Source organism: Pseudophryne corroboree, chromosome 1 (assembly GCF_028390025.1).
Source record: "Pseudophryne corroboree isolate aPseCor3 chromosome 1, aPseCor3.hap2, whole genome shotgun sequence".
NCBI lineage: Eukaryota > Metazoa > Chordata > Amphibia > Anura > Myobatrachidae > Pseudophryne > Pseudophryne corroboree.
The window spans coordinates 414596155-414740333 of NC_086444.1; the positions used below are offsets into that span (position 1 = coordinate 414596155).

A 144179-nucleotide genomic window follows, 5' to 3' on the forward strand; every position below is an offset into this window, starting at 1 on the left:
CAGTATGACCTGGCCTTGGCCCGTATCCTGTCAATATATGCATAGTAACCCTTCTCTTGATCCTCATACTGGGATATATAAGAGCATTATGTTCACAATTTCTGTTAATAAGCTAATAATAGACAGTGACTAGGCAGACTTGATATCCAGCCAAGCAGATTGGAGGACTCATAAACAGGATAATGGCTAATATTGTCACAGAAACTCAGTTAAAACTTTTTGAAAATACTGATCATCAGGACACAGGGCCTGATCCATGTTTGTAAGTAAAGCAAAAAAAAAAAAAAAAGCAAGCAAATGGGCAAAAACATGTAGGTGGGACAGATGTTACATGTGCAGAGAGAGTTAGATTTGGGTGTAGTGTGTTCAAACTGAAATCTAAATTGCAGTTCAAAAATAAATCTGTCTAACATTTGTGGGCTACATGCAAAAGTGGCCAGTATTTACACTGCACAGAAAAAAAATTATTGTATTTGCTCCCCTAACATGGTTTGTTTCAGACACAAAGGGGGTAATTCAGACCTGATGGTAGCAGCAAATTTGTTAGCAATTGGGCAAAACCATGTGTAGTGCAGGGGTGGCAGATATAACATTTGCAGAGAGAGTTAGATTTGGGTGGGTTATTTTGTTTCTTTGCAGGGTAATTACTGGCTGCTTTATTTTTACACTGCAATTTAGATTTCAGTTTGAACACACCCCACCCAAATCTAACTCTCTCTGCACATGTTATATCTGCTCCCCCTGCAGTGCACATGGTTTTGCCCAACTGCTAAAAAAAAGTGCTGCTGCGATCAACTCAGAATTAGGCCCCATGTGCAGTGCAGGTGCGGCAGATATAACCTTTGCAGAGAGATTTAGATTTGGGTGGGTTATTTTGTTTCTGCAGAGTAAATACTGGCTGCTTTATTTCTACACTGCAATTTAGATTTCAGTTTGAACACACCCACCCCACCCAAATCTAACTCTTTCTGCACATGTTATATCAACCCACCCTGCAGTGCACATGGGCCCTCATTCCAAGTTGTTCGCTCGCTAGCTGCTTTTAGCAGCATTGCACACGCTAGGCCGCCGCCCTCTGGGAGTGTATTTTAGCTTAGCAGAATAGCAAACGAAAGATTAGCAGAACTGCTACTAAATATTTTCTTGCAGTTTCTGAGTAGCTCCAGACCTACTCCTAGACTGCGATCACGTCAGTCCGTTTAGTTCCTGGTTTGACGTCACAAACACGCCCTGCGTTCGGCCAGCCACTCCCCCGTTTCTCCAGACACTCCCGCGTTTTTCCCTGACACGCCTGCGTTTTTTAGCACACTCCCGGAAAACGCTCAGTTACCACCCAGAAACGCCCATTTCCTGTCAATCATTCACCGATCAGCAGAGCGACTGAAAAGCGCCGCAGGATCCACAGCAAATCTACTAAGTTTTTAGTTAAATAACTAAGCGCATGAGCCCTGCGTGCCTTGCGCATGTGCATTTAGCAACAAATCGCAGCATAGCGAAAATTGTCAACGAGCGAACAACTCGGAATGACCACCAATATACTTTATGTTGGGAATGTGTATTGAGTGGTGTAAACACCATTGTGTAGGCAACAACCAATCCAGAAGCTTAAACTGGGATCAGTGGTTTCAGTGGCGGAACTACCACCAGTACAAGCGGTGCCTTGCACTGGGTCTCGTCACTGTGAAGGGGCCCAAAGCCAACGCAGCATGTAATGAGTCAAACTGACTCATTACATGCCGCCTGGCGCTGCGGGCCGCCGAGGAGGAGAACGCACTCAGCGCAGGGACACAGCCACGCCACGTGGAGAAGGAAGAGGAGGGAGAGGGACAGGAGCCGCAGCAGCGTAATGTGATTGGTGGAGGCGCTGCTGAAGCTGCCCCTCTCCCATATAGGCTGTCCTCCGCCGCTGTGAATGCTGGGATGCGCTTCCCTCATCACAACAGCGACGGCCAGCCTATGTGGAAGGAGAGGACAGCTGCAGCAGCGCCTCCACCAATTACACTGCGCTGCTGCTGCTCCAGTTCCGAGTCCCCCTCCCTCCTCCTCCTTCCCTGCCTGCCCGGGATCATCATCTGCCTGCACCGAGGAGCCAGTAAGTATGATCTATTCTTTCTTTCTTTCTTTCTTTCTTTCTTTCTTTCCTTCTTTCTTTCTTTCTTTCTTTCTTTCTTTCTTTCTTTCTTTCTTTCTTTCTATCGTAATGTGTAAAGGTGGGTACACACTAGTATATATATCTGCAGATCAATTGATCTGCAGATATATCTATGGACGGATCGGGCAGTGTGTTGAGCATATTACACACTGCCCGATCCGGCTGGGACTGACATCATGAACTGGGCGGGCGTGTACACACGCCTACCCAGTTCAGCTGTCAATCACCGCCGGCCGCCGCAGCATGTGTACGGGCGGTCGGCCGACCGCCATACACACACAGCAACGCGCCAATATATCGGCTGTGCTGCGGGGCCGACGCGATACGTCTGTGAACGACGGAGTTCACAGACGTATCGGCCGTACACAGTGGCCGACGGACCCGCGATATATCGGCCTTTCAAGAGAACGGCCGATATATCAGCTAGTGTGTACGGGCCTTAAAAAGGGGGACGCTGTCTGCCGTAATGTGTAAAAAGGGGATGCTGTCTGCCGTAATGTGTAAAAGGTGGACTCTGTCTGCCGTAATGTGTAAAAAGAGGAATCTGTCTGCCGTAATGTGTAAAAAGGGGAATCTGTCCGCCATATTGTGTAAAAGGGACTCTACCTGGTGTAGTGGCGCTACTGTGCGGCGTAATTTGAATAATGGAGACTACTGTGCACCGTAATATGAATTGGTATTATTTTGTGGCCACACCCCTTCCCCATGAAGCCCCTGTGGCCACGCCCCTATATATTTTCCGCACTGCCCCTATTTTACATTACGGGGGAGGGGGGGCTCCAATGCCGTTTTTTGCACACAGCACTAAAATGTCTAGTCACGGCACTGTTGCTAGGTATGCATTTCCCTGGCCCTGAGCAGGTCCACCTCACCAGATCCTCTCCAGGGGTGAAGGGGGTGGACTTGGATGGGATGGGGGGAATGGGGGGGGCAAAGCATTTTGTTGCACCTGGGCCCACCACTCGCTAGTTCCGCCACTGACTGGTTTATTGTGGTACAAGTGAATGTACAGCTGTACTAACTGTTACAATGGCTGAATCAGCAATGGAGAGGAACCTGTAGCGAAGCAGGGGTGTAGGCAGCTCATCAGCCAGTGATTGTCTTCTCCTAAGGTAGCGGTGCAGGGTTCCGGAATCAGTGGTTATAGCAGTGTGAATTTGCTGGTCATTCACAATGCTGAATGTGCCATACTCTTGACATTGGATTTTAAGAGTCTTAGGGATAAATGTAAATGTCCGAGTTTCCGAAGGTGCTGGTCTTTGGGTAAGAATGCCTGTATATTTTTAAAGTGGCAATCACTTACAAGGCAAAACCACCTGGTTTTGCCTTGTAAATACAGTAATTGCCACTTTAAAAAATATTTTGAATATTGCATTATTGACATTGCAGTTTATATAAACAAGACCCAATAGTTTTGCCCCTAGCAATGGCTTAGAATTAGATCCAAAGCTTACAGTATTATGGTAATACTGGTTTTCACAATTGCAAGATTGTTCATTATCAAGATTGTTGATAACTCTTTTATTCCTAAATAGTACAGTAACAAAACATTGCAGTCTAATGAATCTAAACATCACTATTTCCTGGAGTTCGTCTTGTATTTGGGATTTGGGGTTCTCTGTTCCTCTGCAGTGGTGTGACAGGAGAAAAACGAAGAAGAGCCTTCTGAGACCAGGTACAATCCGCACTGCACACGACACCCACCACTAGGGCTGTCACAGATTGGTGCGGTGTATTCTAAAGAACAGTCTATAGATTGGTGTGTTCTGAGGGACAGTCTAGATTAGGGGTGGGCAACGTGCGGCCTGCGGGCCGGATGCGGCCCGCGAACCGATCCTGTCCGGCACCAGTGTCCCACACCAGTGTGCAATGACAAGCGGCCCGACTGGCTGAGCCGCTCGTCATTGCGCTACCTAGCTCCCAGAAGCGGCGCCGCAGAGGAAATCCCGGTCACGTCACTGGGTCTGCTGACCGGGATTTCCGCTGTGAGGTCAGGCGCTGGGCGGCACGGGGGGCGGGGCCACGGCAAGAGCGGGCAGCAGGCAGCAGCAGCAGCGACTCCGTGCGGCACAGCGGGCAGCGGGGATCAGGCAGCGGGCAGCGGATCTGCCACTGTGAAAAAAGGTAAAGGGATCTATGCTTAACTTTAAAAGCTGCTATATAGGTTGAGGGGAGGGGAGGGTTGGTTAGGAGGGGAGGGACTGCTATATGGGTTTAGGGGAGGATAGAGACTGCTATATAGGTCCAGCGGGGAGGGGGGTAGAGACTGCTATATGGGTCCAGGGGAGGATGGGGGGGGGGGGAGCTAGTAACTGTGCCCAGGGAGAGACAGGAGCTGTGAATACCTGCATTACACAGATTGCTGTTTGTTTTCAGCACTGTTTTGTTTTTTTTTATTTGTTTTTTATTACTGGATTACTTTTTGTTAGACATTTTGTATTTTGCCCATTAAAAATTACGTATTTAATGTATATTGTGGTGTATGTTTTTATAGTGTTTTATATATATATATATATATATATATATATATATATATATATACACACTATATTTTTATTGTTATATACATAACTATGGGCCTAATTCAGACCTGATCGCTAGCAGGCGATTTTTACACTGCTGCGATCAGGTAGTCGCCGCCTACAGGGGAGGGGGTAATCGCTGTTCAGGGGTGTGATCGCATCTACAGAGAGCTGCACAAACAAAAGTTTGTGCAGTCTCTGCACAGCCCAGGACTTACTCTTCCAGTGCGATGATCGAGACCGGAGCGGACGTCAGAAACCTTCCCTTCAAACGCCAGGTCCCGCCTGCGTTTTTACGGACACTCCTCTAAAATGGTCAATTGCCACCCACAAACGTCCTCTTCCTCTCAATCACCTCGCGATTGCCCGCGCGATCGCTTTGTTCGTACCATCCCGTCGCTGCGGACCGACGCGGCTACACATTACGGTGCAGTTCAGACCCGATTTACAAGATATTTTGTGTGTGGCCCTCGACTATTCACTGGAAGTGTTAAGCGGCCCCCCAGCTGAAATAATTGCCCACCCCTGGTCTAGATGATTCCTGTTGTACCAGTTGTACTGGAAAAAGATTACTAGACAGAACTCTGCAGTACAAATGGCATTAGAGCTATCATGCCCATATGCATTTATTTATTTAATTGTATTATTTAGAATTTTCCGAGACTGTGAGTTTCTTCCCTTCACTCATCATTTGCTTCTAGGGATCTAGTGATTAAACCAAGTATACAGTATTTTAACCCATTCCTGACTACAGTTTCCCAACACATAGAATTTTGTGTTGTAAGTAACAGGCAGCACTGGACTGCTTATGCACTGATGTACTTAGATGTACAAAGGGCCTAATTCAGATCTGATCGCAGCAGCAAATTTGTTCTCTAATGGGCAAAACCATGTGCACTGCAGGTGGGGCAGATATAACATGTGCAGACAGAGTTAGATTTAGGCGGGTAGATTTCAGTTTGAACACACCCCACCCAAATCTAACTCTCTCTGCACGTTATATTTGCCCCCCCCCCCCTGCAGAGCACATGGGGGGTCATTCCAAGTTGTTCGCTCGGTAAAAATCTTCGCATCGCAGCGATTTTCCGCTTAATGCGCATGCGCAATGTCCGCACTGCGACTGCGCCAAGTAAATTTGCTATGCACTTAGGAATTTTACTCACGGCATTTTCATCGTTCTGGCAATCGTAATGTGATTGACAGGAAATGGGTGTTACTGGGCGGAAACAGGCCGTTTTATGGGCGTGTGGGAAAAAACGCTACCGTTTCCGGAAAAAAACGCAGGAGTGGCTGGAGAAACAGGGGAGTGTCCGGGCGAACGCTGGGTGTGTTTGTGACGTCAAACCAGGAACGACAAGCAGTGAAATGATCGCAGATGCCGAGTAAGTCTGAAGCTACTCAGAAACTGCTACGAGGTGTGTAATCGCAATATTGCAAATACATCGTTCGCAATTTTAAGATGCTAAGATTCACTCCCAGTAGGCGGCGGCTTAGCATGAGCAAATCTGCTAAAATTCACTTGCGAGCGAACAACTCGGAATGACCCCCATGGTGTTGCCCATTAGAGAACAAATTTGCTGCTGCGATCAGGTCTGAATTAGGCCTAAAGTCACACACCCTATTGCTGAGTGTATTCTAGCAATGTGGTTTGTCACTTCTAGTTGTATTAATTGGTTTGTCACTTCTAGTTGTATTAATTATGTAAATGCGATCAGCACAGGACCTGGACCAACAGTAAAACAGGGCACATGTAGCACAAAGAGTGATCACAGTTCCTGCCCAAGAGAACATATAAGCTCGCTGTCAGAGAACATATAAGCTCGCTGTCAGAGAACATATAAGCTCTGTTCAAGAACATAGCATTTATGATCCCTGTTATATGCAGGAATGATAGATCGACAATCAATACATTGGCACCATATGGTGGATATGCATTAGGTCGACAGGTACAAAAGGTTGACAGTACTAAAGTTTGACATGACAGTGGTCTACACAATTTTTTATTTTTAATCATTTGTCATCCGCGAGGTACCTTGCCCAAAGCATAGTGAGCAAAGCAAGCCCGCGAGGGTACATGTTTTCATTAATTTGACTTACACTTACGTTGTTGCTTGCTCTGCGCTGCAGCATGCCAATTTCAATGCATACAATATGCAATTACAATATGCCACGCTTTGGCACAATTCGCACAATGCAATCCTATGGGATTGTAGGTGCGAACGCTGAACACCCGCTTGCTGCTGACATATCTGCTAAGCTCAGGAATGCAAAGCATTCCTTCTGTTGTCCCAGCAGTGGTAGACCGCTGTAAACTTGGGGGTACACATCGCAAATTTAGCCAGCAGAGGCAATAGCAGCCCCGGCAATAGCAGACATGCATGCGTGTTCAGTGGGAAGGTGGTACTGATCAGTAATTTGCTTAAACTAAGGTGTACCTGTAAAATCCTCTGCCTTAACCTGTTGGTGAATAGCTCCAGTACTAATATTTGCCTTAGTCATGTGGAAAGAACCATTTCTGTATGATTTAAGGCAATTATTTACTTGGTAAATAGACTCCTATAGCTATAGTTGCTGAGGCATAGCTAATGTGTTTGGTCCATCATGATTTGGATTGATGGACTATGACATACATGTTGCAATGTTTAGGATAAAATACGTTAATGTGTTGTAGCTTCAGCTTCTCTTGGAATAAAATAATCTAAAACCCAGTTTACCTTCAAGTGCTGCATTGCAATGTGCTGTTGTTGTATATTTGCAGACGTTTTCTATCATGCTATTGTTCTCCAATTGTTTCGAAATAATCTAAAAAAAAAATTATAAAAAAAAGGAATTATGGAGCAAATGTCCTACTGCTCCCAGAAATATATCTTGCACATCTTAATAAATGTGGGGTTAATACGTGAGCTTATACCTTTACGATTCAGATGTAAAGCCGGCAGATGAGTCACCGCCTCTTGGGGACCTGGGAAGCATGTTTTTCTCTTCCTGGGCGCCATCCCATAGACTGGTCATACAGATCTGTCAGTCACAGGCATGAAATATTCACACGCAGCATTCCCAGGCAAAGAGATAAGGACAGGGGGAGAGAGTCACATTGGTAAGAGACAGTACTTATGTCTCCAGCCTCAAACGGCTGAAGAGATGATCTGCTTGTCTTTTCCCCAAACAAAGCAATGTTCTGCATGTGTCAGGCAATGGGTCTTGGCGAGACTAGAACACTCTAAGGTCTGCAAAAGATGGGTTTAGATTGATTTAGCTGGTGTAGTAAAATAAACAAAGGAGCTGGCTTGCGTTAAATAGAAAGCATCTATGGCAAAAGTCTGCAGCCACTTTAGTGCATATACTGTAATAGCTAATCTTTGTAGTTTATTGCACTTTTCATGATGTAATATAAAACATATTCCCCTAGTTAAACAATTTACAAAGTTGGTTAATTCAAAAGGATCTGCTGGTCCATGTCAGAGGAGAATACCGTGTGTAGTGAGATGGAAAGAAGAAGAATAATAAAACGTATTGTATGAGCCCACAAGTGAAATAGCATGTTCACATTCAGATGTAAAGGCAGCAGGTTTCTGGCTGGAGGTGTTGAAGGGTGTGAGGGGAAAGCAGATGTGCGGTGAGCCTGACACTGATTACCTCCGTATGCACAAGGTGTAAGGGAGTTAATAAGTCTCTGCACTTAATGTTTCTGTGGACTTGTCAGGAGGGGACATGAAAGCAAAGCAATAGGAACAGGAGCCAGGAGGAGAGGAGTTCTCCAAACTTATTCATCAGAATCCAACATTCACTTATACCCCTTTCCCACTGCCTTCAAAACCCAGGGTATTAACACATGAACATGCATAAACCCGGTATTTTTATGAGTGGAAAAGGGTCTCCAAGATACAAAAAAAACCCAGGTACAATGACCCGGCAATCTTTCCGAAGTATCTATCAGGGTTTTACCCGGGAAGGACCCGGGTGAGCTGCAGTGTAAATGGGAAACCGGGGTCATACAATTCGGGACCCGTGTACTACATGGGGAGAGACAGATTTCCTGATGACATGTTCATAATGTCAACATACACAACGACGACTTGGAATATGTTGACAACTTGACACTGTCATTAAGGCAACATTTTGAAATGTGGACATCTCACACTAAACATTGTGCTAACTCTAACCATATGAATTTTGTCCAGATATAGACTATATTGACATGTCATATGATGTCAAGGTGCAGGTGTTGACTTTAGCATGCATGGCTACAGAGAGTGAGGCAGAGAACAGGTAATATAGGGTGCATGACCTAATCATGGAGGTATGGCCATGCCATCAAAAACATCTGAAAAAATAAGATTTTAAACCTACCGGTAAATCTTTTTCTCGTAGTCTGTAGAGGATGCTGGGGACTCCGTAAGGACCATGGGGAATAGACGGGCTCCGCAGGAGACATGGGCACTAAAAAGAACTTTAGGTATGGGTGTGCACTGGCTCCTCCCTCTATGCCCCTCATCCAGACCTCAGTTAGAGAAACTGTGCCCAGAGGAGACGAACAGTACGAGGAAAGGATTTTGTAAATCCAAGGGCAAGATTCATACCAGCCACACCATTCACACCGTAAAATATTGAATATATGAACCAGTCAACAGTATGAAACAAAACCAGTATCAGTCCAAAACTGATTCAACTGAAACATAACCCTTATGTAAGCAACAACTATATACAAGTCTTGCAGTATGACGTCCGCACTGGGACGGGCGCCCAGCATCCTCTACGGACTACGAGAAAAAGATTTACCGGTAGGTTTAAAATCTTATTTTCTCTTACGTCCTAGAGGATGCTGGGGACTCCATAAGGACCATGGGGATTATACCAAAGCTCCAAAACGGGCGGGAGAGTGCGGATGACTCTGCAGCACTGAATGAGAAAACATTAGATCCTCATCGGCCAGGATATCAAACTTGTAGAATTTCGCAAAGGTGTTTGAACCCGACCAAGTTGCTGCTCGGCAAAGTTGTAAAGCCGAGACGCCCCGGGCAGCCGCCCAAGAAGAACCCACCTTCCTAGTGGAATGGGCCTTAACTGAATTCGGTAACGGCAATCCAGCCGTAGAATGAGCCTGCTGAATCGTGTTACAGATCCAGCGAGCAATAGTCTGCTTAGACGCAGGAGCACCAACCTTGTTAGCAGCATACAGGATAAACAGAGCCTCTGTTTTACTAACTCGAGCCGTTCTGGCCACATACATTTTCAATGCCCTGACCACATCCAGGGACTCGGAATCCTCCACGTCCCTTGTAGCCACAGGCACCACAATAGGTTGGTTCATATGAAAAGAAGAAACCACCTTAGGCAAAAATTGGGGACGAGTCCGCAACTCAGCTCTATCCACATGGAAAATCAGATAAGGGCTTTTGTGAGACAAAGCCGCCAACTCCGACACTCGCCGCGCCGAAGCCAAGGCCAACAACATGACCACTTTCCAAGTGAGATACTTTAATTCAACTGTTTGAAGCGGTTCAAACCAGTGAGACTTAAGGAACCGTAACACCACGTTAAGGTCCCATGGTGCCACTGGAGGTACAAAAGGAGGCTGGATATGCAGCACCCCCTTCACGAAAGTCTGGACCTCTGGAAGAGAAGCCAATTCCCTTTGAAAGAAAATGGATAGGGCCTAAATCTGAACCTTAATGGAGCCTAACTTTAGGCCCAAATTCACTCCAGTTTGCAGGAAGTGGAGAAAACGGCCCAGATGGAATTCTTCCTCCAGATACAGTGATAATGTTTCGAAGTCACCTCCTTCCTTGCCTTTATTAGAGTAGGAATGACCTCTTCCGGAATGCCCTTTTCCGCTAGGATCCTGCGTTCAACCACCATGCCGTCAAACGCAGTCGCGGTAAGTCCTGGAACAGACAAGGCCCCTGTTGTAACAGGTCTTCCCTGAGTGGAAGAGGCCACGGATCTTCTGAGAGCATTTCCTGTAGATCCGGATACCAGGCCCTTCGAGGCCAATCTGGAACGATGAGAATCGCCTGAACCCCTCTTCGTCTTATGATTCTCAGTATCTTTGAGATGAGAGGAAGAGGAGGGAACACATAGACCGACTGAAACACCCACGGTGTCACCAGTGCGTCCACTGCAATCGACTGAGGGTCCCTTGACCTAGCGCAATATCTCGGAAGTTTCTTGTTGAGGCATGAAGCCATCATGTCTATTTGAGGCAGACCCCACTGACTTGCAATCTCTGTGAAGACTTCCTGATGAAGTCCCCACTCTCCTGGATGTAGATCGTGTCTGCTGAGGAAGTCTGCTTCCCAGTTGTCTACTCCCAGAATGAAGACTGCTGTCAGAGCGCTTACATGACTCTCCGCCCATCGAAGAATCTTTGAGGCTTCTGCCATTGCCACTCTGCTCCTTGTGCCGCCTTGGCGGTTTACATGAGCTACTGCTGTGATGTTGTCTGACTGAATCAGAACCGGTAGACCTTGAAGTAAGGTCTGCGCCTGACGAAGGCCATTGTACATGGCCCTTAATTCCAGAATGTTGATGTGTAGACAAGCCTCCTGGCTTGACCACAGACTCTGGAAGTTTCTTCCCTGTGTGACTGCTCCCCATCCTCGGAGGCTCGCGTCCGTGGTCACCAGAACCCAGTCCTGGATTCCGAACCTGCGACCCTCTAGAAGGTGAGCACTCTGCAGCCACCACAGGAGAGATACCCTGGCCCTGGGGGACAGGCGGATCATCTGATGAATCTGTAGATGTGACCCGGACCACTTGTCCAGAAGGTCCCACTGAAATGTTCTGGCATGGAACCTGCCGAATGGAATGGTCTCGTAAGACGCCACCATTTTTCCCAGCACTCGCGTGCAGTGATGTACCGACACCCTGTCTGGCTTCAACAGGTCCCTGACCAAGTCCTGCAGTTCCTGGGCCTTTTCCGTTGGGAGAAAGACCCTCTTTTGTTCTGTGTCCAGAATCATGCCTAAGAAAGGCAATCTGGTTGTTGGAACTAACTGTGACTTTGGCAGGTGTAGAATCCAACCGTGTTGTTGTAACACCCTCAGGGAGAGTGATACTTTTACCAGCAACTGTTCTCTCGATCTCGCTTTTATCAGGAGATCGTCCAAGTACGGGATAATTGTGACAGGAGCACCATCATCTCCGCCATTAATTTGGTAAAAATTCTCGGGGCTGTGGACAGCCCAAACAGCAACGTCTCAAATTGGTAGTGACAATCCTCCACCACAAATCTCAGGAATGCCTGATGAGGTTGATAAATGGGGACATGAAGGTATGCATCCTTTATGTCTAGAGACACCATATTATCTCCCTCTTCCAGGCTTGCAATGACCGCCCTGAGCAACTCCATCTTGAACTTGAACCTCTTTAAGTATAGGTTTAAGGATTTTGAATTTAGAATGGGTCTGACCGAACCGTCCGGTTTCGGGACCACAAACAGGGTTGAGTAATAGCCCATCCCCTGCTGCAGCAGGGGAACCTTGACCACCACTTGTTGGAGACACAATTTTTGAATTGCTGCCAAAACTACCTCCCTCTCTGGTGAAGAAGACGGTAGTGCCGATTTGAAAAACCGGCGAGGGGGCACTTCTTCGAATTCCAGCTGGTACCACCGGGAAACAATGTCTATTGCCCAGGGGTCCACCTGAGAATGAATCCAGACCTGGCTGAAAAGACGAAGACGTGCCCCCACCGGAGCGGACTCCACCCGCGGAGCCCCAGCGTCATGCTGTGGATTTAGTAGAGGCCGGGGAGGACTTTTGATCCTGGGAACTGGCTGTAGTTGGCAGCTTTTTCCCCTTGCCCTTACCTCTGGCAAGAAAGGAAGATCCCAGAGCCCTCTTGGATTTATGCGGCCGAAAGGACTGCATCTGATAATGTGGCGTTTTCTTAGGCTGTGAGGAAACATAAGGTAAAAATGTTGATTTACCTGTAGTAGCTGTGGAAACTAGGTCCGCGAGACCTTCCCCAAACAACTCCTCACCCTTGTAAGGTAAAACCTCCATATGCCGTTTTGAGTCGGCATTACCCAGCCACTGTCGGGTCCACAGTGCTCGCCTGGCAGAAACTGCCATAGCGTTCGCTCTGGACCCCAGTATGCCTATATCCCTCTGAGCCTCTCTCATATAAAGGACTGCATCCTTAATATGACCCAGGGTCAATATGATAGAATCCCTATCCATCGTATCCATATCAGTAGATAAGGTATCTGTCCACGCTAGTACAGCGCTACAAACCCTAGCCGACGCTATTGCCGGTCTGAGTAATGTACCGCTATGCATGTAAATTGACTTTAAGGTAGTTTCTTGCTTGCAATCAGCAGGATCCCTGAGGGCAGCAGTATCCTGCGACGGCAGCGCCACCTTTTTGGAAAGGCGCGTCAACGCTTTATCCACCCTTGGGGATGATTCCCACCGTATCCTGTCCTTGATCGGGAAAGGATACGCCTTAAGAATCCTTTTGGGAATCTGCAGCTTCTTGTCTGGAGTTTCCCAAGCACTTTCAAATAACTAATTTAATTCAAAAGAAGGTGGAAAAGTAACCTCAGGCTTCTTTTCTTTAAACATGTGGATTTTTGGATTAGGCACCACGGGGTCATCTATAATATGCAGCACATCCTTTATAGCAATAATCATATAATGAATACTCTTTGCCAATTTTGGCTACAACCTCGCATCATCATAATCGACACTGGATTCAGAATCCGTGTCGGTATCTGTGTCAACTACCGGGGAAAGTGGGCGTTTTTGAGACCCAGAAGGCCCCTGTGACGCAGGGAAAGACAGGGTATGACCCTCTGTACTGTCCCTGGATTCTGCTTTGTCTAAACGTTTGTGCAATAAATTAACATTTGCATTTAAAATATTCCACATTTCCATCCAGTCATGCGTCGGTGTTGCCGACGGAGACACCACACTCATACGCTCCACCTCATCCATAGGAGAGCCTTCTGCTTCAGACATGCCGACACGCACGTACTGACACACCACTCACTCAGGGAAAACTCTATCTGGAGACAGTTCCCCCAAATGGCCCTTTGGAGAGACAGAGAGAGAGTCTGCCAGCACACACCCAGCGCCAATAACCCTGGGAAAAGAAAAAATATTACCCAGATACAGCGCTATTCACTGTGCCAAATTATGTGCCCCCCCCCCCCTTCTTTAAAACCCTCTGTCACCGGTGATCAGCAGGGGAGTGTCCGGGGAGCCAGCTTCTCAGCGTGTGCTTGTGGAGAAAATGGCGCTGGTGAGTGCTGAGGGAGAAGCCCCGCCCCCTCAGTGGCGGGCTTCGGTCCCGCTGTTTCTTTAAACTGGCGGGGTCTGAATTAATACTCAAAAATGTGTATGCACCTATTGCCAGTGTCGAGGTCCACATTGCTGCCCAGGGCGCCGCCTTTGAAGTCTTCTGCCTTCGTATACTCACCCGGCTTCTATCTTCCGGCTCTGCGAGGAGGACGGCAACGCGGCCCTGGGACGAACCGCTAGGGGAGACCTGCGTTCTGACTCCCTCTGGAGCTAATGGTGTCTAGTAGCCTAAGAAGCAGAGCCTAACATTTAAGTAGGTCTGCTTCTCTCTCCTCAGTCCCACGATGCAGGGAGCCTGTTGCCAGCAGGTCTCCCTGAAAATAAAAAACCTAACAAAATACTTTTTTACAGGAAGCTCAGGAGAGCTCCCTGTAGTGCACCCAGTCTCCTCTGAGCACAGTATTAAACTGAGGTCTGGAGGAGGGGCATAGAGGGAGGAGCCAGTGCACACCCATACCTAAAGTTCTTTTTAGTGCCCATGTCTCCTGCGGAGCCCGTCTATTCCCCATGGTCCTTACGGAGTCCCCAGCATCCTCTAGGACGTAAGAGAAATAGTGTTTATGCTTGGTGGTGGGAAGTGACGATGCAAGCTGCACAAGAAGTGCCATGGGCCCATCACCCCACCGCAGGCATGGGAGATTGTTGCTGCTCAGCAGCAGCGGCCTCGCTGGACCCACTGCAGATCAGCACACAGCAGCATGTGCTGGACTGGGGGGAAAAGCTGCTGCCACTGATGGGTAAGAAGGATTGAGGGGTAGGCATAGGACCCAGGCCCCTACCGTACCGGGCCCCTCCAACAATCCCGAGCTTGGGTAATTAATATCCGCTCCTCTTCCTCTTGGCAACACTGGTAGCATGTCGGCTTTTTTTTTACCTTGTTGACATGATATTCAATTGTTTATCCCTCCCGATCTCCTGCCTAAAGTGACAGGAGATCAGGAGGGAGATAATCAGTTGTGCTTTTTTATTGCACTTGTCGCTCCCAGAGAGGTTGAGTTCAGCCGCATAAAACAGCTAAACCTGACCAAAGTAATGGGTGTGACTCAAAAATTCCCATTTGAGGAAGCTGAAATGCGGGCGCCGGCAACCGATTCACCCGAACGGAGTAAAAATTGATTAGCTCTGTTGGGCACCATCTACTGGCTGCCGGTGCCTAAAGCAATTTATTATCGCAGCTCAGGCCCGTAACTAGGTGTGTGCGGATGGGCACCGCACATAGCGCTGCAGGGTAGGGGGCGCTGCTAGCAGCACTTGTCAATTATCTGTTTTAATTACTTTCACTTGCAGCTTCCTGCCTTTTGTAGCCCAGCATCTCCTGACCGCCACTGTCTCCTACCCTGACCCCTTCTGTAACTAATACCTATGCAATATTCATGAACTCAACTTGAGAATTATTTGTTATTGAGTCACACTGTCCTTTATTACATTTCAAAATGCTGACATACTTGGGATTCAAACCCATGGCCTGTGGCATTGCAGTTTGACAATCTATTCATTGAGCTAAAGTATCTGCCCTTGCATAGAAGGGTAGATAATTGTAAGCTAGAGAATTCTAACTATTTGAAGCTTACCTTGTACTTTGTGAAATAATGATCAGCATTTTCGCTGAGCAGATCTATGTAGGGGTGTAGTATGGTATGCCGGCGGCCGGGCTCCCGGCGACCAGCATACCGGCGCCGGGAGCCCGACCACCGGCATACCGACAGCGTGGCGAGCGCAAATGAGCCCCTTGCGGGCTCGCTACGCATGCCGCGCTATTTATTCTCCCTCCAGGGGGGTCGTGGACCCCCACGAGGGAGAATATCTGTCGGTATGCCGGGTGTCGGGATTCCGGCGCCGGTATACTGTGCGCCGGGATCCCGATATTCGGCAACCTGAAGACCACCCCTATGTAGTGTGTGGCTGCAAGAGATTGGATATGTGGCTGCACACTACACAGATCTGCTCAATTGCAATGCTGATTATTTTGTTACAAAGTACCAGTAGCTTCATATAGTGTTCATAGTTTTTTATGCAGTATCAAATAGAATTCAACGGGTTATAGGTTTGAGTCCTGGGTATGGCAGTATATTGAAATGTGTTATTTAATAAAGGGTATTGTAACTGAATAACAATGAGCTCTCAAGTTAAGTACATGAATGTGGTATAAAGAGGATTTGTATCCAAATCCATTTTCTTTCAGTGTTCTATAAATGTGTGTTATATATAATGTGGGAAGGGGCATCATAGCATGGGCTGTCTCTGCGATCAATGTTGTCACGCCCTTTCCCCACGAGGCATGCGCCTTATGTCCCCACTGAAAAAAAAAGGGGGGGGGGGGGGGGAGAAGCGCCAACTCTCTCTTTGGCACGGGGCACCAAACCAAAAAGTCTACTTACAGCTCTTTTTTTGCTCAATCACCCTCTATATAGTCATTGTCACCATAATGCCTGTATACATTATAAAATATGCCTGATGTCAAAAGCATTTGTTTACACAATAAGCAGTTGCTTTCCTTCACTGTGATCAGCAAGTAAAGTCAGAATATGTCATTACAGGTTGAGTATCCCATATCCGGAATGCTCGGGACCAGGAGCATTCCGGATATGGTATTTTTCCGGATAACAGATTACCTGTTATCTGGATGGGTTCCGGGGGTCCAGCGAGTCGGCAGGGGGGACCGCTGTGGGTCCAGCACGACGGTGAGGGGTCCCGGGGATCTGGCGCATCAGTGGAGAAGTCCGAGGGGTCAGCGGCGGATACTGGGAGTCAGCGGCGGTGAGGGAATGGCTGCAAAGCCACTCCCCCACCTGTCTGTGATTGGCCGCAGACTCCAGTGACGTCATCATGACGCCGGCCGCGTCATGACGTCACTACAGGACTGAAATATTCCGGTTTTCTGAATATTTCGGTTAACGGGTGTCCGGATAACGGATAACCAACCTGTAATACATACAGATACAGTGCATCCGGAAAGTAATCACAGCAATTAACTTTTTCCACATTTTGTTATGTTGCAGCCTTATTCCAAAATGGAATAAATTAATTTTTTCCCCTCAAAATTTTACACACAATATACCCCATAATGACAATGTGAAAAAAGTTTTTATGAGATTTTTGTAAATTTATTAAAAGTAAAAAAAATCTAAGAAATCACATGTACATAAGTATTCACAGTCTTTGCCATGAAGCTCAAAATTGAGCTCAAGTGCATCCCTGTTTCCAATGATCACCGTTGAAATGTTCCTACAGCTTAATCAGAGTCCACCTGCGGTAAATTCAGTTGATTGGATATGATTTGGAAAGGCACACACCTGTCTATATAAGGTCACACATTTGACAGTGCATGTCTGAGCACAAACCAAGCATGAACTCAAAAGGAATTGTCTGTAGACCTCCAAGACAGAATTGTCTTGAGGCACAAATCTGGGGAAGGGTACAGAAAAATATCTGCTGCTTTGAAGGTCCCAATGAGCACAGTGGCCTCCATCATTCGGAAATGGAAGAAGTTCGGAACCACCAGGACTCTTCCTAGAGCTAGCCGGCCGTCTAAACTGAGTGATCGGGGGAGAAGGGCCCTAGTCAGGGAGGTGACCTAGAACCTGATGGTCACTCTGTCAGAGCTACAGTATTCCTCTGTGAAGAGAGGAGAACCTTCCAGAAGGATAACCATCTCTGCAGCAATCCACCAAATCAGGCCTGTATGGTAGAGTGGTCAGACGGAAGCCACTCCTTAGTAAAAAGCACATGCCAGCCCACCTAGTGTTTGCCAAAATGCACCTGAAGGGCTCTCAGACCATTCTAAACAAAATTCTCTGGTCTGATGAGACAAAGATTGAACTCTTTGGCGTGAATGCCAGGTGTCATATTTGGAGGAAACCAGGCACCGTTCATCACCAGGCCAATACCATCCCTACAGTGAAACATGGCGGTGGCAGCATCATGCTGTGGGGATGCTTTTCAGCAGCAGGAACAGGGAGACTAGTCAGGATAGAGGGAAAGATGAATGCAGCAATGTACAGAGACATCCTGGATGAAAACCTGCTGCAGAGCGCTCTTGACCTCAGACTGGGGCAATGGTTCATCTTTCAGCAGGACAACGACCCTAAACACACAGCCAAGGTATCTAAGGAGTGGCTTCAGGACAACTCTGTGAATTTAGTGGCCCAACCAGGGCCCAGACTTGAATCCGATTGAACATCTCTGGAGAGATCTGAAAATGGCTGTGCACCGACGCTTCCCATCCAACCTGATGGAGCTTGAGAGGTGCTGCAAAAAGGAATGGGCGAAACTGCCCAAAGATAGGTGTGCCAATCTTGTGGCATCATATTCAAAAAGAGTTGAGGCTGTAATCGCTGCCAAAGATGCATGAACAAAGTATTCAGCAAAGGCTGTTAACACTTATGTACATGTGATTTTATTTTTTTATTTTTAATAAATTTGCAATTTATTGTCATTATGGGGTATTGTGTGTAGAATTATGAGGGAAAAATGAATTTATTCCATTCTGGAATAAGGCTGTAACATAACAAAATGTGGAAAAAGTGAAGCGCTGTGAATACTTTCCGGATGCACTGTATGTCCTCATACACCATTGCGGCAGTCTTGACCAACAGGCCCTGTGTGACTATGCTAGCAATGTGTGTCTTTTTTGCCAAAAGGCCCATACACACTGGGCGATTTTGAGCTGAAAGCAGCTCACTTTTGGTGTTTTGAGCTGCTTTCAGCTCAAAACCACCCAGTGCGTATGCCCCGGTGATGAGCGATGAGCCCCCGTTTCATGAATGACTGGGTGAACGGCTTTCCATAGCGTCCTGCTATGGAAAGCTGTTCACCCCCGCTGACATCGCTGGGCATGGGGGAAAATCGCTCAGTGTGTATGCACTGAGCGATTTTCAGCCCAGCGATGTCAGCCATCATCGCTGTTCATACACGCTGGGCAAAAACACCCAGTGTGTATGCACCTTAAGTCGCATGCGTTGCAACTAGGAGACTGTGCTTATTAAGTTGATGGAGCGCTTGAATATATGTTTGACTAAGGACCTGATTCAGTGTCAGTTGCAGTTTTGCTAAATTAGCAAAACTGCAACTGCTGACAATCGCATGGTAATGGCCACCAGTGATGCGATCGCAATTTAATTTATATAAATAAAATTATTATTATCATCATCATACAACAGAGGTTCAGCCAGACTCGTACCTCCATGGTTTTGCCCATTAGAGAAAGCTTTTGTTGCTGCGATCAGGTCTGTATTAGGCCCAAAGTCGCTTTACATACATCAAAATAGTGGTACATAGTACAAAGGCATTAGAATTACAGAAAGTTGAAAACTATAAATAATTAAGAAGTAAACCTAGAGAGCACAATAAGCATAATGCACCAACCCTTATTGTGCTCTCTAGGTTTAGTTGATCTCGTACCCCATCACTCCAGCCTTCTATCTTTCCAGCCTCCAGCCCCTTGTCTTTCCAGCCTCCTGCCCAGGGGCGGTACTTCCAGAGTCAATGGAGTCAGCTGCCGCTGGGCTCCAGCCTATAAGGGGGCACTTCCTCCATTGTCCCCATTCGTGTCTTTCCAGCTGGAGCCGCCAAACCGTGCATCAGCGGCGCACCTCCCCCGTGACCTGAACCTGGCACTTTGGTCGTGGGATGCGGACGTCACCTAACATAAGAGCGCACGCTACCCTGACCATGACTGACAGAGGAGCCAGGAGACAGTGTGGGCGTGCATAGGAGGGCTGCGCGGTTGGAGGGGGGAGAGCAGCAGCAGTGGGCAATGGCTGAAGGAAGCAGTGACAAAGTGACAAATACAATATTTTTCTAGTAAGTGCAAGTCCTTGGGGGAGGGGGAGGGGCTCCGGCTGCTGGGGCATAGTACTGGTCACTTAAAAAGATAAACCCAAAAGCTGTATATATCTATATCTCCAGTATGTTCTCCTCACATCTACTTTGATCTCCTTATTTTCTTGTTTTCTGTTTAATAGTGCCAACCAAAGTGTCTCTTGCAACTACTGGAGCCTCCTGAAATTCAGAGGGAAAACCCTCCCAAAGTCATCATGGCCCAGGGAGGAATGGGGTGAGGTGAGTGTCCGGGTGCATTCCATATTTCCTGCATGCTGATTTTCATTCAAGGACTGATGTTTTCATCAATTTAAACCTGTGGAGTGCTGCCTCTTATATTGGGCCACAGAGGACATGAGGAGGCCATCCCAGTAAGTAAACATCAGCCATCATTAAGTGATGGGCATTTGGACATTGTTGCACTGTCTTTACACTTTCTTGCTCTTTAAATATATATTACGACAGTCATATAATTAAAGAGCAAGATAGTGTAATAATGTCTTTATGATAGATTAAGTACACCTAAGGTACACCTCCAGTGCTACCAAAATAAATGGAGTGCCTTCGTATCTGCCTTCTATATACATTCCTCCCACAATCCAAAAATATACTGGTAAACAAAAAAATTAGCCCTAGTTTGAGTGCATGTACATGTGTTTAGGGCAAACTAGATGGGCCAAGTGGTTCTTATCTGCCATAATTTCTGTGTTTCCTTGATATGTTGGTGGATGGGGGAAAAAAATGGGAATGAGAATGTGACAAATGGGTTCAAAAGATGTGTGTATTCTGTGGGGTAGGTGATGTGAATATATGGTATGTGTGGCATAGACTCTAAATGCATTGATAAAAATACATCCAATAACTGTTACTGCATTCAACGTAAACCATAAGTCAGGTTTAAATTTGTTGTACAAAGTCCAAGAGTCAGCATGGGGGGGACTGGGATGAAGTTACGCCACTGCTGCTGCCCCTCGTCTTTCCAGCCTCCTGTCCCATGTCTCTCCAGCATCCTGCCCCGTCACTCTAGCCCAGAGGTTCTCAAACTCGGTCCTCGGGGACACACACAGTGCATGTTTTGCAGGTAACCCAGCAGGTGCACAGGTGTATTAATTACTCACTGACACATTTTAAAAGGTCCACAGGTGGAGCTAATTATTTCACTTGCGATTCTGTGAGGAGACCTGCAAAACATGCACTGTGTGGGCCCCCGAGGACCGAGTTTGAGAACCTCTGCTCTAGCCTCTTGTCTTTCGAGCCTCGTGCCCCGTCACTCCAGCCTCCTGCCCTATGACTGCAGTCTCCTACCCCTTGTCTTTCCGGCCTCTTGTCTCTCCAGTATTCTGCCTCATCACTCCAACTTCCTGTCTTTCCAGTCTTTTATGTCAGCTGATATACAAGAAGGAAAGACAACTCCTTTTTATGGGGCACTCTTATCCTTAATCTAAAACTTAACTTTTATTGAAATCGGACTCACAATGACATACAACATAAAACATTTATTGCATAAATATTTTGTGGTATAGCTGGCTAGGCCTCCTAGCTTAACTCCATATGTTATGTTTCCAGTTAATAGATATAACTATCCCCTGTTGGTAATTTAATATTCCCTTAATATCACAAATCACACACCACCATACACCTAATCATAGTACATAATGTGATAATGGTTCAAGGTCAATAGATGGTATGTGTCCAATATGTGACTGAACTTAGAAAGAAAGGGGAAAGGGGAAAAAAAAAAGATGACCAGCAGGTAGAGCTTCATTACCCCTGACGAAGCCGTCCAGGTGAAACGTGCACGTTGGGTAAACGACGTGTGTGGATGTCACCCAAACTGCATCTGCTGCCTTTCTACACTGACTCAGCGGCAACGACGGGCTGCGCGCTGCCCGTAGCGGTCTCATATACCAGGTACTCGACTGTGACCAGGCATCCCGAGGTCGTCCTGGACTTAGGATATCCTGAAGGGAGGCGCACGGTATTAACAACAGTTCACACACTGCCCGGTAATACGGACTCTGAGACAATTGATTTATGATGAGCCGCACGCTGACAGCAGCAGGGAGCGTTTGCAGATAAGTAAAATTCCTTACTTCAATTGATTTTCTATCAGCAATTATTTGCACTTCAATTTAGGAATTAATTTTCCAACAGTACAAAGTGAATCAGTTTAGAGGAATTAGTAAGGTTAATTTCTCACTGTAGATGTGCTGTTTGGGTTACATCCATAGATACAATGCCGTTTTGCAAATAAGATGCAACTTTGTGATAAATGCAAATATAATGCAAACTTGTTTATATTGGACACAACTTTGATATTACCACTATGTTTGTATCTAATATATCACGCAAATTGTACTTCTAATTAACTAACCCATATCTTATTGGGAATATCAATCCTGTGTATAATTATTTTTATATGTAAATTATATGGGAAGGAGAAATTTGCTAGACATTGAGTCAATCCTTATACATCTGTGATTTGCAGTGAATACACTCATAAAAATATACCTTATTTACAGTATTAATTGAAACAAAAATACATTTTTCTCTATTTTTCTTTTTTCTTAATTTCGGTGCTCTCTCATCGGCTTGACTCATTTATTGAGACAACGACAGCAGAAGCACACTATTTTCATATTGCACTCACACCCAATAGGACTCTCTCATCCTCAATTCGATGTCATTTGACAAGATTGGGGACAGTAGACATCCTGGTTGTCACTGCATATGAAAGCTGTATTTCTCAGAAATTATTATTTTCAATGGTTTTGTTACAAAAGCAATTTTGTTTCTCTTTCTTTTGAGTGGTTTTTCACAAATTGTGATACAATTTACTGTGATTATAAACAACAAGGTGATATTACGAGTAAAATATTATGTTTGTCACTTATCAAGGGCTTGCAAGTAGTCAGCATTATAGGTATTAAATACTGGCTAGGGACCTCTCCCCTGCACTCTCATCAACTTTGCCCTAGATTGGGCAGGTGAAGTTGACAGCAGATGCAGGTCTTGGGAGTGGTGCATATGCTCCAGTTGGTTCTCTCATTGGAGATTCGATGCTTTTAAAGCAGATCTCCAAAAGCAGAAACCAGGCATTTAGTCACCTGTTCCACCCCACCTTCCTTCTGATCCTTTTTTTCCCCTTTCCCCTTTCTTTCTAAGTTCAGTCACATATTGGACACATACCATCTATTGACCTTGAACCATTATCACATTATGTACTATGATTAGGTGTATGGTGGTGTGTGATTTGTGATATTAAGGGAATATTAAATTACCAACAGGGGATAGTTATATCTATTAACTGGAAACATAACACATGGAGTTAAGCTAGGAGGCCTAGCCAGCTATACCACAAAATATTTATGCAATAAATGTTTTATGTTGTATGTCATTGTGAGTCCGATTTCAATAAAAGTTAAGTTTTAGATTAAGGATAAGAGTGCCCCATAAAAAGGAGTTGTCTTTCCTTCTTGTATATCAGCTGATTTGTTTTCCACAACTCAAGGGAGCACCGCCGGGTGTTTGTTTAATTGATAAGTCAAAAAATTTTCAATAGTCAATGGGTAACATTGAAGAATAAAAAAAAGAAAAAAATATTTTGTATTCCGGTTTTTGTATTAGATAAATACCGACAGACAGGTAGCTCAGTGCGCTGTTTCCCCCACAACAAATCCAGTCTTTTATGTCTCCAGCCCCCCAACCCTGACCCATGTGTTAAAGCTAAATATTTATCTTATAACATACACTATATATGGGTAAGAGACTCAGTACGCAATTGGCGTATGGGGTACCATAAGGGTACTCACTTAGCGTTGCAGACGCTTAGCCGTGGTCGAGACGCACATGCGGCATGCTCGCTCATAGCTAACGCTTGGTGTCAAGCACGCTATGGGCGGCCGACCACCGTAATGCTACGCTACCAGCGTAGCGGACGTTCGCGACCACGAGGGGAACACAAGTGGCCCAGACGCTCACGGGATGACACTCAGTAAACCTTGTATGCAACACACTGAAAGATTGAGTTTATACTGTAAACCTTACTACTGAAATACTGTAGCGATATAACGCTGCTTAACCTTATTAATACAAAAGCTGCTTGAGCGATTGAGACGCTCCGAATACCCTCAGTAATGTAATAAACACACAATACCTTGCTAAGGTTCCAACACCTTTACTAACAATATCTAGCTATGTAAAAAGGGGAAAACAGTTAACAGTTCATACACTACAGGCTAACATCAATATCTAAACATAATAACTACACATATACAATATACAACAGTTTAACAATAACAGAGAGAGAGAGAGTATGGCAAATACAGAGAATAAGTTGGTTACAGAGAATAACTTACACATATGGGAATGAATCGCAGGCGCAATCTGGAAATCCAGCTCTCAGTTAATCAGTGATGAAAACCTTGTGGAGAGTAGAGTCTTGTGTCCCCAAGCCTATTGCAAACTATATTTATTTACTAGCTCAAGACATACTACAATAGATACTGTGTGCCCTCTTTCCATTGGTTAGGGGGTGGGACATGTACTGCACCTGGGATCATTGGTTAGTTCAAGAAGTGGGCGATGGCTAGGACTAGTTAGTATTCTAAATTCCTCTTTGTCTTGTTATATTGAGGAAAGCTATTGTTTGGATCTTCCAAACAAACTCTGTCTCTGGGCTTTGTTTATCCCACTGTCACCCTCCTTCGGTTGAGACAATTGACTACTCAGCACTCATTATTCTGGAGAGAAACCTGGACCTATTCATAAACAAAGGTGTAAGCCCTCTTCATAGAATCTCAAAGCTTAGTGTAACTAAGGCTATTGTTTTAAGTCTGTGGGAAAGAAGTGACTGAATTCCATTCACCCACCCTGCATTTATGTGTAATTTATTCGGAATGCAATTAATCTTATTTTCTATTTCTGTGCATAACCATGAGCAGGAACTATGCGAGTCCCTCCCAATTATCATAGGCACAACATCCCTTCAATACCCCACAGCTTGACACCATACACTACCCTCCAACCTTTGTCTGAGCCCTCCCAGCATGCAAAGAGGAATCTCTCAGGTCCAAGAGCCGTTTTAAACTTACCATACTTGCTGACATTATGATGGGGAATATTAACTATAAAACGCATTATATTGGTTAAATATGTAGCGATCGAGTCGCTCGCTAGTCGCACACAAACACCGCCCTAAATACCCATCCCCATGCGCAGGCGACGTCAGAGCGTCCCCTACGCAACCTGAGGGGATGCGTACGCACGGGGGAGTCGGTGCGCGAGCAGCGGGCACGTGCAGTACAAGGCATCATAGGTCGCTATATTTTTCGACTTTGACAGTCGACCCTTTGGCAGTCATCAATAACTGCCACTTCCTAAACAATTCAAACAGAAAAATATATGTCATCATGGAATACCTTTTTATGACTGGGTAGAGGGAGGAGAGGAGAAGGTGGGAAAGGTATGACCTAGTGAGATAGTAGAAGCATGTGTGTATGAATCTATGTTTGAGGGGTCATGTATCATCGTGCCGTACGTGTTTTAAATCAAGCTTCGAGGTATTGCGAAGTATACATTTGAATCCTTCTTATCCCGTATCAAGGGTCTGTTGATGGGCTGTCAAACTCTACCGAGCTCTTTTCGGCTTTTGGTTGCAACAAATGGGGAGCACATTTAGTTGATGATACATGAAGGGGTAGGGGGAACATGTGAATGCTGATATATGTGTCTATATTCCCTGTCGAATATGTGTGTCATTACCTGGAGGTTGTAGAGATGAAAATAAGAAACAATCGTTATAAATGCAGTCGTAAACTATGTGAGTTTAAATAAACAGTCGCCGATTGAGGTCTTGTCTGATGTCTTGTCTTGATGTACATGTTGTCTGATGTCTCTCGGTGCTTTTGCTATAAATAGCGAGCAAAAGTTGTTCCATTGTCCATAAAATTACAGTCTCTAAAGTATTGGGCTATCGTAAAAGTTAAAGTCACTAGGGATATTGGGGGCTTGTAGCATAGTTCATCAATGGTCTGTATAAAAGAGGTTGTCAAATTCTTCTTCCAAGCGGGTGTCTTTGTACCTTGGAGGAAAACAAAGGAGAAACGGGTGAAAGAAACGGACCGTGGAGAACATTTTCGTCACAACATTGTCTCTATCGTTGGGTCATAAATCAAATTAGTTGTTGTTATTACAGTGTCCTCGCTCCTCAGACTCATCACTCTGGTACTACCTTTACACTTCGTTAAAGTCCGAATGCATCTAAATATCAGGCCAACCAATATGACGACTCCCAGAATACACAAGAGAAATTTCCCTACGTCCATTATAATACCTTGGGTCCATTCTCCTAAACCAGAGAACCAATTTCGTGGGTTCAACCATGACACCCAACTGGTCAGCTCATTACCCACAGCAGCGAGTGTGAGATTGTGTTTCCTTCGAAACTCCCACTTCAATTGCAAAATGTCATCCATCTTTTGGCCTATGACCTCGGCCGGGTCCTCAGTGCTGTTTGTAATATACGTGCAGCACTTTACACCATATTGAGTCGCTAGGGTAACACAATACCCGCCTGTCACTGCGGTGAGATAATTGAGAATCATCCTATGCTGAACCAGCTCTGTTTTGTAGGCTTGTAACTCTTTCCCAGTGTACCTGAACGTGTCGTCATACATTTCGGTGATATTGTCTAACAAGTTCGCTAGCGCAGATATATATTTATAATTTATCACTCCTCTGGCGGTACGAGTGATATCTAACGCGAGTAGGAATTGAATCCCGGTGGATTCATGGATCAGATCAGAGGCTGAGTGCTCTGTCCTCTCTATCAGGTGCCTTTTAACGACGTGCTCGTAATGAGTGTGAGTATAAGGAGCTTGGGCACCGCGGTGAATGTTTTTAATTTTGTTATGGGATACAGTCATTACTTCAGGCAGTACTTTTCCAATGTAACACAATCCCTCTGAGTTTGGGGCAAGCCACTTATACGCCTTTCTCCCGCATATGAAATATGCATAATCGGGGAGAACATATGGGACTGAGTATGACATAACCATGTTACAAACTTTCCATGTGAACTCTCCTAACCCTAATTCTCCCATCTGTCTAGTACACATATCTGGTTGTACGATATGCGCACAGTATCCTGGTGATACTTCTCCAACTCGCATGGTCCTACTTCCTAGAGTGTACTTATACCGGAAAAATCTTCCATTGTCGGCTATCTGGCGTATAAGTTCTGTGTCTATGGGCATTCTATTGGCTCTATATGAAAATGTCATGGTTTGATTACTCCATGACATTTGCCAATTTCCCGGCTTTCGGGGATTGGAAATGTTAAAGCATACTAAGGACTTATCCACATGATACTGGTGGAGCTTCAAACTAGGAGGACTAGAGATATTAAACCTCTTGTCCACCGGCCTCCCACCACTTAACTCAAGTACCTCTCCTACAGTTAAAGGGAATGGTACTAGTCCTGATTTGCTATGACCTTGAGGTAGTTGAGAGCATACCCAACAGTCTGTCTGATTTAACACTTTACCCACTAAGGAGTGATAGTCACTCAATGGATGCCGGTCCATGTGGACATTAAAACTGGACTGACATTTCTTGATGCACCCATCCTCAACTATATTGTCACAATGCCTACAGATGCAGTTCTCTTCAGCTAACAATCTTTCACAATTCCTTCTATTGTCAATGCTACCAGATCGTTTTCTGGTAGCTCTTTCCTAGGGTCAGGGAATTCAGACATAATTGTCCTTAATTCTGTCCGGGACCAGGGACGGCGCATTGCACTGTCCCTGGCGGGAATGACTCCCTGAGCGTCAGTCTGTCCATTTGGGACTGTGATCACCCTGACAGGGTTAAGTTCAACTACATCATCTTGTGTTGGTTCTACAATATGAGATACATTTGTTTATGCGTGATATATAACACCGTACGTACCTGTGGACACGACCTCACCTGACCCTCCGTTAGGGGGTTTGATTACTGCCTTTACCGATTTGGTCGCGTCCACCTGGATGTCTTGTATGATGGCTGCTGGAAAAGGTGCCGACATCGTGCTGGGCTCACTTTCTTGCTGGTAATCCTGAGGGAAGTTTAACATGGAGTGCAACTTGCACGGGTTAACAATTGTACATTTAACAGTTTTACTTTTATCTTTGTCACATTTGTTACTTTTATCATTAATACATTTGTTACTTTTATCATTAATACATTTGTTACTTTTATCATTAATAATACAGTTGCTAAGTGCATGTTTATCATACCCCAGTGTGCCACTCTCTGTAACCACCCTCTCTCCTGTTGCCATACTTTTCTTACCACAGTGAGAGTCAGCTGTATAAGCTAATCCTCCTAGTATTTCACCTTCCCGTTGCCATAACTGTAAATAATCATAATGTTTGATCCGTCTCTTTGCAGATTTAATGAGACATATCCTTCTCCTTAGATTTTGTAACACCTCGGGACTAAAACTGCCTACCCGTGGGAACTTTTCCCCGTCATGCACAGTCATTCTTTCCCATTCATCGCACAAAACCTCTGTGTGTGAACCGTATTTCTCACACATGATATACCTTGCCGACCCGATTGGTCGGTTTACTAAGTCAACCTGAACCGAGGTTGATCGCCCCCTACCTGAACAACTGGCCCCCATCTTTGCAGGTGTTGCTTTCACTACCTCTGACCTTCAAATCAGGGTCTTCAGCGAACCCTTACAAAAACCAAGATGTCCGGGGTAGGCCGGCGGCGGAAGTTTACCGAGTACCTCCACTCACTCTTCGCCCACGTTGGCCAGTACTTTAATCACTGACTCAGAGCTGCTGTACCCAACCTAGGGCCCCTATGAACCTTTATTTACTGGGGCGTGTGGGTGTGATCCGAAGAGCACTTAACCCTTCCCAGTAACTATTGGTTGTTAGAGAATTCCCGAGTGACCAGCGAACCTCCCTTAAAATAAAATAAATTACACAAATCACGTTAGAATGTACAAATAGCGTTTATGACCCCTCTAGCGTACGCAAATGGTACTGGGTCAAGTTACTAACTAGTGCACACAATTACATGCGGTACAATCGTTCTGCACATAAGATTAGTTGCTTATGTGCGGAACGACCAGTGGAATCGAAAATTGTGGCTGCGAATTCCTTCAGCCAGAGCTTAATGGCCTATATGGGTACCGCACCAACCCTTCCTGGTGTTGTGCTTCTTTACTCTTTATCTATAGCGGACTTCCTAGTCTGCTGTACCTGGACCTCCTGGTCCGTGACCTCCTGGTCTGTGCTACAGTAGACCTCCTGGTCTGCTATACTCTAATGCTCTTCTTTTAATATGTTTAACAAGGGATGCCTCCCAAGCCACCGTGCCGTCACTTACACGTATGTACCTCACGAGAACGCGATGATTTCCTGTGGTTCCACCTAAAAATTAGAAACTTATATATATGTATACACACACTTTCACCTCATATACTCTTTACTTTCGTTTCTGCGCAGAAATCCCTTTCATTCAGTATCGCAGGCTAATCCCGAGGAGTTGCAACTAGAGAAGGATCTTTTAGCTTAAAATTTTGGACACTGAGATTGATTTGCGCTATTATCGCGTTGCCTCCGTATCGCCTGCTAAAACAATACTATCGTGTGATTTGTATTATGTGGGCGTACCCAGACGCTCCGTTGCGTAATATACGCTCCGTGCGTCGGCCCTTGCGTCGCGTACGCTAGTCCCGCCCTTTGTTAGAGACACGTGTACGCAAGCCAGGTATATCCACAGAAATACAACTAACACATTTATATCAATGTAGATGATCTTTAACTGTAATCATCTACCGAGCACCACACAGATCTTTCCTTGTATCTTTAGGTAAAGCTGTGTGCGTGTTTTACAATTTACTCCTTAACGTATTAATATTACTTTTAACTACCAATAGCAACAAATCTTTCTCAGCACGTTATCAATTATAAATGGCAAGCAGGAAAGTGAGATGTGAAAATTACACAAATGAAAAGAAATGCAGGTGTGTGCGTGCGTGTGTGCGTGTGTGCGTACGCAAAACAGAGATAAACAGTTTTAAAAGACAATAGCGTTTTGTTCTTACCTTCCGGTTCCGGATTCCACCAGCACTCCTACAGCGTAGCGATGCAGACACTTATCTAGTCAGCACTACTGTATCCCTCACCACTAATACGGATACGAAGGGATACTGCCTTCCCGCCCTTGCTGACAGATAAAGTCTGTGTTCGCTAGTGCGGATATGTGGAGGACGGACGAGCCGCCAATTGTTAAAGCTAAATATTTATCTTATAACATACACTATATATGGGTAAGAGACTCAGTACGCAATTGGCGTATGGGGTACCGTAAGGGTACGCACTTAGCGTTGCAGACGCTTAGCCGTGGTCGAGACGCACATGCGGCACGCTCGCTCACAGCTAACGCTTGGTGTCGAGCACGCTATGGGCGGCCGACCACCGTAATGCTACGCTACTAGCGTAGCGGACGCTTGTGACCACGAGGGGAACACGAGCGGCCCAGACGCTCACGGGATGACACTCAGTAAACCTTGTATGCAACACACTGAAAGATTGAGTTCATACTGTAAACCTTACTACTGAAATACTGTAGCGATATAACGCTGCTTAACCTTATTAATACAAAAGCTGCTTGAGCGATTGAGACGCTCCGAATACCCTCAGTAATGTAATAAACACATAATACCTTGCTAAGGTTCCAACACCTTTACTAACAATATCTAGCTATGTAAAAAGGGGAAAACAGTTAACAGTTCATACACTACAGGCTAACATCAATATCTAAACATAATAACTACACATATACAATATACAACAGTTTAACAATAACAGAGAGAGAGAGAGTATGGCAAATACAGAGAATAAGTTGGTTACAGAGAATAACTTACACATATGGGAATGAATCGCAGACGCAATCTGGAAATCCAGCTCTCAGTTAATCAGTGATGAAAACCTTGTGGAGAGTAGAGTCTTGTGTCCCCAAGCCTATTACAAACTATATTTATTTACTAGCTCAAGACATACTACAATAGATACTGTGTGCCCTCTTTCCATTGGTTAGGGGGTGGGACATGTACTGCACCTGGGATCATTGGTTAGTTCAAGAAGTGGGCGATGGCTAGGACTAGTTAGTATTCTAAATTCCTCTTTGTCTTGTTATATTGAGGAAAGCTATTGTTTGGATCTTCCAAACAAACTCTGTCTCTGGGCTTTGTTTATCCCACTGTCACCCTCCTTCGGTTGAGACAATTGACTACTCAGCACTCATTATTCTGGAGAGAAACCTGGACCTATTCATAAACAAAGGTGTAAGCCCTCTTCATAGAATCTCAAATCTTAGTGTAACTAAGGCTATTGTTTTCAGTCTGTGGGAAAGAAGTGACTGAATTCCATTCACCCACCCTGCATTTATGTGTAATTTATTCGGAAAGCAATTAATCTTATTTTCTATTTCTGTGCATAACCATGAGCAGGAACTATGCGAGTCCCTCCCAATTATCATAGGCACAACATCCCTTCAATACCCCACAGCTGGACACCATACACTACCCTCCAACCTTTGTCTGAGCCCTCCCAGCATGCAAAGAGGAATCTCTCAGGTCCAAGAGCCGTTTTAAACTTACCATACTTGCTGACATTATGATGGGGAATATTGACTCTAAAACGCATTATATTGGTTAAATATGTAGCGATCGAGTCGCTCGCTAGTCGCACACAAACACCGCCCTAAATACCCATCCCCATGCGCAGGCGACGTCAGAGCGTCCCCTACGCAACCTGAGGGGATGCGTACGCACGGGGGAGTCGGTGCGCGAGCAGCGGGCACGTGCATTGGGGTTAGTACAAGGCATCATAGGTCGCTATATTTTTCGACTTTGACACATGTCTCCCCACACATTCCTCCTGCTGCAAGAGGATGCTGCTCCGTCTTCGTGGGTGGCTCAGCCCATCTAACGTGTCCAGCGGCGTGACATCACACACACACATCTACACAGAATACACTTTACTGTGCAGCTGATCGGGCTCTCCTCTTCTCTCCTCCTGTGCCCGGCAGTTTTTCACGTTTTCATGTCTAACACGGGGTCAGACATGAAAACGGAACAAACTGCGTCCAACCAGAGGTAAGTTGGTAGGGGTGCAGCGTACCATCCACTAATTTCTTAAATGGTGCACCGTACTGCCATACTTACACCAACGATCATCGTAGCACTTTGTATACTGATTCAGAGACTCAGTCGGGGTGGAATATATTACAATACATCGCCCGCCCCCCCCCCTCCCCCCCGCCGCCCACGGCAGCGATGCTAATCATATATGTATTAACATATGCGATTAACATCGCAAAGTGATGACAGAGGCCCCCTGCGATACCTGTGAGAAGGTGTGCAGGGGGTCTCTGTGGGGTCCAGCCCCGGGAGGGGGCGTGTGCTGGGAGTCCCCAAGCTCCTCCCCCCTGCAGCTGGAAGGACAAATGTCTGTTCTGCGGGGGGAGGAGGAAGTTGGGGATCGTGGAGCTGCACCGGGATGCTGCCTGGACACAGATGAGGGTGCATCGACGGGTGCGGCGCTGGGTGGCGGGTGCGAAAGAAGCCCATAGGCTTCTATAGGGTAACGCCATAAAAAGATGGCGATACCCTCAGCATCGAAAACCCAGCGGCCAGGCTATAGTACATATGAAAATGGGGGTTTTACAGCATTTTCCCTTTAGTACATCCCACCCTCACACACATACAGTACATGCAAGTGTTAAATATCAAAGTAATAAGCACGGTCTCCAGGCGTGCCTTAGTCGCAATGTGTTGTGACTAAGATGTCCAACACTAGCAGAGTTACACGGGACCTGGTGGATCACTCGCTCCAGGCATCTCGCACTGTATGGCGTATTGAGGCTAGATGTATGAAGACACATCTGCAGTGTAGGCTGTGTATTACTGATGTGCAGTATGACATACAGTACATGAAATAACTGGTGTGCATACAATTACCTATAAGTGTATGCTATGCTAGCTTCCACTCCCCCACAGCAGGTAAGGCGGCAGCATCCCTAACAGAACACACACAGCCTATTAATGAATGTGCAAACATGCAATCCCACAGTGAAAATGTTCTTATGTGATAACATGTAAATGCACATTGTTTTATGGAGATGCAAATGAAAACATTTGGGCCCTCATTCCGAGTTGTTCGCTCGCAAGCTGCTTTTAGCAGCATTGCACACGCTAAGCCGCCGCCAACTGGGAGTGAATCTTAGCTTATCAAAATTGCAAACGAAAGATTAGCAAAATTGCGAATAGACACTTCTTAGCAGTTTCTGAGTAGCTCCACACTTACTCGGCAACTGCGATCAGTTCAGTCAGTTTCGTTCCTGGTTTGACGTCACAAACACACCCAGCGTTCGCCCAGACACTCCTCCGTTTCTCCAGCCACTCCCGCGTTTTTTCGCACACACCCATAAAACGGCCAGTTTCCGCCCAGAAACACCCACTTCCTGTCAATCACATTACGATCACCAGAACGAAGAAAAAACCTCGTAATGCCGTGAGTAAAATACCTAACTGCATAGCAAATTTACTTGGCGCAGTCGCACTGCGGACATTGCGCATGCGCATTAGCGACTAATCGCTCCGTTGCGAGAAAAATATAACGAACGAACAACTCGGAATGACCCCCTTGATTATTTTTCCACGGTGTATCAGGTAGAAGAATTATTTTAATAGAAATACTGTATGTGATTTTATGTGCTATATACAGGCTCGGACTGGCCCACAGGGGTACAGGGGAAACCACCGGTAGGCCCCACTGCCTGGGGGCCCCTCCTCCTCTAGGTATCAGGTTCTAGACTGTGCACTTGAATTATATATTATATATATGTTACCTTATACTGCACAGGATTATGATGTATTCTCTACAGAATATTGCTGTCATTAATCTGGCACATTATCATGCATGCACTAGCATTAATTACTATATAAATTATCAAGGAGTCCAGACCATGTACTCTATAATGGTTAGCCAAACCTCTGTGGTGGCTGGCCATACCCCCTTTGCAGGCTGGCCACAACTCTAATCATGGGCCCCTATCACTGCATACCCCCGGTGGGCCCTTCATGCTCCAGTACGACACTGGCTATATAACATTTATAAATGTGTATTTTATAAATTAAAATGAGCCCTTTTGGCCCCCATATATATTGGTTACTTGTACATTACAAAAAATGGTGCTATTTTCAATGAAACATGTCCCATGTGTTACTTTCATGCATATACAAGTACAAATAGACATCTATCCATAATTTGCTACAAAGTAGTAGTTAATATGACTTTACAGTTATATTTCCCATCCTAAAGTTCCTTATCAAATGGCATGACCAATTCTATTGTTATGACATACAGAGGTACTGTATGCACCGAAATAGGCGCTCTTGAAGAACCAGATTCCAAAAAAGAAAGGAGTGTGTGGAATAATAAGCAAATGGTGTATCCAAGGGCGTTTCTACAGAGGAGGGGGCCCGTGTGCCCTCCGGGTGGGCCCCCTCCTCTGTACGGCGCTGTAGACACCGGCATTGTGCCGGAGTCTACTCCGGCGGCCATTTTGGTGGCGATTTCCGCCGCGATTGCAGGTCACGGCGCTGGACTCCGGAAAGGTAAGTGTTAAAATGGGTGCAATGGGTGCGGTGCACATGGGCCCCTGGGTAGAAACGCCAATGGGTGTATCACCATAAAGATACACCCATTGGTCCAATCTTGAGTAGAATTGTGGACACAGGGGGTCATTCAGATCTGATCGCTGCTGTGCGTTTTTGCACATCAGGCGATCAGATACAAACTGATGCGCACGGGTGATCGCAAGGAGATTGACAGGAAGAGGCCGTTCGTGTGTGGCAACTGACCGTTTAAAGGGAGAGTCTGGAAAAATGCAGGCAGGATCAAGCGTTTTCAGGGAGAGCGTCTGACATCAAATCCGGTCCCGATCAGCCTGATGTGATCGCAGTGGAAGAGTAAGTCCTGGGCTATGCAGGGACTGCATAAAATCAGTTTGTGCAGCTCTGCTACACCTGCGATCGCACACTTGCACAGCGAAAATACACTCCACCTGTAGGCGGCGACTATCTGATCGCAGGACTGCAAAAATCGCTGCCCAGCGAACAGATCTGAATGACCCTCATAGAATTGAGGACATGTAATTTGTCACCACATAGAATTCATTTGGTAATTTGAAAAATATAAGCCTCCCCTTCCAGCAAAGGTTTAAGGGAAAATGAAGAAGCCGGACATCCTTGTATAACACAAAATGTAATATACAGGTTGCACTTACAAACAGGTGTAGAGAAAAAGCATTGCAAATATACTCCGCAATGGCACACAACAGCAGGCAACATCTTTCTGGTCAGACCCCTTGTAATCCCGATGTGCTGGGAAATAGACTGGATCTTCCATTCCGGATGTTTGGATCCAGTAACCAAGTCTCCACCTTTAAAAGCTGAGGGAGCCCAGGAGTCCACAGTAATAGAGCTCTGCTTAACGCATTTCGTACGGTATTAGTCCTTCATCAGAAGCTTTTGAAGTCAATTTTGATTATCTAGTACAAAGTATAGTATAGTCAAAATCGTACATAGCCAATATCTCAAGTAAAGATAGTCGATATCTCACCGTGTGTTCACCTTAAGGAGCTGTGGAATCCTTGTGGTGCCATATAAATAAATGTAAGACTATAATAATAATAATAATAATGACCTCTGTTCCGCCGGCTCAGAGACACGCTGCTACATACTTTGGGCAATCACGCTGCCGCTTCCCTGACCTCTGTCTCTCCACTGCTACTAGAGTGCATTATGTCGGGCCCCTGTGAAGAAATACATCCAGATCACAGACAGTCACATTGTCTGTGACAGAATCAGTGAGCGATCCAGCTCACCCATCACTCACACACTGGCAGAGACAGACGAACGCACACGGATATCTAGGCTGCTTGCTCGCTGCTCTCCATCTCACTCCAGTCACTGGAGAGCTCTCTGCCGGACCCCTGACTTTACCTTCCAGAAGGTGAGATATTAGTGCTGAAGAATACCTCCAGATACAAGCAGAGGATCAAGAACTCAGTAAGTAAACTGTGAGGGCAAGGTAGGGACAGTGGGCCTGATTCAGAGATGTATGTAAACAGAATGGTTTACGTACATCTCTGATGGTAGGACATCTGCATATGCGCAGAACCCATTCTGTGCAAGTGCAAAATTAGTCCTGCATGATGCCCCCTGAGCCACGGCCTGACTAACAGGCTGTACCCGTTTGGCCACAGCGGGTGGGCAGAGGTATGCTGCATTCCCGAAGCCATTCACATGTTGCCCCCATTTTTTGGGAGTGCAGAGGCCAGGGTCTGCATCTTTGGATGCAGATTTCCTGGCCCAAGCAGCATGAACAGCTGCTTACATAAGTCGCCCCCTGCAGCATTAGCATAGTTTCTTACAGCAGCTGCATCCATATGTGTTCGTAGTCGTACATATCCATACATATCCTTTTACAGATGGGAGACCATCATACATATGCTTACCATAACATCCCTTTAAACTGGGACACTCATGGATTACACAGGTTCCGTGGCTTAAAGGTAGCCAGCCACAGAACCTGTGTAATTCATTAGTGTCTCAGTTTAATGGGATAGTTTGGTAAGCCTAATCATACATAGGCATACAAGTAGCTAAAAACATTTTACAGATTTGCCTATAAACATTGGGATTTGACCATGTCTGTATAGGAAGCAAAATGGGTTTTCCGGGATGCATTTTGTGTTTGCAATTACTTACAACTTGTGTCCATATTCATTGCTACACAGATCCCTCTAATCTGTTCAGCAGTATCCTATATAATAAAAGACTAACTGCTCCTCACCACTGTAATGTACACCGGTGGCCACTGGAGGCCGCCACACAGACCAAATGAGAATTAAAGTGATCATGCAGGGAGATGTTATAGCCTGCTGCTAATTACGTAAAAACACTGATCTGACTATTTCACACTTGCTGAATATGGAGAGAGGGAGTATGGGTAGGTTTTTGGTGTGGCAGTTGCCATTTATAACAACCTTTCATATTCAAAATTGGTGGATTTTCTATCCTTTTGTTTTATTTTCACTTACGGTTACAATTATCTAACGCTGCTCCTCACCTCTGTGGTGCCGTCGGCAGCCACTGGAGGGACAAGGACACACACACACCCTATGTACACTGCACCCCCCACCATATACTGCCCCTATATACACACTGCACCCTCATACCCCTCCATATAGTGCCCCCTATATACAGGGCATATCCCTCGTCCATATACTGCTTCTGCCATTTACCGCATACTCGACACCCCCTCCTCCATATACTATGCTGCAACCCCAGGTTACTTGCCATGCCGAGACTCGGCAACAATTAGCACCAGTAACAAGGAATCAGATGTAAGAACCACCAAACGGTCCTGTATCGCTCAGAGCAGAGGCACTGGGTACACGTTTGGCCACTTACCAGCGGGGGAAGAACGGTGAATCAGTCCGGCAGGAAGGGGTAACAACTTCATATTACCTAAAGGCTGCATTAAACCAATAATTATTGGAGTCTAGCCCTTATAGGTATACTTATGTGGGAATTAATTTTGTTATTCATTAATTTTTGGATTTTTGTAATTCTATTATTCATATTAAATTCCTTTATACTATTCAGCCACAAAGTAATAACTATAATTTTTTTGAAAATGTATAATTTTGTTCCTTTACTTTAGATATTAGTTGGTTCCTGTCTGTTCTTAAGTTGCTCTGCTAAAAGATACATTTCCCCATTAGCCCACCACAACTGTGTTATCCAGTGACAAATTATCATAACGGTCATACATTCGTGCAAAAGTACATGATTCATAGACAGACATCATCCCAATTTTCGTCTGCATAGGGTAATTGGCGTCATCCTAACTTCTTCCCACTCCTAAGGATTTGTGCATGCAGGTGCTCTGCATCCATGTACAGACAAACTATATACTTAGTCTGTAACGTGTACCTTTATTTCTCATGCCGGAGATAATGTAGACACCCGTCACTATGCGCCAGCAGGGGGAACCTCTCCTCCATTGTCTTAGCCAGCTTCCTGCATCACCTAATTAGTGCCAGCAGCTGCTGCCATAGGCGCCCCGAAAAGCTCGGCCCCCTCCAAACATTTGAGAGAGGTGCCTGTCAGTACTGGCCAGGTGATGGGGCATGTCCGGACGGTGATCCCTTTAATTTCTTCTCTCCCCACAGCCCTTTTTTGCCTGCCTCTTGAATCTTCCTTCCTCCTGCACCTAGTTCCGACGGAATGTGACTGAACATAGGGCCTAATTCAGACCTGATCGCTAGGGTGAGTTTTTTGCATCCCCGCAATCAGGTAGTCGCTGACTACAGGGGGAGGGGGAAATCGCTGTGCAGGGGTGCGATGGCATGTGCAGGAGAGCTGCACAAACAGAAGTTTGTGCAGTCTCTGCACAGACCAGGACTTACTCTTCCAGTGTGATGATCGGGGCCGGAGCTGACGTCAGAAACCCTCCCTTCAAATGCCCTCCTGCGTTTCTCCGGACACTCCTTAAAAACAGTCAGTTGCCACCCACAAATGCCGTCTTCCTGTCAGTCATCTTGTGATCGTCTGTGCAATCGCTTTTCTCGCACCATCCCGTTGCTGCGGACCGATGCACTTGTGCATTGCGCGCATACGCATGCGCAGTTCAGACCAGATCGCAGGCTGTACGAAAACGCAACCTAGCGATCAGGACTGAATTAGGCCCATAGGGTGGTGCCTTCTCTGAGACCGGCCCTGCAACCTTCTCTCACACATCATGTTCCTCCCGTCTTCTTCTCCCTCGGCACTCCCACCCTTGTCCTTCTCTCTCTCCATTTAGAAGGCAATGCTTAACCCCGTTGCGGACCCATAACCCCCACACACACACACACACACACATACACTCGAACCCCAACGCCCTGCCTGCCATAGAGCCTGCTGTGCTGTCAGCAGGGAGACTGGGAGATTCGGAGCATCCTGCACTCTATTTATTATAGGTCTAACCCCAACTGTCACAGCCAGTTCTCTTAGCCCCTGTGACAGACTGTCTGCCTACCCTCTATCTGTTAAAGCCTGCCCTCTGACCCCCTACCTGTCACAGCCTGCCCTCTCACCCCCTACCTGTCACAGCCTGAACTCTGATCCCTTCCTGTCAAAGCCTGCCCTCTGCTTCATACCGGTCACAGCCTGCCCTCTGCCATATACCCAGGACAGGCTCCAGAATTAGTGCCCCTCCTCATAAGGTTGCCAGTGCCGCCTGCAGCTGATGGAGTGGGAGGTCAGGTAATTTTTTTTGTGAGAGTGACAATGTGTTTTATTTCATTTCTGCAAGGAACAATGTTTTGTTTTTTTGCTGTGAGGACAATGTGTTTAATTTTCATTCCGTAGAGGAATTTTGTTTTTTTCCTGAGGGGAACAATTTGTGTGGTGGGTTTATTCCCCCCCCCCCTTCCGATGGGACACAATATTATTATTATTATTTTATTTATTTTTTTTGGGGGGGGGCGGTTTCCCCATGAGGCAGACAGTGTGTGTGTGTGTGTGTGTGTGTGTGTGTGTGTGTTTTCCCCATGTGGGAAATTGTGTGTTTTTCCACATGGGGGACAATGTATGTGTTTTTTCTTTTCAAGGGCATGGTGTGTTGTCTTTATCCCTGTGGGAGGAAAATGTGTGTGGGTTTTTTTCTCTGTTGTGGAATGTGTGTGTGCTTTTAATATAAATAGTAACAATAATAATAAATGTATTATAATATGGATATATATACTATATAATAGCATTCGTGGAGTCGGCACTCCTCCTCTAATAGGAATACTTTGCATCGGTGCCTTCCAATTACCACTCTCCTGACTGGAGATGGCATAAATACATGGAACATGCGGTGGCACTCAGACTTCTAAAAAAAAAACACTCGAACACTGTGGAGTGTTCAAGTGGTTTTCTTTAGACGCCTGAGTGCCGCTGCACGTTCCATATATATATATATATATATATATATATATGATAGGGGTGCCAAAACTAAATTATATCTCCCCACCCCCCCCCACCTCAAAACTAAAACGTTCTGGCTCCCGCTACCCACACACTTTGACACTGCAGCCAGGGTTGGACTAGCCAGGCAGTCAGCTTCTGACTGACCCAGCAGCGGTGGCAGAAGATGGTGGGCACCACCGCATTGTGTTAGCACAGCTGAGACGCACTGACAATACTGGAAGCCGGAGACCGGAAGTACCGGGAGACGGGAGCAGGCCGGGCCATGTGTGGACGGAGGGGCGTGCGGGGGATGGGAGGTGTGTAATCCTGAGCCGTAAAACTCTCTCCGCAGCAACTGCAGTAGATGGGGCGGGGGTGCCAGGAGCCAGAGGCGCAACAACTGCAGGGGACGGAGGTGCCGGGACAGGGGTGCTGGAAGCTGGAGTCTGAGCCGCTGCAGGGAGCCTGAGCCTCAGGGACTGCAGGACAGCTGACCCATCAATAAGAAGTGAAGGGAGGAGGTACAGCGGTGCCGCAGGAACTTTCCCCACAGATAAGGACAGATAAGTATTAGAATATCAATTTTATTATATTACTGTTTTGCATTATTGAATAGTACATAAGTGATTGTTCTTCTTTTCTCTCTGATCCTGACTATTGTTCTCATATTTGGTGACTTACCTCTGCCATCTGTCCTGGATGATCCTGCGTCTTTTCTGCTCACTGGGATAAACAGCTTGCCAGAAACATGAGTTTCCTGAGTGCTGAGTTCTCTGGCTGGAAGGTGAGAGTTAACGAGCTCCACCTGTGATGCTTAACCTTCTGTGTGAATACTGAATTCAGCAAGTCTTTCTATGCTGTACCTACACAGCAATCATTGTTGTCATTATACTATGTCATACCTCCCAACATGACACTCTCCAGGAGGGACACAATGCTCTGCTTCTGGACTTTTTTCTTAATTTGTGATTGCCATCACCTGTTTTGAACAGGTAAATGAATAAAGAAAGGTGTTTCAGCACAGGTGATGGCAATCATAAATTAAGAGGGAAGTCCAGGAGCAGAGCATTCTGTCCCTCCTGGAGAGGGTCATGTTGGGAGGTATGCTATGTGCCTCTCTGACTCCAGTGGTCACCAGATACATTCTCCACTGTGCTCGGCTCTCTGGTGTTTGGGCCTGAAAGTCAGCATCCTCTGCTCATTATAGGAGTTTAGGCTTCAGTGTTTTTCCGGCCTGCTAGGCCTCACTCCACATCAGAGCCTAACCTGGAATATTGACATAAAATACAAAATGTACTGGCTTCTGTCTGGTGCGCAAAGAATAGGTGCAGCCTAAATCAAATTTCCACCACGGAGGCGTCTCCCACACCCCCAAAGAATATAGAATGCAAAACAGGAAATTGGTGAAAACAATAAATGGCGCACCTCTAAATGGGTATTACATCAATATCACAAATTCATATGAAAAGAGTAAATCTCAACAATATACATTCCTGTAAATCGCTTGTATCTTCAGCATATAATAAAATCCAACGCACTCTGCCAGGTATTCTCCCTCTTGGTTAGTTCTCTCTCAGAATCAACATGGAATAGAGGAAATGCGAACAGGATAGTGCAACAACGTTTTTTTTAATGTATGACAAGCACAACGACATGAAACATAAAATCCTTAATAAAATCCAATCCGAATAAAATTGAGACACACAGGTAGCAGAAGAAAAGCCCAATGGGCAAATGAGGTATGCAATTACCGGACACTCTGAGAACAAAGGCTCTCAGAATAGCTTTGATGTATATAAGTACCAGGTGACCTCCCGGGTTTACAGCCTCCTGGATCCGATAAGCGCCTCCACCAGATGCCGATTAGGTGATTTCCCTGCATAGGACCTGAAACGCGTTGAATCACCTGACCCTGTTCACCAATCACCAAGGACCAGGAAGTATAAGTAAAGAGACTTGGGTTGCAGAAGCTGCCAGTTCCTTGTGTCACTCAGCTCTATGTGAGCTTAGTAGCCTAGCTCCCTAAGAGGTAACACTTTTACTTTGGTTCTTGTAAAACTCTGTTCTTTTGCTACCCAGTCTGGATTACAGTTGTGTTACCAGTTATATCTAGTATCAGTCTCATCTTAAAGACACAGCCACAGTATTCATCAGTCTCGTCTTAAAGACACAGCCACAGTATTCTTCAATCTCGGCTTAAAGACACATCCGCAGTATTCTTCAGTTTCATCTTAAAGACACAGCCGCAGTATTCTTCAGTCTCGTCTTAAAGACACAGCCACAGTATTCTTCAGTCTCGTCTTAAAGACACAGCCGCAGTATTCTTCAGCCTCTTCTTAAAGTCACAGCTACAGTCTTCAGTTCTTCTTCAGCCTCATCTTAAAGTCACAGCCACAGTCATTGTTCTACATACAGTTGCATTTCCAGTTATATCCGGTACAAGCCCAAATTGTCTGGCAGTCACTAAAATGCTCTCCATGTCGTCTGTCAATCACAAAGCTCGCAGATGGAATGAGCAATTTTTACACAACTTTGCATGTGCAATGTTTGGAGATATCCCTCTGCACATGCGTCAAAATTAGCAGTTCAAAGTTGCATGGATCTGCATCAATATCTGAACAAGAGCTGTAACAGGACAGGAAATTGGCTGTAACTGGATGGGAACTACTGAGTCTCATAAGACAACTCATTTTCATAGGGATGTCATGGGCGTGTAGTTTGTTTTACAAAGTAGGAGAGCCGCATGGAAGGGGGGCGGGGAATGCCATAATCTACTTTGCCTCTGGGCAACTGGGATGAAGTTGCGCCACTGCAAGAGCTGCCATGAGAAATGCCATGCTGTGAATTTGGGGACTGATCAGTAGATGCTGTGCAGTGGTACACCTCTAATGGGAGTGTAGCCACACCATAATGTCGGTGTGCCACCCCATCTTGGCACTCCTAATCAGACATTGTAGAAGAACACATATTTAGTGTCACTAACATTTGGGATACATTTCTTAGCATGAAGGCAATAGTAAAGAATGATAAAAATTTGCACTTGTTTTCCATTTCTGCAAGATTTCCTCTACATAAAGCCAATAAAATAAATGTATTCCAATAAGCTACCATTAAAAAAAATCATTCTAGTTCCCAAAAAGACAATATAAATTGCTTGGGTTAAAAGTAATTGTCATTAAAGCTGTTGTACTCCAAAGCATACATATTTTTCTTTTCATGAACGGATGAAAGCCCTGCAGTTATTATTGTATGTGGTTGTCTCTAGACAAATACTTCACCAAGTAAACCAAAAAGAAGCCTTTTACATATGGAGTTCTCCTAATATCACCCTCAAGGTTATGTCTGTGACCTTTGTTTACATACATCTGACCTATCACATCACAGCATCTCTCACTATGAAGACTTCTCTTGCGTGTCAGGAGCAGACTAAAGCCTAGCTGTGTAGAATGGTTGCCAGTGATTTTAAATGTTAGTGTGACCATGTTAATCGGGAAGGTAAATGAAAACTCTATGGATTGAAAACATAAGTCGTCTGTAGATACAAAAGTACTGGCTCAATAATATGTTTATAGTTTGTATTGAAAATGCGAGTGTTCATACTCAATTGCAATCAGTTAAAAATGTTCTTGACACCTCTTCTGCTGCTGTTCATTATTATAAGTATTTGATTTGACTTTATATTTCCTAGGTCTGATTGAAGGCACATGTACTGTACCTAAAAGTCTAGTTAGCTTGGCTGTGGTTAGCAGAGGGTAATGCATGTATACATGGGTCTATGCTATGTATAGGATATGGGTCTATGCTATGTACAGGTTATGCTTATTGCCTTCTGTCTGTCATATATTTGGACCTAAAATGTCTCTCTAGGTGCTTAAGTTCATCTCAATCGCCTGGAAGTCTCAGTGCTGGAAGCCTGTCTCACCCCTTAAACAAAGTAAATTTTATGTCTCTGCACTACATCCATGCAAACACCAGGAGAACATACATACAGTAATAGCCAGGTCACAGCCATCAGTCTAGTGTTGTGAGTAAACTGGTGGATACTAACTTCTGGGTGAGGTGCCCCCTATTGCACCTTCACCTGCAGAACACCAATGGCCTGGTGCAGGAGGTTACGCAGGGCAATACAGTTATCAGTGATACAGTCAGCAGCACCTGGGGAGGGAGAGTAGGAACATATCTGTACACTACTGTCCTTATTTATCAAAGAGTGATACATTTCACCATGAGTGATAAATTGCACCAGCCAATCCGCTGCTAACTTCCATGTCACAGGCTGTGTTTGAAAAATGACAGTTAGGAGCAAATTGGCTGGTGCAATTTATCACTCATTGATAAATAAGGCCATACGTCTCACTACTGTAGCCACACACACACACACACACTTGTCCCCACACTCACTACATATGCCACCCACATACACCTGTCCCCACACACAGGGGTGTATCTACCCATTGGCCAGGATGGCACTCGCCAGGGGCGCCAGACAAGGAGGGGGCGGCCAATGGGTAGAAAAGTAGTACTATCAGACTGTACCTGGTGAGAGTCTGTTACTATTGGAGCGGTGCCGTTGTCCGGCAGCACAGCACTTGTAATCATATTCAAAATAACCTACAGCTCCCAGCAGCCCTTGTTGCTGGGAGCTCCCGGCAGCAAGGGCTGCTGGGAACTGTAGTTTATTTTGAGTCTGATTACAAGTGCGATGCTGCTGGACAGTAGTCTGATCACTAGTGCAGTGCGGTGCTGCCGGACACTAGTCTGATCACTAGTGCAGTGCGTTGCTGACGGACATCGGCACCAACAGACTCTCACCAGGTACACAGCAATTGTTATAAAGCACAGTGTTATAGATCTATTTGTTGTTGAAGATAACAAAAAAGTGGCAGTGTTTGGGAGAAGGGACTGTATTACCTGGAAAACTACACGATTTTCATGCATGTTAGATGTAAGTAAGTAGTAAGTAAGCGAAAACTTTTGTTGCGTGTAATAAAGAAAATACATATCTTACCTATTTCAAGGCCAGGTTCAAGGAAATGTATATCAGTTAATTGTATAATTGATAATTTTATCTTGGAAGTGATGGCACCCTGATGTTTTTTCTAACAGGAAGCACTTCTACCATCCAACTAATGTTGTTTGGTTAAGGGCTGGGTCCATTTGAGGCTCATCTCTCAGCATCTCATTAGCATTTAATTCGGGATGCAGTCAAGATGCCGGCGTTTGGCATCCCGGCGGTCGGAAAGCTGACGCCAGCATCCCGAAACTGCTTGGAATGCTGATGCTGGCATCTCAACATAGATAGTGATGCAGAATGCCAAAATCCGGATTGAGGTGGTGCCAAAGTCTCCACTGGCAAGCCACGTGGGAGGGTTAGGGTTAGGTTGCGAGGGTGGTAGGGTTAGGGTTAGTCTACAGGGAGGGATATTAGGAAGGGTGGGTTAGGGTTAGGCACCACTGAAGAGGCTGGGGAGGAGGGGCGGGTTAGGGTCAGGATTTGGAAAGAGTGGGTTAGGGTTAGTGGGGAGGGATGGTGTAACGTGAATATGAGGCACTACTGTGCAGTGTAATGTGAAAAGGGGACACTACTGTGTGGCATAATTTGATTTGGAAGTACTATTGTGACCACGCCCTTCCCCCACAAGACCATGCCCATTTCCAATACTCACACCTTATTTCAAATGTGTGTAGGGGGGGCAGCCCCTTACTTTGCCAGGGGCGCTTGGACCCCTAGATACACCCCTGCTCCTCCCCCTGGTGTCGTGGTTTCTCCCCCTGACATCAGAGGTCCTTTCTCAAACTTGATTCTAGCATCTACCCACTGCTCATCTCTGAGCTCCTTCATTTCCTGGATAGGTCACATGACCACTCTGAGCTCTCCATCAGAGCTCAAGTACGCCCCGACTGTGAGGCATGCCTCCCATTTCCCTGTTCTATGCCATATGATTGGCGGCTGAGTAGCCCAGTCCTGCTGTACAGGCAGTGTCTGACAGTGTGAGAGATGAGGCTGAGCTGCCGCTGCCTCATCGCTTGCTGCAGCACAGACTCCTGGGACAGAGCCCCAAATTACTCTGCAGCAGCAGCAGCGGGCGCACCACAGAGCTCCATTGGAAGAGCAGCAGTAACACTTGGATCCTGCTGTGAACCACACAGGTGTTGCTGTACATGCAGGCAGGGACATGTGGTGAAGTAAATGACTCAGGAGGCACCGGCTAGTACCAGAGCCAGATTTACACACAATATGTGAGCCAAAAGGGTACATGTGGGCATTATACACAGGTGCAGCAGTATATATAGCTGGAAATTTGATGAGTTTTGATCAGAGATATGCAGAAAAGATGCGCCTCACCTGTCATATACTTCTTACCCCAGAATTTTGACTATAAAAATGATTAGACTAATAAAAGAAGATATTGCTAATGTATTCTCTATATACTTTATAAAGTAAAAACTTTGGTGTATACCGTATGACAGGAAAGGCTCTGCTTCACCTCACCGCACTTCACTGCATGCAGGTGCCCCTTCTGGGCTTGGAGCTTGGAGGCAGGTGTCTCCATTGCCTCTGGGCGTTACGTCCCTGTGTCTCTCTACATTCCAAATTAAATAGAACAGACCACCCCTCTAGCCCACAAATGCACTCCCTCACAATTAGCCCAGCTCACTCCAACCACCCAACTCCAGTCACTTGTAAATACACCACCAAACCAGTAGACAGTGACCCTTTTGCACATGGCAAATTGGCACAGTTCTACATTACAATTGCAGATTAGCATGCATGTGACCTTCCCAGACTGTGGAACTTTGTCACTAGACTGCTAACTCAAGGTGTTGTATTGTTAGAAGATTGTCACACATTAAAGAGTGTCAAGAGTTAATAACACTTTTGTAGGAGTTAATCAAATTGGTTCAAGAAAAATATAGGTGTAAATTTATCTTAATATACAGGAATAAAACATTATAATGTAGTGTTACTATGCCTATAGCGAACTGATGGAACAGCATTGCAGCCTTACGGCATAAGGGCTTCCAGTATAAATATGACAAGGATGCTGTGGAGTTGGTATGTTCTCCCCAAGGGGTGTAGTCAAAATTGACTGGAAATGAATGTTATTGAGGTTAATAATACTAGAGGAACAAAAACAGGCCCAAATTCTGTGATTTTAGCTGTTTTTATGATCTAAAAAAAAAAAAAAACGATCCAAAACCAAAACCTGCAAGGACGGTTTTGGCAAAACCAATCCAGATCCAAAACATGGAGGAGATGCAGATCCAACACACAAAACCCGAGAAAAAGGCTGGTGCAGTGGCGGAACTCCCGCCAATGCAAGCTGTGCCTTGCACTGGGGCCCGCCACTGTCAAGGGGCCAAAAGCCAGCACGGCATGTAATGAGTCAAACTGACTCATTACATGCCGCTGTGTGCTGCGGGCCGCCGGCGCACGCCGAGGAAAGGAGTGCAGCGGCCATGAGGGGGGGAGAGAGGAGGAGGAGGGAGCCGCAGCAGCACTATGTAATTGGTGTAGGCGCCGCTGCTGCTGGCCCTCTCCTTCACCATAGGCTGTCCTCTGCGCGAGGCGAAGGAGAGGGACAGCAGCAGCGGCGCCTACACCAATTACATAGCGTAAAGCATTTTGTCGCACCTGGGCCCACCGCTTGCTAGTTCCGCCACTGGGCTGGTGCACATCCCTGGTATGTAGTGTGTACTGTGTGTGTATATATGTGGTTGTGGAGGTGTTTGCACTTTGTGTGTGTGTAGTGTGTACTCTTTGTGTATATGTGATGGTGTGTGTTTACTGTGTGTGTATATGTGGTGGTGGAGGTGTGTACTTTGTGTGTGGTGTGTATACATATGTGGTGGTGGGGTGTTTGTGTGTACTTTGTGTGTGTATGTATATGGGGTGGTGTGTACTTTTTGTATATATGTGGTGGTTGGGTGTTTGTATGTACTTTGTGTGTGTGTGTGTGTGTGTGTGTGTACTCTGTGTGTATATGTGATGGTGGGTGTGTGTGTGTACTTTATGTGTGTGCGTACTGTGTGTGTATATGTGGTAGTGTGTGTGTGTGTGTGTGTAATGTGTGTATATGTGGTGGTGGGAGTCTGAGTGTAGTAAGTGGTGCTGCAGTGTGAGTGTAGTATCGGGTGCTGTGTGTGTGTAGTATCAGGTGCTGTTGTGTGTGTAGTATTGGGTGCTGCTGTGTTAGTGTAGTAACGGGTGCTGCTGTGTGTGTGTGTAGTAAGCGGTGCTGCTGTGTGTGTGTAGTGAGGGGAGCTGCTGTGTGTATGTAGTGAGGGGAGCTGCTGTGTGTGTGTAGTAAGGGGAGCTGCTGTGTGTGTAGTAAGGGGTGCTGCTGTGTGTGTGTGTGTGTGTGTGTGTGTGTGTGTGTGTGTGTGTGTGTGTGTGTGTGTAGTAAGGGGAGCTGCTGTGTGTGTTAGTAGTAAGGGGAGCTGCTGTGTGTGTGTGACATAACGGGTTCTGCTGTGTGTCGGAACGGGTTCTGCTGTGTGAATGTCGTAACAGGTTCTGCTGTGTGAGTGTACTGTAGTAATGAATTCTGCGGTCTCAGTGTAGAATTGGGTTCTGCGGTGTGAGTGTAGCAAATGTGTGCAACTGTGTCAGTGTAGTAGTGGGTGTTCCTGTGTGAGTGTAGTAGTGGTTGCCACTGGTCATGGCCCTCCATATCACTTGTCACATTCTCGGCGGCCGCATATAATAAGCCCTTTGTAAATGTCAGCTCCAGGCCCATGTGCACCTTAATCTGGCATTGAATGTTATATATCTCCCATCATGGACTTGCTGTAAAGTTGTACACATACACAGGGGGAAAAATACAGATGCATTCTCATACATCAAACCTCAATACACCATGCACTACGAGATGCCTGGCATGAGTGAGCCAGTGTTCTTGGGTGTCTTATTTTGCCGAAAATGCGTCTTATCCGCATCACTATGTGACTAAGCAACACTGTAACATTGCAGATGTAAGAGGACACAACTAGTAAACTGAAATTGTCCTTACTGCATGTGTGTGTGTTTGTATCTGTGGTGTTAATTATGGGTGACACTTGATATACCGGCTGTTGGGGCCCCGGCGCTCAGCATACTGAGGCCGGAATCCTCAGGGCCGTATTTTCATATGGACTCAATGGGCTCTTGCCCAAGGACCCCAGGAGTAAAAGGGCCCTAGGTTGATAGCTGGGGATCCCCTCTTTCCAGGGGTACCAGATTTTTGAACATCGGCCCTGAGGAACCGGAGATATCCGACTTCAAAGCAGTGGTCCCCATCCAAGCCTGTTAATTGTTTTCCCAGCAAGATATCTCGGATTCTGTCTGACTTAGAGTTTTTCTGAGGGTATACGCCAAGAGCTGGAACTCTCCCCTTTCAGTGGACACTGGTAGCTTGTCTGCACTATGCCCAGAACCAGAGATATCAGCCTTCAAGCAGCTGGTCCCTGCTCCAGCTCCACACGTCTGATATGCAGTTTTATATTTTTGTTGGTGGATTGCTCTGGCTCCTGAACTCTGATCCCCAAGTTCCCAGTATCTCCTGAAAGGTGGGACTCTCTAGTTTTTTTTATCCCATTAAAGCTAAGAAATCTATTTCCAGGAACTGGAGATATCTGCAGTAAAGCAAGCTGCCCTGACCCCCGTAAAATGATGAATATTAAGCCCACTCCACTATCCACCCCTCCCCTGTGTATTAAACACCCCCTACCACCCTGGAAGTCATGTACCAGGGCCCCTTCATTCAGCATAATGTCCCCTTCTACAGTTTAGCGCTCTCCTTCCCGCCCCAATTGGGCAGTAAAGGAGTAAGTAGCAGAAATTATTTCTCCAGGTCCTACATGCTGAGCGAAAGATAGAACCCCCAGCGGGACATCAAAGCTACCGCTGATATCCCCCCCCCCCACCACCACCACTGATGGGTGGGTAGGGGCCCCAGTGCACTGCAGTGCCCAGGGGCCTACACTTACACTGCTGCTAAGACGGCTCTGGGAATCCTGACTGCCGGTATACTGACAAGTATTCTCCCTCTTGGGGGGTCCACGACCCCCTTGGAGAGAGAATAAATAGCGTGGCATGCTCGCCCCGCTGCCGGCATTCTGGTGGCCGGGATCCCGACACCGGTATGCTGGGCGCCGGGATCCCAAACGCCGGCAAGTCATACTGCACCCGTTAATTATACTACCGCTAATTCATCAGTACTGCTTTAGCAGGGACTGATGAAAATGATTAAACATACTTTGTGCAGTACTACAGAATAGGTTGGCATTATACAAACAAGGAGTAATAATAATAATTAGGCCCCAGCATGTGCTATTGTGCCACACACTTTCTTTACCCATCAAAGAATGAATACAACCCACCTACGGGTGACAGCTTCTTCTCTGAAGCCAAACAGTGAGTGATTGGGGGCAGTTACAGGAAGCACTGCTGGTTACCTTCTATTCAGGTACACAGGTTATAAATGAAGCCTCTGCACATTCTGAGTTGATCGCTTCAGCTTATTCCTGTCCGGATTTGACGTCATACACCCGCCCAACGAACGCCCAGCCACGCCTGCGTTTTTGCAGACACTCCCTGAAAACGGTCAGTTGACACCTAGAAACGCCCCTTTCCTGTCAATCTTCTTGCGGCCGTCAGTGCGACTGAAAACTTTGCTACAACCTGTGCACAACCACAACAGGGCCTGACATGCGGGACGGACTAGCCCTGTGCTGGGTGTCCCCGTAGATGTGCTCTGAATCGCCCCCTGAATCTGTATATGAATGCTAAGATTCAGTTACTGCAGCTTTTTCATACTGTGTATTGTGCTAAACTAAAATACTTTGAAAATAACGTCAATTACTTTAAAACTAACTTATACTGCTGTGAATGATCCAAATCTCCGATAATCTCCCACTGCTCTTTCCACAGAGAATTGCAGAACTGACATCTTTTTGGAGCCTAAAAGAAGGTGTTACCTGGTTTTTAAAATCTGAGTACATTGTACAGTATTTCTTCAATATATTCCAAAAGGGGAGTAACAATATATGACTGGGATACATAGCAAAGGTTCAGTGATGCCCCAAACCTGCAAGATACCTCAGTTCTAGTTTTCAATTAATTCTCACCCATTGGGTATGGCCCACTCAGCAGATAATGCTTAACACTACAAAGCACTAGATTTTAATTTTTTTGGTCAGATCACAGAAAAATATACATTACGTGTGTTTGTGTTATTCCTAGGCGTAAAACAAAAGTCCAAGTGGGATATTTATCAAAGCTTAGAGAGAGATAAACCAATCAGCGCCTGACATTTTTTGAATACGGCCTGTAACATGACAGAAACGGATCGTTTGATACTTTATCTCTCTCCACTTTATCTCTTGCCAAACTTTGATCAATATCCACCTAAATCACTAACATAAGTTCCAATATATAGGTGAAAGAATTTGTCACTGTGAGAGTGCCGATTGAGCGCCCACTTTAGCCTGTTACAACATCTGTTACTGCTTAAATAATGTAGACATGAATGGATCTTAGTCATTATTTTATTTATTAAATATTATATTAATTGTATTATATGTCTTCATTCAAGTAGTCTGGCAAAAATAGTGTATATGAGACTAGGTACCGTCCAAGGCCAGTGATATTCTTAATCCACCATTGATGAACTTCAAGGTTTTAATATCATGAGGATACTAATCTGTTTAGCTGATTAAACCTGTTCATTTGATGTTACTTTGACCTCTTTTCTGTGTATATTATTGAGCAGTAATTTAGGTTTACTCTGCCATACAAGTGACAGTAATATATGTGTTAACTTATTGTATATGAAGTTCTTAGAATGGTGTTTGCTGGTGTTAACACTAATGATATCAGTTTGCAGCTGGTTCTTAATGAGGCCATCACTTCACTATTCATTAGCAACACATTTTGACCATAACAGTGATTTCCAACAACGTGCCAACACACATTGGTGCGTCACAATATCATGCTGAATGTGTCTAGATATATAGGGAAATTATAAAAAGTGATTTTAAAAAATTGCAATTTTATTAATTTTATAGCAAATATTAATAACAAAGAAACAAAATCTCAGCTAAAATGTGATGATAAACAAGTAAGGGCAACACAAAGAAAATCAGAACACAGAAGAAAATATCACCACATTAGACAACAGTCATAATAACATAATATGTGATTATTTAGGAATCCATATAATGAAGGGATTATAAGGGTTCCAAAGGGAGTAGGATTCCAAAGGGGGGGTAGAAATTAATATATAGGTCCCATGTCAGCTGAAACTGGTGAAGCAAACGAATGGGCTCCATACACGATTTAACAAGATGGTAATGTGGGTAGACCCATTTGTTTAATTAAATTGATGAAAAATACCAGGAATCAAGGGGTATATTTACTAAAAGTCGACTGTGGACGATGTTTGGTCGATTTTTGATCGATTTTGTGTTTAAGGGTCTAGATTATACATTTACCAACAGATGATTTTTGACATCGTTCCAAAAAAAAAAAGGAGACTGGACACTACTTGATAATTAACACAGTGATATTCACAGTCACTTAGATGGACACAGTGAAAGCAGCACAGCCCCTTAGATGAACAGGATAACAATCGGCCTCAATCTGGAATCCGAATCTGGCGGGAATACCCAAGCCACGCCTCGGGTAGATTTGTAATCCATGAATTTGTAGTGGTTCTGATTCTAGGGAATCCGAACCGCTCATCTATACAAAGCAACACTGTTAGCTCCCTTAAGCCCATTGCTAGCTTGCTTTGTGGGGGGCCAAACGAACCAAGCACTTCAGCCACAAAAGTGGCAGTTCTGTCACTGAAGTGCTTGGTTTGTTAAACTGTGCATGTCCTTATTAATATCCATCATAAGGCTGGGTGGGAGGGCCCATCTTGCATCACTTTTCTTTTCTGCCACTGCTGTGTGGCAATGCTCTGTCGCTTAGCAATCAGCAGCTTGCTGCAGCCTTTGGCCAGTATTGGTGAAAACAACATTATGAGCTGTGAGGTGTTCAAAATTAACTGGAAATTAATGTTGTTAAGGTTAATAATACTGCAGGAACAAAAACAGGCCCAAATTACATGATTTTAGCTGTTTTTAGCATCGGGGGGGGGGCTACAGATTCAAAAACAAAACATGTGTGGGTGGTTTTGTCAAATTAGAACCAAAACTTGAAATTCAAACAGATACAAAACCATAACATGAAATTAAAACTGATCCAAAACAAGGGGGTTGGCACACATACAGTACCTGAATACATAAAATACAGTACCTCATGATTTATTGCATAGTTAAGGCACCAGCAGCTAGAACAGGTGAGTAGGGAGAGCTTAGTTCATGGGCCCTCATTCCGAGTTGTTCGCTCGGTATTTTTCATCGCATCGCAGTGAAAATCCGCTTAGTACGCATGCGCAATGTTCGCACTGCGACTGCGCCAAGTAACTTTACTATGAAGAAAGTAATTTTACTCACGGCTTTTTCTTCGCTCCGGCGATCGTAATGTGATTGACAGGAAATGGGTGTTACTGGGCGGAAACACGGCGTTTCAGGGGCGTGTGGCTGAAAACGCTACCGTTTCCGGAAAAAACGCAGGAGTGGCCGGGGAAACGGTGGGAGTGCCTGGGCGAACGCTGGGTGTGTTTGTGACGTCAACCAGGAACGACAAGCACTGAACTGATCGCACAGGCAGAGTAAGTCTGGAGCTACTCAGAAACTGCTAAGTAGTTAGTAATCGCAATATTGCGAATACATCGGTCGCAATTTTAAGAAGCTAAGATACACTCCCAGTAGGCGGCGGCTTAGCGTGTGTAACTCTGCTAAATTCGCCTTGCGACCGATCAACTCGGAATGAGGGCCATGGTTAGTTCTTTTGCCATATAAAAGTAAAATTCTAAAGGTGCATACACACGGTGAGATCCTTGCTATGCCCAATTTTGACTATACGATTTCCATTGAACTCTGTACTTTCGATTTTGACTACTGTATGTACGATTTTGACTAGAAAGTATTAGAGATGAGCGGGTTCGGTTCCTCGGAATCCGAACCCCCCTGAACTTCAGCCTTTTTACACGGGTCCGAGGCAGACTCGGATCTTCCCGCCTTGCTCGGCTAACCCGAGCGCGCCCGAACGTCATCATCCCGCTGTCGGATTCTATCGCGAGACTCGGATTCTATATAAGGAGCCGCGCGTCGCCGCCATTTTCGCACGTGCATTGAGATTGATAGGGAGAGGACGTGGCTGGCGTCCTCTCCGTTTAGATAGAGAGTGAGACACTTGATTTACTAGTAATTTAATTTTAGTAATTTTGGGGAGCATTAGGAGTACTCAGAGAGTGCAGAGTTTTGCTGATAGTTATACTAGTGACCACCAGTTTTATTTATTATTTAAAATCCGTTCTCTGCCTGAAAAAAAACGATACACAGTCACATACCATATCTGTGCTCAGCCTCAGTGTGCTGCATGATAATATCATCTATGTATATCTGACTGTGCTGAGTGCTCACTACTCACACAGCTTAATTGTGGGGGAGACTGGGGAGCAGTTATAGCAGGAGTACATAACAGTGCACACTTTTGCTGCCAGTGTGACTGACCAGTGACCACCAGTATATTGTCTGCCTGAAAAAGTTAAACACTCGTGTGGTGTGTTTTTTTTTTTATTCTATAAACGCATTCTGCTGACAGACAGTGTCCAGCAGGTCCGTCATTCATTATATTATAATATATACCTGCAATAGTGATAGATATATATATATATTTTATATCATTATCATCCAGTCTATACTAGCAGACGCAGTACGGTAGTCCACTGCTGTAGCTACCTCTGTGTCGGCAGTGCTCGTCCATAATTGTATACCTACCTGTGGTGGGGTTTTTTTTTCTATCTTCTTCATACTAGTAGTTTAGGAGTCTGCTGCTGACAGTGTCCAGCAGGTCCGTCATTATATAATATATACCTGTCCTGCAGTAGTGATATATATATATTTTTATATCATTATCATCCAGTCTATACTAGCAGATGCAGTACGGTAGTCCACGGCTGTAGCTACCTCTGTGTCGGCAGTGCTCGTCCATAATTGTATACCTACCTGTGGTGGTTTTTTTTTTTTTTCTATCTTCTTCATACTAGTAGTTTAGGAGTCTGCTGCTGACAGTGTCCAGCAGGTCCATCATTATATAATATATACCTGTCCTGCAGTAGTGATATATATATATATTTTTTATATCATTATCATCCAGTCTATACTAGCAGACGCAGTACGGTAGTCCACGGCTGTAGCTACCTCTGTGTCGGCAGTCACTCGTCATCCATAAGTATACTAGTATCCATCCATCTCCATTGTTTACCTGAGGTGCCTTTTAGTTGTGCCTATTAAAATATGGAGAACAAAAATGTTGAGGTTCCAAAAATAGGGAAAGATCAAGATCGACTTCCACCTCGTGCTGAAGCTGCTGCCACTAGTCATGGCCGAGACGATGAAATGCCAGCAACGTCGTCTGCCAAGGCCGATGCCCAATGTCATAGTACAGAGCATGTAAAATCCAAAACACCAAATATCAGTAAAAAAAGGACTCAGAAATCTAAAATAAAATCGTCGGAGGAGAAGCGTAAACTTGCCAATATGCCATTTACCACACAGAGTGGCAAGGAACGGCTGAGGCCCTGGCCTATGTTCATGGCTAGTGGTTCAGCTTCACATGAGGATGGAAGCACTCAGCCTCTCGCTAGAAAAATGAAAAGACTTAAGCTGGCAAAAGCACAGCAAAGAACTGTGCGTTCTTCGAAATCACAAATCCACAAGGAGAGTCCAATTGTGTCGGTTGCGATGCCTGACCTTCCCAACACTGGACGTGAAGAGCATGCGCCTTCCACCATTTGCACGCCCCCTGCAAGTGCTGGAAGGAGCACCCGCAGTCCAGTTCCTGATAGTCAGATTGAAGATGTCAGTGTTGAAGTACACCAGGATGAGGAGGATATGGGTGTTGCTGGCGCTGGGGAGGAAATTGACAAGGAGGATTCTGATGGTGAGGTGGTTTGTTTAAGTCAGGCACCCGGGGAGACACCTGTTGTCCGTGGGAGGAATATGGCCATTGACATGCCTGGTGAAAATACCAAAAAAATCAGCTCTTCGGTGTGGAAGTATTTCAACAGAAATGCGGACAACATTTGTCAAGTCGTGTGTTGCCTTTGTCAAGCTGTAATAAGTAGGGGTAAGGACGTTACTCCTCCCTTATACGTCACCTGCAGCGCATTCATCATAAGTCAGTGACAAGTTCAAAAACTTTGGGCGACAGCGGAAGCAGTCCACTGACCAGTAAATCCCTTCCTCTTGTAACCAAGCTCACGCAAACCACCCCACCAACTCCCTCAGTGTCAATTTCCTCCTTCCCCAGGAATGCCAATAGTCCTGCAGGCCATGTCACTGGCAATTCTGACGAGTCCTCTCCTGCCTGGGATTCCTCCGATGCATCCTTGCGTGTAACGCCTACTGCTGCTGGCGCTGCTGTTGTTGCTGCTGGGAGTCGATGGTCATCCCAGAGGGGAAGTCGTAAGACCACTTTTACTACTTCCACCAAGCAATTGACTGTCCAACAGTCCTTTGCGAGGAAGATGAAATATCACAGCAGTCATCCTGCTGCAAAGCGGATAACTGAGGCCTTGGCATCCTGGGCGGTGAGAAACGTGGTTCCGGTATCCATCATTACTGCAGAGCCAACTATAGACTTGTTTGAGGTACTGTGTCCCCGGTACCAAATACCATCTAGGTTCCATTTCTCTAGGCAGGCGATACCGAAAATGTACACAGACCTCAGAAAAAGACTCACCAGTGTCCTAAAAAATGCAGTTGTACCCAATGTCCACTTAACCACGGACATGTGGACAAGTGGAGCAGGGCAGACTCAGGACTATATGACTGTGACAGCCCACTGGGTAGATGTATGGACTCCCGCCGCAAGAACAGCAGCGGCGGCACCAGTAGCAGCATCTCGCAAACGCCAACTCTTTCCTAGGCAGGCTACGCTTTGTATCACCGCTTTCCAGAATACGCACACAGCTAAAAAACCTCTTACGGCAACTGAGGAAGATCATCGCAGAATGGCTTACCCCAATTGGACTCTCCTGTGGATTTGTGGCATCGGACAACGCCAGCAATATTGTGTGTGCATTAAATCTGGGCAAATTCCAGCACGTCCCATGTTTTGCACATACCTTGAATTTGGTGGTGCAGAATTATTTAAAAAACGAGAGGGGCGTGCAAGAGATGCTGTCGGTGGCCAGAAGAATTGCGGGACACTTTCGGCGTACAGGCACCACGTACAGAAGACTGGAGCAACACCAAAAACGCCTGAACCTGCCCTGCCATCATCTGAAGAAAGAAGTGGTAACGAGGTGGAATTCAACCCTCTATATGCTTCAGAGGTTGGAGGAGCAGCAAAAGGCCATTCAAGCCTATACAACTGAGCACGAAATAGGAGGTGGAATGCACCTGTCTCAAGCGCAGTGGAGAATGATTTCAACGTTGTGCAAGGTTCTGCAACCTTTTGAACTTGCCACACGTGAAGTCAGTTCAGACACTGCCAGCCTGAGTCAGGTCATTCCCCTCATCAGGCTTTTGCAGAAGAAGCTGGAGACATTGAAGGAGGAGCTAACACAGAGCGATTCCGCTAGGCATGTGGGACTTGTGGATGGAGCCCTTAATTCGCTTAACAAGGATTCACGGGTGGTCAATCTGTTGAAATCAGAGCACTACATTTTGGCCACCGTGCTCGATCCTAGATTTAAAACCTACCTTGGATCTCTCTTTCCGGCAGACACAAGTCTGCAGGGGTTCAAAGAACTGCTGGTGAGAAAATTGTCAAGTCAAGCGGAACGCGACCTGTCAACATCTCCTCCTTCACATTCTTCCGCAACTGGGGGTGCGAGGAAAAGGCTCAGAATTCCGAGCCCACCCGCTGGCGGTGATGCAGGGCAGTCTGGAGCGACTGCTGATGCTGACATCTGGTCCGGACTGAAGGACCTGCCAACAATTACGGACATGTCGTCTACTGTCACTGCATATGATTCTCTCACCATTGAAAGAATGGTGGAGGATTATATGAGTGACCGCATCCAAGTAGGCACGTCAGACAGTCCGTACGTATACTGGCAGGAAAAAGAGGCAATTTGGAGGCCCTTGCACAAACTGGCTTTATTCTACCTAAGTTGCCCTCCCACAAGTGTGTACTCCGAAAGAGTGTTTAGTGCCGCCGCTCACCTTGTCAGCAATCGGCGTACGAGGTTACTTCCAGAAAATGTGGAGAAGATGATGTTCATTAAAATGAATTATAATCAATTCCTCCATGGAGACATTCACCAGCAGCAATTGCCTCCACAAAGTACACAGGGAGCTGTGATGGTGGATTCCAGTGGGGACGAATTGATAATCTGTGAGGAGGGGGATGTACACGGTGATGAATCGGAGGATGATGATGAGGTGGACATCTTGCCTCTGTAGAGCCAGTTTGTGCAAGGAGAGATTAATTGCTTCTTTTTTGGTGGGGGTCCAAACCAACCCGTCATTTCAGTCACAGTCGTGTGGCAGACCCTGTCACTGAAATGATGGGTTGGTTAAAGTGTGCTTGTCCTGTTTATACAACATAAGGGTGGGTGGGAGGGCCCAAGGACAATTCCATCTTGCACCTCATTTTTCTTTCATTTTTCTTTGCGTCATGTGCTGTTTGGGGAGTGTTTTTTGGAAGGGCCAGCCTGCGTGACACTGCAGTGCCACTCCTAGATGGGCCAGGTGTTTGTGTCGGCCACTAGGGTCGCTTAGCTTACTCACACAGCTACCTCATTGCACCTCTTTTTTTCTTTGCGTCATGTGCTGTTTGGGGAGTATTTTTTGGAAGGGCCATCCTGCCTGACACTGCAGTGCCACTCCTAGATGGGCCAGGTGTTTGTGTCGGCCACTAGGGTCGCTGAGCTTAGTCACACAGCTACCTCATTGCGCCTCTTTTTTTCTTTGCGTCATGTGCTGTTTTGGGAGTGTTTTTTTGAAGGGCCATCCTGCGTGACACTGCAGTGCCACTCCTAGGTGGGCCAGGTGTTTGTGTCGGCCACTAGGGTCGCTTAGCTTACTCACACAGCTACCTCATTGCGCCTCTTTTTTTTTTGCGTCATGTGCTGTTTGGGGAGTGTTTTTTGGAAGGGCCATCCTGCGTGACACTGCAGTGCCACTCCTAGATGGGCCAGGTGTTTGTGTCGGCCACTAGGGTCGCTTAGCTTACTCACACAGCTACCTCATTGCGCCTCTTTTTTTCTTTGCGTCATGTGCTGTTTTGGGAGTGTTTTTTGGAAGGGTCATCCTGCCTGACACTGCAGTGCCACTCCTAGATGGGCCAGGTGTTTGTGTCGGCCACTAGGGTCGCTGAGCTTAGTCACACAGCTACCTCATTGCGCCTCTTTTTTTTCTTCTTTGCGTCATGTGCTGTTTGGGGAGTATTTTTTGGAAGGGCCATCCTGCCTGACACTGCAGTGCCACTCCTAGATGGGCCAGGTGTTTGTGTCGGTCACTTGGGTCGCTGAGCTTAGTCACACAGCTACCTCATTGCGCCTCTTTTTTTCTTTGCGTCATGTGCTGTTTGGGGAGTGTTTTTTGGAAGGGCCATCCTGCGTGACACTGCAGTGCCACTCCTAGATGGGCCAGGTGTTTGTGTCGGCCACTTGGGTCGCTGAGCTTAGTCATCCAGCGACCTCGGTGCAAATTTTAGGACTAAAAATAATATTGTGAGGTGTGAGGTGTTCAGAATAGACTGAAAATTAGTGGAAATTATGGTTATTGATGTTAATAATACTTTGGGATCAAAATGACCCCCAAATTCTATGATTTAAGCTGTTTTTTAGGGTTTTTTGAAAAAAACACCCGAATCCAAAACACACCCGAATCCAACAAAAAAAATTCGGGGAGGTTTTGCCAAAACGCGTTCGAACCCAAAACACGGCCGCGGAACCGAACACAAAACCAAAACACAAAACCCGAAAAATTTCCGGTGCACATCTCTAGAAAGTACACTAGATAGTCAAGATTGACTTGCCTGCACAGTCTATCGAGCCTTGTGATACCGACTCCGCAGGAGTGCGCATCAGGATCGAATCGGTATCGCAAGCTGCCTAACACCTTGCAATTTCCACTAACTTTCCTTGTGATTTTAACTATTTAGTTAAAATCTAAAGGATACATCTCACCATGTGTACACACCTAAAGACTGGAGCATCCATAGGCAAATGCTGGAGTACTTTTAGTACCACACCATCTTCCTCTCCCCAGCCGATCACAGGTTTAAATCATGACCATAATAGCAGTAGTGCATAATACCATACACTACATGCAAAACATCTGCCACCACCTAAGACATATGAAAGACATGCACTGTTAAGGGTCCCTGAGGACTGAGTTTGGCAAATACTGCTATAGACTATTCATAGTGTTAACTACTAATACTTTATTACATACATTATCCAATGTTTAAGGAGAATAATGTCAACATATGTAGAGGGCCAGTGCTCAGGCGGGCTGGCCCTACTGCCGCATCTAGTGGCTTACTGTGTTTACTAACTCTGCCTATAGAAACATAGAATTTGATGGTAAATAAGAACCACTTGGCCTATATAGTCTGCCCCATGTCTGAAGCATTACATGCCAGGGCTCCCATCAGAATTGTGGGGTCCAGTTATATGACAGTGTACACTGTCTTGCCTTTGTTTGTCCATACTACTTCTGATTGGCAGTCTCCAGCCATGGTAAGGGGGCAAAGTTATGATTTGGGTGATGGTGGTCCAGAGACAGGGAAAGGGGAGAAGTTAGGGAAATACATGTTCAGAGGTGGCCCCCCCTGCGCCCTGCACCCTGCAGTGCCGTGATCTGTGTGGGAGCATGGCGCGCTGTGCGGTACCTCAAACACCGTCTTCTGCCGTCACTGAAGTCTTCTGATCTTCTCATACTCACCCGGCTTCAATCTTCTGGCTCTGTTGAGGGGGGTGACGGCGCGGCTCCCGGAACAATCAGCTAGGCGTACCAAGTGATCGAACCCTCTGGAGCTAATGGTGTCCAGTAGCCTAAGAAGCAGTGCCCTTGAACTCAGAAGAAGTAGGTCTGCTTCTCTCCCCTCAGTCCCACGATGCAGGGAGCCTGTTGCCAGCAGGTCTCCCTGAAAATAACAAACCTAATAAAAGTATTTTTCTGAGAAACTCTAGAGAGAGCTCCTCAGTGTGCATCCAGTCTCACTGGGCACAGAATCTAACTGGAGTCTGGAGGAGGGGCATAGAGGGAGGAGCCAGTTCACACCCATTCAAAGTCTTATAGTGTGCCCATGTCTCCTGCGGATCCCGTCTATACCCCATGGTTCTTGAAGCATCCCCAGCATTCTCTAGGACGTATGAGAAACATAAAATAAAATAAAAATACTCTCCAAAAGCATTTTTGTGTTGGATGTAATGTTTTGGCTGAATAAAAATCTTGAATAGAGTTTTATAATGGCAAAAAACTTTGGATATAGGTATTAACAGGGTTTCCAATAAAAATACAACCGAATTCACATCCATACACATAACTAAGATAACAATCGCTGAGTATAGAGCAGATCTACTTTCACAACCAGTGCTACAGCTTACTGTAAAGCAACGCACACTCTATACATTTATTGTGCTGAATTGCCAGTAAATACGAGAATGGCTAAATTTATTGTGCAGCGTTTCGCAGATAAATCGGGAAAATCTTGGCCACAAACATGAACAATCAATTTTCCGACCTGTGGTTCCAAAGTAAAAATCTCAGTCACAATCAGCCAGTGTGTGTGATTTTCAATAATCTGACCATATGTCCAGGTGGGTAAATCGGGTAGTGTGTGGTTGAGACCGATGTTTTCCACCACTCGATTTCTTGAAATTTCAGGAAAATGGGCGATTTTTCAAGGGATAAAATAAATTGTGTAGTACAGATCTCAAGACCACCCTCTAGTCAAATAATTTCCCCAATTGTCAGGCCGACCAAAATGATCTGCCAGTGTGTACTTAGCCTTACTTAGGTGCATAGTATTGTAGCTTAAATGGCAAGAGAATTTGTGGGCAAAGAAATACTCGGATTGTCATTTGTAATTGTTCCCATCACAAAGGTTAGAAGTTCAGCCTGATAGCATGGTGCCAAACCCTTTATATGATACACATATTTGAACATACTGACTGCCCTGTGTACAGCAACAAACTGGGACTTATAATTAGCTTATTGCACCTGAACATCGTGTATCTGCCTCATCCCTGTCCTCAACTGAGCCTCCCTAAACACTCAATATTTGCAGATAATTATATAATTAGTGCAATAGGTTTCATAATCACCTGCAATTATTAGATTTATGACCATTTCTTATACATAGTGATTAATTCCAATCCAAAAAGGTAGCTTCTCAAGGTGCTCAGAGACAAGCAGCTTTTCACACGCTTCACAAATGTGGATTTAGCTGAATTTCTAGTGTTATAATACACGCGATGAACATGTGAATGGTTTAATGTGCATATTTAAATAATATTCTCATCTATTTTTAATTTGGAATGGAAAGCGCTGAATGCTATTCTTTCATTGCATTGCATGTCTGATGTCAGTGACGTGCGGTGAGGTCAGAGGCTGGGGAGGCACACATGGGGGTGGGTCTGGGTGCTGGGAGCCTGTGACCCCCTATTCAATGTAACACACACACACAGTCCTGTCCCCACACTCACTACAGATGCCACACACACACACACACACACACAGTGGCGCTGAGAGGGAGTGGAGGGTACTCTCTACCTGGCCCGGGCCCATTGGAGGGGGCCCTGGTCCCGCTGCCCTCCCCCTTCCTTGTTGCTGACAGCTGCATGTCGGGTGGAGACAGAGAGAACTGGCCGTCACTGCAGCAGCCTGTCTCCCAGCCCAACAGATGCTGGCGTGTGCTGGGGTGATACGCAGCTCAGCGGTGGCCAGTCCTCTCTCCAGTGATAAAAGGAAGGGGAGTGATTGCGCCCTCCCTTGCGCTGTCAAACATCCCCCTGCATGGCGCACACCTGCTTCGCAGCCGCATGTCAGGTTTTTTATTTTATTTTCAATAGTACTCTGGCCACGCCCCTTAATTGGCCATGCCCCCACTCATTACTGGGGCCCGGCAAAGCTGCCACTGCCCCTACACACACACACACACACACACACACACAATCCTGTCCCCACACTCACTACCAATGACACACACACACACACATACATCCTCTCCCCACACACACTGCAGATGATACACACACACAGTTCTGTCCCCACACTCACTACCAATGACACACACACACAGACATCCATCCTGTCCCCACACTCACTACAGATAACACACACACACACACACACACACTAGAGATGTGCACTTGACATTTTTTCGGGTTTTGTGTTTTGGTTTTGGGTTCGGTTCCGCGGCCGTGTTTTGGGTTCGACCGCGTTTTGGCAAAACCTCACCGAATTTTTTTTGTCGGATTCGGGTGTGTTTTGGATTCGGGTGTTTTTTTCAAAAAACACTAAAAAACAGCTTAAATCATAGAATTTGGGGGTCATTTTGATCCCAAAGTATTATTAACCTCAAAAACCATAATTTCCACTCATTTTCAGTCTATTCTGAATACCTCACACCTCACAATATTATTTTTAGTCCTAAAATTTGCACCGAGGTCGCTGGATGACTAAGCTAAGCGACCCTAGTGGCCGACACAAACACCTGGCCCATCTAGGAGTGGCACTGCAGTGTCACGCAGGATGGCCCTTCCAAAAAACACTCCCCAAACAGCACATGACGCAAAGAAAAAAAAAGGCGCAATGAGGTAGCTCTGTGAGTAAGATAAGCGACCCTAGTGGCCGACACAAACACCTGGCCCATCTAGGAGTGGCACTGCAGTGTCACGCAGGATGGCCCTTCCAAAAAACACTCCCCAAACAGCACATGACGCAAAGAAGAAAAAAAGAGGCGCAATGAGGTAGCTGTGTGAGTAAGCTAAGCGACCCTAGTGGCCGACACAAATACCTGGCCCATCTAGGAGTGGCACTGCAGTGTCACGCAGGATGGCCCTTCCAAAAAACACTCCCCAAACAGCACATGACGCAAAGAAGAAAAAAAGAGGCGCAATGAGGTAGCTGTGTGAGTAAGCTAAGCGACCCTAGTGGCCGACACAAACACCTGGCCCATCTAGGAGTGGCACTGCAGTGTCACGCAGGATGGCCCTTCCAAAAAACACTCCCCAAACAGCACATGACGCAAAGAAAAAAAGAGGCGCAATGAGGTAGCTGTGTGAGTAAGATAAGCGACCCTAGTGGCCGACACAAACACCTGGCCCATCTAGGAGTGGCACTGCAGTGTCACGCAGGATGGCCCTTCCAAAAAACACTCCCCAAACAGCACATGACGCAAAGAAGAAAAAAAGAGGCGCAATGAGGTAGCTGTGTGAGTAAGCTAAGCGACCCTAGTGGCCGACACAAACACCTGGCCCATCTAGGAGTGGCACTGCAGTGTCACGCAGGATGGCCCTTCCAAAAAACACTCCCCAAACAGCACATGACGCAAAGAAGAAAAAAAGAGGCGCAATGAGGTAGCTGTGTGAGTAAGCTAAGCGACCCTAGTGGCCGACACAAACACCTGGCCCATCTAGGAGTGGCACTGCAGTGTCACGCAGGATGGCCCTTCCAAAAAACACTCCCCAAACAGCACATGACGCAAAGAAAAAAAGAGGCGCAATGAGGTAGCTGTGTGAGTAAGATAAGCGACCCTAGTGGCCGACACAAACACCTGGCCCATCTAGGAGTGGCACTGCAGTGTCACGCAGGATGGCCCTTCCAAAAAACACTCCCCAAACAGCACATGACGCAAAGAAAAAAAAGAGGCGCAATGAGGTAGCTGTGTGAGTAAGATAAGCGACCCTAGTGGCCAACACAAACACCTGGCCCATCTAGGAGTGGCACTGCAGTGTCACGCAGGATGGCCCTTCCAAAAAACACTCCCCAAACAGCACATGACGCAAAGAAAAAAAGAGGCGCAATGAGGTAGCTGTGTGAGTAAGATAAGCGACCCTAGTGGCCGACACAAACACCTGGCCCATCTAGGAGTGGCACTGCAGTGTCACGCAGGATGGCCCTTCCAAAAAACACTCCCCAAACAGCACATGACGCAAAGAAAAAAAGAGGCGCAATGAGGTAGCTGTGTGAGTAAGATAAGCGACCCTAGTGGCCAACACAAACACCTGGCCCATCTAGGAGTGTCACTGCAGTGTCACGCAGGATGGCCCTTCCAAAAAACACTCCCCAAACAGCACATGACGCAAAGAAAAAAAGAGGCGCAATGAGGTAGCTGTGTGAGTAAGATAAGCGACCCTAGTGGCCGACACAAACACCTGGCCCATCTAGGAGTGGCCCTGCAGTGTCACGCAGGATGGCCCTTCCAAAAAACACTCCCCAAACAGCACATGACGCAAAGAAGAAAAAAAGAGGCGCAATGAGGTAGCTGTGTGAGTAAGCTAAGCGACCCTAGTGGCCGACACAAACACCTGGCCCATCTAGGAGTGGCACTGCAGTGTCACGCAGGATGGCCCTTCCAAAAAACACTCCCCAAACAGCACATGACGCAAAGAAGAAAAAAAGAGGCGCAATGAGGTAGCTGTGTGAGTAAGCTAAGCGACCCTAGTGGCCGACACAAACACCTGGCCCATCTAGGAGTGGCACTGCAGTGTCACGCAGGATGGCCCTTCCAAAAAACACTCCCCAAACAGCACATGACGCAAAGAAAAAAAGAGGCGCAATGAGGTAGCTGTGTGAGTAAGATAAGCGACCCTAGTGGCCGACACAAACACCTGGCCCATCTAGGAGTGGCACTGCAGTGTCACGCAGGATGGCCCTTCCAAAAAACACTCCCCAAACAGCACATGACGCAAATAAAAATGAAAGAAAAAAGAGGTGCAAGATGGAATTGTCCTTGGGCCCTCCCACCCACCCTTATGTTGTATAAACAGGACATGCACACTTTAACCAACCCATCATTTCAGTGACAGGGTCTGCCACACGACTGTGACGGAAATGACGGGTTGGTTTGGACCCCCACCGAAAAAGAAGCAATTAATCTCTCCTTGCACAAACTGGCTCTACAGAGGCAAGATGTCCACCTCATCATCATCCTCCGATATATCACCGTGTACATCCCGCTCCTCACAGATTATCAATTCGTCCCCACTGGAATCCACCATCTCAGCTCCCTGTGTACTTTGTGGAGGCAATTGCTGCTGGTCAATGTCTCCACGGAGGAATTGATTATAATTCATTTTAATGAACATCATCTTCTCCACATTTTCTGGAAGTAACCTCGTACGCCGATTGCTGACAAGGTGAGCGGCGGCACTAAACACTCTTTCGGAGTACACACTTGTGGGAGGGCAACTTAGGTAGAATAAAGCCAGTTTGTGCAAGGGCCTCAAAATTGCCTCTTTTTCCTGCCAGTATAAGTACGGACTGTCTGACGTGCCTACTTGGATGCGGTCACTCATATAATCCTCCACCATTCTTTCAATGGGGAGAGAATCATATGCAGTGACAGTAGACGACATGTCCGTAATCGTTGTCAGGTCCTTCAGTCCGGACCAGATGTCAGCATCAGCAGTCGCTCCAGACTGCCCTGCATCACCGCCAGCGGGTGGGCTCGGAATTCTGAGCCTTTTCCTCGCACCCCCAGTTGCGGGAGAATGTGAAGGAGGAGATGTTGACAGGTCGCGTTCCGCTTGACTTGACAATTTTGTCACCAGCAGGTCTTTGAACCCCTGCAGACTTGTGTCTGCCGGAAAGAGAGATCCAAGGTAGGTTTTAAATCTAGGATCAAGCACGGTGGCCAAAATGTAGTGCTCTGATTTCAACAGATTGACCACCCGTGAATCCTTGTTAAGCGAATTAAGGGCTCCATCCACAAGTCCCACATGCCTAGCGGAATCGCTCCCTTTTAGCTCCTCCTTCAATGCCTCCAGCTTCTTCTGCAAAAGCCTGATGAGGGGAATGACCTGACTCAGGCTGGCAGTGTCTGAACTGACTTCACGTGTGGCAAGTTCAAAAGGTTGCAGAACCTTGCACAACGTTGAAATCATTCTCCACTGCGCTTGAGACAGGTACATTCCACCTCCTATATCGTGCTCAATTGTATAGGCTTGAATGGCCTTTTGCTGCTCCTCCAACCTCTGAAGCATATATAGGGTTGAATTCCACCTCGTTACCACTTCTTGCTTCAGATGATGGCAGGGCAGGTTCAGGCGTTTTTGGTGGTGCTCCAGTCTTCTGTACGTGGTGCCTGTACGCCGAAAGTGTCCCGCAATTCTTCTGGCCACCGACAGCATCTCTTGCACGCTCCTGTCGTTTTTTTAAAAATTCTGCACCACCAAATTCAAGGTATGTGCAAAACATGGGACGTGCTGGAATTTGCCCATATTTAATGCACACACAATATTGCTGGCGTTGTCCGATGCCACAAATCCACAGGAGAGTCCAATTGGGGTAAGCCATTCTGCGATGATCTTCCTCAGTTGCCGTAAGAGATTTTCAGCTGTGTGCGTATTCTGGAAACCGGTGATACAAAGCGTAGCCTGCCTAGGAAAGAGTTGGCGTTTGCGAGATGCTGCTACTGGTGCCGCCGCTGCTGTTCTTGCGGCGGGAGTCCATACATCTACCCAGTGGGCTGTCACAGTCATATAGTCCTGACCCTGCCCTGCTCCACTTGTCCACATGTCCGTGGTTAAGTGGACATTGGGTACAACTGCATTTTTTAGGACACTGGTGAGTCTTTTTCTGACGTCCGTGTACATTCTCGGTATCGCCTGCCTAGAGAAGTGGAACCTAGATGGTATTTGGTAACGGGGGCACACTACCTCAAGAAATTGTCTAGTTCCCTGTGAACTAACGGCGGATACCGGACGCACGTCTAACACCAACAAAGTTGTCAAGGCCTCAGTTATCCGCTTTGCAACAGGATGACTGCTGTGATATTTCATCTTCCTCGCAAAGGACTGTTGGACAGTCAATTGCTTGGTGGAAGTAGTAAAAGTGGGCTTACGACTTCCCCTCTGGGATGACCATCGACTCCCAGCAGCAACAACAGCAGCGCCAGCAGCAGTAGGCGTTACACGCAAGGATGCATCGGAGGAATCCCAGGCAGGAGAGGACTCGTCAGAATTGCCAGTGACATGGCCTGCAGGACTATTGGCATTCCTGGGGAAGGAGGAAATTGACACTGAGGGAGTTGGTGGGGTGGTTTGCGTGAGCTTGGTTACAAGAGGAAGGGATTTACTGGTCAGTGGAATGCTTCCGCTGTCGCCCAAAGTTTTTGAACTTGTCACTGACTTATTATGAATGCGCTGCAGGTGACGTATAAGGGAGGATGTTCCGAGGTGGTTAACGTCCTTACCCCTACTTATTACAGCTTGACAAAGGCAACACACGGCTTGACAAATGTTGTCCGCATTTCTGGTGAAATACTTCCACACCGAAGAGCTGATTTTTTTGGTATTTTCACCAGGCATGTCAACGGCCCTAGTCCTCCCACGGACAACAGGTGTCTCCCCGGGTGCCTGACTTAAGCAAACCACCTCACCATCAGAATCCTCCTTGTCAATTTCCTCCCCAGCGCCAGCAACACCCATATCCTCCTCATCCTGGTGTACTTCAACACTGACATCTTCAATCTGACTATCAGGAACTGGACTGCGGGTGCTCCTTCCAGCACTTGCAGGGGGCGTGCAAATGGTGGAAGGCGCATGCTCTTCACGTCCAGTGTTGGGAAGGTCAGGCATCGCAACCGACACAATTGGACTCTCCTTGTGGATTTGGGATTTCGAAGAACGCACAGTTCTTTGCGGTGCTTTTGCCAGCTTGAGTCTTTTCATTTTTCTAGCGAGAGGCTGAGTGCTTCCATCCTCATGTGAAGCTGAACCACTAGCCATGAACATAGGCCAGGGCCTCAGCCGTTCCTTGCCACTCCGTGTGGTAAATGGCATATTGGCAAGTTTACGCTTCTCCTCCGACAATTTTATTTTAGATTTTTGAGTCCTTTTTTTACTGATATTTGGTGTTTTGGATTTTACATGCTCTGTACTATGACATTGGGCATCGGCCTTGGCAGACGACGTTGCTGGCATTTCATCGTCTCGGCCATGACTAGTGGCAGCAGCTTCAGCACGAGGTGGAAGTGGATCTTGATCTTTCCTAATTTTGGAACCTCAACATTTTTGTTCTCCATATTTTAATAGGCACAACTAAAAGGCACCTCAGGTAAACAATGGAGATGGATGGATACTAGTATACTTATGGATGGACCAGCGACTGCCGACACAGAGGTAGCTACAGCCGTGGACTACCGTACTGTGTCTGCTGCTAATATAGACTGGATGATAATGAGATGAAATTAATATATATATATATATATAATATCACTAGTACTGCAGCCGGACAGGTATATATATTTATTATGTAATGACTGATGACGGACCTGCTGGACACTGTCAGCTCAGCAGCACCGCAGACTGCTACAGTAAGCTACTATAGTAGTATGTATCAAGAAGAAAGAAAAAAAAAACCACGGGTAGGCGGTATACAATTATGGATGGACCAGCGACTGCCGACACAGAGGTAGCTACAGCCGTGGACTACCGTACTGTGTCTGCTGCTAATATAGACTGGATGATAATGAGATGAAATTAATATATATATATATAATATCACTAGTACTGCAGCCGGACAGGTATATATATTTATTATGTAATGACTGATGACGGACCTGCTGGACACTGTCAGCTCAGCAGCACCGCAGACTGCTACAGTAAGCTACTATAGTAGTATGTATCAAGAAGAAAGAAAAAAAAAAAACACGGGTAGGTGGTATACAATTATGGATGGACCAGCGACTGCCGACACAGAGGTAGCTACAGCCGTGGACTACCGTACTGTGTCTGCTGCTAATATAGACTGGATGATAATGAGATGAAATTAATATATATATATATATATATATAATATCACTAGTACTGCAGCCGGACAGGTATATATATTTATTATGTAATGACTGATGACGGACCTGCTGGACACTGTCAGCTCAGCAGCACCGCAGACTGCTACAGTAAGCTACTATAGTAGTATGTATCAAGAAGAAAGAAAAGAAAAAAAACACGGGTAGGTGGTATACAATTATGGATGGACCAGCGACTGCAGACACAGAGGTAGCTACAGCCGTGGACTACCGTACTGTGTCTGCTGCTAATATAGACTGGATGATAATGAGATTAAATTAATATATATATATATAATATCACTAGTACTGCAGCCGGACAGGTATATATATTTATTATGTAATGACTGATGACGGACCTGCTGGACACTGTCAGCTCAGCAGCACCGCAGACTGTTACAGTAAGCTACTATAGTAGTATGTATCAAGAAGAAAGAAAAAAAAAACACGGGTAGGTGGTATACAATTATGGATGGACCAGCGACTGCCGACACAGAGGTAGCTACAGCCGTGGACTACCGTACTGTGTCTGCTGCTAATATAGACTGGATGATAATGAGATGAAATTAATATATATATATATATATAATATCACTAGTACTGCAGCCGGACAGGTATATATATTTATTATGTAATGACTGATGACGGACCTGCTGGACACTGTCAGCTCAGCAGCACCGCAGACTGCTACAGTAAACTACTATAGTAGTATGTATCAAGAAGAAAGAAAGAAGAAAAAAAAACACGGGTAGGTGGTATACAATTATGGATGGACCAGCGACTGCCGACACAGAGGTAGCTACAGCCGTGGACTACCGTACTGTGTCTGCTGCTAATATAGACTGGATGATAATGAGATTAAATTAATATATATATATATAATATCACTAGTACTGCAGCCGGACAGGTATATATATTTATTATGTAATGACTGATGACGGACCTGCTGGACACGGTCAGCTCAGCAGCACCGCAGACTGCTACAGTAAGCTACTATAGTAGTATGTATCAAGAAGAAAGAAGAAAAAAAACACGGGTAGGTGGTATACAATTATGGATGGACCAGCGACTGCCGACACAGAGGTAGCTACAGCCGTGGACTACCGTACTGTGTCTGCTGCTAATATAGACTGGATGATAATGAGATGAAATTAATATATATATATATATATAATATCACTAGTACTGCAGCCGGACAGGTATATATATTTATTATGTAATGACTGATGACGGACCTGCTGGACACTGTCAGCTCAGCAGCACCGCAGACTGCTACAGTAAACTACTATAGTAGTATGTATCAAGAAGAAAGAAAGAAGAAAAAAAAACACGGGTAGGTGGTATACAATTATGGATGGACCAGCGACTGCCGACACAGAGGTAGCTACAGCCGTGGACTACCGTACTGTGTCTGCTGCTAATATAGACTGGATGATAATGAGATTAAATTAATATATATATATATAATATCACTAGTACTGCAGCCGGACAGGTATATATATTTATTATGTAATGACTGATGACGGACCTGCTGGACACGGTCAGCTCAGCAGCACCGCAGACTGCTACAGTAAGCTACTATAGTAGTATGTATCAAGAAGAAAGAAGAAAAAAAACACGGGTAGGTGGTATACAATTATGGATGGACCAGCGACTGCCGACACAGAGGTAGCTACAGCCGTGGACTACCGTACTGTGTCTGCTGCTAATATAGACTGGATGATAATGAGATGAAATTAATATATATATATATATATAATATCACTAGTACTGCAGCCGGACAGGTATATATATTTATTATGTAATGACTGATGACGGACCTGCTGGACACTGTCAGCTCAGCAGCACTGCAGACTGCTACAGTAAGCTACTATAGTAGTATGTATCAAGAAGAAAGAAAAGAAAAACCACGGGTAGGTGGTATACAATTATGGATGGACCAGCGACTGCCGACACAGAGGTAGCTACAGCCGTGGACTACCGTACTGTGTCTGCTGCTAATATAGACTGGATGATAATGAGATGAAATTAATATATATATATATAATATCACTAGTACTGCAGCCGGACAGGTATATATATTTATTATGTAATGACTGATGACGGACCTGCTGGACACTGTCAGCTCAGCAGCACCGCAGACTGCTACAGTAAGCTACTATAGTAGTATGTATCAAGAAGAAAGAAAAAAAAAAAAACACGGGTAGGTGGTATACAATTATGGATGGACCAGCGACTGATGACACAGAGGTAGCTACAGCCGTGGACTACCGTACTGTGTCTGCTGCTAATATAGACTGGATGATAATGAGATGAAATTAATATATATATATATAATATCACTAGTACTGCAGCCGGACAGGTATATATATTTATTATGTAATGACTGATGATGGACCTGCTGGACACTGTCAGCTCAGCAGCACCGCAGACTGCTACAGTAAGCTACTATAGTAGTATGTATCAAGAAGAAAGAAAAGAAAAAAAAACACGGGTAGGTGGTATACAATTATGGATGGACCAGCGACTGCCAACACAGAGGTAGCTACAGCCGTGGACTACCGTACTGTGTCTGCTGCTAATATAGACTGGATGATAATGAGATGAAATTAATATATATATATATAATATCACTAGTATTGCAGCCGGACAGGTATATATATTTATTATGTAATGACTGATGACGGACCTGCTGGACACTGTCAGCTCAGCAGCACCGCAGACTGCTACAGTAAGCTACTATAGTAGTATGTATCAAGAAGAAAGAAAAAAAAAAAAAACACGGGTAGGTGGTATACAATTATGGATGGACCAGCGACTGCCGACACAGAGGTAGCTACAGCCGTGGACTACCGTACTGTGTCTGCTGCTAATATAGACTGGATGATAATGAGATGAAATTAATATATATATATATAATATCACTAGTACTGCAGCCGGACAGGTATATATATTTATTATGTAATGACTGATGATGGACCTGCTGGACACTGTCAGCTCAGCAGCACCGCAGACTGCTACAGTAAGCTACTATAGTAGTATGTATCAAGAAGAAAGAAAAGAAAAAAAAACACGGGTAGGTGGTATACAATTATGGATGGACCAGCGACTGCCGACACAGAGGTAGCTACAGCCGTGGACTACCGTACTGTGTCTGCTGATAATATAGACTGGATGATAATGAGATGAAATTAATATATATATATATAATATCACTAGTACTGCAGCCGGACAGGTATATATATTTATTATGTAATGACTGATGACGGACCTGCTGGACACAGTCAGCTCAGCAGCACCGCAGACTGCTACAGTAAGCTACTATAGTAGTATGTATCAAAAAGAAAGAAAAAAAAAAAACACGGGTAGGTGGTATACAATTATATATATATTATATACAATTATATATATATGTATATATATATTAAACTGGTGGTGATTAATTAAACTGGTGGTCAGGTCACTGGTCACACTATCAGCAACTTGCAAGTAGTACTCCTAAGCAGACAATCACAATATATATACTGGTGGTCAGTGTGGTCACAATGGCAGTGTGGCACTCTGGCAGCAAAAGTGTGCACTGTACGTTAAAATATGTACTCCTGCTCTCAGACTCTAACTGCTCCCCACTGTCTCCCCCACAAGTCAGATATACAGTCACACTATCACTTCAGCAAGTAGTAGTACTCCTCCTAATGCTCCCCAAAATTACTAAAGTAAATACTGTGTCTCTCTCTACTCTAGTCTCACTCTCTTCTCTATAAACGGAGAGGACGCCAGCCACGTCCTCTCCCTATCAATCTCAATGCACGTGTGAAAATGGCGGCGACGCGCGGCTCCTTATATAGAATCCGAGTCTCGCGATAGAATCCGAGCCTCGCGAGAATCCGACAGCGGGATGATGACGTTCGGGCGCGCTCGGGTTAACCGAGCAAGGCGGGAAGATCCGGGTCGCTCGGACCCGTGTAAAAAAACATGAAGTTCGGGCGGGTTCGGATTCCGAGGAACCGAACCCGCTCATCTCTAACACACACACAGAGTCCTGTCCCTGCACTCACTACAGAACACACACACACACACAATTCTCTCCCCACACTCACATACATCCTGTCCCCACACACACTACAGATGATACACACACACACACACACACACACACACAGTTCTGTCCCCACACTCACTACAAATGACACACAAACACACGCACACATCCAGTCCCCACACTCACTACAGATAATACACACACATACAATCCTGTCCCCAAACTCACTACAGATGATTTACACACACACACACACACACACTGCTACTCACCCCGGTCACTGTGCACGGGTGGCTGCTGCTGGCACTTCAGATCGGTAGCGTCTAGATTTTCTTCGTGCAGAGAACCTTTCCCATAACCCCCTGGGTCCATGTCACAATCTATTTGGAATAGAAAAGTGTGGCGAGCGAAGCGAGACACCGCGCCCGATGCGTGGTGAGCGAAGCGAGCCCGCGATGGTCCAATGCTGCATAGAAAAAAAAAATACCCCAATCGAACGGAGAACGAAGAAAACATTTAGGAGCTGTAAGGGCGGAAGTTGTCTCCTGCCCACTCGTTTTGTCACGTCCAGGTCCTTTACACGAAGGCAACATAGACACAACCACTTCAGATCCCCATCTCCCTCCTCCCCTGTCACGCTGCTCAGCTCCGGTGTCTGTGTTTCTGCACTTCCTGGATTGGTCACATGACCAATCCGAGCTGCCCATCAGAGCACAAGTACGCCCCCACACTGATGAGGCATGCCTCCCATTTCTCGTTTCTAAGCATCATGATTGGCTGATGTGTAGCCCAGCCCCGCTGTACAGGCAGGATCTGACAGTGTGTGAGATGAGGCTCAGCTCCCGCTGCCTCATCTCTATCTCTCCCTGCAATTCCCGGTGCTCAGCAACTCTGGTAAGCTTTATCTATAAAATGCTTGCAATAATACAAAGAATATGCTTAGAAGTTATAAGCATCTTCTTTGTGTTATTCCAATCATTTTTATAGTCAAACTGTAAGGTTTGACAGGGAGCATGACAGGTGAGGCTCTGCCTCCCCTGACTGCACGTCCCTGCCAGAAGTGCATTTCCCACCACTTGGGGGGAGGTCATTGTTACATCAAAAGCACATGGTTGATGCTGCACATATTTAAGAAATACACAAGTATTTATGAATCTCAAGTTATGTGCTTTATCCACTGAGAAAGTGGTACTCGATTATGTTTAACCACTGACACTTATCTAATTTTACATTAAAGACAGGGAGTTTAAAAAACCAGACACATGTAAACTAAAGATACAGTATCTTTGCTTCTGTTGTATCGTTTCATCCATGTGACATAAAGATCACACAGTCAAGTGTTCTCTAATCTTTCTTTGAGTTGCAGTGCAGTAGTGTCTGCAGTCTTCTAGTGAGACTAATACCCCTTTTCCACTAGCTCAAAAAACACGGGTAAATGCACGGGGGCGCGCATTTATTTACCCGTGTTTTTTGCAAGTGGAAAAGGGTAAACCCGGATCAAGTGATCCGGGAATCCTACCCTGGTAGCTAGCCGGGTTGAACACGTGTTCAACCTGGCTAGCTGTCTAGTGTGAACGGGAGCCGTGTCGAGGTGACACGGCTCCCGTTCACAGTGCATAAGGAAGGTGGCGCTGGGAGATCATGTGATCTCCCTGCGCCGCCCCTGCCGTGTCACTAGAAGCGTCACCAACCCGGCATTTGCCGGGTTGTGACTGCTAATGGGAAAGGGACCGAGCACGGGTCGCAGCAGGGGGCAGCTCCCGTGTCAGGCTCCCGGCTGCGACCCGTGCTCGTTAGTGGAAAAGGGGTATTATATAGGAGAAACACTGTAGCAGCCAGCTGTAGTAGTTGGTACACTGGTGGAAGGCCCTAACAGCAAAGGTGTGAAAGAGCCATGAACCTAAACATGTATTTATTATGTGGCAGAATATTAGGTCTTTCTATAGACTGACCTGCTTATTTTATGTTTATGCCATATCTAATTTAAAGGGTAGGGGCATATTAATAGAGGAGGGGGCCGTGTGCAGTCTCCATTTGGGCCCCCTCCTCTTTAGCCAGTAGTGCAGCAGACTCTGAGCACTAGGGTCACAAGTAAACCCTAGAGCTGTGCCTGAGTATAGTGTTCATGCGCAGGTCTCTGGGAAATGACACGTCCGCCATGTTTCCTGTGATTTTTCGACTGCGTTTGCGCAAAACGCTGGGAAAATGTCAGTCGCATAATTTTCCAGCAATGCTGACACCGATATGGGACTCCAGAGGGGTAAGTATTGAAGTATTAAAGAAATGGCTACAGGGTGTACAGTGTGGACAGGGGGTCCACACTGTACAGGACCCAGGGGCCCATTTTCACCGCACTCCATGCACCCTTTATAGATACCACACTGTTAGGGGGGATATGCAGCATGACTGATGTATGTTGGAAAATAACTCTGGGACAGGCCAAAGGGGTGCATTGGCTTCTCTACTTTATGAAAATGGGAACTATAGCTTCAGGGAGTTGAGATAGTAACAGAAAGTAGAACATTCTGGCACATTTATTATTATTAATTATTTGTTACTTAAAAGTATTTTTGTATGTACCTGGAGTTTTCAAGGGGAAAAAAATTATATTTATGAGCATTTTAGAATTCCAACTACACAGAAGAGCACAGGAGTATATTCCAAATAACTGCATCTGGACGTAAGCAAACTTAGATATGGGTAACACCAACATTTGTTAGTATATCTGTTGCAATCTGTTATGTGTTATGTTATTTCAGACTTTATCATAATACTTAATACTTTTTCCTGTTGTTTGTAGCATTAGATTGTAAGCTTGCAAGCAGGGCCTTCCTACCTCTGTGTCTGTCTGTTTTTGCCCAGTTATGTTCTATTACTGTTGTTCTAATTGTAAAGCGCAACGGAATATGCTGCGCTATATAAGAAACTGCTAATAAATAAATAAATTAGTTATTAACTGAAATAGCAGTAATTAACAAACATCTTAATGTTTATTTTTTAGGACTGTGTAATGAAAAACACCTGATGTACTGGATCCAGTATGATATACCGGTCTAGTATACCGACAATGGCTTCCCATCTGCCAGAATCCCGACAGCGTGATAGCGAGTCCCCTCGCGGGCACGCTATGCTCGCCATGCTTCAGGCACGGTGGCTCGCTTTGCTCATCACAGGTTCTATTCCCACTTGATTGGTACTGGGTTGGTGGCATGGACCCACCAACCAAGTGGAAATATCGGTCAGGTGTCGGCCTTCCGTCCGTCAGTAAAATGGCGGCTGACGGGATTCCGGCGTCGGTCTCCTGAACGCTGGGATACCAACAGCCGGCATTTTAACTTCCCAATCTACCGTAAATGTTATTATAACCTAAAATATATTCACCAAGGCTAATACTGATTATTTTTTGACATTGCTCTACGATAATATTAAAAAATGTTACACCTGACGGTAATAAAGTTTTGTCACTAACAATTATTTTATTTGTCTATCATCTGTGAATTGTGACCCATTTATGTCAATAGATTTTCTACCCCAATTAACTGGTACTTTTTAGGACAATAATGTGCTATAGAAATGAACATTTTATTTCTTTGTGACTAAAAGATCTTTTATCCTCAATTCAAACAAAAGTTCAGTAAAATCCTCAAAGTAAAACAATACAAAAGAGCCATTAATATAAGGTGGATAGAGATGAAATGCACCATACTCCTATCCGCATTTAAACGACAAGTGCCATCATTTATTTCTCAATAGCAACATATTTATAAAAGCATCTTATTTGCATTAAGTGTTCTGTCCTTGGTATAACAAATACAAAAAAGAACTTCATAAAGCCATAAAGTGTGTATATGTATATGTGTTTTGACAATGGAATTCTGTAGAAAAGCCTAAATTAAACATGAAGCATATAGCTTCTTAACCGTGATATGTTATCTCCATCTAGTGGACTATTACAGCATTACAGTTGGTTTTGTCAGTATATATATTTTAAATCAGGCGTACATAAAACAATTAGAAGACCTAATTTTTCACATGTAAATGAGATTGGTGCACTCATGTACAGGATATTATACAGTATAGGACAGTATTGCAACAATGCCTATAGCTGCATTTGAGGTCATTGTAAAGTGTGAAAATATTATGCACCTCTTTTTCTTAATTCTTTTCTAATTACAGTTTCTGTGTATAATAAAACAATAAATTCAGTTAAATGTATTGCAATTGGAAATAAGTGAGAAAAGCAGGAATATAATTATATCCCAATCTAAATTCCAAATATACTGCTTTGGCTTGACATGATATAGCTACAACACCAATAAATGATCAATAAATGATATAGCTACAACACCAATAATTATCAGCTGAGAGGGGTAGTACGCAAACAGCCAATCAGAGACAGCTACATAGTACTGCGGATGTCATCACATGTATACAAAAGACCACCAGTACCTGAAAATGATACGCATTCTAAAGAGACATACACAAGGATTTGTCCAAGTCTCATTAGGTCCCATTTCCAGGGGTGTATATACACTTACGTGTACACATTGTTATTGTACCCAGTGTAGGTTTGCTTGTCTGCTTTCTTCCACCAGTCCAAGGCTGCAAGACCAATATACGCTAAAAGTTATATGCATTTTGTAATGCATGCCCACCATGGAAATGCATATATATTTACACCCCATAAATGGACTTACATCTAACTCTACTTGAGGTCACATATGTATCATTTATATAGTGCCTAAATGATGCATAGCAGCAACAGGACTTAAATTATTTGGTACCTATTTTATTAAAATCATCCTTTTCTTTATGTCTGGCATACTGAAAAATATACACGTGCTGTACTACAATAAAAACTTCTCCCATAGGTAAGTTCACAGAGGACGCTTGAACAGGGCCATCTTTTCGTATGGACTCAATGGGCTCATGTCCAAGGGCCCCAGGAGTATAAGGGCCCTAGGCTAATAGCTGAGGGTCTCCTATTTCCAGCGGTACCAGATTTTTGAAAATCGGCCCTGGGGAACCGGAGATATCCGACTTCAAAGCAGTGGTCCCCATCCAAGCCTGTTAATTGCTCTTCCCAGCATGATATCTGACAGAGTTTCAGAGGGTATACTCCAAAAGCTGGGACTTTCCCCTTTTGGTGGACACTGGCAGCTTGTCTTTATTATGCACAGAACCAGAGATATCAGCCTTCAAGCAGCTGGTCCCTGCTCCAGCTCCACACGCCTGGTATGCAGTTTTATATTTTCATTGGAGGATTGCTCTTGTTCCTGAACTCTGATCCCCAAATTCCCAGTACCTTCTGAAAGGTGGGTCTCTATAGTTTTTTTATCCCATTAAAACTAAGAAATATATTTCCAGGAACTTGAGATATCTAGAGAGTCAAGCAAGCTGCCCTTCCACCAGAAAATCATAAATATTAAGCCCACTCAACCATCCACTCCTACCCTACGTATTAAACACCCCCTACCACACTGGAAGTCATGTACCAGGGCCCCTTCATCCAGCTCAATGGCCCCTTCTACAGTTTAGTTTTCTCCCTCACGCCCCATCTGTGCAGTAAAGGAGAAACTACTGATCCAGGTCCTACATGCTTAGCGGAAGAAAGAACACCCCCTACCATCCGCGGGACATCAAAGCTGCCGCTGATAGCACCCCCCACCCCTGCTGATGGAGAATGGGTAGGGACCCCAGTGCATTGCTGTGCCCAGGGGCCTACACTGCTGTTAAGACAGCCCTGCGCTTGAAAGAACTGCAATTGGTACTTGTGGCACCATATAAATAAAAATAGGATTTTAGTACCTACCGGTAAATCCTTTTCTCCTAGTCCGTAGAGGATGCTGGGGACTCCAAAAGGACGGGATCCGCAGGAGCTTGGGCACACTGAAAAGACTTTTACTGGGTGTGAACTGGCTCCTCCCTCTATGCCCCTCCTCCAGACCTCAGTTATAGGAACTATGCCCAGGAGAGACGGACATTTCGAGGAAAGGATTTTTGTTTAAACTAAGGGCGAGAAACCTACCAGCCCACACCACAAACATACCGTACAACCGGAGTAACAGTAAACCAGATAACAGTATGAATGAACAACAGCAACAAGCTGAAAACAACAAACACACAACCCGTGTGTAAACGGATTTAACCAGCAAGAATACACTGCAAGTAACAGTCCGCACTGGGATGGGCGCCCAGCATCCTCTACGGACTAGGAGAAAAGGATTTACCGGTAGGTACTAAAATCCTATTTTCTCTTACATCCTAGAGGATGCTGGGGACTCCAAAAGGACCATGGGGTCTATACCAAAGCTCCAGAACGGGCGGGAGAGTGCGGACGACTCTGCAGCACCGATTGAGCAAACATTAGGTCCTCCTCAGCCAGGGTATCAAACTTGTAAAACTTAGCAAAGGTGTTTGAACCCGACCACGTAGCTGCTCGGCAAAGCTGAAGAGACCCCTCGGGCAGCCGCCCAAGATGAGCCCATTTTCCTGGTAGAATGGGCCTTTACTGACTTCGGCACCGGTAGCCCAGCCGAAGAATGAGCCTGCTGAATCGTACTACAAATCCAGCGTGCAATAGTCTGCTTAGAAGCAGGATGACCAATCTTGTTGGAAGCATACAGGACAAACAGCGCCTCTGTTTTCCTAGCAACAGCCGTTCTGGCGACGGAAATTTTCAAAGCCCTCACAACATCAAGAGACTTTGGAACTGCCACAGCATACGTAGCCACAGGTACCACAATAGGTTGGTTAATGTGAAACGAAGAAACCACCTTCGGCAGAAATTGTTGACGAGTTCTCAATTCCGCTCTATCCGAATGGAAGATCAAGTACGGACTCTTGTGAGTAAGGCCGCCAACTCTGACACTCGCCTGGCAGACGCCAGCGCCAACAGCATGACCACCTTCCAAGTGAGAAACTTTAACTCAACTTTACGCAAAGGTTCAAACCAGGAAGACATAAGAAACTGCAAGTCCACTTCAAGATCCCATGGTGCTACAGGGGGCACAAATGGAGGATGGATATGCATCACACCCTTCACAAAAGTCTGAACCTCTGGGAGGACAGCCAATTCCTTTTTGAAAGAAAATAGATAAAGCCGAAATCTGCACTTTGATGGAACCCAATTTCAGGCCTGCATCGACGCCTGCCTGCAAAAATGGAGAAACCGACCCAAGTGAAATTCTTCCACAGGAGCAGTTTTAGTCTCACACCACGAAACATACTTTCTCCAAATACGGTGATAATGTTTCGCCGTAACCTCCTTCCTGAGCCTTAAGGAGAGTGGGAATGACCTCCCTGGGAATACCTTTTCGAGCTAAGATTTGGCGCTCAACTTCCATGCCGTCAAACGCAGCCACGGTAAGTCCGGAAACACGCATGGTCCCTGCAATAACAGGTCCTCTCTTAGAGGAAGCGGCCAGGGATCTTCCACAAGTAATTCCTGAAGATCCGGATACCAGGCCCTTCTTGGCCAATCTGGAACGACGAGAATCGCCTGAACCCTTGCTCGTCGAATGATTACCAGTACCTTCGGAATGAGAGGAAGCGGAGGGAACACATACACCGATTGAAACACCCACGGAGTCACCAGGGCGTCCACTGCACTGGCTTGGGGGTCCCTTGACCTGGAACAATACCTCGGAAGCTTCTTGTTGAGGCGAGACGCCATCATGTCGATCAGCGGAATTCCCCAACGCTTCGTCACTTCTGCAAATACCTCTTGGTGAAGAGCCCACTCTCCCGGATGGAGATCGTGTCTGCTGAGGAAGTCTGCTTCCCAGTTGTCCACTCCCGGAAGGAAGACTGCTGACAGAGCGCTCACGTGCTGTTCCGCCCAGCGAAGGAGTCTTGTGGCCTCCGCCATAGCTGCCCTGCTCCTTGTTCCGCCTTGATGGTTTATATGCGCTACCGCTGTTATGTTGTCCGACTGTATCAGGACAGGTCGACCCTGAAGAAGGCTTCTTGCTTATAGCAGGCCGTTGTAAATGGCTCTTAACTCGAGAACATTTATGTGAGACGATTCCTGGAGCGACCATTTCCCCTGGAAATTTCTTCCTTGGGTGACTGCGCCCCAGCCTCGGAGACTTGCATCTGTTGTCAGTAGGACCCAGTCCTGGATACCGAACTGACGCCCTCTTAGGAGGTGAGAACCTTGTAGCCACCACAGGAGAGAAATCCTGGCCCAGGGAGATAGACTTATCTTCCGGTGCATGAGCAGGTGAGACCCGGACCATTTGCTCAACAGATCCCACTGAAATACCCGGGCATGGAACCTGCCAAACAGAATGGCCTCGTACGCTGCAACCATTTTCCCCAGAACCTGAGTACATTGAAGAATCGACACGTTTATCGGCCTCAGAAGCTCCCTGATCATCGTCTGCAGTTCCAGAGCTTTGTCCTCCGGAAGAAACACTCTCCGTAACTCCGTGTCCAGAATCATGCCCAGAAAGGGCAGCCGAGTCGTCGGAATCAACTGAGACTTTGGCAAATTTATCACCCAACCGTGTTGTCGCAGAACGGACAGAGACAAATTCACATTTCTCAGCAACCGTTCCCTGGACCTCGCCTTTATCAGGAGATCGTCCAAGTACGGGATAATCGTAACCCCTTGCTTGCGAAGGAGAACCATCATTTCTGCCATGACTTTGGTGAAAATCCTCGGGGCCGTGGAAAGCCCAAACGGCAACGTCTGAAATTGGTAATGAGAATCCTGTGCCGCAAACCTGAGGAAAGCTTGATGCGGAGGATATATCGGGACGTGTAAGTAGGCATCCTTTATGTCGACTGACGCCATAAAGTCCCCCCCTTCTAGGCTGGAAATCGCAGCTCGAAGAGATTCCATCTTGAACTTGAAAACCTTCAAGTATGGATTGAGGGATTTTAGGTTCAGAATCGGTCTGACCGAACCGTCCTGTTTCGGTACCACAAAGAGGCTCGAGTAGAACCCCTCCCCCCGTTGGGACGGGGGAACGGGAACAATGACCCTCTGTTGACACAACTTTTGTTTTGCTACTTTCACCACCTCCCTGTCCGGAAGAGACACTGGTAAGGCCGAAATGAAAAACCGGTGAGGGGGCACCTCCTGAAACTCCAGCTTGTATCCCTGAGATACTATATCTAGGACCCAAGGACCCAGGCCTGATTGAACCCAGACCTGACTGAAGATCCGCAGACGGCCCCCCACCGGTCCGGACTCCCCCAGGGAAGCCCCAGCGTCATGCGGTGGACTTGGTAGAGGCAGGGGAGGACTTTTGGTCCTGGGCGCTTGATACTGCAGGTGACTTTCTTCCTCTACCCTTTGAAGCGAGGAAGGACAACCTTTTCCACGCTTGTATTTATTTGGACGAAAGGACTGCATCTGCTGATGTGGTGTCTTTTTCTGTTGTGTGGGAACATAAGGAAGAAAAGATGACTTACCCGCTGTCGCGGTAGACACTAGATCAGCCAAGACGTCACCAAACAAGACATTACCTTTGAAGGGGAGAGCTTCCATAGCTCTCTTGGAGTCAGCATCAGCATTCCATTGATGGATCCATAGCGCTCTCCTGGCCGAGATCGCAATGGCATTGACCCTTGATCCCAAGAGACCAACATCCCTCGCCGCATCCTTCAGGTAATCTGCAGCGTCCTTGATATAACCAAGAGTTAAAAGAACATTATCTTTATCAAGGGTATCCATATCAGCAGCTAAATTCTCAGCCCATTTAGCAATAGCACTACTCACCCATACCGACGCCACAGCAGGTCTGAGCAATGCACCCGTATTAGCGAAAATGGACTTCAGAGACGTCTCCAGCTTGCGATCCGCCGGATCCTTGAGAACTGCCGTGTCAGGGGACGGAAGCGCCACCTTCTTAGACAACCGGGATAGAGCCTTGTCGACATTTGGAGACGACTCCCATTTTTCCCTGTCATCAGAGGGGAAAGGATACGCCATGTAAATTCTCTTGGGAATCTGCCACCTCTTGTCCGGTGACTCCCAAGCCTTTTCACAAAGAGTATTCATTTCATGAGAGGGGGGAAACTTCACCTCAGGTTTTTTCCCTTTGAACAAACAAATCCTTGAGTCCTGAACAGCAGGTTCGTCAGAAATATGTAAAACATATTTTATAGCCACAATCATGTACTGAATACTCTTAACTAACCGTGGGTGTAAAGCAGCCTCAGTGAAGTCGACATTGGAGTCAGAATCCGTGTCGGTATCCATATCTACCAACTGGGTAAACGACCCTGATGGGGTCTGCACCTGAGACAAAGCATCCTCCATAGACTTCCTCCACAGCCGAGTCTGAGACTCCGATTTATCTAACCTTTTAGACAAAGAGGCCACATTTGTATTCAGCGTACTTAACATTGCAAGTAAATCAGGTGTCAGCTGCGCCGACAGAGCTAATTCCAAACCCGCATCTGCGCCCCCAGCAACCTCCTCCGGGGAATAACACTCAGCCTCAGAGATGCCGACACGTAGTATCGACACACCGACACACACACACTGCCTCAGCTAGGGGACAGGTCCACAAGAAAGTCTGGATAGAGAAACACAGAGGGAGTATGCCAGCTCACACCCCAGGGCCCATATATGCCACCAAACAATATATGTTAAAAGCGCTACTATTAACAACAATAATTTTGCACCAAATATCTGTGCCCCCCCCCCCCCCCCCGATTTGCTCCCTGTTACTTGATACGGAGCTTGGAGGTCCCGAGCCAGCATCTCATGCAGCGGCGTAGATGAGAGAAAATGGCGCTGGTGAGCCGCACAATTAAGCCCCTCCCCTTCCCGGCGCGCTTCAGCCCGCTAAAATTTTAAAATGAAAATGCCGGCGGGGGTACGGAAAACGGTGCCAGCCTTTAAGACCCAGTAACATGCTGCCCAGGGCGCTCCCCCCCAGCGCTCTGCACCCTGTGTGTGCCGTTGGTGAAGTGTGTGGGAGCATGGAGCGCAGCGCTACCGCTGCGCTGTACCTCGTTACTGAAGTCTTCTGCTGTCACTGAAGTCTTCTGCATACTCCCCCAGCTTCTTTCTTCTGGCTTCTGTGAGGGGAGTGACGGCGCGGCTCCGGGAACAAGCAGCTAGGCGAACCAAGTGATCGAACCCTCTGGAGCTAATGGTGTCCAGTAGCCTAAGAAGCAGAGCCTTTAACTCAGAAGAAGTAGGTCTGACTTCTCTCCCCTCACTCCCACGAAGCAGGGAGCCTGTAGCCAGCAGGTCTCCCTGAAAATAAAAAACCTAACAAAAGTCTTTTCTAGAGAAACTCAGTAGAGCTCCCCTAGTGAGTGTCCAGTCAGTCCTGAGCACAAAGTCTAACTGAGGTCTGGAGGAGGGGCATAGAGGGAGGAGCCAGTTCACACCCAGTCAAAGTCTTTTCAGTGTGCCCAAGCTCCTGCGGATCCTGTCTATACCCCATGGTCCTTTTGGAGTCCCCAGCATCCTCTAGGACGTAAGAGAAATGTAATAATAATAATATTATTAATAATAATAATAATAATAATAATAATAATACAAGCAATCGCATTTCTTTCTGCCCTAGGGGCCTAGAGGATTCACCTCCCAAGCCTGCATCACCTCCAACCAGCTCACATTGGCATTGTTGCAGAATGAACAGGTGATACTGTGTTGAATACAGAGGAAGATGCTGAGTCTCTTCAGAACGACTTAGTTAAACTGGAATCATGGGCAGCAAAATGGAGAATGAGCTTCAATACAGGCAAGTGTAAGGTAATGCACTGTGGTATCTACATACTAAATGGGGTAAAATTAGGGGATTCTGTACTGGAAAAAGACTTAGATATTCACATAGATAGCAAACTAAGCAGCAGTACCCAAAGTAGGATTACAGCAAAGAAGGCTAACAAGGTATTAGCATGTATAAAGTGGGAAATTTGATGCAAGGGATGAGAGTGTTATACTCCCACTGTATAAATCCCTAGTAAGGCCACATCTTAAATACTGTGCACAATTTTGGGCACCATAATACTAAAAGGATATCCTGGAGCTAGAAAAGGTTCAGAGGTGGGCAACCAAATTAATTAAGGGGATGGAGACGCTGGAATACAAGAAAAGGCTTGCAAGGCTAGGCATGTTCACACTGGAAAAGAGGAGACTAAGGGGTAAATTTACTAAGGTCCCGATTTTGACCGAGATGCCGTTTTTTCATCAAAGTGTCATCTCGGTAATTTACTAAGCAATAATCACGGCAGTGATGAGGGCATTCGTAATTTTTTGCAAGTCCAAGAAAAAAATTACGAATGAATACACCATCGGTCAAAACGCGGCTGTTTAAGTATGAATCTCGGTAATTTACTAAGAAGTGCAAAGCAAAAAACAAACAAACACTGCCGTGAAAAATTACAACTCGTAAAAAAGTGCTTAAAAAAAACAGACCTGCTTTTTTTTCCCGTGATTGGATAGGCATGCAGGGATCCATGAGATCCGTGCATGTATATCAGTGGGAAGGGGTGTGAAAGTTGTTATTTTATTAAAAAAAATTGCGTGGGGTCCCCCCTCCTAAGCATAACCAGCCTCGGGCTCTTTGAGCCGATCCTGGTTGCAGAAATATGGGGAAAAAATTGACAGGGGTTCCCCCATATTTAAGCAACCAGCATCGGGCTCTGCGCCTGGTCCTGGTTCCAAAAATACGGGGGACAAAAAGAGTAGGGGTCCCCCGTATTTTTAAAACCAGCACCGGGCTCCACTAGCTGGACAGATAATGCCACAGCCGGGGGTCACTTTGATATAGTGCCCTGCGGCCGTGGCATCAAAAATCCAACTAGTCACCCCTGGCCGGGGTACCCTGGGGGAGTGGGGACCCCTTCAATCAAGGGGTCCCCCCCCCCAGCCACCCAAGGGCCAGGGGTGAAGCCCGAGGCTGTCCCCCCCCCCATCCAATGGGCTGCGGATGGGGAGGCTGATAGCCTTTTGTGATAATGAAAAGATATTGTTTTTAGTAGCAGTACTACAAGGCCCAGCAAGCCTCCCCCGCATGCTGGTACTTGGAGAACCACAAGTACCAGCATGCGACGGAAAAACGGGCCCGCTGGTACCTGTAGTACTACTACTAAAAAAATACCCAAAAAAAGACAAGACACACACACCGTGAAAGTAAAGATTTATTACATACATGCACACAAACATACATACATACTTACCTTATGTTCACACGCAGGTCGGTCCTCTTCTCCAGTAGAATCCAAGGGGTACCTGTTGAATAAATTCTACTCACCAGATCGCGGGTCCCAGGGTCCTCGGGGCATCCATTTGTAATCCACGTACTTGCATAAAATAAGAAAACGGAAAGCCGAGCCACGAACTGAAAGGGGCCCCATGTTTTCACATGGGACTCCTTTCCCCGAATGCCAGAAACCCACTCTGACTGATGTCTAAGTGGGTTTCTTCAGCCAATCAGGGAGTGCCACGTTGTAGCACTCTCCTGATCGGCTGTGTGCTCCTGTACTGTATGACAGGCGGCACACGGCAGTGTTACAATGTAGCGCCTATGCGCTCCATTGTAACCAATGGTGGGAACTTTCTGCTCAGCGGTGACGTCACTTTAGGTCAACCGCAGGGCAGAAAGTTCCCACCATTGGTTACAATGGAGCGCATAGGCGCTACATTGTAACACTGCCGTGTGCCGCCTGTCATACAGTACAGGAGCACACAGCCGATCAGGAGAGTGCTACAACGTGGCACTCCCTGATTGGCTGAAGAAACCCACTTAGACATCAGTCAGAGTGGGTTTCTGGCATTCGGGGAAAGGAGTCCCATGTGAAAACATGGGGCCCCTTTCAGTTCGTGGCTCGGCTTTCCGTTTTCTTATTTTATGCAAGTACGTGGATTACAAATGGATGCCCCGAGGACCCTGGGACCCGCGATCTGGTGAGTAGAATTTATTCAACAGGTACCCCTTGGATTCTACTGGAGAAGAGGACCGACCTGCGTGTGAACATAAGGTAAGTATGTATGTATGTTTGTGTGCATGTATGTAATAAATCTTTACTTTCACGGTGTGTGTGTCTTGTCTTTTTTTGGGTATTTTTTTAGTAGTAGTACTACAGGTACCAGCGGGCCCGTTTTTCCGTCGCATGCTGGTACTTGTGGTTCTCCAAGTACCAGCATGCGGGGGAGGCTTGCTGGGCCTTGTAGTACTGCTACTAAAAACAATATCTTTTCATTATCACAAAAGGCTATCAGCCTCCCCATCCGCAGCCCATTGGATGGGGGGGTACAGCCTCGGGCTTCACCCCTGGCCCTTGGGTGGCTGGGGGGGGGGACCCCTTGATTGAAGGGGTCCCCACTCCCCCAGGGTACCCCGGCCAGGGGTGACTAGTTGGATTTTTGATGCCACGGCCGCAGGGCACTATATCAAAGTGACCCCCGGCTGTGGCATTATCTGTCCAGCTAGTGGAGCCCGGTGCTGGTTTTAAAAATACGGGGGACCCCTACTCTTTTTGTCCCCCGTATTTTTGGAACCAGGACCAGGCGCAGAGCCCGATGCTGGTTGCTTAAATATGGGGGAACCCCTGTCATTTTTTTCCCCATATTTCTGCAACCAGGATCGGCTCAAAGAGCCCGAGGCTGGTTATGCTTAGGAGGGGGGACCCCACGCAATTTTTTTTATGGATTTTACAGTGTTTAATTTAAAAAAAAAAAAAAAAAATGAACCCCAGCACGGATCACACAGATCCGGCCGAGATTCATTGTAAAAAAGTCGGCAGTGTTTTGCTAATCACTGCCGTAAAAATAAAAAAAAAAACACGAATGACATCGACATCGGAACAAAAGAAAAACCCGAATACGGCAGCTTAGTAAATCCGTCGTAACAAATTCAAAAAGTTGCAGTTTTGCACTTTCGATGTCATTCGTGATTGAACTTTGACCTGAAACGGGAAAATACGAATGTTAGTAAATTTACCCCTAAGAGAGGACATGATCAACATTTACAAGTATACAAGGGGACAATATACAGAGCTTGCGAGGAATCTGTTTTAGGTAAGATCAACACAAAGGACACGTGGACACGCGCTTAGGATAGAGAGGAGATTTCGCACATAGAGGTGAAAAAGTTTTTTTCACAGTAAGGACAATACGTGTTTGGAATTCCCTGCCAAAGAGAGTAGTAATGGCGGACTCGGTCAACACTTTTAAGAATTGGCTAGATAAATTCCTAATGGAAAAGGATACACAAAGTTATGGTGCGTAGTCACGCACTATAGTTATAAAAAAAAAGAGGAATAAGTAAGAAACACAACGGCCGACATTAGCAACAGACAATATTAGTCCTAAAAATTATACAGCGTAGGAGACCACAAATAGGTTCAACTCGATGGACAAACTGTCTTTTTTCAACCTCAGAAACTATAATACTATGTTACTATGAATACAGAAAGAGTCTAAATAATTTGAACTGGGGGCACAATGTGGAATAATGTGATCTGGGGGCATTAGAATGTGGCATAATATTAACTGGGACCACTGTGTGGTATAATATGAACTCTGGGCACTAGTATCTTAATATGACGTGGGGGTGCTGTGTGTAATTTTCGGATATGGGGCACTGCAATTTGGCATAATATGAACGGAGGGCACTGTGTGGCATAATGTTATTTGGGGGCAATAAAATGTGTCAAAATGTAAACTGGGGACACTGCAATGTGACATAATATGAGCTAGGGCCACTGTGTGGCATTATATGAAGTGTGGGCACTAATATCTTAATATGAAGTAGGGACGCAGTGTGGCATTTTCTGAGCTGGGGTGTTACATTTTGGCATAATACGAGCTGGGGGGTACTGTGTGGCATAATGTTAATAAGGCACTCCCAATGCATGTGGTTTAAAATCAACTAGGGCACTACTATGGGACATTAAATGAACAACTGCTGTGGAGAGCGGTGTCTCTCTAGAAACTTTAGGGGCCCTTTCAAAATGTTGCTATGAGGCCCACAAAGTTCTATTTACACCTCTGAATTACGGATTATGGCGAGATGGCCAGAAGCGTGTATATATATATATATATATATATATATCAGTTTTCAGATCTATAATTTGCATCAGGGATAGGGTGGTTCAGATGCGCCCTAATGATGATAATGACTTACAACTCAGCACACAAAAGATTATACCATTTAGTAATATGCACACAATAAAGGAGCAATTATAACTAACTTGCTTTCAACTCTTCTTTGGTCCCTTAACATGCATGGTATCTTCTCTTCAAAAATATATGTGTCATAAATGTAAATACTTAGCATTTGTGAGTATGGCAAAAAAAATGAAAAATACAGCATATCATGCAGACCCAATTGTCCATCATATACAGGCTAATGTCAGCATTGACATTACATCCCTCCCTATACCGAAGATATACAGTGCCAATGCCCACCATGCACAGTTACAGTGCAGACATTATCTGCTATCCACTTGATGCACTGTATGTGTGAGGACTATTGCCAAGTAACAAGTAGGCTGAAGGCAGGACAGTGCCACGGTTTTCACTTTAAAAGAAAAATCTATTCAGGTCAAAGATAACTTATTCATAGAGGGTATGCAGTCACATGCAGGAGCACACCACGTGTGGACAATACGCACATTTGTGCACATATGCATCACACAGCCCACTGTTTGTTCTCTGCCAGTGCATCCCTAGTATCACACTCACACCATCCGTATGCCTGGTACAAGAGAAGTGTCTGAAATAGTAATCCCCTCAAAGTAGGGTGCATCTCTGGCTACATGAACACGATGCTCCATGACACTCCGGTATTCTTCCATGCATACGCCCATTTGCTGCCCAGTTGTCACAATAAAACTGCATTTTACATATGAAAAGAAATGGCCACGATCTGTCCTCCTGGAGATACGAAAGATGCATATTTTCTTTACATGTGTAGTTTGCTAATATTTGCTAGATGTGGCTGTATATGGGCTGCATGCAATGTGGAAGGAAGCAATGGGGTCAGTACCGGAGTTTCCTTTAGGCAGCTACATACCTCCCAATATCAACAACTCTGAAGTAGGAACTTAATGCGCGTTGAAGCTGCACCCGCCCAAAAGGGGTGTGGCATGTGCAAATGGGGTGGGTGTGGCTTTGTAGAAATGTCGAGACAGCAAGCCGCGACACTTTTTTTCACAGTGGGGACATGGCCAACACTCTGTGAGCTGCTGGCCTGGCGGGTCATTCCGAGTTGATCGCTCGCTAGCAACTTTTTGTAGCACTGCGATCAGGTTAAATCTCGGCAAAACTGTGCATGCGTATGCCCCGCAATGCACAGGCGCATTGTACGGGTACAAAGAGGATCGGTGCTGGGCGATGGATTTAACGAAAAATCCATTTGCACAGCCGATCGCAAGGTGATTGACAGAAAGAGGGCGTTTATGGGTGTCAACTGACCGTTTTCTGGGAGTGTTTGGAAAAACGCAGGTGTGTCACTGCCTCTTCCCGTCGCAGGACACTGCAGCCCACAGGTGGGACAGTGCCCAATAAACGTGACTGTCCCGCGAAAATCAGGACAGTTGGGAGATATACAGCTGCCTAAGGACGCTAGGACATGCGGGGGTGGCCCGCTGAGGCTGCAAGGGGCCCATGCCATTTCAATTTATTTTAATTAATTTTTAGTTGATTCTGCAACCAAACATTAATTTCACAATCTCATCTATCTTTCTAAATTGTTTCTTACACCCATTCTCAGTGTTATCCTAATTTATAACCACGTACACTTACTATCAAATCATTTACTTACCAACTATTATTTTAGTCCTCTGCTCTTTTTGTCCATACAGGCAGCTGACACTGTATTCCCACCTCCCATGTGATTGGCGCTAGAAGGGTACCTTGTGGTATGATCTGGACAGGTCAGCGCTGTGGGGACTCCTTTTTTTTTTAACCATTTACATTTTTATTCCAGTGAATGGGTGGGTAGGGGCCTCAGTGCTGTTAAGACGCCCCAGGGAAGTGGGGGGATACAATAAGCAGAAGTTTTGCCTAGGGTGCCGAGAAACCTTGCACTTGCCCTCGTACAGTATTCCCTTACAGTAAGACCCAACAGAAGTCACTACAATATTTACTGAGGAACTGTACTGTAATCATTGTTTGAAATCACTGGCAAGCACCGGAGCCTAAGGCTGGGCAGCATAGCTGCCTCTTACTGTTCAGACCAATGTGTCATTTTTGACCATTTGTTATTAGACATTCGCATCATCAATTTTATTCCAATCTTCATATCATTAGGTATGCTACTTAGCTCTGTACAATCCTCATTCTCTGATCCCTATTGTGACTAATTATCACTTTCCGTTCCTTTAATTTTGTTTATGTATTGCTATTTTTAGTGTGCCTGTATATTTTTTCTATGGATCAGACAAGAAGTCTGCAACCTCTAGCACATGTACCATATGAAGCACACAGAATGGTTTTAAGATGCACACATTAAGTTTAGAAGATTTACCAGCTAGAACCAATATACGAGTTCCAGTGGCCTCAATATTTTAAAATTATTAATCAAAAGAGCAATTTGTTTACTCATTTACAGTGCTTAGATTGTTTTATTAATAATATCGGTTAGTGTATTGGTCCTGCCAGCTGCCACCAAATCTCACCCTCAGGAGCAAACTTCACACATTTATGAACCTTCAATTGTCTGAGGGGTGTCCCATGCATATACCATATGATTATTCAAACAATAATGTAAATAAAGACTCGGAGACGTAGATTTGGCAGTATAAAACTTGTTAGCTATTTATTAAGAACATATTAAGAATATTTAAATACATTTAATTAATAAAGTATGGTGGCAGAAAACGGACACTATGATCAGCCCATGCTAACAATTCACTAAACAACTAATAACCTGCAATGCTGACTGATATCGGCAAGTGTGCACACAAACCAATAAATATCAACAGCTACCAACAATAGGAATCCACTCAACCCTCTAACGGGTATGGGTCGTTGGGTCGACTCAACTTAGGTCGACAGTCATTAGGTCGACCATGGAAGGTCGACATGCATTAGGTCGACAGGGGCAATAGGTCAACATGGTCATTAGGTCAACATGTACTAGGTCAATAGGTCAAAAGGTCGACATGGATTTTTGGACCTTTTTTGGTGTTGTTTTCTTCGTGTCCCCTCGCATGGCTCGCTTCGCTTGCCATGCTTCGGGCAAGGTTACCGTTCCCAATTGTAGTCCATGTGGATTGTCAAGTATGAAAAAGTCCAAAAAATGAAAAGAGAAAAAAAGTGAAAAACTATTGTCGACCTTTTGACCATGTCGATCTAATGACCATGTCGACCTATTAACCATGTCGACCTAATGCATGTTGACCTTCAGTGGTCAACCTAATGACTGTCGACTTAAGCTGTGTCAACCTAAAGACCGTATCCCCCTCTAACATGACTACCCACCCAGTAGGGTGATGATGCAGGCCCTGTCAGGTTGGTCCAGCAAACAAACAAGTCAATGTAGGTGAGCGCACCCAAAACCATAACATTAATCAACAATAACTAAATTTGCACCCAAAGCAGCGACCTGCCATTTTTTCCCACCAAAGTGAAGGTCTGACTATAGAAGCTTCGCACTGCCACCATATAACTACGAAAGCACTGAAGCAATGACCTGTAACAAATCCTCTACAAAAAGCAAAAGTCTGTCTTCGGACAAATGAACCCCATCCGACCTATACAAATACAAATAATGAAATCACACTACTACTGTTGTCCAATACAAATTTTGCGACCACCGCGTTCACCTTCTTCCTGGCTTCGTCAATTGCCTTGAAACCATGGCCTCCATGCCAAATAAGCCGTGGCACAATAAACAACCAAATTATCTTACAGGAGGGCCAAGCTGATGAAATACAGGCACTTTCATCCCTCAATTCCAACCTGTCATCTCTTCCAAATCATTACCACTGAGATGTACAAGCAAGACCTTTCCAAAACCTTAGATCGCAAAGCCCGCTACAGAATACCACGTATACCAATCCACCGAACACAGGGGGTAATTCATATCTGATCGCTGCTGTGCATTTTTGCACAGAGCGCGATCAGATCCTAACTGTGTATGCATATGCAGTCAGCGACAGGATGGTGCGAAAAATCTGATCACACAGGCGTTGGCAAGGTGATTGACAGGAAGAGGCCGTTTGTGGGTGGCAACTGAGCATTTACTGGGAGTGTCCAGAAAAACGCAGGCGTTCCCAAGCGTTTTCAGGGAGAGTGTCTGACGTCAGCTCCAGCCCCGATCAGTCCGTTCTCATCGCACTGGAGAAGTAAGTCCTGGGTTGCGCACAGACTGCACAAAGTGGATTTTTGCAGCTCAGCTACACATGCGATAGCACACTTGCACGGCGAATTTACACTCCCCCTGTAGGCAGCGACCATCTGATCAAAGGACAGCAAAAAACACAGACCAGCGATCAGATCTGAATTAGCCCCACAATCCAACCACGAAAGGAAGGAGCACCATTCAAAGCCATAAACCTAGCTGCCAAAAACACTTATGCGTGACCAACATTCCACAACTTAAGGGAGTCAAACTTAACATGTACAAGGAGTGAGAAAGAAAACAAAAACAATTATTAAAATTATCGATAATTTGACATAATGCAATGGAGACCTGCCAAAAGAAAATTTATTTATTTAATGCTAATTAGCCAAATCAAAATAAGCTTTAGTTCCAATTCGAGCAACATAAAGTTACCAGGAGGGTAAACTTGGAACCAGGTGGGTAGGAATAGTGGTGGAATTGGTGTATAGATATAAGCAAGGGTAACAAAAGTAATAACTCGACCAGAGTTAAACCTAAATCCTTCTGAGGGATTGATGAGTTTTAATTAATATGCCCAATTAGCCTAATTAAGTCTGTAAATTCAGGAAAAAAGGCCAAATACCTTCAGACTCTGCTGTCAACAGTGATGTGTAACTAATCCTTGTGTAGGGTAGGCAAGGGAAAGACAAGACACTAGACAGCAACAAACCAAACAACTCAGGAGAAAAAATGCAATAATAGCAAAACAACAGCCATAACAAGTAGTGAGAAGGCCTAATGTATCCCTTGTAAGTAGACAATTTCCATCGTGCCAAGGCCTTGATCTCGGTGACGGAAAAACCTGTGGAACTGGCGGACGTAGCGGCCCCAATTCGGAAGGACTGCATACCGAAATCCTGAGGGGAGAGGCCAATATGTGAATGCAATGCTTCAAGACCCAGCTAAATTGATATTTGGTCAAGGATGAACCATCACTGTGTAAAACCAGGAACCTGCCACAGCAGGCCTGACATTCAGATATTTCTTGGCCTGAGCAACCGGACAAATCTGCAAGGCCTGCAAAGAAACCAACAAAATCCACTGGCCCCTTCCCAGCTGAACAGTCCTGGAGCACTTGATTCTGCATAGTAACAACCTCTCCTCCACTTGGGCATCTGACCAAAGCAAAGCAGCATCCACCCATTTGGAGAGGCCACCAACTCTGAAATTCAAAAGCTCCATGAAATGCCATCAAAAAAGCCAATTGCAACCACAGTACATCGAGGACATAATCCACCACATGCAACACAGCTGTGAGTAGCAAGTGTGAGGAGTGAGGAGTAAGGAGTGTGACGTCTATGGGATGTCTCTTGTCGGGTGAAACCTGAGTCAAACGCATCCAACCTTTCACGGCTTTCAGAATTAGAAAACCCTTTGTAAGGTCTGGCAAATTTGTTCAGCTTAAAGAAAAACAAAGTACCTGCCAAGTAACTTACAACTACCACTTTGGATCGACCAGAGACATAAAGATGCCAAAAAAAGAAAGCATCTTTTGATGCCTGCTCTTACCTCTATGCTTACGGCTACGAGAAAAAGCTTCCCACTCTTCCCAAGCTTGGCAATAAAACCTGAGGGTGTCCGGGGAGATAAATCTTTCTGCTATGCCCTCCATGCCAGTTTGATGAACTGCCAAACCTAAGAGGGGGAAAGCACACAGTTGGTATCAGCCTCAGTAACCACAGACTGAAATCTAGATAATTGAAACTGAGACAATGCAACGGCAATCCCGTTATACACCCCACGAACATGCCACACTTTGAGCAAAATGTTATGTCGCAAACAAGTTAAGACCAACTGTGCCAGCACTTGCAAAGCCAACAGGGATTTAGCTCGCTTTTGATTTATGGCATGTAAAATGCCCAGGTTGTCACACCTCAGCACGAGCAAACCTCCAATGCAGCCATGATTGGAAAAAGTTTGACCTAAACGCTTCCATTCCTCAGGTCAAGGTGCCACGCACCAGGATCCATTGAGGTAGCATCTGAACCCTGCAGACCCTGCTGTATAGGTGAAGAGCTGCAACCAGAAATTTTCTACAACTGCAGCCAACAAAATCGTACCCCATTAAAATCCAGAAAGTCATAACTGCTCTACAGTGATCCTCTTCACAGCTTGAGGAAGGACTGAAATGTCTGAAATGCATTGATGGTGAAGGGGAACTCTCTGTGGATGTATATCTACCAATTTCATCTGGTAAAGACTATTTTTGTCTTTGCTCATTCCGGTTGAGAAAGAGGGTAGGTGCTATTTGATTCATCCTTGTGGAAAGTTCTTTATGTACTTTTATCTGTTTTATCTACCGTTTGGAATAAATATCCTAGTATAGAAATATCTGGTTAGACTACTTACGTTCATTTCACTTTCTGGGGTACATACACGATATGGAACCAGTAATAAAGATACCTTTTAGAGGAACGTCTATACATGTTCCCAGTTGAGTGTGTTTCTTTGAGGGATAGCTTTCCTGATACACACTGTCCACAACCCAGCCAGCAAGATACAGGGTAGCCATACCATTTAAAGATACCTTTATGTGAACGTATCTTACTTTTATTAGATGAGTTCCTGAAGGAAAACTTCAATTTCTTCAGTTTAGAGTGTATACTGAATTAATAGACCCTTCTGTTCTTCTCTTGTTCCATGAGAATTTTTGACAGCAAACAGAAAATGTACCAGAAGTAGAAGATCGAATCACTGTTACTACAAAGAGACAACGCTTTTGGAACCACTCATTTATTGTTTATGTTGTGTAAGGGGTTGGTGCTCCTGGTTGGGAACTGAGCTGCAGTCTCAGGGTGCAAGTGGCTTGAAATTTTGGGTTTCTATATTGTCCTGAGTTATCCTACATGATTCTGATACTGAGAAATGACAAGCAAGTAAGGGCTCCCTCCATCTTGTCATGCACAACAGGTACTCCAAAGTGAAAAAACAACACTTACATGGAAAACAACAAAAAAGCACATTGCTTCTAATCAGCCAGGCCTATACAAAGAAAGTCGGGTGTGGTATAGAAGATCTACATGCATTGGGTCTACAGTAATTAGGTTGACCCCATATGGTCGACAGGCACTAAATCAACATGGACAAAAGGTCGACATATGAAATGTCGACATTCAAAAAGACGTCAGGTACAAAAGGTCAATGGGGTCAAAAGGTCGATGTGACAATGGTTGACACCTTTATTTTATTTTTTGCATTTTTGGGATTAGTGTGGATAGTTTGGGCATCTGGGATCACCAATTGTTGAAACACAGTCACTCGCCACAAGGTTACTAAATGTTATAATTTGTGACATGGATAGTAAAGGATGGAAAAAGTAAAAAAAACATGGATACAGAACAAAACGTGTCGACCATATGTGTGTTGACCATTGTCATGTCGACCATATGAACCTGTCAAACTTTTCCAATGTTGATCTTTCATATGTTCACCTTTTTGTCCATGTCGATCTTGAGTCTGTCGACCATATGGGGTCAATCTGATGACTGTCGGCCTAATGCATGCCGTCCAATAGTCTGGATCCCAAGAAAGTAATTGAGACAACCACAAGAAGACCACGCACCAATGAAGGAAGGGGTTAAAAAAAAATCAAAAAGGCACAAGAAACAACATCTCATAGGCAGGCACTTGTCTATGAAATATTCACTCCCAATACGAAAATCCATGTACCGGAATTAATCCAGATGCAAGCGTAGTAGCCGATAAGTCGACTCAACATGAGGGCACCAGGAGCTAAAGCCTCACCATATCTAGAGCATCATCAAATGACTGATACAATACCAAACATAATTCAGGAGGTATAGAGGTATAGCATCGTTCACTGATGACCGTAATGAATAAGATAGATGCTGAATGAGCCTAAATTTACCAGGAGACGTCTTGGGAATGACACACATAGGTGAAAGGATCAAATCCCTCAAATGGCTCTTCCATGTGCTCAAGGCTTACCTACTTCTGCACCTTGGCCCTAAGTACATGCAGTAATTCCTATGCTGACCATACATTTTTATGCTCACCAACACAAACCTCCCTCTTAATGGGCAACTTAAAACCAAACTCAGACCCTGAAAACAAGAAATGAGCATCCTCAGCATTTGGATACCATCCTAACCTTTTCGCCATGGCAGCCGAACGCACCAAAGGTAACACCTTACTTAGAACTGCTGTTCCCAGCTGCTTTGGGAGGTTGCTGCCCTGCCAGCCAAGCACAGGTAGAGACTGGGTGACACCACTGACCCTGTGCACAGGTTGAATTATTAAAAGCAAAACACTTGCCTTTATTTGGAGTCTGCGCAGCTGAGCGTCCTGTACTTGTCAAACAATGACTAGTTAGAGAGTCAGCACCTGGTCATGAAGTCTGCGTGACTTTGAGTGACAATCCCAGTACTTTAACCCAAATGGCATAACCAGCCTCTCATCATGCTTACGCAGAAGTTCCTCATCATAAGCATGCCAGTCCTGGGCTCGTGAACTGCACTGGAAGTTATTAATCTGATACAGATATCTGATAATGTTCAAGTGCACCTCTTTAAGTAGCATGTAGCGAACACACAAAAAACGGAGATCCAATTTCTAAGGATTTAACAGCGTCAATGCCAATGCCTCCCTTCTCTTTCGAAGTCTTAAAGTCTTTATTTGCCTTCTCTGCGAGGACAAAGACATACACAAAATCACCTTTAGTATATTACATTTACAACAGGGCCGCAGGCCGCGCAATACCGCCTTATTATCACAATGGATTCCATGGGATCACTTTGAGCAAGATGTGCACGCACCCTTCTTATGCAGACCATGGAGTTTAGACAACTTTTCCTGCCTGACGGCCTCTCGCTTCGCATACCTATCCGCTTGCTTGGGTGTCCTAGCATAACAATTCACATCTGACACTCTGATTAGGAAGAAGTAAAGGTGCCACCCTCTTTATCAAAGCCAGAATGAGTCCCACCTGATAATCCTGACTGGTCAGCAGAGGACACACTGGATGGCGCCCCATCCTCCTTAGTGGCAACATCTCCTTGGCTGTTACTGTCACCACCATCTGAAAAATATACGTTATGGTAAGAACTTACCGATGATAACGGTATTTCTCCTAAGTCCAAAGGTTATCCACGGGATAACAATGGGATATGATGGAGCGACAGCGGATTGGCACCAAATGATCACAAGCTTTCAGGCCTCCCAGGATGCAACGGGCCCATCCATACATCCCCGCCCACGGGCTCAGGCAAATCAGTTGGATTCCAAAGCATCTAGGCTGGAGCATCATGTAGAGCCCTAATCAGGCGAGAAGAACACACATGCACACCCTTTCGTACAAGAAGGAAGAGGTTAGTTAGTAGCAAGATCCTCAAATCAGGTGCGTCAGGGTGGGATCCCTGTGGAACCTGTGGACTTAGGAGAAATACAGTTATCAACGGTAAGTTCTTACCATAACGTATATTTCTCCGGCAGGGTCCACAGGTTATCCACAGGATAACAATGGGATTTCCCAAAGCAGTTTTAGTGGTGGGGACGCTCCTGATTCGACAGGAGAACCTTTCGCCCGAATTCAGTGTCATGAGAGGCAAAAGTATCCAAGCATAATGCCTAATGAATGTGTTAATGGAAGACTATGTGGCTGCCTTACATAACTGTTCTGAAGCACCATGTTGTGCTGCCTATGAAGGACCTACCTTACGAGTAGAGTGAACAGAGACATTAGCCGGAACAGGGAGATCAGCTTGAGAGTATGCTTCCGAAATCGTCATTCGAAGCCCTCTAGCCAGCGTCTATTTAGTAGCAGGCCATCCTATCTTGTGAATTCCGTAGAAAATGAAGAGAGAATCTGTCTTTCTGATGGCACTTGTGCAATCCACGTAGATCCTTAATGCTCGGACTACGTCCCGCGACGCATCTCCCACAGAAAATCCTGATGCCTGAAAAACTGGGACTACATTTTCTTCATTAAGGTGGAATTTAGACACCACCTTAGGAAGATACCCAGAGAACTGCTTTATCTGGATAAAAAAAAACAGAAAAGGAGAACAATATTACAGCGCTCCTAAATCTGATACTCTTCTAGCTGATGCCAAAGCCAGTAGAAAGAGAACTTTAGCTGTCAACCATTTAAGATCCACTTTATTAAGTGGGTCAAACGGAGCAACTTGAAGAGCTTTGAGGACTAGAACTTAGTCCCAAGGCACTGTAGGAGGAACAAAAGGAGGTTGAATGCGCAGCATTCCCTGGAAAAAGTACACACATCCTGTAAATTGGCAATCTTTCTTTTGGAACCCTACAGTCAATGCTGATACTTGTACTCTCAAGGAAGCCACCTTCAAACCCTTATCCATTCCTGCGTGAAGGAAATCTAAGACCCAGGAAACTTGGAAAGATTTCGGGTCCATATTTATTTCACTGCACCTTGAAAATAGGCCTGCCATATTTGGTGATAAATGCGAGCTGAGGAGGGTTTCCTTGCTCTGTGCAATGTTTGAATTTACCTGTAGCGAGAATCCTCTTGACTTCAGGATAGAGGTTTCAAGAGCCACGCCATCAATGATAGTCGATCCAGATGCCTGCGATAACTAGGACCTTGCATTAGTAGATCTGGACGTTGAGGGAGCAGACGTGGAGCATCCATCGACATTCTCTGTAGATCTGTGTACCACTGCCTTCTCGGCCAAGCCGGAGCTATTAGAATCACCGCACCCTTTGCTTCTTTTAACTTCCTCACCACCCTGGTAGCAGGATGATCGGAGGAAATAGATACACCAGATGAAACTCCCATTTCACTGACAAGGCATCCACAAAGATCGCCCCAGGATCCTTTGTTCTTGCCCCATATGCCGGCACTTAGTTGTTCAGACGGGACGCCATGAGATCTATCTCAGGCAAACCCCACTTGTCTACCAGAGTCTGAAAGACTTCCGGGTGTAGAGCCCATTTGCTTGCTTGAATGGCATGTCGACTGAGAAAATCCGCTTCCCAGTTTAGGACTCCTAGAACGAATACTACGGACAATGCTGGAAGATGGAGTTCTGCCCACTTTAGTATGTGACTTACCTCCTTTATTGCTGTTTGGCTGCGCGTTCCTCCCTGATGGTTGAGGTACGCCCCCGCCGTTAAATCGTCCGAGCTGATCTGGACTGGTCTTCCTTGAAGAGTGTCTTTTGCATGAATCAGTGCCATGTATATAACCCAAAGTTCTAACAGATTTATTGGCAGGCAACTTTCTTCTATGGTCCATTGTCCTTGGAACTATAATCTTCCAGACACTGCTCCCCAGCCCTGGAGACTAGCATCTGTTGTCAGGATCTCCCATCCGTTATTCCAAAAATTATCCCTTTGTCTAGATGGGATGTCTATAGCCACCAGGTTGATGACTTTCTTACCTTGTGTGAAAGTACCATAGTCTGTTTCTTTATTGTCTGATGTATTCCATTCCATCTGGCTAGAATCAGATGCTGCCGAGGTCTTGAGTGGAATTGTGCATACTCCACCATGTCGAATGTTGACACCATCAAACCCATCAGTCGCATAGCTGCGTGGATTGATATCGTTTGACTGTGTAACAACTGAGTACTTGACTGTACCTTGGATATCTTGTCCTGAGGTAATCCATTTTCTGCAGACTGGAATTCAGTACAGCCCCACAGTGAGTCATCCGGTGTGACAGAAACCGAGATGACTTTGCCCAATTTACGAACCACCAGTGCCTCTGCAGACAAGTCATTGTCTATTGGAGATGGCACAGAAGCCTTTCCTGTGCCAGGATAAAAAAAGGTGGTCAAAGTATGACAATTTTCTTATCCCCTTCCTGCGGAGATAAGCTGCCATAATCACCATAATTTTGGTAAATACTCTGGAGGCTGTGGCTAACCCCAAGGGTAAGGTCTGGAACTGAAAATGTTGCTAGAGGATGGTGAACCTTGAGATAACACTGATGGAACAGTGCTATAGGAACCTATAGGTAAACATCCTGACTATCCAGGGATACCCTGTAATTCCCTGGCTCCATGCCAAACTATGGAGCGCAACGTCTCCCTGTGAACCGTGGTACCCAAACTTATTTGTTTAGAATTTTGAGATTGGGGTGAAAGGATCCTTCTGAACCCAAACCCGGTTGGAGTAAAACCCCCTGTCCCTATTGTGCAGGGGTTCCTGGTGGCTATTCCTGACCAAAGCTTATCCTCTGGTTTGGAAGCTGGCCCTCTGGTTGCCTTTGCTTCTTTGCCTTACCAAACTTATTGTATTGGGGCTGTTATGTTCCTTTATGACCGACAAGGCCGAAAACTGGACCCCTATGTTTGGGGTTATATATGGAAGGAAACGAGTCTGATTTTGACTCCAAAATATCTGTTAACTACTTACCAAACAGAAACTTCCAGCCAAAGGCAAATATTCCAGAACCTTCTTTGATTCTGAATCAGCTTTTGATGTATGTAAGCAACACTGCTCTGCGAGCAACTATTGTTAATGCTGATGCCCTAGAACATTAGTGTCCATATGAGCTATATGGGATTCTTGCTCCCTTGTAGGCACTGAAAAACCTGTCTTCCAGTACCTCAGCCCAGTGTACCTGCAGCACCTGGTATTCTAAGGTGGTCTCCCATCCAAGAACTAACCAGGCCCAACACTGCTTAGCTTCCAAGATCTAGTGAGATTGGGCCCATCCAGTGTGGTGTGCTGCAGATTGAAAGGTGAAGTCATGGCTGGCCTTATGACTGCCCAGACAGAGACAATATGGTTTTCAGAAAACCATCCCTCTTTTGACGTTGACGGCAAAGGCCATATATATTTTCGCACTATCAAATGATATGCGTATCTCTACAGGAGGCATTTCCCATTTTTAAACAGTCTTCAGCTGGAAAAGGATATTTGGAATCCCATTTACTGGGAACCTATATTCTGTATTGGGTATAGCCCAAACCTTTTCCCTGATTTCATCAGCTGCTGGGGTCCCCCATGAGGAGGCCCTATTTTTTGGGGACGTTTAAACATAGGTACCTTATTTTTAACACAGGCTCTGCTGAATCCTCTAAGGACAGAAAAGCCTTTAGTGCTCTCACTAACTCAGCTATATTTACCTGTTCTTTGTATGCCGAAGAAGAGTATATAGAGGTTTCATCGTCTGATTAATCATCCTGTGTAGCCTGTGCAGTTGATGATTTATTTACACTCGGTTTCTCAGCTTGTTTTATTAGAGAAGCTGTTGGGGATACCGTAGGTAGAGAGCTGCCTGTATGGGTTAATAATAAACCCTATTCCTGGTATCAAAGCTGTAGGAATTAACCTTTCAGCTATACTGGACAAGGTCTGTGCAAATATTGCCCAAAGTGGATTTATCTATTATGCTGGCAAGCAAACCATTTTACACATGAACCATCCTGTACCAGATCAGAGAGGATAATACAGTTATTGCAAGACAACATGATATGAGTGTTGGTGTTACTTTAAGTGTACTCTCGTCACCTTTGCCACTCTTAGACATGATAAATAATCAGCACTTTCACAGTATACTACACAATTTGTGACTTTAACCACTTTATTGTTCTAAAGTGATACCAATCTGACCCCTACCCATGCACCAACATTGAGGATCAGAAGACCAACTGACAAACATATATTAAAGTCAGCAATCACACTAGCAGTCAGTCACATGTAATATATTAGTCATATGAGAACATAATCAACTACAAACACCTTTTAAAGTATGTAGTAGTACATATTACTGAATTCTGTTTTATACAGAGCTTAATGCATTCAGACGCATTGCAAAGAAAACCACAGTAATGTACACAGACTCATATGCAATAGGCACTTAAACTTAACTATTCATACTAACAAAAGTAGATAGAAATTTAGTGCTGTATAACCCGTACTCGGTAGAGTGGGATACAGGGAGACTAACCTCACTTCCAAGATCGATCAATACGTTAGCGAACACTGAGTGGATCCAGACGCTACTAGTGTATACCGCCGCTGCGGGAACTTTAAGTGAACACAGACGCACTGTGCATACAGACGCCTGTATTGTGAGCGGGTCTCCTCACAGTAGCGCTTAGTGAACACAGACGCAGCGGCCTATGCTGTGACCGAGACCCCTCGTGGTAGCGTCTGATACGGAAGGGAGGCCACAGATCATGTCGGGAGACTGGCGGAAACTGGTCATGAACTGGGGGAAGGGGCGACCAGGAGAGCGTCTAACTCCCCACCGCTGACATCAACCCTAGGGATCACAGCTTCATACTATTCCTGGTGCCTTATGATCCCTAAGGCCTAGCGCTGGAGCACCCGTGGTGGTGGCGCGTCAGCTACTGTTTGGTAGTCACCTTCCAATACAGTGCGGCTGTGTCCGTATTCCCCGACTACGGGGAACCAATGCCTTACCTTCTCCCCGTGCTCCGGCCACAGCCTGGTCACATCTGCTGGACCTGCTAGTATATCCGATACAGACGCCCACCGAGACAGCACTGTACACATGGGTAAGCGTTGTTGCGACCCGGCGGAGAGTTGTTGGAGCGACTCTTTCCAATATGCGTATAAGACGCTGTTAAGAAAGATCGCTCAAAAACATAGTAAGACTATAAAAATAAAATAAGAAAGCTTAAGGCTGCCCTAGAACAGCAGCCCTCTGATCATGGTCCGGCTCCTGCCGCACCAAACAAAAACTGATTTGCCTGAGCCAGTGGGCGGAGATATATATCTACGGGCCCGTTGCATCCTGGGAGGTCTGAATGCTTGTGATTGTTTGGTGCCAGTCCGCTGTCGCTCCATCATATCCCATTGTTATCCTGTGGATAACCTGTGGACGCTGCCGGAGAAAAAGGGCATAGCCTTATCCGCCGACAAGGGCCTGGCAGATGCATAAGCCATAACAGGGTTAGCTAAGGGAGGGGCCGCCCTTGGACTAAACTGCTGTGCCACTGACAAAAAGGAGGGCATCACAGCCATTAACTGCTCAGGCATAGTGGTATAGGAGTGAGAGGTAGAAGCTGCAGTGGAAGCACTGGGAACAAACACCCCCCACAGCCTGGGAAAAAGCAGCCAAAAATGGGGTGAATATGGCAGCCATGGATGTCATCATTGCCATCATTGCTGTGGGATCCATCACCACTGCTAACGTGCCTGCACTAACACTCTGTGCACCAACAGCGCTATCAAGCCTTTCCCTACTCCCTAGGGACTGCTGAAATGGTGCTGAATCCCCCCCCCCCCCCCAAGGAGTCTCAAGGGACTGGGAATAGTCGCTATTACAACCGCCTCCTATCCCTACAGGGTTCCTTTGCCCCGCTGCACTCAGGGGCTGCCTGGCTCTACCTGTCACAGGCACCTGTGACGGGGTCTGCAAACCTGACCAGGACCCGAGTCATAGCACCCGCTCAATCCCCCTTGATGTGTGGGAAGCCAAAAGAGCCGCCATGTACCTCCTACATCCCAGATCGTGGGTTCCCACAGCAACATCTACCTCTGTGCACGCCGCCCGTCATTAATAATTTTTTCTTTTTTTTGTAAACAAAGATGCTCATGGTGCTGTTTGTGAACTGTATCATTTATTTTATACAAAATGATAACAGGAAAATAGAGGTAATGCTTTGGATATTCTAATAGAAAGAAGCAGAGAGAATTGGACTGTATTGGATGGGCATTGTACATTGTGAAGTTGACACCATACTTGCCTACTCTCCCGGACGTTGCGGTAGACTCCTGATTTTTGGGTAGTCCCCTGCTCCCCAAAAAGAGTGGGTGAATCTCCTGCATACCTCCCACGTCCTAGGGAAGGAGGCAGAATGAGGAGATTATGCCAGGAACCGCGGCTCCCGTATGGAGGGAGCTAGGCTAAATGATGCAAAATCACATAATTTAGCTCGGCCACTTCCAAAATGATAACCGGAAAACGGTGTGAAAGAAGCAATAACAACAGAACCTGAAACAGGACCAGTGCCTGATTCTGATGTGGTTGGAGTAGCGATGTTTGTAGAAAAGTAAGAATGTTCGGTACTTTGAGCATGCGCCATACCTTAACTGCGCATGTGCAGTATGGGTCTGCAACGTTGGTCGCACTACGTCAGTGATTGACTGTATGATGCTATTTGGAGGTGGGGAGGGGGCGGAGACTTCCGTTTCTCCAAATGGAGGTGTGTCACTACTGTTAAAGGGGAGGGACGAGGCCAGGATTTCCATCAGAGGATGTAGATTTTCTGGCCTCTAGGTATGACGTGCAGCAGCTGGCTTGCGTGTGCCTCCCTGGGTCATGCAGCCGGCTGATGGTGCTGGAGAAGATCTGATACTGTGTAATTAGATGCAATTTGGATCAATAATGCAGCAGGAGGCATGATGCCTACTGTTGCATTACCAGATATTAGTGCTATCACTGCTGCTTCTGTGTAAACAGCAAGGATAGCTACTCCAGCCACATCTGAATTAGACCCAGTGTGTGTAGGGGGACACTAGCATTTCAGCAGTCCTCATATGTCCTTTGAGCAGGAAACAGTGTAAGAAATTCCCAAAAAGGGCAAGCAGGAGGACTTTAGCAAATTAATAAAAAATATACATAAATATATACTACTATTAGGCTTTTTCGTACTATGACTGACTATATAGTCTTTCCTATAAGACTTATACAACAGATCTCTCACACATACTATGACAGCTGCCCTTACCCTAACAGACCTCTCACTTGTTCTCACACACAGTATGACAGATGCTCCAAACCTATCCTGTTGTCATACAGCTATAATGTTTGCATCTATAATGAAATCAGCCCTAGGCTGTTCTCACATGTTGCCTTGGATACTTTGATTCCAAACTCAGTCAGCTGGTGTGGAAGTTGCTGTACAAGACCAAGGGGTCTATGTACTAAGCCTAACTGGCTACTAGCTTTCATTTTTCAAACCCAGCCTGTAACATGGAAGTTAGGAGCTTATTGGCTGCTGACCTACGCAGTGCACCACCCCAAATGGTATATATTTTCAATTTATATACAACAAAAGCATACTTTTTCCAAGCTAGTATTATAATGCCACACAGGTCTGCAGGACTGTATTTCAGACCTGAATATATACTGGGGAACAATTGTTGCTAGAGTTATTAAGAAGTGCTGTAAATTACTTACAAAGGTAAAATTATCTTCCAGAGTTAGAAGTGGATCTCCTCCAGCTTTAGCAGTGTATGTGCCAGGGGCGTTTTAAGAGAGGAGGAGGCCAGTGTGCAGCCTTCTGCATCAGGGGCCCCCTCCTCCCTGACCAAGGCACAAGGTTTTAATACTTACCTTTACGGAGTCCCCCGGCGGTGCCATCCTTCTCTACAGTGGCAATAGAGTCTGAGCACAGACTCTATTGCGCGTGCGCAGACCTCTGGGAATGCGGCACAGCGACCATTTTCCGAGAGATTTTCCTAATGCACATGTGCAAAACTCCAGAAAAATGGCTGCCGTGCCACGTTTCCAGAGTTTTCAGCAGGCGCAATAGAGTTTGCTCCCCCTAGTGTTCAGAATTTATTGCCCTGCCGAGAAGGGATGGCTTCGATGGGGGACTCCAGAGAAGTAAGTATTAAACAAATGAGTGCAGTGTGTGTGGTGTGGGCCCCCCTTGACTCCGAGGCCCGTGTGCCCCGCACACACTGCACCCATTATAGATACACCTATGGTATGTGCTCTATTTGTACCCCCATGGGATTACATCACTTCCACCCATGGTGGGAAAGGGTGTACAGACCCCAATAATAGCTAAAGTAAACCATAAGTGGGGTAAGAATAAAAAAGTTTAAAGTAACCTAAAGTGAAGACTTTATGAGTGACAAGTGTGTTAGATCCAAGAAATACTCTAATTAACAAAACAGTTTTTTTGACGCTAAAACACAGCACAATCAAATCTAATAAAGCCGTGGCGGAACATACTTCCGGTATTTGCATTCCACCGTATTAAGTAAACCTCATTCCAATGGTACTCAGAAGATGGCCAGGGAAGGAAGTTATAGAGGCCAAAATGCAGCTGTAGTTTTAATGGCTATTAAAATGGCTGCTGTGGAACACATTTTCCGGGCCGCATTCCACTGGGGAATCCAAGTCATAGAGGCCAAACTGGGCCTCAGAACTTATATAGATGGAAAGCAAATATGTATACACACACACACACACACTATAGACAAAAGTATTTGGCCACACCTGTTAATTCTTGAATTTAAGTTCTTCAAATCAGACCTGTTGCCACAGGTGTATAAAATCAAGCACCTAGCCATGCAGTCTCCATTTACAAACATTTGTGATGCAAAATGGGTCGTTCTGAAGACCTCAGGGACTTATAGCATGGTACTGTGATAGGATGCCACCTTTGCAATAAGGCAGGTTATGAAATTTCATCCCTGCTGAATATTCCACAGTCAAAGTGATATTATTAGAAAGTCGAAGCATTTAGGAACAACAGCAACTCATCCATGAAGCGGAAGACCTCATAAAATCATAGAGCGGAGTCAATGACTGTTAAGGCGCATGGTGTGTAAAAGTCACCAACGTTCTGCTGATTCCATAGCTGAAGAGTTCTGAACTTCCACTGGCACTAATGTAAGCACAAAAAATGTGCGATGGGAGCTTATGGAATGGGTTTCCAAGGCAGAGCAGCTGCTTGCAAGCCTGATATCACCAAATCCGATGCCAAGCGTCGGATGGAGTGGTGTAAAGCATAGTGACACTGGACTGTAAAGCAATGAAAACGTGTTCTGTGGTTTGACGAATCACGCTTCTCTGTTTGGCAATCAGATGGGCGAGTCTTGATTTGGCGGATGCCGGGAGAACTTTACCTGCCTGACTGCTTTGTGCCAGCTGTGAAATTTGGTGGAGAAGGGATAATAGTATGCGTCTGTTTTTCAGTGTTTGGGCTAGGCCCCTTATCTCCAGTGAAGGGCATTCTTTTTTTTTTAAACACATTTTATTGAAAGAATCACAAAAGAATATAGCATATATGACTCGCAAGGAAACCTTGCAAATGATATGTGCATAAAAACAATAATGATCAATGACAACAAAGGTGATCCAGTTCTTCTATAAGTTGTGAGAGCAAGAAGAAATTCTTGCAGCGATGGTGTGGCCAGACGTCAAGGAAAGATAAAAATAGAGAAAAGAAGGGGGGGGGGGGAGAAAGAAGAAAATGGATAGGGAAAAAGAGGCGAGTCGAAAGGGGAGGGGTGACCTCCTGGCTCGAAGCCTTCAGACATTCAGTGTAATGAGTCAGGTGGCGAATGGTGAGGAAGCTTGTTGAGATGCCAGCCAGGGGGACCAGTCTTTTTCAAATGATGTGGAGGAGTTGCGTATTATTATTATTTTGTAAACATACCATGCGCGAGATAAGATTACTTGCATGAAGAAAGGCGTTAGATTTTTCCAGTCAGCAGCTATTTGGCAGGTCATAGCAGTAACTATGTGTCGGAATAGTTTATTTTGGTGTCGGGTGAAGTTAGGGAGTCAAGTGGAGCAAAAAATTTTGGGGATCAAAAGGGATAGTGATTTCAAATAGATGCAAGAGAAAAGAAGTGATCTCCCACCAAATACAAGTTTCAGGCAGGACTACCAGATATGCAGAAAAGAGCCCTCATCTGAACAACCCCTTCAGCACATATCCGAAGTGTCAGGGAACATGGCTTTTAGTCAGGACGGTACATAATACCAACGATACAGCAGTTTCCTTCATTTTCATACAAATCAAACTAGAAACAGCATTATCCCATATTTCGGCCCAATCCTCACTAGCTATGGCGTGTCCTACGTCCGATTCCCACGCTGTCATGGTTGAGGTTGTTTGTGAACCCGGACTAGGTTTAGCTGCTGGGTTTTGGCTTGAGATCTTAGGACGGAATTGGGCAGGCTTAATATAGGGTCTAGTCATTCATACAGTAGATGGGATAGTTTGGCTATTCAGGAACACCTGACTGGTGGCTGTATCAGGTGAGTAAGTTGGTGATGTGGCACCAGCTATATGGGGAATGCTAGGATAGGCCATACCAGCAAATTAGGAGATTCTGCAATGGAGTTGCAGAAGCAGACCTTTGGGATCACTGGGATTGGCTGCACCAGTGAATCTGGATATGCTGCGATGGTGAAGCAGGAGCAGCTCTTCAGGATCACTGGGATTGGCAGCACTGGTGAATCTGGATATGCTGCAATGATTGAGCTGGGCAACCCTTGAGGATCACTGGGATTGGCTGTACCAGTGAATCTGGATATGCTGCAATGATGAAGTTGAGCAGCCCTTCAGGATCACTGGGATTGGCTATATCAGTGAATCTGGATATGCTGCAATGACGATACTGTGCAGCCCTTCAGGATCACTGGGATTGGCTGTACCAGTGAATATGGATATACTGGATAGCTGAGGAAGTCAGGGCATGCTAGAGATAGAAACTGCACTTGTCTAGCATCCAACAGGAGAGTCAGAATTTCACAGCAGGTTGATAGACAACAAAGCACTGGTGACTTGCCTGTGCTGGGATTCAGTATTTATACCCCTGGTTTACTGCTGATTGGTGGTGATGATCTTATGCCTGTGAAAATGGTTCCTGATTGGACTATGATCAGAACTGTCATGGCATCATCCATGACCGGTTTTGGAGGGAACTGCCAGTATGGTGTGTGCAGCGGAGACTGACAATGGCCACCAGACCTGTGAGCGCCGGTAATCCGGTAATGGAGGCACATTGCAGCAGCAGATGCCAGATAAATCAGTGAATGAGGGATAGTGCCTTAGAGTGCAGAGCAGGTAAGAGAGAGCGCAGCTGGGGAGTGCTGAATAACTCCATTTCATGACTGTACCCCCTCCTTTAGGAGCAGCCTCTGGATGCTTCTTTGGCTTTTGAGGAAACTTAGAGTGGAATCTTTTGATGAGTAAAGGAGTGTGAACATCCTTGGCGAAGACCCAGGATCTTTCCTCAGGACCATATCCTCTCCAGTCAATAAGGTATTAGAGTCATCCGTAGCATTTACAGGAGTATAGGATCTTCTCAATTTTGAACTCTACCCCACTTCTCAATTTTGAACTCTACCCCCTCAATTTTGAACTCTACCCCACCTTGGGACCAAATGGTGACAATTATTGAAACTGATTGAGAACCAGCAAGGATACGTGGCTTGAGCAAGGATATGTGGAAGGAGTTCGGAATGCAGAGATATGGAGGAAATTTAAACTGGAAGGCAACAAGATTGATTACCTTCAGAATGGCGAATGACCCAATGTATCGAGGTGCATATTTCATAGAGGGTACTCTAAGGTGTAGATTTTGTGTAGATAACCATACTTTATCACTAGCTTGAAGTTTAGGAACAACTTTTCTCTTCTGGTTCGCAAACAATTTATAGCGCTTTGAGGATCTTTTCAATGTGGAATAAACATCCTTCCAAATCATGATGAACCCCATAGGAGCAATTTTGAGCAGCAGCAACGTCTAGAGGGGGAATAGACTGGAATTCCAGAACTCTGGGATGTTGTCTGCAAACAGTGAAGAAAGGAGTTGAACCTGAAGAAGAATGGTAAGTATTGTTATGAGAGAATTCCAATTGTCTTGATAGGAAGTAAGGAACATATGAAGGAATGTTTCCAAATCCTGGTTGACCCATTCTGTCTGTCCATTACTTTGAGGATGGTAGACAGTGGAAAATTTTAACGTGTTTTTTTAAAGATTAACAGAGGTATCGCCAAAATTTTGGCCACGAATTGGACTCCTCGATCCGAGACTCTCTCTTTAGGGAGACCGTGGAGACGGAAGATTTTGAAGATAAATAGTTTAGCCAGTTGATGAGCAGAAGGTAGTCCTGATAATGGAATAAAGTGTGCCATTTTGGAAAAACGGTCAACAATGACATGTGAAAAGAGAAGAATGTGCCCATTGAAGAAGTTGTTTCCATAACTTTGGAGCAACAAAAGTTTTTCCAGTAGGAGGAGTGGGATTTGTCTTGATGGAAGCAAAAACTGCCGGATTGAGGATAGGGCAAGGATCTTCAGAGAGCAGATCCTTCTCTGTAGAAAGACAGCGAGAAAGAGCATCCGCTTTTCTGTTCTGTGAGCTGGGTCGGTAGGTAAGTTTAAAGTTAAAGCGAGAAAATAATTGGTACCGCTCGATGAGGAGAAAAACACCAGAGTTTTTTTGAGGAATAATAAATTCTGATTATCTGTATAAATGGTAATGGGAAATTTGTCTCCTTCTAGAAGGTATAGCCACTCCTCAAAGGAAAGCTTAATTGCGAGCATCTCCTTCTCTCCAATAGGGTAGTTCCATTCAGTTGAGGAGAATTTCCTAGAGAAATAGGCGCAGGGGTGAATCTTCTCGTCCGAGAAGCGTTGGTAGAGAACCACCCCTACCCCCTCAGATGATGCATCAACTTCCAACAGAAACGGTCAGAAGATGTCTGGCTCTTGAAGCACCGGAGCTGAGGTAAATGCTTCTTTTAAAAGTTGAAATGCCTGCTTAGCTTCGGAAGGTCAACAGGCCAGGTGGGCACCTTTATGGGTAAGAGCTGTGATAGGAGCAACCAGTGTTGAGAAACCACAAATACATTTTCCATAGTAATTTGTGATACATCGATGATTTATTGATTTTCTGTCTGGGTAATAAGCAATAATTGGTTGATTTGGTATTAACACAAACTAGCCCCATCAAATTGACATAAATGCCCTAACGTCTGGTTTGTGCCATAAGCAATACAACCAACTTAACAACTATAATGAAATAAAGACATGGAGGCATGTATGTGGGGAAAGGGATGGTCAGCTTTATTGTAAATTTAACTTATTTAAAGCTTTAATCTACTAAGTACTTAAAATACTAAAGATACAGCTAGAAATAGGAGGAAAAGACAGATAGAGTATGGAGGCATAGAAAGAACGGCCCCACAAAGCAATATTGCCGTCTGCATTCTTCCCACAAACTAAAATAGATGGGAGTCCATCTGCCGACCCATCTCCACATTCAAGGTATCCAACTCCCACTCCGAGGACAGAAACAAAAAGGCTCATCTGGACCGGTGTTGCTGCTGATCCCTATAAGGTAGAATCAGCCTAAAACCATGTATTGATGAGGAGAGCACCTCAAGTTACCAAGGCAGATAGCGACTGCTACCATTCTTTCCCACCTAACAATAAAGCCGTCACCACAATAAAAGAAACAAAAAATGTACAAGGGATGGAGGGAGGCAGGGTGGGAAACTTCTAACCAGGGAAAAATTCACATTGAAATGGATGCAGCTACACAACCCACAAAATGTCCCTGTCAACCCCATCCCTAACTAAAATCTATAAGCTAACCTGACCTAGCCACCTCCTACCAGACAGCCTCCCAAGCATCCATCAATCCTTACTAAACCAGAGTGCAGCTACTCTCATCCTTGGGGTTTATCCTCTTAAATGCATACAGTCACCATTATTCTACACCAAAATATGGCTAAACTAGGAAACAGCTGTCGGGCCTGCCTATATTATATATATATATATATATATATATATATATATATATAATGACACAATTTCCTGAACCTATGGCAAGGTTCTTCAATGGAAAAAGTTGAGGTGGCACTCCACTTTTAGTAACAAAAAACTTGTATTGAGATTACATAATATAAAAGGTGCTCAAATAGGGGTTAGGGAAATCTGTGAGGGATTTGGCTGCGGGCAACAATGGAGGGATCGCAGCAGGTAGTTCCTAACTCTTACCTCCCCCTCCCCGCAGCTTAAACCTTATCTCCCCTCCTGCAGCCTAACACCAAAACTCCCCACCACCCCCGGCGCTTAAAACTTACCTGCCCGCTATACTTACGTTCACGATATCGGTGTCAGTATTATTATCGCATCATATATATATATATATATATATATATATATATATACACACACACACACACACACAGGTTGAGTATCCCTTATCCAGAATGCTTGGGACCAGAGGTATTTTGGATATCATGCCAATGGGACCTAAGTCTAAGCACAGAATGCATTTATGTTTCATATACACCTTATACAGACACAGCCTGAAAGTAACTTTAGCCAATATTTTTAATAACTTTGTGCATTAAACAAAGTGTGTGTACATTCACACAATTCATTTATGTTTCATATACACCTTATATACACAGCCTGAAGGTCAGTAAATACAATATTTTTAATAACTTTGTGTATTAAACCAAGTTTGTACACATTGACCCATCAGAAAACAAAGGTTTCACTATCTCACTCTGACTCAAAAATGCTGTATTTCGGAATATTCCGTATTTCGGAATATTTTGATATGGGATACTCAACCTGTGTATATATATATATATATATATATATATATATATATATATATATAATGTTGAAATACTCAGCCTCTGCGCAAATAGTCCGAATGCTTCCAGAGTTAATTCCTCTCCTGCTTTTTTAACTCCTCCACGTGCAGCTACATCCAGCTCCAAGCCAATGGAGCAGAAAGGTATTGTTGCTAGGAAATTAGGAGAGCGCACTTGTAAGTTAAAAGTAATATCTTTATGATAAAAATGCAATAGTAACGTACATTTCAGTTTTGGATAACAAACACGGCATAAATTTAAAAACCGTCACAGCTCTGCTCTGTCTCGCTGATTCCACTGCACTGGCTCCGGTTCCAGCAGCTGACGTCACAACGCCCACGGTGTGTAGCCACGCCCAACGCGTTTCAACCAATAATGGTCTTCGTCAGGGGATGTGGTCATTGTCCATAGACAGGGCTTTTATATCTACACCCTTCATTACAATTTAACACTTTCACATCAGTTTAAAAATGAGAGACAGGTTTAGCCATATTCGAATTTCCACCATTACAACAATTCACAACAACATAACTTATAAAAAAAGTGTAGCGCACTAATCTATCCCAACTCCAACAAACTTGAATTTCCTTATGTGACATTAACCAACATTAACTTTTAATCCTTTTATTAGTACCTAGCTATATATCTTGTAACCAAATGAGGTTAACAAACCTCCCCAAGTCCGATCGTTAATTGGGATCAGATCAGTGTGCTGCACTTTACAAACCTTTACAAAAAACACACATTGATTCACAACATCTGTATGAAATATAATTCCATATATCTATTTAATAAAATCATTAATTAATAATAGAGCATATATCAATACTCAATGATTACTAAAAAATACATCCTAAAGAATATATATATATATATAGATAATACAAGGCAGACATAATACTACAGTCGGACCAAAAAGATTTTTTCTAGACTTTAAACGAAACCGCAATTCAACAGAAAGAACTTCCGAACGTTAACAAGTAACTATTAGTCATAAATCCTTTGATCTCCCATAATCGGAATACTATTGATTCAATGCATTTTAACCTCTAAGTCCGGGCTCATTATTTGAAATCCACAGGTCGGTACTCAGCCGCTGCCACCTATGGATCTCAATGAGCTCAAACAGACAGGTCAATCATGTAAAAACGGAACAATATCACATCCTTCATTAAGTCCTTGTGGTGCAAATGTGTTTAGGGTATATATCCAGTAAGTTTCTCTCTGAGAGAGCTTTTTTAACAGATCCCCTTTTCTATCATCCAATGTAATTTTTTCTATCGCCTTAAACCTGAATCCTTTCAAACTGGAGTTGGCACATTCTGTAAAATGACGGGGGACACTGTGATTTTCTACCTTATGTAAAATATTACGTGTATGTTCTAATATGCGCAATTTTAAGGTGCGCTTCGTCTTGCCGACATAACGTTTTCCACAACTACACTCCAATAAGTATATAACATGGGTACTCAAACAGCTCAATTTACCTTTAATCTTCCAGGATTTTTTGTTACTGGAATCAAAGAATTGTTTGTTGTCCTTATGTACATATTGACACACCTTACATCTTTGACAAGCAAAAAATCCTTCAATCTTATTTATGTCCGTCTGGTCATTAATGAATTTTAGCTTGCTAGGAGCTAATCTATTTTTTAAAGAACACGATTTCCTATATATAATCCTGGGTTGCTGCGGGATGACATCTTTTAATAGAGGATCAAGGCATAAAATGTCCCAGTGTTTCATAAGTATCTTCTTAATCTCTCCTCCCCTCACATTATACCGTGTCACAAAAGAAACACCTTGTGTATGACCCGACCTCACATCTTTTTCCTTATATACTGTTAACTCTTTCCTATCTCTATCTAAGGCTTTTTTATAACACTTTTTTATCAGTGTCTCTGGGTATTTTTTTCCCCTAAACCTTTTATTATAAACCTCCGATTGTTCCTGAAATTTATCTATTTGTGAACAATTCCGTCTCAATCTGACAAATTGAGAATAGGGAATATTCTCAATCCATTTCTTGTAGTGGCAACTCTGAAAGTGAACATAACTATTTCTATCTATCCCTTTAATATGGGTATAGGTGTTTATTTCTTCACTACTGCTGTAATCACTACTATCCAAAATAAGGTCCAGAAATTCGATTGCACATTTTTGATGATTAGAGGTAAAGTGTAAATTATAATCATTGTTATTTAAATATGCCATGAATTCTTTCAAATCCTCATCTTTTCCTGACCATACCACAAGTACATCATCTATGAACCTCTTATATATATGTATATAATTTCGAAAGGGGTTGTTATTATAAATGACCTCCATTTCCCATTTCCCCAGATAGAGATTTGCTAGACTTGGGGCGTAAGGGGTCCCCATTGCAACCCCACACTCCTGATTAAAAAATTCACCCTGAAAATTAAAATAATTATTCTTAAGGATATAACCCATGCATTCCAACAAAAAATTCCTTTTTTCACTTGTTAAATTCGGATCTCCTTCTAGGAACATTTTAGTGGCCTCCAATCCCCCCACATGCGGAATACTAGTGTATAGGGCCTCGACATCAATCGTGGCCCAACTAAATTCATTTCTCCATTTTAAATCTCCTAATTCGTTCAAAACCTGCGTTGAATCTTTAATATATGATTGTAATTTTAGTACATGATCTTTTATATGTGCATCCACAAATTCAGATATATTCGATGAAACCGACCCTATCCCGGACACTATAGGGCGTCCGGGTCGCTTGTCTAACCGTTTGTGGACTTTTGGAAGGCTATAAAATATTGGAACCCTAGGGTGAGGGTTAAACATAAATCCAAACTCCTCTAAACTGATACTGCCATCTTTTACACCTTTATCCAACAAAAACCTCACTTCTTCTACAATCCGTTCCGTGGGGTCCTGAGATAATTTCCTGTATGTGTTCCTATCATTCAACAATCTTTCACATTCCCCTAAATAATCCTTTCTATTTAACAGGGCAATACCTCCTCCTTTGTCCGCCATCTTAATAACCAAAAGAGGATCTTTTTCCAGCGTTTTCAAAGCCGCTCTTTCTCCTTTACTAAGATTATCCTTAAACTTAAACTCATTACTACAAAGTTTATCTAGATCTTTTTTCACCAATTTGGAGAATGCGTCAATAAAACTGCCTCTGGATTCTATTGGATAAAAGTTTGATCTCTTTTTAAAACTTTTGCTGTTTTCTATATATCTTCAGCCTGACTGTTATCCTAGTGAGCGTGTTGTGCAGTGTCCTGTACACAGGATACGACATGTTCCTTTGTTTTTAAATATAATGTATTTCCCGTTTTTTGCTTTTGTTTCTAGTGGTTGCTATGGGACAGGCAGGACCCGAGTGGACGTCATCAATGAGCGTCCGCCCTCTGACAGCACGCATCGGTTCACAGGTGGATCTTAGCGTGATCGGGATGAGTGCGGATGTCATCAGCGGGCGCCCTCTCGTCGGAGCCGTGCACCTGGCGTCACTCGTGGTGGGGATTCTATTTAAGGTATGTGTATTGTATTTTTGTCTTACCTGATGACGGAGTGTGAATAAAGTCTCCGAAACGTTGTACTTCTGCCTTGAGCTGTGAATTTATCTGAGTGCCGCCATACCAGGTTGTATTTTGTGGGCCTATTTGGGTTCCTTGGAGGGCACCGGAGCAGATGTAATTTTTTCTGGGAGTGCTGCCCTAACTGTGGATGTGTGTAGATCCCCTGGGTCGCAGAAACAGGGGCATCTGGGCTTTAGCACCCATTGTGTTACAAGTGGACATTCTCCTAACACGCATCAGTTTCAGTCAGCATGGCTGAGGGAAATACCAATATGGATGATGTTGGTATTGGGACTGTGAACCTGGCGTTACTGACACAGGGCACCACGCTCACATTCACGGATACGGAGGCTGAATCTATATTGTTTGCACAGCAACTTAAGGATGACGTTGATGCACAACCCACTGAGTTTCTATACAGAGAATTGTTGAGACTGCGACAAAAAGAGATTGATTTTTTATATCATGGCATTACGCTCAGTGATTACTACAAGGATAAAAAAATCCCCCGCGGCTTCCGAATTAAGAATTCACCTACAATAGGCCGGTACAACACGGCATTCTGTAAAAAATGGATAGCCGTGTTGAATAAATGCAGTTTTGATTTATTACTTCTGGTCATAGAAGAATCGGCCAGAGAACTGTCTGTATCCCGTGATAAAATCAAGGCATTTGAAGTACAACATAAAGCCACTTTGGTAGCTGACACCAAAATGAACTGGTATGAGAAATTGAATAATCAAATATCTATCTACAAACGTGACCTGATTCAATTCAAAAAACAAAAGCTGGTGACGGTCAATGCTGATTATGACCGGAATCGAGTATATCAATGGGCCAGCAGTACTCGCAATGACCGCATGCGCACATTCAGACAGCGTAACTACAAACAATTATGGCAGTCTGATTCTTCTCAAGAAGGTGCATCCCACAGCGATGTGGAAGGACAGAGTGATGGTCATACGCAAGGAATGAGGTCCCCTTTAGGGGCTCGAACCCGCCGGGGAGGTGGCAGAGGAGGAGATGGACGAGGAGGGGAGGCCAATGTAAAAGAACGAGGCCGTGCCAAGAGAGGGCGTCCTCCACTCCGGGGGAGGAGATAGTCTTCAACCTCTCCTCACATCCCCTTACCCCTACTGAGATCCAAGTCCTGTCCAAAGGACTCTCGTTTGTTCCCACTGTTCGCTTTAACTCTATGCAATGGGAAATAGAAAAATACAGTTTAAACAGAAAATTGAAACTGCATGAACATTTCAGGGGATCTAAGGCTATGCCTAGTTCGCAGGGACATCAAGCTCTACCAGTTCAACTGGCGAAACTACAGAAAAGATCTCGATTTGATCCAGTGTCTAACAGTGCTGCTATTAAGACCTTTAGTCGTATGCTGGACAGTTCTGTTAAGAGCACTGAGTTATCTGACACCATGGTGGCCAATAAAGCTGTGGTCAATAATATGACTAAGCATGAATATGATGCTTTACGTGATCTGTCCTCATACACTGATATCACGATACGCCCCGCTGACAAAGGTGGGGCTATCGTGATACAAGATATTGGCGCTTATAAGGCTGAGCTTGAGCGTCAACTGAGTGATCATAGTGTGTATAAATTACTTAAAGGTGATCCTACCAATATCTTTTCTAAACAACTTCGGGACACCCTTCAAAAGGCTGTGGACACTGGTATTATTACTGGTGATTTGATGTTGGCATTAATAACTGAATCACCAGTAACACCGGTGCTTTACTCATTGCCCAAAATTCACAAAGATAGTGTGAACCCCCCTGGCCGACCTATCATTTCTGCCCGGGGTGGTCTATTTCAGAAAGTAGCTACATATCTCGATGCATTACTCCAGCCTTGTGTAATCAATCATCCCAGATATTTACTTGACACCACTACATTTCTCAATAAGTTACGAGCATTGGGTGATGTCAGATCTGGTAGCCTATTGAGCAGCATCGATATCTCCAGCCTTTATACAGTCATTCCCAATGACCAGGGCTTATTGGCCGTCAGAAGGTTATTAATGGGTAATGCTCTATATAAAGGTCCTGAGATTGAATTTTTCTTGGAATTACTTGAAATGGTTCTGAAATGTAATTTTTTTCTCTTTGATGGGAAATTTTATTTGCAAACATCTGGCTGTGCGATGGGGTCTTCTGTGGCCCCATCGTACGCTAATGCATATATGTTTATGGTTGAACAGGATATATTCTTCAATAATTGTACCATCAATGAGCATATCTTGTTTTATGTGAGATATATCGATGATCTATTCATGATCTGGTCAGGGAGCAAAGATGCACTCTCACAGTTTATAGAAGAACACAACAGATCAGATCATTCGGTCAAATTTACATACACTATCAGTTCCGATACTGTTAATTATCTAGATGTGAAGGTGATTATCAAACGTGGAAAAATTTCCACTGAACTCTACAGTAAATTAACAGATAGGAACACATTACTGCATGCACGTAGCTTTCATCCCAGACCTTTGAAATTTGGGTTACCCTATTCACAATTTTTGCGTGCCATTAGGATTTGCAGTGATCGTGAACAAGCAGTGATCCAGATAGATGGCATGATCCTTAAATTTAAGAGTAGAGGATATGATATGGATTTGCTGTTGACGGCCAAAGATCGAGCACTGGGCTGCAGCAGGGAGTCTCTACTGCGCTCCAGGAATGTCACACCAGAATCTAATAGGATGCCCTGGGTTAATCATTATAGCACTGCTAGTGGTAGAGTGATGAACACAGCCAAAAGGTTATGGCCAATAGTTGCCACTGACCATGACCTCAATTTGGGCAACACTACCATCATGCCATGCTATACTCGTGGACGCAACATCAGGGACTGGGTCATGAAAACTGACATTACAGGCCTTCAATCCCATCAGAGTGTGCAAAGTAGCTTTATGAGTCTCAAAAAGGGATGCTTCAGGTGCCTTAACTGTGTAACATGTAGTGCATTGATGGTGGGTAAATTTTTCTCACATCCACACAGTGGGAGAAAGTATGAGATCAAACACCGAGTAACATGCACCACAAAATTTATAATTTACATGATTGTATGCCCTTGTGGTAAAAATTATATAGGTAAAACCGATCGCACCCTGAGAGAACGCATGGCCAATCATAAATTGGCTATTCGTAATGCACTCAGTACGGGGAACAGCGACCAACCTGTGGCACGGCACTTTTTGAACGCTGGCCATAGTCTGTCCTCCCTTAAATATATCATCATAGACCATGAACCAGCCAAGCTTAGAGGTGGTGATCGATCTCTACGCCTCTTACAAAAGGAAGCGCGGTGGATTCATCAATTAGGGACCCTCTCACCCAGAGGTCTTAATGAAACTCCAGGTTTACATTGCTTTCTGTAGATTGCGCTATGTATATTTTTTGATATCCATGTGGAGTTTGTATGTACTCCTCTGAAGTTTGATGCATTTTTTTGTAGTTGTTTTCGATAAGTATTGCTGTTTTCTATATATCTTCAGCCTGACTGTTATCCTAGTGAGCGTGTTGTGCAGTGTCCTGTACACAGGATACGACATGTTCCTTTGTTTTTAAATATAATGTATTTCCCGTTTTTTGCTTTTGTTTCTAGTGGTTGCTATGGGACAGGCAGGACCCGAGTGGACGTCATCAATGAGCGTCCGCCCTCTGACAGCACGCATCGGTTCACAGGTGGATCTTAGCGTGATCGGGATGAGTGCGGATGTCATCAGCGGGCGCCCTCTCGTCGGAGCCGTGCACCTGGCGTCACTCGTGGTGGGGATTCTATTTAAGGTATGTGTATTGTATTTTTGTCTTACCTGATGACGGAGTGTGAATAAAGTCTCCGAAACGTTGTACTTCTGCCTTGAGCTGTGAATTTATCTGAGTGCCGCCATACCAGGTTGTATTTTGTGGGCCTATTTGGGTTCCTTGGAGGGCACCGGAGCAGATGTAATTTTTTACTGGGAGTGCTGCCCTAACTGTGGATGTGTGTAGATCCCCTGGGTCGCAGAAACAGGGGCATCTGGGCTTTAGCACCCATTGTGTTACAAGTGGACATTCTCCTAACACGCATCAGTTTCAGTCAGCATGGCTGAGGGAAATACCAATATGGATGATGTTGGTATTGGGACTGTGAACCTGGCGTTACTGACACAGGGCACCACGCTCACATTCACGGATACGGAGGCTGAATCTATATTGTTTGCACAGCAACTTAAGGATGACGTTGATGCACAACCCACTGAGTTTCTATACAGAGAATTGTTGAGACTGCGACAAAAAGAGATTGATTTTTTATATCATGGCATTACGCTCAGTGATTACTACAAGGATAAAAAAATCCCCCGCGGCTTCCGAATTAAGAATTCACCTACAATAGGCCGGTACAACACGGCATTCTGTAAAAAATGGATAGCCGTGTTGAATAAATGCAGTTTTGATTTATTACTTCTGGTCATAGAAGAATCGGCCAGAGAACTGTCTGTATCCCGTGATAAAATCAAGGCATTTGAAGTACAACATAAAGCCACTTTGGTAGCTGACACCAAAATGAACTGGTATGAGAAATTGAATAATCAAATATCTATCTACAAACGTGACCTGATTCAATTCAAAAAACAAAAGCTGGTGACGGTCAATGCTGATTATGACCGGAATCGAGTATATCAATGGGCCAGCAGTACTCGCAATGACCGCATGCGCACATTCAGACAGCGTAACTACAAACAATTATGGCAGTCTGATTCTTCTCAAGAAGGTGCATCCCACAGCGATGTGGAAGGACAGAGTGATGGTCATACGCAAGGAATGAGGTCCCCTTTAGGGGCTCGAACCCGCCGGGGAGGTGGCAGAGGAGGAGATGGACGAGGAGGGGAGGCCAATGTAAAAGAACGAGGCCGTGCCAAGAGAGGGCGTCCTCCACTCCGGGGGAGGAGATAGTCTTCAACCTCTCCTCACATCCCCTTACCCCTACTGAGATCCAAGTCCTGTCCAAAGGACTCTCGTTTGTTCCCACTGTTCGCTTTAACTCTATGCAATGGGAAATAGAAAAATACAGTTTAAACAGAAAATTGAAACTGCATGAACATTTCAGGGGATCTAAGGCTATGCCTAGTTCGCAGGGACATCAAGCTCTACCAGTTCAACTGGCGAAACTACAGAAAAGATCTCGATTTGATCCAGTGTCTAACAGTGCTGCTATTAAGACTTTTAGTCGTATGCTGGACAGTTCTGTTAAGAGCACTGAGTTATCTGACACCATGGTGGCCAATAAAGCTGTGGTCAATAATATGACTAAGCATGAATATGATGCTTTACGTGATCTGTCCTCATACACTGATATCACGATACGCCCCGCTGACAAAGGTGGGGCTATCGTGATACAAGATATTGGCGCTTATAAGGCTGAGCTTGACCGTCAACTGAGTGATCATAGTGTGTATAAATTACTTAAAGGTGATCCTACCAATATCTTTTCTAAACAACTTCGGGACACCCTTCAAAAGGCTGTGGACACTGGTATTATTACTGGTGATTTGATGTTGGCATTAATAACTGAATCACCAGTAACACCGGTGCTTTACTCATTGCCCAAAATTCACAAAGATAGTGTGAACCCCCCTGGCCGACCTATCATTTCTGCCCGGGGTGGTCTATTTCAGAAAGTAGCTACATATCTCGATGCATTACTCCAGCCTTGTGTAATCAATCATCCCAGATATTTACTTGACACCACTACATTTCTCAATAAGTTACGAGCATTGGGTGATGTCAGATCTGGTAGCCTATTGAGCAGCATCGATATCTCCAGCCTTTATACAGTCATTCCCAATGACCAGGGCTTATTGGCCGTCAGAAGGTTATTAATGGGTAATGCTCTATATAAAGGTCCTGAGATTGAATTTTTCTTGGAATTACTTGAAATGGTTCTGAAATGTAATTTTTTTCTCTTTGATGGGAAATTTTATTTGCAAACATCTGGCTGTGCGATGGGGTCTTCTGTGGCCCCATCGTACGCTAATGCATATATGTTTATGGTTGAACAGGATATATTCTTCAATAATTGTACCATCAATGAGCATATCTTGTTTTATGTGAGATATATCGATGATCTATTCATGATCTGGTCAGGGAGCAAAGATGCACTCTCACAGTTTATAGAAGAACACAACAGATCAGATCATTCGGTCAAATTTACATACACTATCAGTTCCGATACTGTTAATTATCTAGATGTGAAGGTGATTATCAAACGTGGAAAAATTTCCACTGAACTCTACAGTAAATTAACAGATAGGAACACATTACTGCATGCACGTAGCTTTCATCCCAGACCTTTGAAATTTGGGTTACCCTATTCACAATTTTTGCGTGCCATTAGGATTTGCAGTGATCGTGAACAAGCAGTGATCCAGATAGATGGCATGATCCTTAAATTTAAGAGTAGAGGATATGATATGGATTTGCTGTTGACGGCCAAAGATCGAGCACTGGGCTGCAGCAGGGAGTCTCTACTGCGCTCCAGGAATGTCACACCAGAATCTAATAGGATGCCCTGGGTTAATCATTATAGCACTGCTAGTGGTAGAGTGATGAACACAGCCAAAAGGTTATGGCCAATAGTTGCCACTGACCATGACCTCAATTTGGGCAACACTACCATCATGCCATGCTATACTCGTGGACGCAACATCAGGGACTGGGTCATGAAAACTGACATTACAGGCCTTCAATCCCATCAGAGTGTGCAAAGTAGCTTTATGAGTCTCAAAAAGGGATGCTTCAGGTGCCTTAACTGTGTAACATGTAGTGCATTGATGGTGGGTAAATTTTTCTCACATCCACACAGTGGGAGAAAGTATGAGATCAAACACCGAGTAACATGCACCACAAAATTTATAATTTACATGATTGTATGCCCTTGTGGTAAAAATTATATAGGTAAAACCGATCGCACCCTGAGAGAACGCATGGCCAATCATAAATTGGCTATTCGTAATGCACTCAGTACGGGGAACAGCGACCAACCTGTGGCACGGCACTTTTTGAACGCTGGCCATAGTCTGTCCTCCCTTAAATATATCATCATAGACCATGAACCAGCCAAGCTTAGAGGTGGTGATCGATCTCTACGCCTCTTACAAAAGGAAGCGCGGTGGATTCATCAATTAGGGACCCTCTCACCCAGAGGTCTTAATGAAACTCCAGGTTTACATTGCTTTCTGTAGATTGCGCTATGTATATTTTTTGATATCCATGTGGAGTTTGTATGTACTCCTCTGAAGTTTGATGCATTTTTTTGTAGTTGTTTTCGATAAGTATTGCTGTTTTCTATATATCTTCAGCCTGACTGTTATCCTAGTGAGCGTGTTGTGCAGTGTCCTGTACACAGGATACGACATGTTCCTTTGTTTTTAAATATAATGTATTTCCCGTTTTTTGCTTTTGTTTCTAGTGGTTGCTATGGGACAGGCAGGACCCGAGTGGACGTCATCAATGAGCGTCCGCCCTCTGACAGCACGCATCGGTTCACAGGTGGATCTTAGCGTGATCGGGATGAGTGCGGATGTCATCAGCGGGCGCCCTCTCGTCGGAGCCGTGCACCTGGCGTCACTCGTGGTGGGGATTCTATTTAAGGCATGTGTATTGTATTTTTGTCTTACCTGATGACGGAGTGTGAATAAAGTCTCCGAAACGTTGTACTTCTGCCTTGAGCTGTGAATTTATCTGAGTGCCGCCATACCAGGTTGTATATATATATATATATATATATATATATATATTCTTTAGGATGTATTTTTTTAGTAATCATTGAGTATTGATATATGCTCTATTATTAATTAATGATTTTATTAAATAGATATATGGAGTTATATTTCATACAGATGTTGTGAATCAATGTGTGTTTTTTGTAAAGGTTTGTAAAGTGCAGCACACTGATCTGATCCCAATTAACGATCGGACTTGGGGAGGTTTGTTAACCTCATTTGGTTACAAGATATATAGCTAGGTACTAATAAAAGGATTAAAAGTTAATGTTGGTTAATGTCACGTAAGGAAATTCAAGTTTGTTGGAGTTGGGATAGATTAGTGCGCTACACTTTTTTATAAGTTATGTTGTTGTGAATTGTTGTAATGGTGGAAATTCGAATATAGCTAAACCTGTCTCTCATTTTTAAACTGATGTAAAAGTGTTAAATTGTAATGAAGAGTGTAGATATAAAAGCCCTGTCTATGGACAATGACCACATCCCCTGACGAAGACCATTATTGGTTGAAACGCGTTGGACGTGGCTACACACCGTGGGCGTTGTGACGTCAGCTGCTGGAACCGGAGCCAGTGCAGTGGAATCAGCGAGACTGAGCAGAGCAGAGCTGTGACGGTTTTTACATTTATGCCGTGTTTGTTATCCAAAACTGAAATGTACGTTACTATTGCATTTTTATCATAAAGATATTACTTTTAACTTACAAGTGCGCTCTCCTAATTTCCTAGCATATATATATATATATATATATATATATATATATAGACACACACAATATGTATATTTGCACAAGTGTGTTGATAGGGGTTGATGGGGGCCACAGAGATATTCATTTGTCTGGCCCCAAAATTTCTGTTGCCAGCCCTGTTCCCTCACTCTCTTCCAGGCACACTCACTCTCTCTGTGACACTGTACTGTATCTCCCACTCTCCCTTATGCTGTGTATATCTCTCTCCCTGGCACTCTCTCTCTCTCCCTGACACTATATGTCTCTCTCCCCCTCTCTTTTTCCCTCTCTCATTTCCTGACACTGTCTCTCCCTCTCTCTCCACCTAACAGTCTCTCTCTCCCTGAGTCTCTCTCATCCTGACACCATCTCTCGCTCCCCCTGACACTGTCTCTATCTCTCCCTGACATTGTCTCTCCCTAACAGTCTCTCTCTCCCCCTGACACCATCTTTCTCTCCCCCTGATACTGTCTTTTTCTCTCTCTCCATGACTTCCCTCTCTTTCCTGCGTCTATCTTTCTCTTTCTCTCTCCCCCACTGATAACCGCTTTGTCTTTATCTCTCTCTTGTTTCCCTAAGGGACATTGTAGTGACAACGGCAGGGGACAGGGGGCCCTTTCAAGATTTTTCTACCACAAAGTTCTACACCATCCTGCATAAGCCGCTTGTCTTTGCCTGTCCTCCCCTCCTGCCCCCTACCTCACCCCAACAGCCACCAAATTTTTGCTGGGCAACCGTCTACGGCCTGGGAGCCCGCCAGAGCCTCTGCAGAACCGCTGCCTAGCCGGAGGCCTCAATGTAACTGCTCTCCTGGGCACTTCACATTCTGCTGCTGATGATATACCCCCCTCTCTTTACCATCTCTCTGTATACATGTCTCTCTCCATGTATATCTCTCTCTCCATGAGTCTTTCTCCAGATCTCTCTCTCTCTCCATCTCTCTCTCTCTTTTCATGTCTCTCTCCATTTTTGCTATGAGGTATAACACAGAGAGGGCAACATTTAGTGATTTAGGGACGCCAAACTGATATCATATCTTGCGTTGGGGTGTGGGGCAATCACTCTGTTCGCCCCCCCATCCCTCCTGAATCCGGCCCTGGTACTCACTGTCAGTACATCATAGTGTCTCTGTTATCACGTTACAGTGGCAGGGGCAGCGTCTGAGCCGTCTGGTGCATGTGCTCAGTGTTACCTGACATTAAAAATATGCAATAGTACCTCTAGGAAAATAGTTACCTAGAAGTAATCGGACGCTATAAACCAGAACAATATTGATAGAATAGGAAAGTACTTAATTAGATTATTTTATAGCTGCTCCTATATGGCAATCTGGATGCCAATCAAAGAAATGGAATATTGTTAGTGTCAAACTACACAAATAAGGAGCGCTTATTAATATCATAATATAAAATATAATTTATTAATAAAACATAAAATATCAATAGTTGTTGCATACACATATATAAATATAAAACAATCTGGAATGGCAGTATGTGATATAAAATATGTAGCAATCTTAGAATAATATGCTACAAGAATTGATTAGATTCAACAGAGTGGAGGTCCATTTTTTAGAAATATTCAGTGCTGGTTATGTCCAGAAATGAAAAGGGTCACTTTGTAGCAGCAACCGTAAAGTCCTGGACTTGACACAGTAATGACGGGTACGCTATGCTCACCCCTGTTTGAGAGGACTGAATTTCACCCGCTGTTTATGTAGGCAGTTGTTATCCTTCAATGGTTATACAGACGTTGGGCTCAAAACAGCTGATCGTTGTCCCTTCCGTGAGTATGCAGGGTTACAGCGAGTCCACATGATAGTGTCTGCTAACGGAGCTTTTGCGCAGCGGTGGTGGGTCAGATTAGGTAGCCCCAGCACAGCAGGTGACAGGGGGAGAATATACCGAGTTTGAATACTGAAGGCTTCACTTCCCAGTAACGGACACTCAATCTCTGGCACCCTCAACGCGTTTCTCCGCCACAGTGATCGGCGGTTTCTTCAGGAGGTGTATATAATCAATGGACAGGTGAATGAATATTTATACTGACTGTGACCAATCAGATCAAGGCTTTTCTTTCACACCTGTGATGTTTCATTACTTCAATTCACTGCCAAAAACCAGACTAATGCAATAAAACAATCCAGATTGATATATGATAGAGATGCTTTTAAACAACATACATAATATTAAGGAAGCCTAATGTCTTTAAATAATTCAATATATTTATTTGTTTATTTATTTATTAACGGACAAGGAATCACGAAGATTTGACTGGTCACTACAACAGTAGTATATAATATCATAGTTTGATTCTCTAGAATTCAATCAAACTGCATTAAAAGCACCATCTGCCACACCTAGTTACAGACCTAAATTGTATAGGGCGAGGTGACTTAAGACTGCGGAAGACAAGTCCCACTCATCCTCCACAAGACAAAACAGAACAAAATTACATCTTTCCCAATGGTTCAGGTGAATAATAGGAAATTCCAGCAGCATCGTGGATGGGGGAGGAGTGTGGCTGTGCATGCAGCTTCCTCCCCTCTCCTCTCGGGTAGCACGGTCGGGTACTGAGTCAAGCAATCTCCAGCCTTCGCTGCTGCAAGGAGAGATGCTGCTGTCAGCGGAGGCTGGAGATCGCTTGACTCAGTCCCCGATCGTGCTGCCCGAGAGGAGGGGGGAGGAAGCCGCATGCACAGCCGCACTCCTTTCCCAGCAGCGTGGATCCCTCCTGCCCCGGCAGCCTAGTGTCTTCTTCTCCCTCCTCCAGCGTGGCTCCCGTTGCCTGTGACAGGGGAATGTGAGCAGCACGTGGAGCCGGGGGGTGCTGGTGGTCAGGGGAGGGGCCCTCCTGTCTTGGGTGCCCTGGGCCCCCCCAAGGGCTTAATCCGGCCTTGCTATCAGGCAGTCTGCCTTTTTTTTTGGAGCTGCTGTGTGTGACATCACACAGTCACCCCCAAAAACGGTCCGGTCCGCGCCCTTTTGGGATTCCCCACCCCCCCAAGGTTGCGACGACGCCCCCCTCGATGGCTACCACTGTCAATCACACTGCGCCCGTATCCTTCCTTGATGCGCCCACAATGTGCAAGGTCGTGCATGTGCACAATGGCCGGTGCGTGTGCACAGACCGACTGGATGTGGCAGCTAGGTCTGAATCGGCCCCTTAGTTGTCTGTTTTTCACTTGTTTTTCTTTTTGTCTTATCTTGAGGGGGTCAGTCGGATTATGTTATAAGCTTAGGTATTGCAGGGGGTGTGGGACTTAGGGTTGACAGTGTCTAGGTTGACACCCATTGGTCGACAGTGGCTAGGTCGACACTAGTAATAGGTCAACATGGCCATTAGGTCGACATGAACAAAGTCGACATGAACAAGGTCGACATTAAAAAAGGTCGACATGAGTTTAAAAAAACATTTGGTGTCTTTTTCTCCGTCAAGTGACCGGGAACCCCAATTAGTGCACCGCATCCCCTTGCAGGTGGCTCAGTTAGTAAGTAACAGGATTATGACGAAGACAGTCATAGGTTCAAGACCAGCATAGTTCACATGAATTAATATTATTTATTTTTTATTTGTTAAGAATACTTTTCATAAACATAGATAGATATATCATAAAGTAATAAGTAATAATAGAACATAAACTCAATACTTATAATTGTGTATCGTCGTTCCAGATAATAAAAAGGTCATCTATGTGCCATAAAGCACCAGGTTCGCCCCAAGTTTTGCCAACTTATATGGGCACCTTGAGAATCACTATATCTGGGTTGGCCCCTTCGGGGCGAACTTGGTCACAGTCAGTATAAATATTCATTCACCTGTCCATTGATTATATACACCTCCTGAAGAAACCGTTGATCACTGTGGCGGAGAAAAGCGTTGAGGGTGTCCGTTACTGGGAAGTGAAGCCTTCAGTATTCAAACTCGGTATATTCTCCCCCTGCTGCCCGCTGTGCTGGGGCTACCTAATCTGACCCACCACCGCTGTGCAAAAGCTCCGTTAACAGACACTATCGTGTGGACTCGCTGTAACCCTGCATACTCACGGAAGGGACAACGATCAGCTGTTTTGAGACCAACGTCTGCATAACCATTGAAGGATAACAACTGCCTACATAAAAAACAGCGGGTGAAATTCAATCCTCTCAATCAGGGGTGAGCATGGCGTACCCGTCATTACTGTCTCAAGTCCAGGACTTTACGGTTGCTGCTACAAAGTGACCCTTTTCAATTCTGGACATAACCAGCACTGAATATTTCTAAAAAACAGACCTCCACTCTGTTGAAGCTAATCAATTCTTGTAGCATAGTATTCTAAGATTGCTACATATTTTATATCACATAATGCCATTCCAGATTGTTTTATATTTATATATGTGTATGCATCAACTATTGATATTTTATATGTTTCATTAATAAATGGAAATTTATGTTATTTTATAAGCGCTCCTTATTTGTATAGTTTGACCCTAAAGGCCTGTACTCACGGCCGATGCGGGAGAGATGTGTGCTGAGCGAACCGCTCAGCACACATCTCTCCCGGCGCTCAGCCCAGCGCGATGTGTGCTGATCGTGCGGGGGGAGACGCGCTCATTTCACCCAGTGGGTGAAGTGAGCGACCCGCTAGATTGGCCTGCATGCAGGCCAATCTAGCACCAGCGATAGCGATGCGCGGGGCTGCGCATCACTATCGCTGTTAGGGCTACACACGGAGCGATCTTGCTGAAAATCTAAGCAATCTAGTCAGATTGCTTAGATTATCGCTCCGTGTGTACCCCCCTTAACAATATTCCATTGGCATTAAAAATAAACTAAATCGAGCATGCATTGAGTAATCCCAAAATCCCAGGATTGGAAGTTCCAATCCTGGGATTCAAATCCTGGCAATTTTAGGCCAAAATCCTGGGATCCAGCCAAACCCGGGATCCGCTTCCCTAGCTGGTGCAAGTTTCAGTGATGTAACTTATGGGGGGGGGGGGTGTTCATGCACAGGATAGGGACCAATGATTTTAAATACAGGTTGAGTCTCCCTTCTCCAAAATGCTTGGGACCAGAGGTATTTTGGATATGGGATTTTTCCGTATTTTGGAATAATTGCATACCATAATGAGATATCATGGTGATGGGACCTAAATCTAAGCACAGAATGCGTTTATGTTACATATACACCTTATACACACAGCCTGAAGGTCATTTTAGCCAATATTTTTTATAACTTTGTGCATTAAACAAAGTGTGTCTACATTCACATAATTCATTTATGTTTCATATACACCTTATATACACAGCCTGAAGGTCATTTAATACAATATTTTAATAACTTTGTGTATTAAACAAAGTTTGTGTACATTGAGCCATCAGAAAACAAAAGTTTCACTATCTCAGTCTCGCTCAAAAAAGTCTGTATTTCGGAATATTCCGTATTTCGGATATTTGGATATGGGATACTCAACCTGTAATATATTGCAAATTAATATAGAAAAGAAAAACAGTTAGGTATATCCAGTGGAAAACAATTAGATTCCTAATTTTTGACTGAAAAAGGGTTCTGTCCATGGAGGTGCTCCCATAGAGTATATACTGTATAGTGCAAAGTTTTGAAAAGAAGAGAAAGGTACTCTTTTGTTTGTGGAGTCAATACGGTGACAAAACTGCTATTAAAACATAACATTTATTATATATTGCATTTAAAGTAATGACTCGGGTCATGATCCGACTGTCAGGAATCTGCATTTTGCATCAAGTCACTTACCAGTGCTTTGATGTACTGGCCTCCGAAAGTCACATCCTCAGCCTGGCAGCATGTTCCATGATTGCCTGCAATGTGCAGAGACTCTCTCCAGCGTGTACCCCAATGTATTCCCACCATCTCCAGAGTATGGGCGCCGCCATGACACCTGCAGTCAGCTGACTTGGTGCTATCCACTCCTGAGCATTGGAGCGCTCACATGATTATCCAATCCCTGCTGACCAAGGGGTATATACTCAAGAGTTCCTGCTCAGTATCATTGCCTTGAACAATGTGTCACATCCTGTGAACAAGTGTCTCCTGACTTCAGGCGCCTGTCTTCAGAGATTCCCCTGTGTAGTTGCTCTGTGGAACTACAGGCATCAGCCATCCAGTTTGGTGCAGTTCCATCTGCATTCAGCTCCAGTCACCAGCAGTCTCCAGTCACTTCCTAGCTTCAGTGTCTCCGTGGAACTACAGGCTCCAGCCATCCAGCTCTGCTACAACTCCTTCCACAGTCAGCTTCCACTTCTACATGCAGTAAGAGACTCTCTCCAGGTGCTGCCTCATCATTCTCATTTGTGTGTTGTTAATCTGCATTCAGCACTGTGCTATTGCATCCAGCACTTAAACAACCAGCTTGTATATTACCAAATGTCTCCTGCTATAGCCTTCCTTGGCTCTGTGGATTTTGTGCATATATTCTGACTGTGTGAATCTATTGCTTTCGGTTTCCAGACTGATTACTGGAGTTACTTATTGCCTGTATTTACTACGATCTGTTGCATTACCTACCTACCTATTGCATATTGATCCTGTTACCATCTTTTTCCAAGCCAGCCATTGATGTTCACCATCGGCATCCAGGCCGACCATCGTAGTTTGCTAATTACACTGGTTCCCAGACCAGTTCATTACCTGTGACTGTTATTTGCCCATTTGTATTACTTACCTCCAGAGTACTGATTTCAGTTGCTATCGGCTCCCAGGCCAACCATCGTTATTGGCAAGTTTCTAATTGTTTCCAGACTGAATACCAAAAGTTACTTATTGCCTGGGTTGTTCCATCACATTCTCCCATTGGTTTCCAGGCCGATCCTCTGTGTCATTATTTATCCTCAGGATCTAGACTCTGCTTCACATCGGCTCCCAGGCCGACCATTGTTTATTTGCCATTGGCTCCCAAGCCGACCATCATTGATTGCCATCGGCTCCCAGGCCGGTCATTACTGATCTCTGATTACCACTGGTTTCCAGATCAGCTCATTCTTCATGACTGTACTTAAAACCAATGTCAGCTTCCACGCTGTGAAACTTCTGTATTGTTATTCCTGTTCCAGTAGTGATTATATACTGTGTGTATTTAATAAACATCATTGCGCACATGCGCAGGAACTTACTACGGTTTCCTCCATGGTACCACCACTGACCCACTAGGGGCCCCCTCCGGGAACAGACATTTACACAGACCTGATACTGACAAAAAAACCACAAATGACAAACATGCATATATTAAAATCCAGAGTTGTGGTGATACAGGTGTTGAATGAGAGCATATATAAATCTCTGAAATTACACAATCCAAAGAAAATACATTAGCATAGAGGGTGATGATATATAAAATTTGTAACAAAGCAACACATGGTAAATACTTTTTGATATAAATGTGTACCAGATACAGTAGTTACAGTGCTCAAAGTCACAAAAAAATGTCAGATATCCAAGAGGTTATTTTGCAACAATTAGTAACGGGATACGGTTAATTTACCGGCTGTCAGGATCCTGGCGTTCAGAATACTAATGCTTGAATCCTGAGAGCGGGTGAGATGCCGGCGGTCAGAATCCCGACCGAGGCCCGGTATTCCCACTCGGGTGGTGGTCCACGCCACCTGAGGGGGAATAGAATAGTGTGGCGAGAGAAGCTCACCACCGGGACTGATGCATGGCGAGCACAGCAAGCCTGCAAGGGGACTGCCTGTGTTCCCTGCTGGCATTCTGCCTGTTGGGATCCCAGCGTTGGTCTCCTGACTGCCGGTATCCCAAACGGTGGTTAAGCATACTGAACCCTTAGTAACCAATATCAATAAATGTATCAGGCAAATTCCCAAACAGCAGGTATAAATATATATGTAACACATTATTCTAGTTTGGTATAGGAGGACAAATGACGTTAGCATTTGTTATATTTTTATGATAATTGAAAAGCATCCATCAGGTGCTGATTCTCTATTACAAAAGAGGTAAGCTGCTACTGCCTGGCATGTAGAAACCTGGGGTGCCAGGTGAGTGGGTCAACCCAATGCTCTAGGGCAAGGAAGGAAGAAAATGAGAATCTGCTTTTGAAAACTCCGGGACAGAGGGCCACCCGTGGGTACGGATGGTCCCAAACACGGGGGACCAATGAGAGTACTGGAAGTAAGAAGGATGGGTAGAAGTTGGGAAGGATGAAAGAGGTAGGTGGTGGAGAGAGGGTGGAAGGAAGAGGATGGTATGAGGGGGGAGAGGGGGAGAAAAGAGGTGGTCTGGGTCCTGCACCGAAGAGGAGGGCACCTGGTGGAAGTGAGAGTGGAGGGAAGAGAAATATGAAGTAAAAGGTAAAAAGCTGGCAGAGGGGACAGATGGGATCCTGCTGATCTCAGGAGCGAGGGTATGGCAGTGGAGAGTGAGCATTCCCATGCTGTCAGAAGGGAGAAAAGGCACAAACCATCCGGCGAGGTGGGCTTCCTGACGAATGGCGCTCAGTTCAGGGCAGCCACAGAGTCACAGTCGGGCGGTCTGAGAAGTAAGGAAGAAGTACCTGCAGTAGGAGAGGTGACTAAGTGCTGTGGTTGCGGGTTCAGACCAAGGGAAGGACTGCACCCATCACGTCAGACACATTTCACACATAGGCTTTCTCAATGGCGAGCTGTATTTGAGCAACTAAAGACACTAAAAGTGGGCATCTCAGTCAGGGCCGGTGCTAGGGTGTTTGGCACCCTCCTGCAAACTATAAATTTGCGCCCTCCCATACTTTACAAAATGACAGCATACACTGGAAAAAGGGGTGTGGTCTCACAAGGAATGGGCGTGGACACACAATAGTAACCCCATTTCAATTTACTCCACACAGTAGAACAATTCTAATCACATCACTTATACACATAATGCCCATAGTAGTAGCGCCCTGTATATGTAAAGCCCATAGTAGCAGCGCCCCTTATACATAATGCCCATTGTAGCAGGCAGTGCCCATTATACGTAATGCCCATAGTAGTATTGCCCCTTATACGTAACACCCATAGTATTAGCGCCCCTTAAACATGATGCCCATAGTAGCAGTGCCCCTTATATGTAATGCTCATAGTAGTAGCGCCCCTTATATGTAATGCCCATAGTAGTAGCGCCATTTAAACACATAATGCCCATAGTAGTAGCGCCCATATACGTAATGCCCATAGTAGTAGCACCGTTTTTACATAATGCCAATAGTAGCAGTGCCCCTTTTACGTAATGCTGCTTACATGTAATACCCATAGTTGTAGTGCTGCTTTTACATAATGCCCATAGTAGTAGTGCCGCTTTTACATAATGCCCATAGTAGTAGTGCTGCTTTTATGTAATGCCCATAGTAGTAGCACCACTTTTATGTAATGCCCATAGTAGTAGTGCCACTTATATGTAATGTTCATAGTAGTAGGGCCCCTTATATGTAATGCACATAGTAGTAGTGCTACTTATATGTAGTGCCCATAGTAGTAGCACCGCTTTTATGTAATGCTCATAGTAGTAGTGCCACTTACACGTAATGCCCATAGTAGTAGTGCTGCTTATATGTAATGCCCATAGTAGTAGTGCCGCTTATATGTAATGCCCATAGTAGTAATGCCGCTTATATGTAATGCCCATAGTAGTAGTGCCACTTTTACATTATGCCCATAGTAGTAGTGTCACTTTTACTTAATGCCCATAGTAGTCGTGCCACTTATATGTAATACCCATAGTAGTAGCGCCGTTTTTACGTAATGCCCATAGTAGTAGTGCTACTTATATGTAATACCCATAGTAGTAGTGCCACTCATACGTAATGCCCATAGTAGTAGTGCTGCTTATACGTAATACCCATAGTAGTAGTGGTACTTATATGTAATGCCCATAGTAGTAGTGCCGCTTATATGTAATGCCCATAGTAGTAGTGCCGCTTTTACGTAATGCCCATAGTAGTAGTGCCGCTTTTACGTAATGCCCATAGTAGTAGTGCCGCTTTTACGTAATGCCCATAGTAGTAGTGCCGCTTTTACTTAATGCCCATAGTAGTCGTGCCACTTATATGTAATGCCCATAGTAGTAGCGCCGTTTTTACGTAATGCCCATAGTAGTAGTGCCACTCATACGTAATGCCCATAGTAGTAGAGTCGTTTATATTTAATGCCCATAGTAGTAGTAGTACTTATATGTAATGCCCATAGTAGTAGTGCCGCTTATATGTAATGCCCATAGTAGTAGTGCCGCTTTTACGTAATGCCCATAGTAGTAGTGCCGCTTTTACGTAATGCCCATAGTAGTAGTGCCGCTTTTACTTAATGCCCATAGTAGTCGTGCCACTTATATGTAATGCCCATAGTAGTAGGGCCATTTTTACGTAATGCCCATAGTAGTAGTGCCACTCATACGTAATGCCCATAGTAGTAGAGTCGTTTATATTTAATGCCCATAGTAGTAGTAGTACTTATATGTAATGCCCATAGTATTAGTGCTGCTTATATGTAATGGCCATAGTAGTAGTGCTGCTTATGTGTAATGTCCATACTAGTAGTGCAGCTTAAATGTAATGCCCATAGTAGTAGTGCTGCTTTTCCGTAATGCCCATAGCAGTAGTGCCACTTTACGTAATGCCCATAGTAGTAGTGCTGCTTTTATGTAATGCCCATAGCAGTAGTGCCACTTTACGTAATGCCCATAGTAGTAGTGCTGCTTTTATGTAATGCCCACAGAAATGGCAATTATACACACAACGCACACACACATACATACGCATACACACACACATACACACACTGTCTCACTATCTCTCTTTCCCTTCACTTACCTAACAGTCTGGCTGGCCATATCTGTTCAGCTCATCAGCAGCAGCAGCAGCCTGGTCCCATGTAGCTCCAGCCTCTCAGTACTGTGTAGCCACGCCTCCACTACTGTGTGGCCATGCACCCTTTTCGGTCCGGAACAACCCCGCTTTCACAGGGGAGGGGGAGAGGAGGCTCCAAGCTGCCGGCGCTGCTGCCTGTCATATTGTGTGACAGGTACAGCAGCCGGCAGCAGTAGGAGGGACAGACCGGTGCAGCAGCAGGGATGCAGAGCAGGGAGAGCGCTTTTCCAGCCTGGCGCCTACCTGCTCTGCATGCCTTTGCTGAGCAGGTTGTGCCGGGACTGGTCTCAGTCCTTACACATTCGGACGAATGAGTTGTACACCAGAGACGGGCTTTGCAGCATAATTCGTTTAAAGTCGCAAACGCAACTGCGGCAGAAGACGCAGGGACAGCCGTGACTACATCGGACTCAGAATCAGGTACATAATATGGTAAACATAGCAAAGGAGCAACATTTTAGTGGATTAAAATGCTTATCATCAGGATTAATATGTTTTTTTGTGTGTTTATTTTGAGTGCCGCCTACAAATCTGTTGCATACACCGATAGAAAATCTGGGCCACGTGTGTCTGCCCTCCAGGCTGAAAGTTATGTCCCTTGAGACGCCGGCACTAGATTGTTGAATATTACTTTTAGTTCTAAACCACATGCAGTTTGCATGTTGTGCATGTTTCTCCGATTATTAGAAATAGAAATGCATTATATCAGACAACCACTTTTTCCATCATTAAGGGAAATAACCTTCCAGAGATTTACAGTAAAAGTGCATGGAGAAAATAAGCTAATTTTTTTTTCTTATTGAAACAGAACTAGACAGTAGTTTTCATTTACAGAAAAAGAAAGGAGGCTGCGCTTTGATGTTTTCAAAAAATTAACAATATACAATAGCGATATTTAAATATTGAATTGTACAGTTTCTTAATAAAATGAGAGAAAATTAATTTAAGTATATATAAAATTCATAAACCAGAGAATTGCATACATGTCACTAAATTTTAATAAGTATGAATTCATACGCTTATATTTGAGTATTGTTACCCAGTTAGTCAGGAACTGGCTATAGATGATTAGAGGAGTCCGTTCCAATAATGTTCCCCTGTAGTAAGATGCTTGTCCAAATGCCCAAATCACTGAAATGAGTAAAGGTCCAAATAGAGGTGTGTAGGTCGCCGTTAGAGGTTGTTAGGCTCCATTTGTCTTTGAAACGAGCTCCTCATGCATTACGGACAGTCCTCCTTGAGGCAATTGTGTGGGTGTTATATCCTCCAGAATTGGATCAGTGATGGGTGATGATCAGGGGATGGTCCGGTTCTCCGATTCTGTGTTCCTGACTGAGGTGGGTAAACACCTGATGTGTTTCGCTGCGTTCAGCTAGCAGCTTTTTCAAAGGTGTAGACTGCTGGGATATATGGGGTTTAAATACCCTGGCCTATCCAATATGGTGTCTAATTGGCACTTTTGTACCTGGTTTTTGTGGTGTCTCGCTAAGCTGTGTTACCTGCCCCCGGGTGCCTCTGTGCTCCGGACCTTCTGTCCTCGGCTCCGGGACCGCCGTATAGGACATTGCTCACAAAGTGAACCTCCACTAGGACACGGACCCAGGTACGAGTTCGGTGTGGCCTGGGGAGAGGGGTTGGTGCAGTCTGGCTTGTTCAGACTTTCCTGGCCAGCTCCTCTCCACTACGGAGACTCACCTCGGCGGCCGCGGGGACTGGATTTCTCCTCTCAGTTTGACACTGCTGCTTCGTTTCCTTGCGTCGGCCCGTGCACGGATCTTGGTTTGTCTGTTGTTATATTATTTTTTTTAAAACATCAAAGCGCAGCCTCCTTTCTTTTTCTGTATATTTTTTGTGTATTGTGGGAGTGACTTCCCTGATTTTCGGAGGCAGCTGCTCAGTAAAGCATCTCGTGTTACAAGCGCCTGAGCATACCTTGGTATACCCCCTTTTTCTTTGCACGTACACAGTAGTTTTCATTTGGCAACTGTGACTCGTCTCTCATTTTGCAGAACATGCAAGACACATTGGGGTAAATTTACCAAGGTGGGAGGTTTTTTTAGAACTGGTGATGTTGGCCATAGCAACCAATCAGAGTCTACTGTATCTATTATCTTCTAGAAGCAGCTAAATAAATGGTAAGTAGAATCTGAATGGGTGCTATGGGCAACATCACCAGTTCTAAAAAAAACTTCCATCTTAGTAAATTTACCCCATTGAAAGGAAACAGCTTGTACACTCCCAAAACAACCTCTCAATAGGGGACATGACAAGATTATAATATTTAAAAAATACATACTGTACCTTATGTAGTATCCATTCAATATGTAGACACTCTCCAAAAGGGGAAATCTTTCACATTTTTCATAGTGGTTCATGCCTCTTTACAGCAATTACAACTATGGACATGTTATTCTTTAGATATATATTTATATATATTGAAAATAAATATTGATCCACACAGTGTTGCTTATGCAGAGTGGAAACAAGTCTGCCATAGTTGTTACTGCATTATGTGAATGGAACTAAGTGCTCCTACAGTATTTGCCTGTATGCAGAGTTCTACTCATCACCCTGTTGTTCCTCACAACTGAGTTACACCGCTTTAACCACAATTTGAAACGTGGATAAACTGAGCATAACTCTGCATCGCCCATGCTTACATACAGTATGCTCAGCTCTGGAACATGCGCAGTATGAATATACACAAGATATGTACATAAATAGACTTGTGTTCAAATCTGCATCAGCTCCAATGTGCACTATATAAGTTATACATTTTCCATTAGAATGTTAAGGGGAGTACACATGTAGCGATGTGTGCTTAAATTCTAAGCAATCTGGCTAGATTGCTTAGAAAAGAGACACACATTGGTCCGTGTGTATGCCCCAGAGCGTTAGCGATGCACGGACCCGTGCGTCGCTATCGCCGGTTCTAGAGTGGCCTGCATGACCAGCAGTTAAGTGAGCCCCCCCCCCCCCCCCCACACACACACACACACCTACCGCCCTTGCTGAGCTGAGGGAGAGATGTGTGCTGAGCAGGGCCGGCTCCGGGGCTTGTGGCGCCCCGGGCGGCTTTAGGGGGCGTGGCTTTGTACAGGGGGCGTGGTCATCTACGCCCCCTGTACAGCTGAATTGATGTGCGGTGCGCGATGACGTCATCGCGCACCGCACAGCAAAGGTCCTCTCCACGAAGGGAAACTAGACGCGTAGCGTCTAGTTCCCTTCGTGGAGAGGACCTTTTCTGTGCGGTGCGCGATGACGTCATCGCGCACCGCACAGTAAAGGACCTCTCCAGGAAGGAAAACTAGACTAGTTTCCCTTCCCAGCGGTAGCGGCCGGGGGCAGCGGGCAGCAGGGGGCACACACCAGCAGCGGATCTTGCCCTGGTGCGGCGCCCTCCGGAGGGCGCCCTGCGCCCTCCGGAAGGCGGCGCCCCGGGCAAAAGTACTGCTTGCCCGTGGCAAGATCCGCTACTGGTGCTGAGCATTCTGTGATAGATCGCTCAGCACACATCTCCCCTGTGTAGTTGTACCCAGGCCCGGTGCTATCCGCTCAGCGAAGGGAAGCAGTGCAGGGAGACACCGGGCTGGAGAGGCGCTCTCCCCGCTCTGCATCCCTTCCCTGCTGCTGTACATAACTGTTACTGCTGGCTGCCGCTGCGCCTGTCATACTGTATATGTGGCAGCGGCGCCGGCAGCTGTGCCATGTGGAGTGTGAGCACAAAGTTTGTATACTGTGCACTGCGGATTGGACCGTGGAGCCGATATTAACATACACATGTGTAGCTCCTGTGAAGTGTCACTTGGAGTGGAGTGGGCGGGAGCCAGCACTCAGGCAGCAGCACGGGAATGACTATACTTCCCCACACGCATGTTCCACTGCCGAGTGCCGAGAGCAGCGCGGCGGTTTAGGCATCCAGTAGCTGCCACACTCAGTGTCCGGCAATGCCTCAGCCTGCCTCCACTTCGGCGTATAATGGAAGTGCTGCTTACTGCTTTATCCCAGTACGGTGCCCACCACTGCTGATGGGTGCTCTGGGGCACACCACGTAGTTTCACCTATACTGGCAGTTAAGCAGCATCTGGCCCGGGCAGGGCCGGTGCAAGGTTTCTCAGCACCCTAGGCAAATAGTCAGCTCCCCCCCCCCCCCCCCCCAAAATACCGAGCCCTCAAGTAAAATTTAGGGATAAGATATCAGTGTTGTTTTAGCAGTTTGGGTGGTGTTCAGATTAGGGGTTATTATTAGGGAGAGGTGTGGTGTGTATATATATATATATATATATATATATATATATTTATTTTTCACACACAGTGGGCGAAGTGGGAATTTTTGAAGTAGGGGTATGGAAAAGTGAAGGTTGTAATTATGCGGCACGCTCCAAAAAAGGGTGCGTGGCCACTTAAAAGGGGGCGTGCCCTTCAGTGTAGTTTACCACCCCTTATACACATTTTTCACCACAATACTAGGACCCCTTATACTTTCTAGTACTGGTGCCCCTTTCACATTATACCACACAGTATGAGCTGAAAATCACATTATAGCACACGGTTTGAGCCGAAAATCACATTATAGCACACGGTATGAGACGAAATTCACATTATAGCACACGGTATGTGCCGAAATTCACATTATACCACACGGTATGAGCCAAAAATCACATTATAGCACACGGTATGAGCCGAAAATCACATTATAGCACAAGGTATGAGCCGAAAATCACATAATAGCACACGGTATGAGCCGAAATTCACATTATAGCACACGGTATGAGCCGAAATTCACATTATAGCACACGGTATGAGACGAAATTCACATTATAGCACACAGAATGAGCCGAAATTCAGATTATAGCACACAGAATGAGCCGAAATTCACATTATAGCACACGGTATGAGCCGAAATTCACATTAGAGCACACAGTATAAGCCGAAATTCACATCATAGCACACGGTATGAGCTGAAATTCACATTATGCCACGTGGAATGAGCCGAAATTCACATTATGCCACACACATAGCCACATACTCACAGCCATATATATATATATATATATATATATATACACACACACACAGCCACATATATACACACACAACCACATTTACACACACACAGTGTCCCCACCCTGACACTCTCCTCCATCAGTTCCCCTCTGCTCACCATTTGCCAGGTAGCCGGGGTATCAGCATACGGGAGCAGGAGCTGGGCAGCTATGCTGTGGAGTGGGAGCTGGTCACCCGCAGCAGATTTGAAATAGTAGTGCTGAGATCAGCTTGATGTGGCGGCGGTCCGGTGGGGGACAGTACTCGAAGTGGGGACAGTACTCGAAGTGCTGGTATACCAAACCATTGTACACAAGCCCACTTCAGGCACTATATATTTATTTAATACTGCAGCACTCAGAGTCGTTTAAAAAGAGCAAAGTGTAGTCAAAAATATTTACATCACATAATCCAACATTTCAGGGTGCCTAACCCCATTGTCACACCTTGACAAAGGGGTTAGGCACCCCGAAACATTGATCTATGTGATGTACATTTTTTTGACTACACTTTGCTCTTTTTAAATGACTGAGTGCCGCAGTATCAATTCTATATACTATCCTCCGCACTGGGGGCACCGGGCCAATCAACATCCAAAATTATATATATAAAATATATATGGAATACATATGATATCTTGGCGCTTAGGATGCCAAAATACCGACAGCGACATCCAAGAGATTAAAATCCAGACATTTACTAATTAAGTAAGCTAACCCTGATCCCTAACCCCCCCCCCCCCCCCAAACCCTGACACACCTTTCCCGCAGCCTGACCCTAACTGCCCCCCCTTTCCCCCTCCAGCTTAATCCTAACCCTCCCTGGTGGAAAACTAACCCTAACCACCCCCTTCCTGCATCTTAAATCTAGCCCTACTTCTCCCCCAGCCTAACCCTGTCCCTCCCCCTACCCGCAGCTTAACCCAAACCCTCCCCCACAAGCCTACACCTAACCTCTCCCCTCCCTCCCATCCCCCGTCCCCTGTGGCTTACTTCTCCAGGGTCGTGTCAGTTTGGGATCCCAGCATTCCGTATAGCACCCCTGCGTATCCACAGCAGCGGTGGGAGGGGCAAAATGTCAGGATAGCATCCCACACGGTGGTCATGGCGGGAGGATGTGGCTCAATCCCGTATGCACGGAGCTCAGAGGTGCAGGCCAGGGAGAGCAGATGCCGGACGCCGCTGCCAGGGAGCAATGTACGGCGCGGCGCCTGCTGCACGTCCCTTCCCTGCTACTCACCTCTCGGCAGGATGAGGATGAGTTGCGCGGTGTGGAGGGGAGAAGCCATCTTCGCATCAGGTGACGTGACCCATGACCCGCCTCCTCCACAGGCTACGGCAGCTCCTTACCTGGTTTGCGGACCCGGCGCCGGCGGAGGGAGCAGATCATCACGGTCATCAGGTCGGGGGGGGGGGGGAGGGAGAGGAGTGAGTGAGCGACACAAGAGGGGAAGGTCAGACAGAGAAGTCACTTCCTTTTTTTTTTTTTTTTTGCTGAACTCGGCGCTGCCCTTCAAGTGCCGCCGCCCATAGGCAGCTACCTAAAGCTGCCTAATGGTGGCGCCGGCCCTGGGCCCGGGATACCCTCCAGCAGCGGCCTGACCCAAACTGGGTGAAGGTGGGCCAGGGCGCACAC

General features: G+C 45.2%; 2 long non-coding RNA genes and 1 pseudogene across 2 annotated transcripts; 1 reads left to right on the forward strand and 2 right to left on the reverse strand.

Moving 5' to 3' along the window:
- Window positions 1-7394: 7394 nt before the first annotated feature.
- LOC134893763 (uncharacterized) lies at window positions 7395-74532 on the reverse strand. Its single transcript, XR_010171718.1, has 3 exons — window positions 74261-74532; window positions 7586-7901; window positions 7395-7476 (listed from the first exon to the last, which is right to left on the reverse strand). It is a non-coding gene; the product is annotated as an uncharacterized LOC134893763 (long non-coding RNA).
- A 28319-nt stretch (window positions 74533-102851) lies between these two features.
- Window positions 102852-102969, reverse strand: LOC134936007 (5S ribosomal RNA; annotated as a pseudogene).
- Window positions 102970-117929: 14960 nt separating this feature from the next.
- On the forward strand, window positions 117930-125968 carry LOC134893867 (uncharacterized). The gene is made up of 3 exons (XR_010171729.1): window positions 117930-118099; window positions 121763-121944; window positions 125609-125968. It is a non-coding gene; the product is annotated as an uncharacterized LOC134893867 (long non-coding RNA).
- The last annotated feature ends 18211 nt before the right edge of the window (window positions 125969-144179 follow it).